This window comes from Artemia sp. Qi Xiang Cuo, chromosome 20 (assembly GCF_049724085.1).
Source record: "Artemia sp. Qi Xiang Cuo chromosome 20, ASM4972408v1, whole genome shotgun sequence".
In the NCBI taxonomy this organism is placed as follows: Eukaryota; Metazoa; Arthropoda; class Branchiopoda; order Anostraca; family Artemiidae; genus Artemia; species Artemia sp. Qi Xiang Cuo.
Genome location: NC_142813.1, coordinates 6,839,084 through 6,983,262, shown reverse-complemented (window position 1 = coordinate 6,983,262; position 144,179 = coordinate 6,839,084). Strand labels below are relative to the sequence as shown.

The 144,179-nt window shown below is 35.3% G+C and overlaps 2 protein-coding genes and 1 pseudogene across 6 annotated transcripts in view; 1 reads left to right on the top strand and 2 right to left on the bottom strand.

Annotated features, from left to right (window-relative positions):
• Nucleotides 1–6,128, bottom strand: part of LOC148939821 (protein adenylyltransferase Fic pseudogene) — a 6,965-nt pseudogene extending 837 nt beyond the window's left edge. The window contains exons 1-2 of one of the 2 annotated variants that reach the window (XR_016143450.1): nt 6,069–6,128; nt 1–763 (exon numbers count right to left, since the gene is read on the bottom strand). The exon at nt 1–763 is cut by the window's left edge and continues 837 nt beyond it. The product of XR_016143450.1 is annotated as a protein adenylyltransferase Fic pseudogene, transcript variant X1 (transcript). Of the gene's footprint in view, nt 764–2,791; nt 2,810–6,068 lie in introns of those variants that run through there. The other variant, XR_016143451.1, reaches the window with a different exon arrangement.
• Nucleotides 6,129–28,473: 22,345 nt separating this feature from the next.
• Nucleotides 28,474–48,882, bottom strand: LOC148939820 (protein adenylyltransferase Fic-like). Of its 2 annotated transcripts, XM_089105821.1 has the most exons (3): nt 48,813–48,882; nt 32,140–33,602; nt 28,474–28,786 (listed from the first exon to the last, which is right to left on the bottom strand). In XM_089105821.1, exons 2-3 carry the CDS (start codon nt 33,563–33,565, stop codon nt 28,764–28,766), a joined length of 1,449 nt encoding a protein of 482 aa, XP_088961947.1. In that variant the 5' UTR covers nt 33,566–33,602; nt 48,813–48,882; the 3' UTR covers nt 28,474–28,763. The 2 variants fall into 2 exon arrangements, with proteins under 2 accessions (XP_088961947.1, XP_088961946.1); XM_089105820.1 differs by having other exon boundaries at nt 28,474–33,602.
• A 10,747-nt stretch (nt 48,883–59,629) lies between these two features.
• On the top strand, nt 59,630–105,606 carry LOC148939819 (superoxide dismutase [Cu-Zn]-like). Of its 2 annotated transcripts, none has more exons than XM_089106222.1 (4): nt 59,630–59,748; nt 65,229–65,403; nt 71,016–71,234; nt 105,210–105,606. In XM_089106222.1, the coding sequence occupies exons 1-4, from the start codon at nt 59,732–59,734 to the stop codon at nt 105,465–105,467; spliced, it is 669 nt and encodes a 222-aa protein (XP_088962348.1). In that variant the 5' UTR covers nt 59,630–59,731; the 3' UTR covers nt 105,468–105,606. The 2 variants fall into 2 exon arrangements, with proteins under 2 accessions (XP_088962348.1, XP_088962347.1); XM_089106221.1 differs by lacking the exon at nt 59,630–59,748 and adding an exon at nt 62,893–62,981.
• Nucleotides 105,607–144,179: the final 38,573 nt, after the last annotated feature.

Below are 144,179 nucleotides of genomic sequence, written 5' to 3'. Positions count from 1 at the left end.
ACATGCTTATGTATTTGTAGTATATCATTCTCAGATATATCTTGATCTTTACGAAGCAGAGCACTTTCAATATATTTCAGAGCTTCATGAATCCCAGGATCCTGATGATGATCAATCTGACTTGGACAAGTTTTACGTTTTTCAGGAATAATTGTGATATTTGTCTCTGGTAACATTATTTTACTGCCCTCCGCTCCCTCTCTTTCTGAAATATATTTATGATAGGTTTCAATATCTAGCCGGGATAAACTAGTAACATTTGGGCTTTCAACTATTTTATCTTTTCTACTTTCAATGTTGGGAAACAGACTTTCTTTCTTCTTTTGAATATCCTGTAGCAAAAATTCATCAAGCTTTTCTACTACAGGCTGGGTTCTTTTGTGGTTTTCCAAGGCCTGAGAATGGTCAGGGGAAAAACATAAGGCTTTCTTGTAATTAAAGTCTGCATCTACATAGTTCTTGTCTATTTCCTCTAAATATTCACCATAAGAAGTCAAAATGTCTGGATGTTCAGGTGCTAATGCCAAAGCTCGTTTGAATAGACTCTCTGCCTTTTCCTTCTTACCTGAATCTTTCCTTTTAACTGCAAGATCCATTGCAACTAGAGCATCCCTAGTTTCATTTTTGAGTCTATCCTGATCTTTCACTTCAGGCTGCACCATCACTTCTATTTATCATGGTCACGACATGTTCTTTGATCAGCCTAAAATTAGAACCATCATGCCTAATGCTGTCGTACACACGTTTCTCTAGTCTGGTTTACCTGTAAGAAATATTACTATTATTTATGAATTTAACAAGTCAGAAGGAAAAGGTGTCTATAATTCCATAGTTCTGTGGGTCGATTTCAGTTATCTATAGGTATCCGGTCGGACAAGAAAAGTTTGTATGCTTAGATCTAAAAGCCAAGTGTGATCTAATGGATAAAAATGCACTAACTTAAGGCCAGCCTGGTGCTGCATAAACAGTGCAATCGATCAGTAATAGCATACGGGAATCGTAGTAAAATTCTAAATATACATATTTACTGGCAAAAGATAAGAAGCTCTTTGGTAGATTCTTGGACAGCAGAAAAGCAGCTTCACCTGTTTTTGTCACCTTCCTTCAATTACTTCGCTCTTTATGTTTAACTGCTTGGGTCTTTGACCCTTACATTATTGTTATGAGGACAAAATTTCTGATTATTTTTTCAGTATATACTTTTTGGGTCTTATTCCTCAGGTTTTCCCTTTTTCCGAAAATACCTGACCCCGGCACGGCTACGAGGCAGGCTTTTATATACGGATATTCATTGTAACTTGTCTTCTAACCGCAGATAATTGTGAACCTATTCTTGATGTCATAGTGTCACCCTAGGTTCAATAAAACCACTCTTGGAAGAATACGAGCTTTTCTTAACGTTGTAACCTATTTAGATCGTTTTCGTGGCCAGAAATCTCAATATGCAAGTTTTAAGAAAAAATAACTCTGCAGCCAATTTCAAGGCCGGGTTCCAGCACTCGGCAGCCTTGCATATATTGATTCTCGTTGTTGCTTGTCCTCTAACAGCAGATAATGTGAACTTCTTCTTGATGTCACGGCTTCAGGTTTGGTTTGACTAAGCCACCCTGGGAAAAATACTAATAAGGCCTATAATTCTAAGAAAAGATAATTTAAATACATTCACGGTTGTTCGTATAAAAGGAGTTTATATATTCGTTTTTAAAGTCATAAAGTGTGAAATAAAGAAAAATAATTAAGTTAAGAAAGTCTGGCGTGAATTCAATTCCTCCTTACTGTTAACTAATGAAATAACCATCCATTTTATAGGATCTGTTTTCTTCTGAAAGTCATAAATGTGACTTCATTTATATGAATTTTTTCCAAAATAAGGGCTCTAAACGAATTTGGTATTGTCATCTCATTATTCATTATTTTTAAGCCGTGAGGTGTCAAATCAGCTATTTCAATTGAATTAAGAAATTTGGCGTGAATTTCATTTCTTCCTCTTCTTAATCCTTTAGAGTCCTACATTTTAAGTGATTTGTAATCTTCTGGGATTTGTTGCGATTTTCACAGTTGCTTCTCTTCTAAGCAGAGACTTCATTTCGATGTGAGCATCACTGTAACCTGTCTTTGAACCGTAGATTTTGTTGTTCATTTTCATTCATCATTACCTGAGATATTTTGTCCATGCCTTTTACTTTAGCCGTTTAGATTCATGCATCATCATATATATTTCTTAAGACACAACGGATACTAAAGAATGTCTTTTCCTGTTTCTAACCAAAGATCGCTATTCAAAATTTGTGTTTCCAATTAAAACTACATGAATTGCTTGATAAATCTGAAACTTAAAGTTAGTAAGTTCTTTTTTAGTTATAATCAGTCATCTATAACACAAACCTTGACTTCTGAACATTTCTTTCAGTTTAACCCTAAAAAGCAGGATAAAGCATATTTTTTGCACAGCTCAATTTTTTCATAATAGTGTCTTATTCATAGGATATGATTTGAACTATGGGATTTTGTAATGAATTAAATGAGCCTTACGTCAGATTATAACAGTACTGCTTCTAGAAACAAAATATTTTTAAGTTTTACCATCATTCAGTGTTCACATTATGATAAATCATACTTTTTGTTTATTTTAAAGAATACATTTGCCAATTAATGCTTTACCATTGGATCTTGCATTATTCGCATTCTCCTTTTATATGAAAGTTTCACCAGGGTTGCCACATTTAAAATCAAAAGGAAAATAAAAATAATTAGTCATGAATGTTTGTCAAAAAATTCGAAGTTACATTACCAAAGTCAATTCAGCAACGCAATGAATAGCAACTTTTCTAAAACAGAAAACTCAGATGATTTCTTTTTTCTTGAAAAAGATAGCAACTTTTCTTTTTGAAGAAGAAGAGGAGGTAATACTTCAGCGGATTTTTGGCTCTATTTCTTCATTTCTCGACTAATTGCTGCTATATTAAGTGTTGATCCCACCAATACTCTGTAAATGGGGAAGCACAGATATGCCATCTGGGAAATGCTCGTTTGTTTTTTTCCCAGGGGTGATCGTGTAGACCAAGTGGTCCTAGAATATCGCGCGAGGGTTCATTCGAACGCGAATTAAAAGTTCTAGTGCCCGTGCTCATTTCTTCCCCAAAGTCACCCGATCAAAATTTTGAGATAACTATTTTGTTCAGCACGGTCAAAAATATAGTAAATATGCCTTTAGGATAACTTAGTCCCCCAAAGTCCCCAGGGGGAGGGCTGAAAGTTATAAACTTTACCCAATGTTTACATATAGTATTGGTTATTTGGAAGTACACAGACGTTTTCAGCGGGGGATCTTTTCTGGTAGTGGGGGGGGGGGCTCGGGTCTTATGTGGGAGGATCATTTCAGGGAGGAAGTTTTCAAGGAGGAAGGGACATTGCTATAAAAGGGGCACCGGATTTCCCAGCATTATTTAAAAAAACGATCGGAAATTAAACAAAAAAAAATAGTTTTTCAACTGAAAGTAAGGAACAACTTCAAAACTCAAAACGAACAAAATTATTACGTATATGATAGGGTTCGCGCCCTAGTCAATACCTCTCTCTTTAAGCCAAACATTTTTTAGTATTTTCATAAGAGCAATTTATTCTAATTAACGGCCTTTGTGATTAAGGGATCATTTTTAAAGAATTGGAACAAATTTGAACTTTAGCGTAAAAAGCGAGGTATTGACTAGGCGGGAACCCTTTAATATACGTATTAAATATATATGTATATAGAAGTTCGTTACGTATGTTAATTCGTAAGTTACGTATATTTATTACTAATAAAAACGTTCGTAAATAAAATTAAACCACTTTTGAGAAACCCATTCAACCAAATAGAAGTAAAATTAATATGCAAATTTTGTTTTAGTTATTCATGTACGGTGAGCCAAAATCAAAACCTGCATTAATTCAAAAACGTTCAAAAATTAAATAAAAAAACAAGTTTTTTAACTGAAAGTAAGGAGCGACATTAAAACTTAAAACAAACAGAACTATTCCGTATATGAAAGGGGCTGTCCCCCCCCCCTCAACGTCTCGCTCGTTACGCTAAAGTTTGACCTTTTCTCACAACTCTATCTTTTTTAAACAAAGAAAAACTCAAGCGTAAAGAGCGAGACGTTGAGGAGGGGTCAGCCCCTTTGACATACGGAATAGTTTCTGTTCGTTTTAAGTTTTAATGTCGCTTCTTACTTTCAGTTAAAAACTTGTCATTCTTTATTTAATTTAAGAACAAGATTGACAATCATTATAGTGAAAAAGCATTTGATTATTTAAATTTTTGTAGATAGAGGCGCAAGCCTGTTTTCGCATTATATTATTAATGTTATTATTATTCTTTATTCTCATTAAACTTCTTAGAAAAGTTTACTAGTAACAAACGTCTAACGAAATGTACTCTTCCGAGGCTAATATCATTTGAAATTACAATTCATTTTTATATTTATCCATTTGACTTTGTTGAATTTGCTTTTGTAGTGTATCCTGATAGAGTTCCTGTAGAGTTCCTGTAGTGTATCCTGTAGAGTTCCTGATAAGAAACTCCTGGCTGTTTGTTTTTTGTTTTCCAGTTGACCGTTCTGGTTTTGCTAATAGGTCACTTTTACATGAATGGATGCTTTACTAAAAGATGAAGCGGTGATTTAGCCTATCTTAATAGCACACTTGCTATAGAAACTTTTTTTTGCCAGGGTGAAAATCTGGTATTCCAACGAGGTATTCGATTCGTACTCGTATCATGGCTGAAATACGTCTCACAAAGTTTTTCTTCTTATTTGCCAAGTTGCTATTGAGCTTCCAATAACTGTCCATAGATCTACTGATCTATGGACAATTTTACTATTTACTATTTTTTTACTATTGTAAACAAGCAAAAATGTCTTTCAGTTACTATTTCAATACATCACCCAGCTCTATTAGGTCCTTTAAATGTTTCTTAGAAATAGGGGGAAAAGATCATTATTTTGTTGAGTGTATGTCACGTTTTCTAACAAACCTTGAGAATGAACTAATAGGGCTTAGCTGTGTTTTGACTTAGCAAATAACAGTCATTTTTTTATTTATCTCTGCATGTACAGTAACATAGAATTTAGAAAAAAAAACTTGTGAAATGATTGTACGTTATGAAACTAATGCCGAATTTTTACCCTAAATAGGACTTCAATCTTTGTTTGTAATGCAACAATAGTCAGGGTTGTCAGTGTCTTCCATCTGTGCAATCCAGGGCTGTCAGTGCCATCCAGGGTTGTAATAGGACTTCCATCTTTGTTTGTAATGCAGTCAGGGTTGTCAGTGTCTAAACCAGCTTTAAATGGCCAGCATACTCTTCTCTCGTAAGGTATGCATTTCAAATGCACAGCAGTATTTCCAAAGGCTAGTAGTTTCAAAGACTACACAATACAAATTTTACTGCAGAAGAAAGACCAATATAACGGTCATAACGTTACTATCGTTAAATGTTAACCGTTATAACGGTTATGAACCGTTATAAAACTACCGTTAACTGTTATAACTTTTGAAAAAGTTTAAAATACTGCAACTTAATTTGTTGGTTATTATGAAGCTGATTCTAATCTAAAAAATAGATTTCTTTATGCATCTAAAACATTCTAAAACACTTACTTAGCTTCTATCGTTCACAAATTTCGTTCATAAGCTCTTTTTTTTTATTTATTGTGAAATAAATTTTATTGTAAAAACCAGCTTTTTATGTATCTAGTATGCAGCAATAGCCACTTTGATATTTCAAATATGTGAACATCCTATTATTTTTGTGAAGAAGAAAAGAGGCTATTAGTTGGAAAAGGCGAAAATTTTTATATTTTAGGAGCCACGTAAGATGGGAAAAAGGAATTCAACCAGTCAATAGTTTTTACTATTTACCAGTCAATAAAGGAAGTCAACCTGTTTTCTTTGAGGAGCTGGAATATAAATATTTGTTTTTACAAATTTAATAACGCCTTTTGAATTAGTACACCAATATTTATTAAGTCCATGTGCTAAAGGAAAAAAAAACTCCTCTTTATGTTAAACTAAATTTTTTTTTTTACCGATTATTCTATTTTGTAGACTTATCCTTACGCTTGAAGAAACAGTAAAGAGATTTCATACACGTCAAAAGAAATACTAAAGAGATTTGATAAGATTTGCAATAAATATATGAACTGATAAGATAGTTACAATGCTGTTTAGAAAGTAAGATTGGCCTTTACCCATGTGTTTCTTTTTCTTTGAGCTTTTTAGAAAAAAGCTCAAAGTTTTCTTTTAAAACTTGAAACAAGCAGTGCCAACTGCAGCACAAGCAGCACAAGCAGCAGCTGTAACTTATGCCATGGGGGGCATACAAAATTTGTATGCAAGAAGCGGTCGTGATAACCTCGAAGGGGGCTCAATTGATCAGAAATTGAAAGTTCTAATTCCTTTTTTATGAGTTAAAAGTGATCAGGTGGCAACTAGCCCTCCCCCGCCAACCCTCTTTTCCCCAAGTACGTCCGATCGATATTTTTTATAGCTATTTTGTTCAAAATAGACCAAAGATTATATAACAAAGACTCCAGGGATAACAAAACCATCAAAACCTGGAGAGCAAGTGTTAAAAATTATACCCCGGGGCATAATATGCTTCGGGGGGGTATATAAGGTTTTTATAGAAGGGATGGTAGTATAAACTTCGGAGGGGCTCATTCCATTATAAATCAGAATTGCTAGTGCCTTTATTTAAGAGTCAAAAGCGATCGTAGGGCAACTAGCCCTCCCCCAAGGCCCCTATTTCCTCCAATCCATCTGTCAAAATTTTGAGACGGCTATTTTGTTTAAAATAGTTTAGAGATCAAATAACAAAACAACCCTAGAGCCCGGGGTGGTATTGTAAGCTATGCTCCGGGGGCAGAAAAGCTTTTATACAAGGGAAGGTCGCATAAAAATCAGAGGTGGATCATTTGATTGGAGATTGAAATTTCTATTTGTCTTTTTAAGAGTCATCAAAAGTGATCGGTGGGCATATAGCCCCCTCCCGCCCTCTTTTCCCCAAATGCATCCGATCAAAATTTTAAGATAGCTATTTTGTTTGAAATAGTCCAACGATCAGATGAAAAAACTTCGGGGTAAACATACATCCCCCCCCCGAAACCCTACAAAAGTAAAGGGCATTTTAAACTTAAGCTCAGCAGATACCAATACCTTTTAAAATTCAAACTCAAAACGACCAGAAATCAAAGGCAGCGCAGTAGCGCTGCCTATGTGTTTTGTGTTTTTTTTCTCCATACCCGGGCACTTCGTATCGAAGGAGTTGTCGTAGAAACTTTGAAAAGGGCTCATTCGATTGGATATTGGAGTGGCTAGTGTCCTTTTAATAGTCGAAAGTGATTGGAGGGCAACTAGCCCCCCCCCCCCACGCCCATCATTCCCCCAAACACATCCAATCAAAATTTGGAGATAACGATTTTGTTCAGCGTAGTTGATTTCCAGATAGAAAATATGTTTTTGAGGAGGACACTCCCCCACAACCCTAAGGGCAAGGGTTTTAATTTATGCCCTGGGGGTATATAAGGTTTTTATAGAAGGCTTTGTGGCAGAAACTTCAAAACAGGCTCATTCGATTGAAAATTCAAAGGGCTAGTGCCCTTTTCAATTGTCGAAAGTGATTGGAGGGCAACTAGCCCCCCCCACGCCCGTCATTCCCCCAAATATATCCAATCAAAATTTTGAGATAGTCATTTTATTCAGCGTTGTTGATTCCCAGATAGAAAACATGTTTTTGAGGGAGACACTCCCCCACAACCCTCAGAGCAAGGGTTTTAAGTTATGCCCTGGGGGCATATAAGGTTTTTATAGGAGGCGTTGTCGTAGAAACTTCAAAAAAAGGCTCATTAGATTGGAAATTTAAAAGGCTAGTGCCCATTTTAATAGTCGAAAGTGATTGGAGGGCAACTAGCCCTCCCCCCAACGCCCATCATTCCCCCTAACACATCCAATCAAAATTTTGAGATAGCCATTTTGTTCAGCGTAGTTGATTTCCACATAGAAAATATCTTTTTGAGGAGGACATTCCCCCACACCCCTCAGTGCAAGGGTTTTAAGTTATGCCTTGGGGGCATATAAGGTTTTTTATTGAAAGTGTAGAAACCTCAAAAGGGCTCATTCAATTGGAAATTGAAAGGGCTAGTCCCTTTTTAAATAGTTGAAAATGATTGGAGAGCGACTAACGCCCCTCTCACGCCTACCATTTTCCCAAACACATCTAATCGAAATTTTGAGATATCCATTTTGTTCAACGTAGTTGAACGTTCTTGAAATTAAGTCTTTTAGGATGTTAATCCCCTCAGAGCCCTCAGTGCAAGGGTTGTCAGTTATGCTCTGGGGGCATATATAGTTTATATAGAAAGTTGTAATAGAAATTTTAAAAAGGGCTCATTTGATTGGAAATTGAAATTGCCCTTTCTAATGGTCGAAAGTGAGTGGAGAGTAATTAACCCCCCTCTTACGCCCGTCATTTCCCCAAAAACATTCAATCTAAGTTTAGAGATAGCCATTTTGTTCAACGTAGTTGAAAGTTTTGGAAATTATGTATTTAAGGATGAAAAACCCCCCTAGAGCCTCCAGGGCGAATGTTTTAAGTTATGTCCAGGGGGTATATAAGGTTTTTATAGATAGAGTTGTGGTAAAACTTCAAAAGTAGTTTATTAAATTTGACATTGAGAGTGCTAGTGCTCTTTGTACTAGTCAAAAGTAATTGGAGGGTTACTAACCCCCCTCTCACGCCCACCACTCCTCCAAGTACGTCCAATCATAATTTTCAGATACCAATTTTGTTCAACGTAGTAGAAAGTTCTGGAAATTAAGTCTTTGAGAATGACACCCTCCCCCAGCACTTAGGGCAAGGGTGTAAGTTATGCCCTGGGGGCATATAAGATTTTTATTGAAATTTTTGTCGTAGAAACTTCGAAAGGGCTCATTTGATTGGAAATTGAAAGGGCTAGGGCCATTTTGAATAGTTGAAAGTGATTGGAGAGCAACTACCGCCCCTCTCACGCCCACCATTTCCCCAAATGAATGTGCATCGTCAGTTTAATTTACATATACTGTTATTTAGTAATCAAAATGTTAATATTATTTGATCTATTAAAGTTATAAAAGTAAAAACATTTATATTTTTTCACAAAGTGCAAATTTTTTTCTGGCCTTGGGAAGGCATAGGGGTTTTGCGCCCAACTTATGTTAATTTCTGCCCGTTTTGAGTTTGACTCGGTTATTTGTTGTAATTTCTGTTCGTTTTGGGTTTCATTTATTTATCGATGCTGATTTATAATAGTTTCACGCTTGGTAGATTATTTGATTCTATTTTTGCTCATTTTTTGTTTAATGGAGCTCTTTAATTTTCTTTGAATAACTTATTTTGTGGAATAAGTTTTTTAATTCATTACTATTAAAGAATGAATGAAACCCAAAACGAACAGAAATTAAATAAACAATCATAGCAAAAACATACAACAGGTAATAATATAAATGAATAAATAGATCTTAAAGCGAGTAATGCTTAGATTGAGTATGAATATCAAGCTTTAAACGAAAACAAATATTTTCCTATTGAAGTATAAATGAAACTTAAAACCAGCAGAAACTAAATGAACATCCAATGCAAACACACATACGAGAGATATTAATTTAAATTAAGAAATAACTATTAATACGAGTAAATCTTAACTGTATATACAAATCAAGCTTGAAACAAAAAAAAATCACTACAAACAAGAGTTTGGATATGACCTCCTCCTCTCACTGTAAAAGTCTGAAACCTACTGCGTCATTGGCGCTTTACTGAAAACCAATTTTAATGTTAATTTCTCGTCGTTTTGAGTTTGAATTTTAACAGGTATTTGTAACTGCTCATCTTAAGTTTAAAATGGCCTTTACTTTTCTTTGAAAAGCTAATTTTTCGGAAAGTTTTTTAATTAATTTTTGTTCGTTTTTTATTGTAAAAGTTTCAAGTTTTTAAATCTCCTTATTTCAAAAGAAATTTTTTTTTCAAAATCAAATGTTCATCAAAGTATCAAAATTAGTATCAAAGTAAAAACATCAAAGTAAAAAAATGGGTTTGAGTCAACCTCAGAGTTCTTATTATCTGATGTTTGACCTATTTTTTACAAAATAATCATCTCAAAACAAAACGAACAGAAATCAAATGAACAATCATAGCAAAAAAACATACAAGTAATAATGTAAATGAATAAATAAATCTTAAAGCGAGTATATGCAAATCAAGCTCAAAAAGAAAAAATGATATTTTGCTATTGAAGTATAAATGAAACCCAAAACGAATAGAAATTTAAAAAAAACAATCAATGCAAACAAAAATAAAACAGATAGTGATGTAAATGAATAAATACATCTTAAAGCCAGTGAAATTTAAATTGAATATGAAAATCAAGCTTAAAATGAACAAGAACAACTACAAACAAGAGTTTGGGTATCGCCTCCTTCTCTCACTGTAAAAGTCTCAAATCTACCGCGTCATTGGCGCTTTACTAAAAACTATATGTGTCTTGAACAGTCTTGGAAAGTATAAACAAAATCAAATCGAATATTCAATCAAATCAAATCAAATCGTTTTCATAGAAGCGCCTATGACGCAGTAGGCTTTAGGTTTTTACAGTTAAGGAAGGGGACTATTCAAACTCTTGTTTGTAGTGAAACTACCTTCTTCTTGAAAAGTTTTAGAAATATCTAATAAATTAAACTGAATATTTGATGTATAATTATATTAATTGCTGAAAGCTCATCAGTCCAAAATTTTACTTTATATTTAGTGTTTATTTTCAATATTAAGTACAAAAGAAAATAATTGTAATACAATTCGTTTATAAATTGCTTTTTTTATTTACCAATGGTTTTTAACTAAATTCAATTTACTTTAAAATGAGGTATTAAACAGTTTCTATGATTTTTCAGTGCACTGCTATCTTGGGAGAAAAAGAAAGAAAAAAAAATGCCGTTGATGCTAAATATCACCTTAATCAGCAATTTCCTTATTTTTCAAGTCAATGGATTTTCCTTTTGTTCAAGCAAAAGGGCTGTAATTTTCTTTTGTAGGGTTTTAAACAAGGCGGTTCCAATGGTGTACTTTGTAGCTAGATCTGACACTGTTATTAGAAGCTATTGGCTCTTTCATTTCTTAGTATGGGACGTGATCGTCTCTAACCATATTGCTAGCTACTGCTGCAACCCGGGTCTTGTTTTTTCAAGCTAATAGATTTTCCTTCTTGTTCAAGCAAAGGGACGGTAAGTTTCCGGTATAAGGGCATCAGAAAAAGTGGTCGTAACAGTGTACTTATTGTTTTGATCTGACTCGATTTTTAGAAGTTAAGGGTTATTAAATTTCTTAGCATGAGATGTCATCGTCTCTTACTAGGTTTCTAGCTACCCTTGCAAACCCAGACTGTATGGATGATGATTTTTATAACATTTGCAACTCAAGTGCTATACAAAAATGTAGTTTTTGTAAAAATTGATTTTATTTTAAAAACTGTTTGTTAATTGAAAAATGCTCTTAAAGACATCAATTTCCTTTAAAATGAGCCCTTAAACAGCTCTCTATTATGTTCCAGTGCTCCGCTAACTTAGGAGAAAGATCGAAAGAAAAAGAAAAAAAGACGTTATCGATGTAAAATGTCGTGGCTGCAGCCACTTTTCTTTTTTTCAAGCCAATAGATTTTTCTCGTTATTCAAGGCAAGGGACGGTAAGTTCCCTAAATAGGGTTTTCGAACAAGATTGTTCTAAGAATCTACTTCTGGTTTTGATCTGACTATATTCTTAGGAGTTATGGTCTATTTATTCCTTAGTATTGGATGTGGTAGTTTCTTACAAGGTTGCTAGCTACCGCGGCAACCCGGATGTGTCGTGGTTTATTCTTTACTAAGTTTCAGTTATCAATCCGACCATGGTACCGATAATATTTACGTAATTCCCATTTATAGTGTCGATCTCCAATGTAAAACTATGGGCTAGAGCTTTTCTTTTCAATAAAAAGATGAAACCAATGAAAAACATATACTCCCCATTTATAATGATCTATATCGATTCTAAATTTAAGATTATAATTAACTGTACTGATGGGATTATATAAGAACTTCAAATACATGTACGACTATACAGATGAAACTTACATAATCCCGCATTGATACTAGGTTACAAGCTACCGTGCTACTCAGATTTTATCATTAATTTGTATCGATCCTTTTTGTAATTATTTACTATAAACTTAACAAGAAACATTTTTTTAAAAATACATACAAACAGAAACATTCTATGGCTTTTTTCTTATTTGGAATAGTAAGAGATGAACCTCAGAAAATCAGGCACCTAGCTAAGACCAATATGTGTCAAGGTTTGTTCTTACTATATTTCAGCTATCTCTACAGCCATGCTACCAATGAAACTGAAATAATCCTCATTTATAATTAACTATACCCATCCTTTATATCCTTTATATAAAATCGAAATAAAACTTATTTTAAAATTTGCAGGTATTTTTCCAGCTTGAATTAAAAATTAAAATTGCTGCTGAGACACCAGAAACCTTTTTGCAGTTTACATAAAAGTTTTAGTGATTCTGATCTAAAAACTAAAATAAAATAAAATTTATTTTGAATTTTTTTTCTATGGAAATATAGCACACCGTTATATAAATGCACTATTTAGGAGTTAAGCCAAAATAGGTTTGGTTCCAGGAGACTATTATAACTTTGGACTGAGAGATGAAATAAAATTATTGTATTTAAAATTTTGTGAAATTATTCTAGTTTCAATTGATAAATAAAATTTTTTGTTTAAACCCTAAAAAATGACTGCAATTTATACAACTATATCTAAACACTTTCTATAATGTTAAAAATCCAATTTTAATCCTCATATGCAAGATGTAGTTTATAACATTTGTTACACAAGTGCTATACGAAAATACAGTTTATTTTGAAATTTGATTTTATTTTTAAACCTTTTTTTATTACAAAAGGCACTAGATGTAGCAATTTTCCTTAAAATGAGCTATTAAACAGATCCTTGTGATGTTCCAGTGCCCCATTGGCTGTGGAAGCAAAAAGGAAAGAAAATAAGATGCCGTCGATGCAGAATATCATGCTTGCAGCCACTTTTCTGGTTTTTCAAGCCAATGTATTGTCCTCGTTATCCATGCAAAGGTGCTTTAATTTTCCTATATAGCGGTTTCGGAAAAGGCAATGCTAATAGTGCACATTGTGTTTCAATCTTACTCTATTTTTAGGAGTATAGGGTTATTTCATTTTTGCTATGGGAAGTGGTCGTCTCTTACTAGGCTACTAGCTACCGCTGCAACTCGGAATATAAAAATGTTTAAGTAAAATCATTTTTATAACTATTTCTAAGTGTCTTTTTTATAAAAATGTTAAAATTGAAATCCTATTTTTATCTTCGTATGGAAGAAGATGTAAATGACATTCTTTACTCGAGTGCTATACAAAAAAGGTCTCACACTATTTTTAAGGAGTTATTGGCTGTTTTGTTTCTTAGTGTGGGATGTGGTCGTCTCTTACTAGGTTTCCAGCTACAGCTGCATCCCCGATTCTATTATGGATCCCCAGGGACAAGGTCTCCCATCGGTCCTTGCAGCTTATGAGGGTGCCCTACATAGCTTGGTTTGCCTCAGGTGGAAAGGTACTTCGGTGAGCTTTTAGTACCAGTAGTAGTAGTACTACACCGTTCTTTATGTAATTATTTAAAATTTTAAAGAATTATTCTAGATTCAATTGAAAAATGAAATTTTTTGTTAAAACCCTAAAAAAATACTACATTTTACAGAACTACATCTACATGCTTCTTAAAATGTTAAAAATCCTATTTTGATCCTCGTATGCAAGAGGATGTTAATTACATTTGCTACTCCAGTGTTATACAAAAATGAAGTTTTTCACATAAAGATTGATTCTATTTTAAAGTTATTTTTTTTAATCATAGATGGTTTTTAAATGCATCAATTTCCTTTATAGCCATTAAACAGCTTCCTATAATCTTCAACTTACCCGCTAGTTGCGGAGAAAAAACGAAAAAAGAAAGATACAGTGGATGCAGAATATCGTGGTTGAAGACACTTTTCTTGTTTTTCCTGCCAATAGATTTTCCTTGTTACTCAAGCCATGGGACGGTAAGTCCCCTATATAGAGGTATGGGACAATGTGGTACTAATAATGTTTTTATTTTGTTGATCTGATTCTATTTTTAGGAGTTATAGGCTATTTTATATCTTAGCATGGGACGCGATAGTCTCTTACTAGGTTGCTAGCCACCTCTGTAACCCAGATAACCGTAGACATATCTGAAAAAATACCTCCAAATCAAATAGTTTTGCATGGTGTCTGAACAAATACTAGAGCCGTCCGATCCAACCCAGTGGGTAAGGGTTGCTTCGGAAAATTTAAATAAAAATAATAAACAGTTTTTCTTTTTCAATAAAATCTGAAAAAAATTACAATGGTAGTCTTAACATATTCGCTGGTTTAGAATTATGGTTTAGTCAGAATTGCAGAAAAAAGTAAAGGCTAAGAAGGTATACTGTTTCAGAAAATTGCATCCGGGTCAACCCCAACCTTTCCTATGTTGTAATATTCACTTACCAGTACTTTAGATTCAGCTACCTCCCATTTAAATTTTCTTCCTAATTGCTCAAAGGTCTTTTTGAGAGTTGCAATCCAAGAGTTATAATGATTTGCACAAAGTCAAATAAAGACTGGTTACTTTTTACTATCGGCTGTCGAAATAACGCTACCATTCCGGAAACAATGGGAAAATATAGCAAAAAGCAAGTAAATTTTTAACAATTTTTTTTTCTTTTTGTTTTGCTTTCAAAGATTTTATGATAAACATCTGAAGCTTGCTGCAATGGTTTTATATTGAAAAATCTACACAGTGATGAACATTCTAGCCTTTTGAGCATATCTATTGCCTTATGGATCGGTGCGCTGGATTTAGGATCCCTTGTCCGAGAGGACGAGGGTTCGAATCCTAGTGTACCTAATTATTTGGTTTGGGACGGGTTCACTGGCGTGACTCTGTAAGCTAAGCCAGAGTCGACCCAGCTTTAAATAGGTACCTGCGGAAACCTGGGGAAGGTAAACAGGAAGGGTGTGCGAAAGAACATGATGATTGGCCCTCAGCCCCCCTTGTACTTCCTGGCTTCAGGGCTGAGACACGGAGATCAGCACTGCCGGTAGGTACTGTAAAGTCCAATGCCGTATTCTTTACCCTTACCTAATGCCTTATAGCAAGAAAAATATTAAAAACTAAAAATAATTTTTTGAACTTTTAAAAACAAAATGTAACAGTTCTGTAACCAATATCTTTTTTAGATACTTAGTGTCACCTACCTACCCCTTTTGGGAAATTCTCTGACGGGGCTAATAAGCTGTTTGCTCTCCTCCTTTTTTATCGGTAATAATATGGCTGAAGTCTGTTATATTACTAAAGAAAACACTTTTCTACAAATAGGAAGGGAGCTATCACGCTATCACCCCGCAACATCCTTGGAGCCCTTGGACAAAAAGTCAAACCTTAGATTAAAGAGTGGGAGACTGAACAGGGGGAAGCTCCTTGTACACGGAATAATTTCCGCTCGTTTTAAGTTTTAATGTCACTATTTACATTCCTTTTTAGAAAACTTTTTTTTTATATTTAATTGCTTTAGGACTAAGTGAGGATTTTTTTGGTAATCATATTTTGGTATTTTGGTATTTCGTATTTTGGTAATCATATGCAAAAAATTTAGTAATCATTTTGTTTAACTTATTCTTTTTTTCTACGTATGAAAACTGAAAAAAAAATTAACACTAAGGAAGGTCGTTTTTAATTCAGGTGGGATTTAAATGGTAGTATCCCATTATGAATAAAGTGAGTTAGAATAATTTTAGAAAAACGTGAAGTTGCTGAAGGTGTCATAGGGAAGAAAGCTAAGAATACAACTAAGAATATTAGTGAAAAGGGTTTATGTTTAATAGAAAGGAGAAAGGACGTGTACAAGAATTATCTGAGTGATAGATCATATGAAAACAAAAGGAATGTAAAGAAAGTGAAGAAACCATTAAAATATGAATTAAGGAGGTGAGTTAAAATCTGAACTAAGGAGGCCATGGATAAAATTTCCGAGGATCTGGAAGATGCAGCTAGACGGCATAATAGTAAAATATTGTGCTGGCATGTTAATAAATTAAGAGGGAAGAGTTAATCCGGGCTTGGCCCAGTTAAAGATAGTAACGGGGCCACAATTAGCAATAAGGAAAGAATTAAAGAAAGATGGGCAGAATATTTTGAGAATTTGCTAAATCAAGATTGAGTTGCAGGAAAAGATATAGAGGAAAATTAAAAAGTTTGTGATACCTTGGATGTGAAGGAAGATTTGTTTTGTGAAGAAGAATTAGTGAAAGTATTAAAAGGATTAAAAAAATATTAACGCTCCAGGTACTGATAGAGTGGTAAATGAGTTTCTTAAATATGGTGGCTCTGAGGTTAGAAATAAGTTACTGAAGATTATGAATATGATTTTTGAAAAAGAGGAAGTACCTAACGATTTTAGGAAACTATTAATTAAGCAACTTTATAAGAAAGGTAATAAAAGTGAGTTTGGTAATTATCGAGGCATTAATCTGGTCTCTGTAGGTAGTAAATTACTTAGTAATATGACATTTTTTTGACTAAGAGATGCCGTAGACAATGTTATAAGAGAAGTACAGTGGGGTTTTAGAAAAAGTAGATGATGTTTTGACCAGATTTTCGCTCTCAGGTTAATAATTGAAAAGTGCCTGAGTTGTCAAACACCTTTGCTCCTCAGTTTTGTAGATCAGGAGCAAGTGTTCGATTCTGTTGATAGAAGAGCTTTAATAAAGGTATTTTCCCTGTATGGTGTACCAGACAAATACATTAAAGTGATTAGTGCTATGTACGACAGTAACACTGCTGCGATTAAGGTAGGAATTGAGGTTAACAGCTGGTTTTGTATTAAATCAGGAGTTAAGCAGGGCTATGCTCTATCCCCCTCTATATGGATTATTTTGATGTACTTGATCTTAAGGAGCACAGGAAAGGCAATTGGAGACCATCGAATCAAATAGGGAGAAAATCAAATAGGGAGGAAAAAGTCTCCTGGACTTAGATTATGCTGATGGTTTAAGCATCTTAGATGAACTTGTCAGCAAAACGAATGCACTTTTACAGGCTTTGAGAGTTCAGGGTGCTAAAATAGGTTTGAAGAATAATGTTAAGAAGACTAAGTCACTAAGGCTAGGAATAAGTGAAGATAAAAAGGTGACGTTGGGTAATGAAAAGATTGATCAGGTGGGCAGCTTCACTTATCTTGGTAGTTTTATTAGCAAAGATGGTAGGAGCAGTGAAGATGTTGAAAGCAGAATATCCAAGGCTCAGGGTGTTTTTTTTTTTCACAGTTAAAAAAAGTTTGGAAGAATAGGAAGATAAGTCTGCAAACCAAGAAGAATATTACAAGCTACGGTGATGACAGTGGCCAAATATCGCTCTGAAGCATGGGCGCTCCGAAAAGTGGATGAAGATTTGCTAGATGTTTTCCAGAGAAATTACTTTAGGATTCTTCTGGGTACCCGGCTGACTGACCGTGTTTCAAACAATAGGCTGTACGAAAAATGTGGTTCAATACCGCTCTCTAGGGCTTTAATGAAAGAAAGGTTAAGGTGGCTAGAGCACGTTTAGCGGCTGAAGGATGACATATTGCGTAAGATTGTTCTTTTTGGCCAACCATCTAGGGCTAAACAGAAAGCAGGTCGTCCTCGTCTGGGTTGGGAGGACGTCATAAAGAAAGATTTAAAGGAAATGGGAACTTCGTGGGAGGGTGTAAAATTGGGAGGGTTTGAATGGATTGGGATGGAGGAGGAGCATGCGTAGCTGTGTTGGTCTGAAAAGCTTGGTGCTGCGGTGAGTTGTTAGTAGTAGTAGTAGTAGTAGTAGTAATTTCTGTTTATTTTCTATTGAAAGCCCAAGGACTTACAGGGTGGCACGAGAAAAATTTTTATATAATGAAAGTCAGAGGAATAATTTAATATATTTTGATTTACTGAAAGTTTCATTGCCCAATTGCTTTAAGGTAAATAAAGAACCAAGAATAGTACTTTTGGTACCATTTACTGAGTGAGAATCCTGTGTAGTATAAAAAGCTTCCCACTCTGATCATCATGGTCTAAAGCCCTTAATTAAATGTTTTAAATTCCCCTTCCCCTTTCTCACCCCCCTTAGTAACTGAAAATATTTTTTTATAGAAGATGCATAGTAAAGATTGTTTTTATTTTGATCCAGGAATAGCAAATGTTATTTATATTTACCTTCAGAAAACGAAAACAATTTCTCGGGAGTCAAACAGTTCGTGGAAACGAGCTGTAATTAAGGAGCTACACGGCCAAATAGTAACCGAAAACCTAAAATACGGTATACAAATATGTATACATCAAAAGAATAGATTTTTTATTCTCATAAAATAAAAAATGAGTTTTTTACTGAAAGTAAGGAGAAACGTTAAAACTTAATACAAGCAAAATTATTGCGTAATTAAAGGGGTTGGTCCCTCTTCAATACATCGCTTTTTACACTAATGTTGACTTTTTTCCCAATTCCTTAAGAATGACTGTTCTTCCTGTACCTTAGTTGGACAGACTACTAGTACTACTAAGACTAATAACTCAATGCAGCAGCAAACTCTCTGATGCTATCATGACTACGCTAAATCCTCCTGTATACGCACATTCCAATTTTTTCAAAACCTCCCTTTTTAAACCCTCCCAAGATGTTCCCATTTTCCTTAAATCTTTCCTTATGACATCCTACCGAAGCATTCGGACGAAACCTGCTTTTCGTTTGGCCCTAGGTGGTTGCCCTGCAAGGCTGATTTTGGGCAATCAGTCATCTTCATCCTCAGAACATGTACAAGCCAAGTTCAAGTTCAAGTTCAATCATTTTATTATTAACATATACATGTATATAATTGACATAGGCCCATGGGGAGACAAGCTCGAAAAACTAGGCCTAGACAAAGATACAATACAAAATTACGCTACAATACAAAGATAATTACGACGGCAAAGATACAATAATACAACAATAATATGAAAGTAGCAGCTAGCCCAGGATCCAAATATAAATATATAAAAAAAAGATCAATATTATTAAATATAAATTCATACTAAAAGATAGCCGAGAGGCCCACATTCACCTAGAACAACAATCCAAAGAAATAACTTAGTCATATTAAAAAGACGCTTAATTAAAAGTAATCCTGAACTAAATGAAATTTAAGATTCCTTTTTATTAAATGGATAGAATAAAATTTATCAATAATATCCTTGTGAGCATCCCAGCACCGGGCTATTGACACAAATGGGGCAAATTTAGATCTCTCAGTACTATACTTGTCAATGTAGATACTCTTTTTTTGTCGCGTGTTATAACAATGTAAATCTTGTGATTGGGAGAACAAACTTTGATTGAGGTAATATGGCGGTAATTTCTTAATGTCATAATTAAATTTGAAAATAATTACTCCAAAAGTAAATTGTTGAGAAACTGGAAGTATATCTAAATAAGTATATAAAGATACTGTAGAAGACTTATTTGGAAGTGAAATAGGCGATGAAATAAAAAGAAGATAATAAATCAACAGAAGCTTTATTTGAAGCTTCTAGAAGGTCAATGTTGAAATCTCCGGAGAGGATAACATCTTTATTTTGAAAATGAGGTTGATGAAAAAATCATGGAGTTTAGAGAGGAAAGACTTGACTGGAGAAGAAGGAGGTCGGTATACTACGCAAAAAACTATATCATTTTTTCCAAGACTAATTTCAATTACCATCACTTCAAAAAGCATTTCCTCATGAGAACATTCTAGATTTACAAGGCGTCGAAAAGAGATACCATCTTTACCTAATACTGCCAATGAAGCCAACTCATTGCTTCTCTCATTATAACCCTAGAAAGTGGGATTAACCCATACTTTTTGCACAGCTTAGTCTTTAAGATACGGTCAGTCAGTTGGTTACACAAAACCATTCAACGAATCCTCCTTATAGCGAATCCTCCTTCTTTTCATGGAGCACCCATGTTTCTGGACGCTACTTGACCACAGTCATCAATGTAAGCTCCAACATTTTAATCTTGGTGCGCAGACTTATCTTCCTATCCTTCTAAACTTTTTTACACAGGGGAAAAACATCCTGGACCTTGGCTATTCTACTTTTAACACCTTCAATGCACCCATTGTCTTTACTGATAATACTACCTAGGTAAGTGAAGCTGTTCATTTGATCGATCTTCTCGCTATCCAAAATCACCTCTTCACCTTCACTTATTCTTGTTATTAGCGACTTGGTCTTCTTAACAGTAATTTTCAAACATATTCTTGCACCCTAAACATGCAAAACCTCAAAAAAATCTTACTTTTGCTAACATTTTCAACTAGGATACTAAGATTATCAAAATAATCAAAGTCTAGGAGAGTTTACCTTCCCCAATTGATTTCACGTTCTCACATTGCCTTTGATGTTCTCCTTAGGACAAAGTCTAAAAAAATGATCTATATGAATAGGGGTAGGACTCTATCCTGCTTAACTCTTGATTTAATACGAAGCCTGCTACTAATCTTCTTTTCAAATTTAACCGCAGCAATATTATACACGTACATAGCACTAATTGCTTTGATGTATTTTCCCGTTATACCATACGTACAAGGATAAAACCTTTTGCTAAAACGCTTGTACCAACTTAATCAGACGATAGCTCATAACTTATAAAACTGAGGACGAAAGAAGTTTGACGACCCAAGCAATTCTCAGTTATTTATTTAAGAGTAGAAATTTGGACAACACATCCTCTCCCCTTTTTAAAACCACACTATTCTTCTCTTTAAACTTTATCTGTAGCCTCTCTAAGTCAAAAAGTATTACCATACTAAGAAATCTGCTTCCTACAAAACCAAGCGAATGGCTCTATATCACACCCCTATTATCACCTTTCTTATAGAGGGGGCTAATTAGTGTTTCTTAAAATTCCTAGGTATTTCCCTGTTTCAAAAATCATGCTCATAATATTCAGCAAATTATCCCTAACTTCACATCCACTATGTTTGAAAGAACACATTTATCACATTGTCAGCAGATGCGGCTTCATTATTTTTTAATCCTTTCAGTATTGCCGCTAATTCCTTTCCACAAAATAAATTTTCCTTCACATTCACAAATCTTTTTCATTCTTTTCTATATCTTTTCTTGTAACTCTATACGGTTTAGCACATTCTCAAGCCTTTTGCCCGTCTCTCTTTAACTTTTTCCTTATCCCTAATTGTAGCCCCGCTCCGATCTTTAACTGGTGCGAGTCCAGGTTAATTATTCCATCTCAATTAATTAACATGTCAGTATAATGTTTTACGATTATGATGTCTAGCCGCATCTTCCAGATATTCAGCAATTTTATCCTTAGCCTCCACTTTACACTTCCTCAATTCATATCTCTCAATTCATATTCACTTTCTTAACATTCCTCTTATTTTCATATGATCTGTCATTCAAGTAATTTTTGTACAAACCCCTTCTTCTCTCTATTAAACACAAAGAACGCTCACTAATATTCTTAGCTGTGTTTATAACCTGTTTTTTTCCTATACTACCATTAAGGACATCTAAAACTATTTTCCCAACATTATTCCATCCATAATTTTGACCATTGTCAAGTATTTACTCTCGAGTTTACCATTTAACTGTTCCTGGAAAATATCTCTCAGATTCTCATCTGAGTCTGCCAGTTCCATAGCTTCCCTCAAAATCACTATACTTCCTTAATTTCTGCTTTAGATTAACCCTAGACACGACTAAATGGTTATCTTTGCTTTTAAAATCAATAATATTACTCTTACATACCCTAGTTTTGAGCCCCAAAGTCCTATGATTTACCTTTACCTCGCAATACGACTGCTAAAATGAAAGGACCGGTGTAATGAAATAAGCCCTTTTTATAGTATTAATTAAGAAAAAAATTTTCCACAAAATAAGTTTTTCAAAGAAAAGTGAAGAACTCTATTAAAACAAAAATGAGCAAAAATAGAATCAAATAATATATCAAGCGTGAAACTACCAGAAATCAGCATCGATAAATAAATGAAACCCAAAACGAACAAAAATTATAATAAATAACCAAGTCAAACTCAAAACGAGCAAAAATTAACATAAGTTTGGCGCAAAACCCCAATGCCTTCCCAAGGCCAGAACAAAATTTGCACTCTACTGAAAAAAATATAAATGTTTTTACTTTTATAACTTTAATAAATCAAAATATATTAACATTTTGATTACTAAACATCAGTATATATATATTAAACTGACGATGCACATTCATTTATATTTTTTCAGTAAAGTGCAAATTTTGTTCTGGCCTTGGGAAGGCATAGGGGTTTTGCGCCCCACTTATATTAATTTCTGCTCGTTTTTAGTTTGACTCGGTTATTTATTGCAATATCTATTGGTTTTGGGTTTCATTTATTTATCGATGCTGATTTGTGGTAGTTTCACGCTTGGTAGATTATTTGATTTTATTTTTGCTCATTTTTTGTTTAATGTAGTTCTTTAATTTTCTTTGAAAAACTTGTTTTTTGGAAAAATTTTTTTTAATTAATTTCTGTTCGTTTCATATTGACATAGTTTTTTCAGGGAAAAAGAAAATAATACTCTAAACCTTTTCGTTTTTTAAGACTTTATAGTTTGGCCTGATATTTGTATGCTGGAGAAAAATTTTCAGCAATTTTTAACAACAGACACACTTTTAAAAATTTGGACACAAATAGTACTGTTTAATTTAGTTTTATACCTCCTGTAGTTGACCTGAAATGGAAAACTTGAAACTACTCGCAAAAAAATCTGTTTACTTTCTTTGAAAGCTTGGATATGCTTACGCTATTTTGATTTGGTTGAATTTTAAGAGCCGAAGCAGCCCCAAAAATTTGAACATAATACCCTCAGTCGTTCTTGGGATACTGCTGAGATGCCTTATTGGGAATTAGCATTAACACAGTGCATTTTGATTTAATCTTAAGGCAACATTTAGTTTTTAGACATAATGGGCGAATGGGAGGGTTGGCGTGGGAGGGTGGGCGTGGGAGGGTGGGCATGGGAGTGGAAGGGGGATTATTTGTCCTCCAATCACTTTCGACTATTAAAAAGGGCATCAGCCCTTTCTATTTTCAATCGAATGAGCCCTTTTCGAAGTTCCCACGACAACTTCTTCGACATGAAGTATCCTGGTCTAAACAACAGCAAAAACAAAAAATATCACTAATCACTTTCGACTATTAAAAAGGGTACTAGCCCTTTGAATTTCAAATCAAATGAGACCTTTTTCAAGTTTCTACGACAAAGATTTCAATAAAAACCTTATATGCCCCCAGGGTATAACTTATAACCCATGCCCTAAGGGTTGTGGGGGAGTGTCCTCCTCAAAAACATGTAAAATGGCTGTCTCATAGTTTTGATTAGATGTGTTTGGGGAAAAGGTGAGCGTGAGAGGCAGGTTAGTTGCCCTCTAATCACTTTCGACTATTTAAAAGGGCACTGGCCTTTTAAATTTCCAATCGAATGAGCCTTTTTTAAAGTTTCTACGACAACGCCTTCTATAAAAAACCTTAAATGCCCCCAGGGCATAACCTACAACCCTTGCCCTAAGGGCTTGCCCTAAGGGGGACTGTCCTCGAAAACATAATTTCTATCTTGAAATCAACTACGCTGAACAAAATGGCTATCTCAAAATTTTGATTGGATGTGTTTCGGGAAATGACGGGTGTGGAAAGGGTGTTAGTCAACTTCCAATTACTTTCGACTATTAAAAAGGGCACAAGCCACTCCAATTTGAAATTGAATGAGCGCTTTTCGAAGATTCTACAACAACTTCTTTGATAGGAAGTGCCCTGCTCTAAAGGAAAAAATTAATAAATAATAAATTGTGCTAACATCGCTCTTATATACCCACAGGGCATAACTTTAAACCCTTGCCCTGAGGACTGTGGGGGAGTGTCCTCCTCTCTACTTAGTCCCCGTTTCTTGTCTTGTTCTCGAGTGTCCCCATTCTTTACTTGGGCAGTGCGATCGTGCTGCCTATTATTTATGCAACAACTTTCTATATAAACCTTATATGCCCCCAGGGCATAACTTACAACCCTTGCACTGAGGGCTCTGGGGGGTTATCATCCTAAAAGACCTAATTTTCTAGAACGTTCAACTACGTTGAACAAAATGGATATCTCAAAATTTTGATTGGATGTGTTTGGGAAAATGGTGGGCTTGAGAGGGGCGTTAGTCACTATCCAGTTACTTTCAACTATTAAAAAAGGCACTAGCCCTTTCAATCTCTAATTGAATGAGCTCTTTTGAAGTTTGTACGACAGTGCTTTCAATAAAAACTTAAATGCCCCAGGGCATAACTTACAACCCCTGCTCTGAAGCTCTGAGGGGGTTACCATCCTTAAAGACCTAATTTCTGGAACGTTCAACTACGTTGAATAAAATGGATATATCAAAATTTTGATTGGCTGTATTTGGGGATATGGTGGGCCTGAGAAGGGTGTAAGTTACTATACAATAACTTTCGACTCTTAAAAATGGCACTGACCCTTTCAATTTCCAATTGAATGAGCCCTTCGACAACGAAAGCCCTGAAATTCCCTTTGAGCCCTGAAATTTCTACGACAACGCTTTCAATAAAAACCTTATATGCCCCCAGGACATAACTTACAACCCTTGCCCTGAGGGCTGTGGGGGGGAGGGATTGTCATCCTTAAAGACCTAATTTTCAAAACTTTCAACTATGTTGAAAAAAAGGCTATCTAAAAATTTTGATTGGATGTGTTTGGGGAAAATGTGGGCGTGAGAGGGGGGGTTAGTTCCCCTCAAATCACTTTCAACTATTAAAATGGGTACTCGCCCTTTGAATTTAAAATCGAATGAGCCCTGTTTCAAGTTTATACGACAAAGATTTCAATAAGAACCTTATATGCCCCCAGGGCATAACCTATAATCTTTGCCCTGAGGGTTGTGGGGGAGTGTCCTCCTCAAAAATATGTTTTCTATCTGGAAATCAACTACACTGAACAAAATGGCTATCTCAAAATTTTTATTGGATGTGTTTGGGGGAATGACGGGTGGGGGGGTAGTTGCCCTCCAATCACTTTCGACTATTAAAAAGGGCACTAGCCCTTTGAATTTCCAATCGAACGAGCTTTTTTTTTTGAAGTTTCTAAGACAACGCCTTCTTTAAAAACCTTAAATGCCCCCAGGGTATAGCTTAAAACCCTTGCCCTGAGGGCTGTAGGGTTGTGTCCTCCTCAAAAACATATTTTCTATCTGGAAATCAACTACGCTGAACAAAATGGCTATCTTAAAATTTTGATTGGATGTATTTGGGGAAATGATGGGCGTTGGGTGGTGGGGGGGGGGCGGGGCTAGTTGCCCTCCAATCACTTTCGACTATTAAAAAGGGCACTAGCTCTTTCAATTTCCAATCGAATGAGCATTTCTTGAAGTTTTTACAACAACGCCTTCTATAAAAACCTTATATGCCCCCAGGGCATAACTTAAAAACTCTTGCCCTTAGGGTTGTGGGGGAGTGTCCTCCTCAAAAACATATTTTCTATGTGGAAATCAACTATGCTGAACAAAATGGCTATCGAAAAATTTTGATTGGATGTGTTTGGGGGAAATGATGGATGTGGGGGGGGGGCGGTAGTTACCCTCCAATCACTTCTGACTATTAAAAAGGGCATTAGCTCTTTGTATTTTCAATCGAATGAGCATTTTTTGAAGTTTCTACAACAACACCTTCTATAAAAACCTTATATGCCCCCAGGGCATAACTTAAAGCCTTATTATGCCCTCAGGGTATAACTGCCCTGAGGGCTGTGGGGGAATGTCCTCCTCAAAAATGTATTTTCTATCTGGAAATCAACTATGTTGAACAAAATGGCTATCTCAACATTTTGATTGGATGTGTTTAGGGGAATGATAGGCATGGGTGGGGGTCTAGTTGCCCTCTAATCACTCTCGACTAGTATTTAAACATAATGGGCAAATGGGAGGGTGGGCGTGGGAGGGTGGGAGTGGAAGGGGGATTATTTGCCCTCCAATCACTTTCGACTATTTAAAAGGGCACTAGCCACTCCAATTTCCAATCGAATGAGCCCTTTTCAAAGTTTCTACGACAACTCCTTCGATTCGAAGTGCCCGGGTATGGAGAAAGAACCAAAATACATTGTGCCCACATCGTTCTTTACTTAGGCAGCGCTGCTGCCTTTACTTAGCGCGATGTCTATGATTAGAAAACTTTAGTGTAACAAGCGAGTGGTAGAGGATTGGAACAACCCTTCTCAAATATGGAATATATCCTGTCCGTTTTATGTTTCAATGTTGCTCTTTAATTTCAATTGAAAAAAAATTATTTTTTAAATTTAATTTTAGATTGTTTGTGTAAATCGTGCCTGAAAATCCTATGTCCCTTCCACAGAAAATTTCTCACAGCGAACGTCTCCCCCTCCCCACTGTGGGAAATCCCCACCCCCCGTGATAAATCCTTCTAAAATCTTCTAAAACAGAGTACCAAAATACATTTGTAACACACATTTATATGCGCCCCCAAACCGGTCGTTCCATAATCAGACTATAACTGTGGAAACGGAATTACGTCAACCTACAGCAATTTTATTTTAGTGACAAACACAGCTGAAAATGCATTCACAAGGAAGGGCTTTAAAAAACTTATTAAAACATCATTTATCAGCCTCGAAAGTCCATAAAACTATCATAAACTAGTCCATAACTAGTCCATAAAGTCCATAAACTAGTCCATAAAGTCCATGATAACATCATTTATCTGCCTCGAAAGTCCATAAAACTATCATAAACTAGTCCATAACTAGTCCATAAAGTCCATGATAACATCATTTATCAGCCTCGAAAGTCCATAAAACTATCATAATAAACAATAGAAGTTTTGAATTATGCTGTATATGGCTTATATCGCACATGAGAAAGAGTCCGGCACCCCCATCAAAAGACAAAATGTGCATTCAGGTTGCCAAAAGAACTTAACTGCAATATCTCAGTAGTGGCTAATAGCATTTAGTTGAAAATTTCGGAGAACTTTAAGGGGGATTTTGAAAAATCAAAAGGCACTAATAGAACTACTACTACTACTACTACTAACAACTCACCGCAGCACAAAGCCACCTGAGGCCAACACAGATACGCACGCTCCTCTTCCATCCCAATCTATTCAAAGGCTCCCTTTTTACACTCTCCCACGCAGTCCCTATTTTCTTTAAAACCTTCTTTATGACGTCCCTTTAACGAATTATTATGACTATTAGGACGAATAAATAAAAGTTGAATGACTTAGGCCTTAAGCCGAAGACGTGGAGACAGGAGAAATTTTCATTGTATTAATCAATAAAGAACTTTGGCAATCAAAAAGTAACATAAATTATAGCTTTGTTGTATTTTCATTCAAAAATACATGTATTTCACTACAACTTTCACTCTATGATGTTTAGTGCTGGGTGCTTCCAGGAATAATAAGACACTGGCAGCACAGAGTGACGCTTGGATGTCATCTTGTGAAGGATACTGTGCTATCAAATTCATCCCTTGAAGATCTTTGGTACAAAGCACGAAAATCCTAATCAGGGGCAGACTCTGGATTTTTTTTTGGGGGGGGGGCGCAAAATAGTTCGATCCGAAAAAAAATTTGGGGGGGGGGGCAAAATAGGTTGATCCAATAAACTCGCGTTAGGAGCAAGTTTAATTAACGCAAACTTGGGTTAATTAAGTAAATTACACTAGTTTAGCCTACGCTAGGGGGGCACGCCCCCCCCCGCGCCCCCCTCCGGATCTGCCACTGAGCCTCAAGTTTAAGTCTTGAAGATGAATTAATTTCTTTTTTAGTTTCCTTTTCAGTTCTTATATCCTTTTTCTTAATTATTCGATGGCAGGACCAGTGACCTATTTTGACATCATAGTGAGATTCATAATGATCATAAGAAAATATACGATTTAATATCTTTTAGAGTTTCTTTTTTGGTTTATTTTACTTCTATTTGTTATTCCAGAAAAGGACCTGTGACCTATTTTGACATCATAGTGATGTTCATAATGACCATAAGAAAAAAATGAAAAATGTTCTTTTTTTTCTTGTGAGATTTATATTTTGTATTGGTCAATTTTGTCCCTTTATTCCAAAAATTTGATGATATAAAGACTAGGATACAGAAAACCGAGTATGTTGATGGAAGGAAAAATGCGACACCAGCAGATACAGCAAATCCTTGACTTTTCTCTGCAAGTTATTTTTTGGTAATGAGTTTTAGTTTTTGCTAACTGACAATTAGATTTGTCTGGCTCAAATAGTTTTTTTACTATTATAATGCATATAACACTAGTCTACAAAATAATTCTCGAATATCTAAAGATCAATATTATATGTAATTCCCAAATGGGTAATACAGAATAAAAATACAATTAAAGCTTATAAGTATACTTTAATTAGTAAATACTTTACTAAAATCCACAATGCCAAAATCTAAAGCTCCTAAAAATAAATTTTGGCTTCATGCATAGGATCAATTTCCATTATTGTGCGGTTTCCACTGCTGTCCCTTATATGTACTTTGGTTACCATGAAAATCTCAATTATCAAAATCCAAAGTTTCTAGAAACAATATTTGGGCTTAGTGCACAGAATATATTTTTATTATATCGTGGCAAACGTGACCAAAACATAACAAATAGGTACATTTATAACACCAACTTATTTCAAGACATATCACACTTTACAGATTAAAACAAGATAAAATTTACTAGGCTCAAACCTTTCTCAATTTTTCAAAATTTGTTATGTTGATTTATTTCAACTATTTGAACTTTGAAAATACCTCAAAGTTTCTTCAAAATCACCATGAGTTTACGGTCATATTGTAGTTCTTTCTGTCAGTTGATACTACACTCGTAGTAATCACATGAAATCACACTGAGAGTACAGAAAACAACATTGGGCTTAGACCATCTTATTTTTAAGGGACAGTACATGTTCCATGAGTTCAAAGTACTTGTTCTATGCTTTTAACTTTTATTCTCCATTTATAAACCTATGCTTTGAATTATAGAGTTACAATAAAATCCCCTAATATGAATTTTAAAGTTTTGGAATTTCTATTGTTGATTCAATAAACCATAGCAAAAGTGTGATGTCCATTCAAGGTTTTGTTGTCATGCATGATAAAATGTTCAGGATTTCTCAAGGCACTCCTTTCCAGCTTTCTTGTAATGACGTAATTTCTTATAAATGACGTAATACTGTCATTTGCACACAGTTAACATAAAAACTAAACTAAAAACTAAACAAGTCAATCTGTACTAATGAGTATAACCAATTTTCCAATATCTGGTCTAATTTCAAGGAGTCTTATGGTATTCATGTGCGTAGGGGAGGAAACTCAAATTCTACTTCCCTCCCCCTAACATACAAACAACCGAGTTTGCCCCTATCCCTGGAAAATACCCCATCGTGAAAAATACCCCTCCACGGAAAACACCCCCCGTGGAAAATACTCCCCCACCAGCAGAAAATATTCCCTCCCCTCACCGGAAAACAACCCCCCGCTGATCGCTGGTCTCCAATCTCTTTCGACTTATAAGAAAAGGACTAAAACTCTCAATTTATGATCGAACACCTTCCAAATTTCCTCTAACCATGTGGTGGAGGTGGATATGAGGAAGGGGTTTCTCCCTCTTATACAAAAAAAAAATCTGCTAACTTTGGGGTTCAATGTTACTATTTAATTTCATAATAACGGTGTAGACTAGAACTATTCCCAGAAATCAAGAGGAATTAAATATAAATTCCACCTTTTTTTGCTTTTTAAAAGTTTTTTGCAACCCCCCTCCCTCCCCCAAGCCCAAAGAAATAACCTTCCAAAAAAAGTCCTGGTTTTGGCCCTGGGGATTACATATCAATTTCTACCTCCAAACTCCCCTCGTCCCTCCCTTAGAACTAATTTTGTATTTACCTCAAGGCTAAATGAGAGTTGGGATGTTTTGGTGTTAAAATGCACCCTTTGAGGCATCTCCCTCCCTACTTAAAAACAAAAGTAAGAGTAACCTAGGTAGAAATTGATATATAAACCACATGGCTGTATCCAGGACTTTTGTTTTGGGGTATTTTTTCGTGGGGGGGGATTTTTGGGGGTATTTTCCGCAGGGATTATTTTCTTGGATATATTTTCCGGGAGGGGGGGGGGGTACAAAAAAACTTTAAAAACGTATCAAAAATGTGAAATTGATATTTAATCCCTCCTGATTTCGGAGAATATTTCGGTTCTAAATTGTTAGTATGAAAGTAATTTACAGACATGCCAACATATTGAAGAGAAACTAGCCATCTGGAATCCTTTGTGGCACATAATTTACAGACATGCCAATATATTGAAGAGAAACTAGCCATCTGGAATCCTTTATGGCTTTATGGCACATAATGTACAGACATACCAACATATTGAAGAGAAACTAGCCATCTGGAATCCTTTATGGCTTCGATGTGAGCTGCTAGTTATCACAAAAACTGCAAACTATTGTCAAAAAGTAGAGTTTTTCTCTTTTACTATTATTAGGAAATTTTTGAATCGATTTCCAAGGGTTTTTAAGTTTTAGTTTTTTAATTCTCTTTAATTTTTTAAGGACGGCAGTTGGTAATACCACCAAAATATTTGTATGTTTCGAACAGTTTACTTTTCTTTGTCTTGAAAATGTTATATTTTTTTATGTGTCTGTGTTTTTATATGTTCAGGGTATGGTTTGTCATCTCTTATGTTATTTATGCATCATATACATACCAGTTAAACCCATCCTAGCGAAATGGCTAGCGTGCTAGACTAGAAATACTTTGTCCAATACTTTTGTTTGTTTTTAGGACGGGCTTCGATTCCTGGTGCTCCTTGTTATTTGGTTTAGAACTAGGGTCAGCGGTAAGAATTTGTAAGCTCAGCCAAGAAACCACCCAGCTCCAATTAGATACTTGGAGAAATCTGGGGGAAGTAATGGATAATTGGGCTCCAACCAGGCATCGCAAGCCTGGCAGAGAATCAGGAAATCAGTACCTATCCCACGCAGACCATTGGCCAGCATGCTAAATATTTTTTTTATGTATAGCCGTATTTTCTATATATGTAACAGTCTGTGTTTTCGGGGGGCGGATAAATGATCCCCCTCCCTCAAAAGAAAAGCTGCAACAGCTGGGCTTGGTCAAAATACATTATAAAATACATTATAATATGTCATTATTATAATGTCATTATACATTATAAAATACATTATAAAATATGTAATTTATAAAATATTTATAAATTATAAAACATTATAAAATATGGTCAAAATACATTATAAAATACATTATAATATGTCATTATTATAATAATGGTCAAAATACATTATAATAAATTAAAAAAATATTTAGGCCTCGGGCAAAGAAATTTGAGGAAAATATTTGATCACATTATTATCTTAATGGCTTGTTTTCCTCTGTATAATATTCGACCTACACAAAGATGACTTGCGAGTTAACTTTTTTGCGAGCTAACTCTTTCTTGGGGGTTAACTCTGTTTTAAGAACTAAAATTTTTGATAACCTAATGAGACAAATGAACCTCTACCCATGTATGGAAAATCTAATATGGCCACGCAGGGATAAAAGGCTTGATTAGTATGGAATGACTGGGCCTATCGTTGTTTTTCCCTGACTTTTTGTTATGGTCCTTAAAGATGTTAGCTCGAGTGAAGGCACAGGTGCAGAACCTTAAGCTGGTATTTTATGAATAGCGATAAGATATACATTCAGCGTTTGCTCTACAGAATAAGCAATAAATCGTATGAAAGGACGTATATCATATCTTTGAGCGGCTTCTAAAGCGTCAAAATATTGACCCTTTAGTTCTTTATCTATAATTACAAGAGGATATTTAGCTCGCATTAATATTAAATTCATTAAAAGTCTAGAAGTTCGTCCGTTACCATCAGTAAATGGGTGAATATTCACAAGTTTGTAGTGAGCTAGTGCGGCGTATTTAATTGGATGTAAGCTTCTGGCTTCAGATGAGTTGAGCCAGATGATAAATTCATTCATGAGAAAATTTACTTCTTGAGGAGGTGGAGGCTTGTGACCGTTAATATACACCTGCGTATGACGGTAAGCTCCACTTTCACCAGGATCTACCATACCCAGAACATAGTTATGTATCTGCAGTATGTCTTTCTCTGATATATCGCCTGGTTTGTTAAGCAGTGTACTCCATAGATATTTTAAAGCGTTGTCTATTCCAAGAATCTCATTGCGTTCAATTAAACTTTTACCGGACGGACACTTTTTACTTTCAAGTACCTCACGTGTCTCTGCTAAACTCATGGTATTCCCTTCAATTCCTGTCGTATGGTAAATATATTGAGATTTAATGTCATCGGACACTTTACTTAAAACAGCTTTATCCGGAAATTTTACAATTCTCTCTTTCAATCTTGCAATATTCTGTAACATACACTCATCAAGTTTTTCTACAAAAGGCAGCGTTCTTTTGTGGTTTTCTAAGGCCTGGGAATGGCAAGGAGATACACTCAGGGCTTTTTTGTAATACAAATCAGATTCAACATAATTACACCTTATTCCCTCCAGATGTTCGCCATAAGAGTTCAAAATATCTGGATGATCAGGTGATAGTGCTAGTGCATGTTTGAAAAGCCTTTCTGCCTTTTGATGTCTGCCCGAGTTTTTCATTAGATTCCCATAATGCATTGCAACTAGAGCATCATTAATTTTGCTTTTATTCTGAGTTTGACCATCCACAGAAGTCAGTCCTAAGGTGCAGCTTAAAGTAACGCCAATCCCTGACGGATGTATATGACCCTTAATTAATACATCTGTTCCTTGATGCATTCCATTTGCTGCTGGTGTAACAAATTCTAGTGGAGGTTTTTGTAACTGCGGTATGACTTCTTCTGAAATATTGGTTTGTTTAATGTAAACGGCTTCGTTTTTATATTTGGCGACTTTAGTGGGGTTAACGATATTATGGCATGCCTTCTTTTGAATTTTGGCAGATGTAACCTTTTCAGACTCAAGTATTATATGTTTCCGCGGTATATTAATCGTTTCATCCTTAATTTCAGCCTGGTGGTAAATTGACTGGGAAGAGGTTCCAATTTTCATTGGAGACATATTATAGGGAGATAAATACGATTTTCTTTTGAAATCAGAATTTTCTTCATGAAAAATCGAATCTGTTTCGTTGGAATATCTCTGCTCTGATAATTTATCATATGGCTTCAAAGTGCCAGTATAATGGAGCTTTAATTCAAAAACAGGCATTAAGTCTTTGTCAAACTGACCCAAGTTTTGCATTTGATCACCATGATTCATTACAACTCCAGTAATTTGGCTTGTCATCTTTAACGCTAAATTTTGACCCTCTTCCTCAGTTTACCTGAAAAGAAAAATAAGTTTTGCACATTTATTTTTACGATTCAATGTGGCAACACTGACGAAATTGTTTCACTGCCTCAATAACGTCACAATTTTAGAGTAACCTAAAGAAAAATGTTAGAAAATCGCAATTTTTTAGATAAGAAGTTTTCAGAAGTTTTCATATCTTGTTGGAGTCATAGTCATGCAAAGGTTGTCAGTCATTAAGTTTTTAGAAGCCAATATGAGGCGCTTGGGCGTATCCCCTTTAAAATCCATACTCTTCAACTTTGCACACACAGTCATGTGGCACCCGTTTTGGCTAATTTTCATTAAGTGATTGTTTTACAACGGAATGTTTTACAATTGATTTTACAATGGGAATATGTTAAATCAAAGTAGACTGAGGGTATATTTTACAAAGGCCCAAATGATGTTTTGTCTCCATCAGAATTGATATTTGAGAGGCTATGAGCTTGTTGATCGTAAATATGAGGAAAATATATGGACACAGAAAGCTAGAATAAAAGTATATCAATTGTAGATTTCAGAAATAGTGGAGATACGGCACCTTGGTGAAATAGCTCATGCATCAATTTTCATTATGCATTATTGAGGGATACTTACCCTCGTGAAGCTTTCACATCCCCATTTCCGGCCCCAGCTTCAAATAGTTGGACATGGTGTACCTCCTTTGACTCTTTATAATTCAGTTGGTGTTTTAGGAGGGGTAAATATGGAAGGGGTACATCTATAGAGGTATAACGAAATATAGGGGGTATATTGAAGTGAAACATCTTACATAACATATTTAAGAATTGTAAACGAGGCTCATGGATTTAATTTGTAATTATGTTTCTTTAAATTCTTCAATTTATTAGTTGATTCTTTTTTTTGGGGGGGGGGAGGGGAAATAAAATGTTTTCATATTCAGAACTCAACATGTCGCAGCATGGTAAGATCAGAACTAAGCAAGAATTTCCAACTTGTATGACACATTAAAAAAAAAACACTAAAACTAAGAATAAAACAGTTCGTGGTAACGAACTGTAAGTAATGAGCGACCCGGCTCAATGATAACCGAAACTCTAAAAAACGGAATTTTGATACCAATAGATACATCAAAAGAATCATATTTTAATGCTGATTTAAAATATATAAGTTTCATCAAGTTTAGTATTACTAATCAAAAGTTACGCACCTGAAAAAATTTGGCTGATTTTCGAAAAAGAGGGAGAAAGACCCCCTAAAAGTTATAGAACCTTAATGAAAATCACGCCATCATATTCAGCGTATAATGTAACCCTACTGTAGAGGTTTCAAGCACCTATCTACAAAAATGTGGAAATTTGTATTTTTTTTGCCAGAAGAAAGATCACGGATATGTGTTTATTTGTTTTTTTTTTCCAGGGGTGATCGTATCGACCCAGCGGTCCTAGAATATTGTGGGAGGGCTCATTGGAACGGAACTGAAAAGTTTAAGTGCCCTTTTTAAGTGACCAAAAAAATGGAGGGCAACTAGGCCCCCTCCCACGCTCTTTTTTTTCCAAAGTCACCCGATCAAAATTTTGCGATAGCCATTTTGTTCAGCATGGTCAAAAAAATGATAACTACGTCTTTTAGGTTGACTTAATCCTTCGAAGTCCCCGGGGGGAGGGCTGTAACTTATCAACTTTACCCAATGTTAACATATAATATTGGTTATTGGGAAGTATACAGACGTTTTCAGGGGGGATTTTTCTGGTAGGTGGAGGGGGGGGTCTGGGGTTATAGGGAAGGATCTTTTCACAAAGCAAGTTTTCGTGAAGTAAGGGACATTGCTATGAAGGGGGCGCCAGATTTCCCAGCCTTATTAAAGAAAAAGATCAGAAATTAAATAAAAAAAAGTTTTTCAACTGAAAGTAAGGAGCAACATCAAAACTTAAAACGAACAGAAAATATTACTGTTGGGGTTCCACCCCTGTTTCTTTTCCTTTCAGATAAATGACCTTTTTTCGTTCTAATTACATTTGCTTATAAAAATACGGAATCACTTAATAGAATTATGAAGATCTATTATGGGCTGTGCCTTGTTAGATCATAAATGAAAATTTACGAATCAATATATAGTGCAACTAATTAGTGTGCAAAAATATAAGGCTAATTGACACGCAGAAATTTTTCGCGAGAGATCGGAAGTTACATGGATAAAAGAATTTTCATTTAGACCGAAGAGGTAATTTGAAGTTAACGGAATTTTGAAATTACGCCGGACAGAGATGAGATTAGCTAAAGACCGAGAAGGGCGAATGAAACCCATAGAAAAAGTAAGAAAATAGAAAGAAAGGCTAATATGGAGTCCATTGAGAGAGAGCACCGAGAATATAAGAAAAAAATGCAGGCTGAGAAAGATAAAATTAGAAAGAATAGAAAACAGGACGAAAGGGCTAGAGTACCCTATAAAGAAAGAGACAATACAGATAGACAACAAACAGATTCAGAAAATGAATTACGAAGTAATAACGACAGAAAGAATCAAATTAGTCCCAATAGAAGGAATACTGTTGAATCAAGATCCAGCAGGAGCTCGTGAAAAATTACTCAAATAGATATGACACGACAACTATTAAATTTCATTGAGAAAGAGAGGATAGCTAGAGAGCAGAGAGAAGAGAATATTAGAATAGATAGAGAACGAAAGGAAGAGGTTGATATGATAGTCAGAGAACGAAAAGAGGAGGAAGATAGAAAAGAAAGAGAGAAAAAGAGGATAGCCGGAGAACGAAAAGAGAGGAAGATAGAAAAGAAAGAGAGAAAGAAAGGAGAGTTAGAGAATATAGAGAAGAAAATATTAAGATAGATAAGGACCGAAAGGAAGAGGCTTATGGAATAGCCAGAGAACGAAAGGAGGAGGAAGATAGAGAACAAAGAGAAAGAGATAGGCCAAAGAAAAAAGGAGGAGGCAGACAGAGAGGAAAGAAAACAAATAATGCAAAAAATTTTCAAACGTATAAGAGAACCGCATGGGTTAGAAGCCGGGAAAAGTATACAACTTCGCTGACTGCGGGGGAAGGTGGACCGGCCCATAGAACAAATTGGGAGGCTGTGCCACCCTGTCGGAAAAAAGAAATGCTTGATACTCAAAATGATGATAATCTGGTAAAAGGTGATTCCTCGAAGCCTTTTTCTGAAAAATGCCACAAAAGAGATGAGAAAATAACCCATAAAAGAACAAATTGGGCTATAGTACATAATGAAGGAAATATTGACGAGCTCGTGAAATCACATAAAATAGAAGGAAAATTAAACGGAAAATTGACCGAAATGGTAATTGACTCAGAGAGTGAACAAACTTTTATGCGAATGGACCTAACTAAAAAGACGGAAATAGACCATACAAATAATATTACAACAGTATGTTATTATGGAGACAAGCACCCATGCCTGTCTGCTTGGGTTAAAATAGAAATTGCAAGGAACGACGGTACAATCCAGAGAAAAACAATAAAAGTATACTTAGTACCTACGCTAGCTGTGGATGTTTTAGTAGGAGGAGACTTTGGAGGTTTCGGAAATCGGAGATCCAAATTTCCAGAAAATGGAAAACTGGAGAACACTTTTAACGAGGGTGAGACGCCGATAAAGGTTTGCCAAAATGAAACGCTGATTGTAGAACAGAAAAGGGAGATGCAATTTATTGTACGTGCTTTTCCTCGGAAGGTTCGAGAAATTTAGTAGAAAATGAAAAACCAAATGTCGGAGTTCAGTTCCCATTTGATAACGAAATATTTGTTTCTGCGGTAAAAGTAAAGATAACTAAAAGAGAGAAAAAAGATGCAAAGGGGAACTACAATAAAGAAATGCAGTCAAAGATGGACACTGGAGTCCAATTCAGATTTCATGACGATTTATTTAATGCTACAATAAAAGAAAAGAAAATTAAGAGGGAGAAAAGAGATATTAAACGGAGCTACAACGAAGTAATGCAGTTACATAAGGTGGACACTGGAGTCCAATTCAGATTTAACGATGATGTATTATTTTGCACGAATGACAAAATTGAGAAAAGTAGAGATGAAAAGAGAAATCCAGAAAAGAGACAAAATTTGGAGATTCAGCCTGAAGTGGCGAAAAAAAAAATTCTGGATGGGCTGTGCCTTGATAACATAAATAATAGAGGGAATAATAATATGTTGGATGGGCTGTGCCTTGATAACATAAATAATAAGGGGGAAAAAGAGGTTCAAGACCCATGAAGAATAAAACAAGATGGTTACAAAGTAAAAATGAATGACTTACAACGGGTTGGGGGAAAGTCGGGGGATATTGAATATCGAGTCGGAAAAGAAAAATTGGGAAAGAACCTGAGATTCGTGTTATCAACTCAAAAGATATATCGATCCTTTATGAGGGGGAGGAATCACTTGGGGAAGATCCCCTGCGGGAAGTCGCGAAAGATAGCCCTTTTTCTCAATGCACAACTGGCGGACAAGTTGTGATCCCTTTACCGAGATCTTGCCTTTCTGATCTGGAGTCCATGGGGGATACTCTCTCCCAGTCACTTCATACTTCACCCAAACGTTTGTCCAGTAACCCTATTCATAGTTGTTATTATTCATGGAAACCGACAATTATTTCCGGCAAATTGTATTCAGTGGAAGATGTATCCAAATTTTATTTTCAATTAGCATCAGCGCATTTTTTTCATCTGATTATTCCAGAAGAGGGAGTCCAGAAAAAAGTTAATTTATCACTTGCTCAAAATGTAACTTCAGTATATGAGCACCAGTCGTGGCCTGAAGGTAGTGTGTGTCTAGCTAGATTAGATCTGGAAGTATCTACAATTGCCCTTTGCTTTGTTATTGAGATGGGAGGTTGTTTCCACAGATGGAAATTAGAAGACTAGTGCAGCCAAATTTCCGTGATGGCTTGCATTATTATATGGATCCGAAACTGATTCTTGTCTCTTCTCTCCTTTCAATTCGTGAAAGCTAGAAAATTTTTTGTTTTGATTGTGCTCTGCACAATCCTTGTCTATGATCCTTGGGGACTTGAACTTTCAAAACCTAATGAGGATGCTCTAAGAGGTAGACCATGGTGGTTCTACAGTAGAGACTTGTTGAGGACGACTGATCCAGAGACAAGCAGCGGAAGTAGTAGCACAGACACTGGTGGAAGAGAGAAGGCAAATGGATTTTGTAAAGTTGAAGTTATGTGTTTATGTTTGTAAGGGTGGACCAAGGTAGGGCGTGGGCGGTCATTTATCTTACGGGGGGAGATGTTGGGGTTCCACCCCTGTTTCTTTCCCTTTCAGATAAATGAACTATTTTCGTTGTAATTACATTTGCTTAGATTTGCCTATAGTATAATTTGCAATGACAATTAGCTAAGTCTCGTTGCTAAGCTATAGTTGTGTTGCAATAAGTAAGCTTTGAAGTAAGTTCTATTTTTGTATTTCCTGGTTGGAGTCATTGAATAATAGGGCTGGGAAGGCAGAATTGGTTTTTAATGGGGATTGAGATGATTGGCTGGGCCAAGCGAAAATCCACCCGTATGAACAGTGCTGCAAAGATTATTATTTTTGAATTAGTCTACTTTGAGACCCCGTATAGGGAGTCTGTAATGGGAATTTGTAGATGTGTTTATTGTGACCGTTTGGAAGAATAGGACGTTTAGAGTTACGAGATACCGTCATTATTATATTGACAGGGGGGTTTGCTACCTCCAAGGAGAGAGTTAGAGATTTTCTATCCGTAACCCACGGAGGGTACATTCAGCTTTAGAAAGTGGCCATTTGACTACTCGATCGCGCTATCATACGCTGGGACAGGATATACTGTAAACAGGATAGTACCAAACCTGATATTTGAAGAACCGGTGTGGTAGAGGCGGGCATTACATTATAATTTGGGGCCGGGACTTTCCCCTCCAATAAGTGGTGAAACCCGTAAATTACCACGCCAGTGGCGTTGTGGCCTACCGGTATAACACTGGTGGCTACATCACGCCGAACAATTACGTATATGATTGGGTTCAACCCCTAGTCCATACCTCGCTTTTTAAGCCAAAGATTTTTTAGTACTTTCATAAGAGCTATTTATTCTAATTACCGGCCTTTGTGATTAAGGGGTCATTTGTAAAGAATTGGAACCAAATTCGATCTTTAGCTTAAAGAGAAAGGTATTGACTAGGTGGCGAACCCCCTAATATACGTATTACAAATCTATGAATATAGAAGTTCGTTACGTAAGTTAATTCATAAGTTACGTATATTTATTACTAATAAAAATGTTCGTAGATAAATTAAACAAGTTTCGAGAAAGCCATTTAACCAAATAAAAGTAAAATTAATATACAAATTTTGTTTTAATTATTCATGTACGGTGAGCCAATATCAAAACCTGCATTAATTCAAAAACGTTCAAAAATTAAATAAAAAAACAAGTTTTTTTTAAACTGAAAGTAAGGAACGACCTTAAAACTTAAAACGAACAGAAATTATTCCATATATGAAAGGGGCTGTCCCCTCCTCAACGCCTCGCTCTTTACGCTAAAGTTTGATTTTCTCACAACTCTTATTTTTTTTTAAACAATAAACAATTTGGCGTAAAGAGCGAGGCGTTGAGGAGGGGACAGCCCCTTTCATATACGGAATAATTTCTGTTCGTTTTAAGTTTTAACGTCGTTCCTTACCTTCAGTTAAAAAAACTTGTTTTTTTAATTTAATTTTAAACAAAAGACAAGAATGACGTTGAAACTCAAACTGATAAAAACTCTCAGAGGCACCGCAATAGCGCTGCCTAAGTAAAATACGATGTTGGCACAATGTTTTACTTTTGGTTTCTTAAGACCAGGGCACTCCGTATCGAAGAAGTTGTCGTAGAAACTTCGAAAACGACTCATTCGATTGGGAAATTGGAAGGGCCTGTGCCCTTTTTAATAGTGAAAGTGATTGGAGGGCAACTAACACCCCTCCAATGCCCACCATTTCCCCAAACACATCAAGTTAAAAATTTTATATAGCCATTTTATTTAAAGTAGTTGAAAGGTCTAAAAATTATGTTGTTGAGGATGGCAAGCCCCCAGAGCCGTCTAGAAACGGGTTTCAAGCTATGCACTGGGGGTAAATAAGGTTTCTTATAGAAAATGATTTCGTAGAAACTTCAAAAAGGGGTCATTTGATTGGAAATTGAAAGGGCTAGCGCCATTTTTAATAGTCAAAAGTGATTGGAGGGCAATTAACCACCCTTTCACGACCACCATTTCCCCAAACGCATCCAATAAAAATTTTGAGATAGCGATTTTGTTCAACGTAGTTGAAAGGTCCGGAAATTATGTCTTTGAGGATGACAACCCCCGAGAGCCGTCCGGGCAAGGGTTATAAGTTATGCCCTGGGGGCAGATAATGTTTTTATAGAAAGAAGTGTCGTAGAAACTTCAAAAAGGGCTCATTCGATTCGGAATTGAAAGGGCTAGTGCCCTTTTTAATAGTTTAAAGTGATTGAAGGGCCATTAACCCCCCTGTCATGACCACCATTTCCCCAAAGACATCCAATCAAAATTTTAGATAGTCGTTTTGTTCAACGTAGTTGAAGGATCTGGAAATTAGGTCTTTGAGGATGACAACCCCCCCCCCCCCCGGTAGCCCTCAGGGAAAGAATGGTAAGTTATGCCCTGGGGTTATATAATGTTTTTATAGAAAGCTTGGTCGTGGAAACTTAAAAAAGGGCTCATTCGATTGGAAATTGAAAGGGCTGGTGCCTTTTTTAACATTCGAAGGTGATTGGAGGGCAACTAACCCTCTTCTAACGCCCACCATTTCCCAAAACACATCCAATCCAAATTTTGAGATACCCATTTTTTTCAACGTAGTTGAAAGGTCCCGGAATTATGTCTTTGAGGATGAAATTCCCCCCAAAGCTCTCAGGACAAGGGTTGTAAGCTATGCCCTGGGGGCGTATAAGTTTTTTCTAGAAAGCATTGTCGTAGAACCTTCAAAAGGGCTCATTCTATTGAAAATTGAAAGGGATAGTGCCCTTTTTAATAGTCGAAAATGATTGGAGGGCATGGTTAATAGTCGAAAGTGATTGGAGGGCAATTGACCTCATCTCACCCCACCAATTCTCCAAACACGTCCAATCAAAATTTGGAGATAGTCATTTTGTTCAACGTAGTTGAAAGTTCTGGAAATTAGGTCTTTGAGGATGACAACTCCCCGACAGCTCTTAGGTCAAGGGTTGTAAGTTATTCTCAGGGGGCATATAAGGTTTTATAGGAAGTGTTATCGTAGAAACTTCAAAAAGGGCTCATTTGATTGGAAATTGAAAGGGCTAGGCCACTTTTTAATAGTCAAAAGTGATTGGAGGGCAACCAACCTCTGACGCCCACCGTTTCCCCGATTACATCCCATCAAAATTTTGAGATAGCCATTTTGTTCAACGTAGTTGAAAGGTCTGGAAATTATATCTTTGGGGATGACAAACGCCCCACAGCCCCCAGGGCAAAGGTTGTAAGCTATGCCTGGGTGATATATAAGGTTTTTATAGAAAGTATTGTCGTAGAAACTTCAAAAGGAGCTCATTTAATTAGGAATTTAATTAGGAGAGAGTTAGTGCCCTTATTAATAGTCAAAAGCAATCGGAGGGTGAATGCCCCCCCACACCCATCATTTCCCCAAACACATCCGATCAACTTTCATATAGCCATTTTGTTGAATGTAGTTGAAGGGTCCGGAAATTACGTCTTTTAGTATGACAACCCCCCCCCCCACAGCCCCCACTGCTAAGATTGTAGATTATGCCCTGGTTGGATATAATGTTTTTATAGAAAGTTTTGTTGTAAAAACTTTAAAAAGGAATCATTCGTTTGGAAATTGAGAGGGCTGTTGTATTTTTTAATATTGAAAGGTAACCGGAGGGAAGATCACCCCCCACCCCTCCTTACGCCCACTTTTTACCCAAACATTTCCGATAATAATTTTGATAAAGCTATTTTTCTACGTAGTTGAAAGGTCTGGAAATTATGACTTTGAGGATGACAACTCCCCTCCCCCCTATAGCCTTCAGAACAAAGGTCATAAGTTATGCCTTCGGGGCATATAAGGCTTTTATAGAAAGCTTTATCGTAGAAGCTTCAAAAAGGGCTCATTCGATTGAAAATTGAGCGGACTAGTGCCTTTTTTTAGTCAAAAGTGATCAGAGGGAAAACGACCCCTCCCCCCACGTCAGTCATTTCCCCAAACACTTCCAATTAAAATTTTGAGATACCTATTTTGTTCAACGTGTTTGAAAGGTCTGGAAATTATGTCTTTGAGGATAACAAATCCCCCAAGCCCTCAGGGCAAGGGTTGTAAGTTGGGCCCTGGGGGCATATAAGGTTTATATAGAAAGCGTTTTCATACAAACTTCGGAAGAGGCTCATTGGATTAGTAATTAGACGCCCTGGTGCTCTTTTTGAGAGTCAAAGTCATCGGAGGGCAGCTATCACCCCCCTCCCAAACACACCCGTCGTATTGTTCCAAAATGAATATAATAGAAATTTTCTGATATCCATTCTATTCAAAATAGTCTAAATATCATATAGCAAGACTTTTAGGCTTGAAATAAACCCCAGAGATTAGGGACAAGGGTTGTAAGTTATTCCCAGGGAGTATTTAAGGTTTTTATGGAAGGGATGGTTGTTTAACTTTAGACGAGGCTCATTTGGTTGAAAATTGGAAGTTCTAGTTCCTTTTTAAGCGTCAAAAGTGATGGAAGGCATTTATCTCCCCCCCCGCTCTTCTACAACCCCTCCTTCCACCAAACGCATCTGACTGAAATTATGAGATAAGGATTTTTTTCAAAATAGTTCAAAGAACACATAATAATGTCTCTAGGGATGACAAAACCCCCAGCGCCCTGGGGAAAGGGTCGTATAAACATCAGATGGGCTTTATTCGATTTGAAATTGGAAGTTATATTACCCTTTTTAAGAGTCAAAGTAATTTGAAAGCAAACAGCCTTCCCTCCCACCCCCTCCAAAATTCTGCATTTGCCTTAACACCTCCAATCAAAATTTGGAGGTAATAATTTTATTTATTGTAGTTGAAGATTTTGGAAATTATGTCTGTGAGGAACCCCCCCCCCCCTCCTCCATAAACCTATCAGGGAAAGGGTTGTAAGTTATGCCCTTGGGGCATTTAAGGTTCTTATAAAAAGGGTGGTCATATATCCTTTGGAGGGGACTCATTGGATTTGTAATCGTAAGTTCTAGTGCAATTTTTAAGAGTCAAAGTAACCAGAGTGCAGCTACCCCCTCCCCCCTCCACACGCACACAAACACGTCGTATTCCCTGAGATGTATCCAATTGGTATTTTGAGACAGTGCTTTTATTCAAAATAGTCCAAATATCATATAACAAGGCTTTTGAGGCTGATACAAACCACCAGGGCATAAGGGTGAGGGTTGCAAGTTATGCCCCTGGGGCATCTCAGGTTCTTATGGGAGGGATGGCTGTATAAGCTTTAGAGGTGGCTGTTTTGGTGGAAATTGGGAGTTCTAGTTACTTTTTAAGAATCAATAGTGATGGAGGTCAAGTAGTACCCCCCTCCCCCCACCCCACCCAACTACCCCTCTGTTTGCCAAATGCATTTGATTGAAATTGTGCCTTGGCAATTTTGTTTGATATAGTCCAAAGAACATATAACAATGCTTCCAGGGTTGGCACAATCCCCCAGAGTCCTGGGGCAAGGGATTTAAGCTGTGCCCTGGGGGTATATAAGGTTTTTATGGATGGGTGGTCGTATTAAATTAAGATGTGTCTCATTTGATTCTAAATTGGAAGTAATAGTGCCTTTTTAAGAGTCAGAATGATTTGAGAGAAACCTTCCCCCTCCACGCCCATCATTTCCCAGAACAAACATCCAAATAAAGTTTTGAGACATCGATTTTTTTCATCATTGTTGAAAGATTAAGTAATTATACGTAGCAATAGATGTAGTAGCATTAGTAGCAGTATGGAAATAGCACCTTTTTTCACCATCCTCTTCAACGCACGAGGAAATTTTTAACTTAATACCATCAACCGGTCCTGACACATTGCTAATACGTCCTCTTGACAATCTATACGGACATAGTATGTTTCGATTTATTTCAATACAGTTGCAATATTGCCCAAAAATGTTGCCTTAATGCCCTTAGGTTTATTAGTTGTAGTAGTAGCACCAGTAAATAGAGTACTAGCAGTAGGAGTACAGTTCATAGTAGTAGTCTTAGCTTTAGTAGCAGTTGTAGTAGTAGCAGTGATAGTAATAGTAGCAGTAGTTGTAGTGTAGGAGTAGAAAAATTAGCATTATGGTGCAAATATTGTCTTTTGGTTAGTTCAACATCCCCCACAACAAGCATTGTAAGTTTTAGTTTCACAAACGAAATTGTTCCTAAGATATTGATGATATGCCCTTTTGACAACCTGCATACAGATGGCAGGTTGTCATCCCAATAATCATCGGTTGGGGATTTTGAGCTAGCCAGAAGACTCTGTGTTTATTCATTTAATGCTGCTCCTACTGTTACTGTTACTAACGATAGTAGTGACATTAAGTTGAAAATTTTAGAGAACGTTTGGGAGGAGTTTCATTCAAACTAAAACCTTATATGCATGCAGGTAATAAAAGGGCGTATAATATCATTAATATTTTAAAGGAGCTATTACAATTTTCCTGATTCTTCCAATCAAAATTTCAAGACAGCAATTTTGTTCAGCATAGTTGAATGGTCTAGTAACTATATCTTTAGGGTTAATGGGTAGGTGAACCCCCCACAATTATGTTCTTTGCTTTAGTAGCAGTTGTAGTAGTAGCAGTGATAGTAATAGTAGCAGTAGTTGTAGTGTAGGAGTAGAAGAATTAGCATTATGATGCAAATATTGTCTTTTGGTTAGTTCAACACCCCCACACTGACAATGCACATTCATTTGAATTTTTTTTCAGTAAAGTACAAAATATATTCTGGCATTTAAAAAAGCAAAGGGGTTTTACTAAGACTTTTACTTTTACTTTATTTGTCTTACTTTTTCTTTGGCTGCTCAGTTTTACTTATCAAGAGAAAGTTTCGAGGGAATATCCTGGGGAAATTTTCAGTTGGGGGGGGGGAGTTATCTGGGAGTTTTTCCCGTGGGTAGGGAGGGGGGGGTCGGCTTGAGCAATTTAACGTAGAGAAACTTTTCGCGGGACGATATTTTCACTGGGGAAAGGTAATTTTCCGGTGAAAATTTTCCACCGAGAATTTTCGGTATGATGTGAAAAATGATCAGAAACTAGATAAATAAAAATAACTCAATGAAAGTATGGAAATTTTATAAGGGAAAATCATCCGGAGCAATTTTCGACAAGCAAAGAATTATCCGGGGTGATTTTCAGGCGGGGGAGGATTTACAATGGAGGAATTTTCAAAGGATGAATGACAATATTTCGTGGGGGAGTTCTCCGAGGGAAATATTCTATGGAGTCCAGAGGCGGATTTCCCTGCATGATTTGAAAAACGATCAGAAATTGAATTTAAAAGATTGAGTTTTTTTTCAACGGAATTCAAGGAGCAATATTAAATCTTAGAACAAGGATAAGTTATTCCGTACAACAGGGGGACTACCACCTCGTCAGTTCCCCGCTCTTTACGCTGAACTTGGAATTTTTGTCCCACTTCTCTGAAAATGACTCTTGAAACAAAAAGGTTGTTTAATTAAAGTAAGAAGTTTGTGTAAAGCATAAAAAGCTTCAGAATAACGAGTAAGGGACTTAGAAGGGAGTCCTCCTTCTCATCTACGGAGTAGTTTCTGTTCCTCTTAAGCTTTGATGTTGCTTCTTACTTTTAGTTGATGAAAAACTTATTGTTTGAATATTCAATTAGGGAGAAGTTTTTTCTTCAAAAATCCGTAAAGAGGGCGCCACTGTTTTTGATAGGACTTTTGCGTGACATCATGACGTCATATATAGATAATAATACATAATAGATACCAAAGACTGCGACTTACTTTGAAAATTTGCATTTTACTCTAGTCACATATGAATAGATTGACTAGACAATCATCACTAGAATGACTAAACATATATCGTCACTAAGACAATCGTCACTAGAATGACTAGACTAGAATCACTAGTTTTGCATGACGTCACATATAGATAATAATACATAATAGATACCAAAGACTGCGACTTTCTTTGAAACATCGCATTTTACTCCCACTTATTATTCTAAAAAAAGCAATAGAACTTTTTCTGTTCAAACGAGCCTTCGCTCGATCTTCTACGACCAACCTATATTGCTTTTATTTCACATATTTTGAAAAGCAATTGGTAAAGAAAATATTTGCAAAAATACTTTCAAGAAATTACTGCCAGTAAATCTAATATAATTAGTGGTGTTATCAGGTCACCTCCCCTGAGCGCACAAAGTACTCCTAGTTTGCTTTAATACACCCCTTATTTCATTTGAAATATAATTAGTGGTGTTATTAGGTCACCTCCCCTGAGCGCACAAAGTACTCTTAGTTTGCTTTAATACATCCCTTATTTCATTTGAAATATATTTAGTGGTGTTATCAGGTCACCTCCCCTGAGCGCACAAAGTACTCCTAGTTTGCTTTAATACACCCCTTATTTTATTTGAAATATAATTAGTGGTGTTATCAGGTCACCTCCCCTGAGCGCACAAAGTACTCCTAGTTTGCTTTAATACACCCGTTATTTAATTTGAAACACGTAATATTGACCACCCTTCTTCGCAAAAGTGTCAATTTACTAGTTTTTGCTGAAAAAGGCTTGAAACCTCTGTTCAATATTCTCAAGAAATGTTGGATTTGACAGTGTATTTTTTATTGTATTACGGGGCTAATCCATTCTATAAGGTCCATCTTAAGATTTATTAGAGAAACGTGACCTGCGCAAGGCATTATGATTTTTTTTGGCTATTAATTCTAACCAACCTTGAGATTGTAAGGGTTTTCAGAATTGGATTTCAATGGTTCAGTTTTATTTGCCTCTGCCACTTTTTTCATGGGTCTCAAGGGTTTTCTCGAAATTACTGATTTTTCGGAATTGATTTTTACTAGAAAAACTAGATAAAACAGACTTTTACTAAGAAAAAGTAAAATTTTAGTTAACAATCGTAAATAAATGCCAAACGGGGGTTGCATTTTGAAATTTATCAAAGAATTCATTTCTTAATTTCCCATTATTATGGGTTGTTGTTCATTTTATACTAGGTTGCAGCAATTGCTGTAGTATAATTACCATGCACAGTTTGATATTATGTTAACCAAAAAAGCTTACCGTCCGGGACAGAAGTATTTTGTCCAGAATTTATTTCATTTCTATACCTCTGAATTCTATCAGTGGCCTCTGAATGTAAATTAACGGCATTTAACTACAGACTATCACGCAGCGGAGAAGCCTTTACGCTCTTTCTCCTCAAATAATCTCAATATATTTGTGATTTTTCACCTTTCCATGTAACTCTCTTATTTTTGGTTCCTTTTCAAAAATCCGCTCTCCTAGAAAGTTTGAGCCCCCCCCCCCCCTAGAAATAAATGAATATGTTTTTGCCTGCTATATATATTTTTTTTTTCCATTTTCTGTTAACCACGGCTTTATTTTCAACCAATCAAGAAGGAAATTCTGGATTTACGGAAATTCCTATGCGTAAAGAAATTTATTCCTCTATTTTTAACCTTTGAATTTTTTTTATTATTTTCGAGTTCTACTTCGGGACAATTTACCTTTGTAATATTTCTTAAAAACTAGAGAAGGGTCATGCTATGTTTAGCACAGTGGTGGTTCTGGCCTCTCTTGCGTGCGGGGCAAAATCTTCATTAACACTTCCCCTCTGTCTCCCACAAAATTCTCAGGTCACATTTTTACAGAAATATTTTCAATTTACTAATTAATTAATGATTCGCTTTTTAATTAAATTAAATTTATTATTTAAATATTATTAGTTATTTTAATTTTATTATTATTAGTTAATTATCATTATGTAATTTTTTAATTTATTTAATCATATTAATTAATTAATAAGTTATTAATTATTTTCATTTATTAACTGTGTCCTCTACTTTATTTTAATAGAAAGAAAATTAAAAAATCATAAAAGGATTATAACCTTTATTGAAATGGTTTACTCCTAAGATTTTTGCACCCAGGGCAAGTGGCCCGCTCTGCCCCCGTCTCCCTAAAACTGTCTCTGGCTCAGGAGCATAGTCGTAATAGGATTACAAGCTCACCTTTTGGTAAATTTCAAGGCTCACTGCATTCTCTTTTAGGAATTACTTTCTTTATCCCCTGATTTTGAAAGAAAATAACTAAAGAATCTAGGCAGATTTTCCAATATAAAATGTAACGACACTGATAAGGTTGCTAGTTTTGTAGATAAACGGAGTTCAACGTGCATATTTAAGATTGTTTGTTTCTTTTTAATTATTAATCAAAAAATCTTTTTCCACAAAACAAGTTTTCAAAGAAAAGTAAAGAGCTCCATTAAACTAAATACGAGTAGAAATAATGTCAAGTAATCTTCCAAATACATTCTTAGACCACACTGGCTATACATGACAAATGAAACTCAGAGAGGAGAGAAAGTAACAAAATAAAAAATTAAATAAAAAATGGTGAAAAAACGAGGATTTTGTCAGCCAGTGGCGAAACCATGAAGATGAAAATATAAGCAAATATTTCGACAAGGACCTCCTTTTTTTCTTATTTGTTTAGCACTGAGGACGACTTGGCGGAGGTCCTTGTCGAAATATTTGCTTATATTTTCATCTTCATGGTTTCGCCACTGGCTGACAAAATCCTCGTTTTTTCACCATTTTTATTTTATTTTTCATTTTGTTACTTTCTCTCCTCTCTGAGTTTCATTTGTCAATAATCTTCCAAGCGTAAAACTACCACAAATCACCATCTATAAAAAAAATGGAACCCAAAACGAACAGAAATTAAAATAAATAATCCAGTCAAACTCAAAACAAGCAAAAACTAACACGAATAGGGCTGACAACCCCCAAACCTTTTCAAGAACAGAACAATTTACATTTTACTGAAAATAAAAGACTAAACCATGATTTCGCTTTTTTATTTTAATAAATAAAAATTATTAAGACTTTAAGGAATAAATATCAGTAATCTAGATTAAACTGACAATCCATGGTCATTTTTTTCAATAAAAAGCAAATTAAGATCTGGTCTTGAGAAGGCATGTGGATTGTCAACCCTACTTATGTTAATTTTTACTCATTTTAAGTCTGGCTGGGTTATTTATTGTAATCTTTGTTTGTTTTGGATTTCATATATTTATTGATGACGATTTGTGGTAGTTTTGCGCGTCGAAGATATTTGATTTTATTTTTGATCATTTTTTGTTTAATCTTCCCTTTTCTTTGAAAAAGTTGTTTCGGACGAAAAGTTTTTTAATTAATCTCTGTTCGTTTTCTATTGACATTAATTAAACAAAAAACTTTCCGAAAAATAAGTCTTTCAAAGAAAAGTAAAGGCCATTTTAAACTTAAGTTCAGCAGATACAAATACCTTATTTGATTGGAAATTGAAAGTTCTAGTTAAATTTTCTAGAGTCAAAAGAGATGAAAGGGCAACAAGCCCCCCCCCCACGCCTTTTTTCCCCAAATGCATCCAATAAAAAGTTGAGATAGCCAGTAAATTAGAAATTTCTCAAGAGTCTGATAACAAAAACTCAGGCGTCGTCACAGCCCCCAAGGGCCCGGGGGCAGGCGTTGTAAGTTATGCCCTGATGCATATATTGTTTTTATGAAAGGGATGCTCGTATAAACTTCAGAGAGACTCATTTGATTGGATATTGAAAGTTCGAGCTCACTTTTCAATAGTCAAAAGAGATCCGAGGGCAGCTATTCCCCCCCCCACGCATTCTTTTTCAAAAACCATGTGATGAAAATTTTGAGATAGTTCAAAGGTCGGATAAGAAAAATCTGGTGTCAATAGAAGCCCCCCCCCCTCCCTGGGCATATAGGAAGGCGTTCTAAGTTATGCCCCAAGGGCATGTATGGTTCTTATGAAAGAAATGCTCGTATAAACTTCACAGAGGGCTGATTTGATTGGAAAATGAATGTTCTAGTTCACTTTTTAAGAGTCAAGGGAGTTAAACCAGCCCCCCCACGCTCTTTTCCCCCAAACACGTTTTGGAAATCTTTCAAAAATTAGATAACAAAAACACCCCCGCCCCCAGGGGATGGGGGACGCCCGGAGGATAGGCGTTGTAAGTGTTGTCCTATAAACTTCAGAGGGGGCTCTTCTGATTGGAAATTGAAAGTTCTAGGAGTCAAAAGATATCCAAGGGCAACTAGACCTCCCCCCCCACATACACACTCTTTTTTTCCCAAGCCCATACGATAAAATTTTTTTAATAGCCATTTCATTAAAAATAGTTCAAAGGTCAGATAAGAAAAATTTCTGTGTCGACGGAGCCCGCCATGTTCCGGAGGCAGGCGTTTTGAGTAATGCTCTAGGGGCATCTACGGTTCTTATGGAAGGGATGCTCGTATAAATTTCGGAGAGGGCTCATTTGATTTGAAATTGAAAGTTCTTGTTCATTTTTTAAGAGTCAAAAGAGATCGAAGAGCAACTAGCCCTCCCCCCCCTCTTTCACGCCCTAAATTCATCAGATGAAAATTTTGAGATAGACATTTTGTTAAAAATAGTTCAAAGTTCCGATAACAAAAAACTCCGGTGTCGACACAGCCCCCCAGGTCCTGAGGGTAGGCGTTGTAAGTTATGCCCTGGGAGCATACATGGTTGTTATGGAAGAGAGGCTCGTATAAAATTCCTAGAGGGCTCATTTGATTGGAAATTGAAAGTTGTAATTCTCTTTTAAGAGTCAAAAGTGATGTGAGGGCAGCTAGCCTCCCCCGCACTCCATTCCCATTTCCCAGAGGCACTTCATATAGAAGGGGTCGTCGTATAAACTTCAAAGGGGACTCATTCGATTGGAAATTGATAGTTCTAGTGCCCTTTTTAAGAGTCAAAATTGATCACAGGGCAACTGACCCCTCCAAGCTCTTTTTTCCCAAATACATCTGATAAGAAATTTGAGGTAGCCAGTTTGATAAAAATAGTTCAAAGATCGTAAAAGAAAAACTCCTGTGTCGACACCCCCTCTCCAAGGGCCGGGGCAGGCGTTGTATGTATTGCTCTTGGGGAATATATGGTTCTTATGCAAGCCATGCTCGTATAAACTTCAGAGAGGGTTCATTTGAATGGAAATTAAAAGTTGTAGTTCATTTTCTCAGAGTGAAAAAGATCAGAGAGAAACTAGCCCCTCCCGCCCTCCACCACTTTGGGTGTAAAAGTCTAAAACCTACTGCGTCATTGGCGCTTTACTGAAAACTATGTGCGTCTTGAACAGTCTTGGAAAGTATAAACAACATCAAATTGAATATTTGATGTATAATGATATTAATTGTTGAAAGATCCATCAGTTCAAGAATTTATTTCACCGTAATTGTATTTTTATTTTCAATACGGTAAGAACTGGAAAACAAAATATTTGCAATATAATCCCTTTTCAGTTAAGCACCAATGGCGCAGTATGCTTTTGGTTTTTATTTACAGTTAGGAAAGGAGGCAGTATCTAAAACACTTGTTTGTAGGGAAACTACATTCGTCTTTAACAACTTTGAAAAGAGCTAATAAATTAAACTGAATATTTGATGTGTAATGATATTGATTGCTGACAGCTCATCAGTTCAAAATTACTATAATTTTAATGTTTATTTTCAATATTAAGTACAAAAGAAAATATTTGTCATAAAATTGGTTTTCAGTAAAGCGCCAATGACGCAGTAGGTTTTAGACTTTTACAGTGAGAGAAGGAGGTCATACCCAAACTCTTGTTTGTAGTGATTTTTGTTCGTTTCAAGCTTGATTTGCGTATTCAATTTAAGTTTCACTCGATTTAAGATTTATTTATTAATTTAAATTAATATCTATTGTATGTTTTTTTGCATTGATTGTTTATTTAATTTCTGTTCGTTTTAAGTTTTATTTACACTTCAATGGGAAAATATATTTTTTCATTTAAGCTTGATATTCACATTCAATCTAACCATTACTCGCTTTAAGATTTATTTATTCATTTATATTATTACTTGTTGTATGTTTTTGCTATTATTGTTTATTTAATTTATGTTCGTTTTGGGTTTCATTTATTCTTTAATAGTAATTTCTGGTCATTTTGAGTTTGAATTTTATAGAGCCATCTCTGAATTTTTTACGAGCATCCCTTCAAGAAGAACCACATATTCCCCCAGGGCATAACTTACAACGCCTGCCCTCAGGCCCTGGGGGGGGCTGTGTTGACCCCTGAGTTTTTGTTATATGATCATTGAAATATTTTAAAAAAGGCTATCTCAAAGTTATTATCGGATGGGTTTGAGGAAAAAAGGGCGTGGGCGGGAGGGGGCTAGGTGCCCTTTAATCTCTTTTGACTCTTAAAAAATGAAGTAAAACTTTCAATGTCCAATCAAATGATCCCTCTTTGAAGTTAATACGAATATCCCTTCCAAAAGACCCATATATACCTCAGGGCATAGCTTACAACACCTGTCCTTAGACCCCGGGGTGTTTTGTCGACACCAGCAGTTTTGTTATATGATCATTGAACTATTGTTAACAAAATAGCGCTCTCAAAATTTTTATCGGATGTATTTGAGAAAAATGGGTTTGGGGGAAGGGAGCTGTTTATCTCTACATATCTTTTGACGCTTAAAAAGTGATATAGGACTTTAGATTTCCAATCAAATAAATCATTTGTGTGGTTTTTGCAAGCAGTCTTTCAAAATGAGTTATATTTGCCCCCATGTAGTAACTTATAATCCTTGCCCCTGAAGACTGTGGGGGGGAGTGTCCTACAAAAACATAAAATTTTCAGAACTTTCAACTACGTTGAACAAAATGCCTATATGAAAATTTTGATTGGATGTGTTTGGGGAAATGGTAGGCGTGGAAGGGGTGTCAGTTGCCTTAGAATCACTTTCGACTATTAAAAAGGGAACTAGCCATTTAAATTTCCAATCGAATGAACCCTTTCTGCAATTTCTGCGTCAACGTTGTCTATTCAAGTGGGGGAGTTGTCATCCTCAAAGACCTAATTTTCAGAACTTAAAACTACGTTTAATAAAATGGCTGTCTCAACATTTTGATTGGATGTGTTTGGGGAATAGGTGGGCGTGAGAGGGGGTGAGTTGCCCTCAAATCACTTTCGACTATTAAAAAGGGCACTAGCCCTTTGAATTTTCAATCGAATGAGCCTTTTGTGAAGTTTTTAGGACAACGCCTTCTATAAAAACCTAATATGCCCCCAGGGTATAACTTAAATTCCTTGCCTTGAGGGTTGTTGGGGAGTGTCTTCCTCAAAACATAGTTTCTATCTGGATATCAACTACGCCGAACAAAATGGCTATCTCAAAATTTTGAATGGATGTGTGTGGGGGAATGATGGTCGTGAGGGAGGTGGGCTAGTTGCCCTCCAATCTCTTTCGACTATCAAAAAATGCACTAGCCCTTTGAAATTCCAATCGAATTAGCCTTTTTTGAAGTTTCTACGACAACGCCTTATATAAAAACCTTATAAGCCCCAGGGCATAATTTAAACCCCTTGCCCTGAGGGTTGTGGGGGAGTGTCCTCCTCAAAAACTAGACCCCGGTGCCGCGCCGATGAAGGAAGACCGGCGGCGGCGGGGCCAAAAACCGCGCACCGTGCCACTCCGCCGGTAAGATTTCGGTGGCGCGCCACCGGCACGATCAATGTTGACTGCAGCCATTAAAGTTTTCATCAGTCTTTGTCAAATCACAGCTAAAATGTAGAACAGATTCGAGCCTATTCATGTGTTCAAAACCTCACAAGTCGCTGGCTGGAAACTGGTCTTCTTTGATATTCATCAAAAGAAGTAGAAATCTTTTAGAAACGAAATGGCTGTGGCGTTTCAGAACCCTTGCATTATAGTTTAAGTATCTATTAGCTATGTATTCTTAACATAAATAATTATCAAAATTGGTAATTTTTTAATCGAGCATTACTGCATACAAAACTTCAAATACCGTATCACAAAATTCGTCAGTTATCTGGGTAAAAACTTTGAATATAAGTTTGAACTTCGAACCTTAATTTTTTCATAATGCCCTTTGCCAAAATCTGCTTTGTCACCTTTAAAACAGTTGAAATGGGCGGCTTTAATATTGATCGCTTTTTGCTCTTTTAGATTCCTAAAGAACCTTTCTTGCATTAAAAATGAGTTTTAATAACAATTTAAAAAAAATACATCAAGTATAACTCATGAAAATCTTGTTAATTTTTAAATTATCATAGGGGTTGGACAAAGGTGTTGTACGGGGTATTTTTGCTTGGCTTCTTCCTTCTTTAATTTACATGTATTGATTCATATTTCAAAACATTATCCAACTGTCGAAATATACCATACATAAAACAATATTTACAATACATAAAAAAAACATACAATTGCAAGCAGAAATATATGTAAAACACAAAAAACGCATCAACCTGTCCTACCGATTTTTTCCACTATCATTTACAATCATTTTGAATAGGAAAACTTAAAATTTCACCTTGAAAAATAATCACACATCAGTTCCCAATGACAAACTGTTGATGACCCACCTTAGCACTGGAAGGAAAATGAAAGTTAATTTCCATTCAATGTGTCAGTCTCAACCAATTAGCTTGGTCGAACTTAAATGAATTTATATAATGGACGATATCAAAAATTGAACAGGTTTTCGAAGAGCATGCGTAGCAATTCAACGTAATCTTGTATGATTCAAATATGTTTCTCAATTATAATTAAACTGAAATAAAAACATAATGACGTTAAATACTTATGACGAAGACAATGAAGGTTTAGAAATTTTCTTCAGAGGTACTCTCATTGAAGTTCCTATCTTTTGAAATTGTGGAAATGCATGAATGGTAAGCTGGTATACTAATGGAAATCCAAATATTCATAAGTGTAAAAAAAGGTATATTTCAAAAAAGTGTGGAGGGACAAAAAATCTAGGCGTCAACTGGTCGAAAAAATTCCTTCATTCAAACTTGGAAGTCTATTTTAACTGCGGGATGTGGCTATAATTGTCATGAATAAGAGTCAACTTATCCACTTTGTGTGGACTGAGGCTGCTTTCAAAAGGAAAATTCAAGATATTATTATTTGAATATAATGAGTCCCTACCCCCCTCCCCTCTGGACACCACCTTGATAGGATACCGTATCTGCTTTAAATTAAAAAAAATAACTTTTTGGCATCCCTGCTTTCAATATAAAAAAAAATCAAAGTACTATCACTTAAATATAATAACTCCCTATGCCCCCCCTCTGGATACCCTCTTGATAGGATACCGTCTCTGCTTTAAATTAAAAAAACTTTTTGGCATCCCTGCTTTCAATAAAAAAAATCAAGATATTATCATTTAAATATAATACCCCCCCCCCCTGGATATCATGCACCTTTATAGGGTACCTTCTGTGCTTTAAATAAAAAAAATAATTAACTTTTTGGCATCCCTGCTTTAAAAAATAAATAAATTTGACATACTATCATTTAAATATAATATCTCCCTACCGCCCCCCCTCTCTGGATACCACCTTGATAGAATACCATCTCCACTTTAATTAAAAAAAAATTACTCTTTGGCATCCTTTCAATAAAAAAATATCAAGGTACTATCACTTAAATATAATGACTCCCTATGCCCTCCCCCCTATGGATACCATCATCTTCATAGGATACCGTATCTGCTTTAAATAAAAAAAATAATAATAAACTTATTGGCATCCCTGCTTTCAAAGAAATAATTCGAAGTATTATCATTTAAATATGATAGCTCCCCCCCCCCCTCTGGATACCACCTTGATAGGATGCCGTCTCTGCTTTAAATTAAAAAAAAAAATAACTTTTTTAGGTCCCTGCTTTCATTTAAAAAAATTCGAGATATTATCATTTAAATGTAATACCTCCCTACCACCCTTCTGGATATCACCTTGCTAGGATACCGTCTAAGCTTTACATTAAAAAAAATAATTTATTTAATAATTAATTAGGTCACTATATGGTTCCAACAAAAACGCGAAATAACGTTAAACAGCTTAGTGTTCCTTGAAAAAAAATTGAGGGTATGAGTAAAGGGGTACAAAGACAACAACAAAAAAGGCGAAATTATTCAGATATACCTCAAACTATTGGAAAACTGAGTCATAGATTCGCCGTGGTATTCAATAAGATCCAAAGAATCCAATTAAAAGGGAGCACACACAAAAGCTAAATTAGGCCAGTAGCCTATGAGAAATCACAAAATACCCAAGAATATGAACAAGTCCCAATGGGGGGGCCCAGGGTCTATCAAAATATTTCAATGGTTTCCCAGGGAATTTGATAGTATTTTTTCCATCTCCGCTTTAAATGAAAAAAAATTGAATATCCTTTTGGCATCCCTGCTTTCGATATAAAAAATGAGGTATTATCATTTAAAAATGATAGCCCCATATCCCCCCCCCCCCTATAGGCAATAATTTACAATTTTTTTATGAATCATATTTTTGAGGTAACTTCCGTTTTAATCTTTAATTCCCCAACCTTGTACATAGCTTAGTCTATAGCTAAATTTTGTCCCAATAGAAGGTTTTTTTGGGGGGGGGGTAAATATTTTCAGATTGCATTTTCTTTAATCTATCAGGCGTTCAAATATTGAGTATTAAACATTAAGAAAATCTTATCTAAAAACAGTAAAAGAAAAAAAATATTCTGCAAACTTACAATTCAGCTGTAGAAACGATCTTTCTGCTATCAATTTCAAAATCAAACTCTAATGAATGTTGCTTTCTATAATTCTATTCAACTTGAAAATAAAATTCTTGACTACGAATGATGTAAGGAATTGCAAGTGGGAAACAGGATTCGAAATGATTTAAACTCATTTCATAAAGACGATACTTTTTTTGTTAACATATGAAGAACTGTGTATATTGCAATATTTGCAATGCAATTGCATATTGCATCTCTCTGGTTTTTATGCAAAGTAACAAGAGACAAAAATTAACGAACCAGAGAGTAGCGAAGAATTATGGCATGCAAAGTAATATTGGGCAGGGAAAGTCATCGGTGTTAAATCGCTAGGGGTGGCACCGAGATTGCGTGATTTTCGGGAATTCGGGGAACCAAATTTTTTTTCAGGGTGACGCATAGATTTTCGGGGAAATACTCAAAATTCGGGGGCGGTGCAATCCCTGCTTGAGTTTTAATCAGGAAAACCGAAATACTAACCACACGAGAAGGAAAAGCTCCGACTTTCCGGTTGACGCAAAAAAGCATTGCCGCAAAACTAATTTAAAGTCGACCGAACGCCACCATCTTTGCTGGCGGCGGCGCACCTGCGGTGCGCCAGCGGCATTGCGATACTCCGGTGGGGTTCGACCGGGCCTCTTGTCGGCGACGTTCGGTCGATCCGCCGGCGCGGCGCCGGGGTCTATCAAAAACATATTTTCTATTTGGAAATCAAGTGCGTTAAACAAAATGGCTATCTCAAAATTTTGATTGGATGTATTTGAGGGAATGATGAGCATTGGGGGGCTAGTTGCCCTCCAATCACTTTCGAATATTGAAAAGGGCACTAGCCCTTTGAATTTCCAATCGAATGAACCTTTTTTGAAGTTTCTACGACAACGCCTTCTATTAAAAACCTTATATGCCCCCAGGGCATAACTTCAAACCCTTGCCCTGAGGGTTGTGGGGTTGTGTCCTCCTCAAAAATGTATTTTCTATCAGATAATCAACTACACTGAACAAAATTGCTATCTCAAAATCTTGATTGGATGTGTTTGGGGAAATGATGGGCGTGGGGGGGGGGGCAGTTACCCTCCAATCACTTGTGACTATTAAAAAGGGCACTAGCCCTTTGAATTTCCAATCGAATGAGCCTGTTTTGAAGTTTCTATGACAATACCTTCTATAGTAACCTTATATGCCCCCAGGGCCTAACTTAAAACCCTTGCCCTGAGGGTTGTGGGCGAGTGTCCTCCTCAAAAATATATTATCTACGGGAAAGCAACTACGCTGAACAAAACGGTAATCCTAAAAGTTTGATTGGATGTGTTTGGGTATGGGCGTTGGGGGGGGGGGGCTAGGGGCCCTCCAATAATTTTTGACTAATAAAAAGAGCGCTATCCCTTTGAATTTCCAATCGAATGAGCCTGTTTTGAAGTTTTTATGATAACGCTTTCAATGAAAACCTTCTATACCCCCAGTGCATAACTTAAAACCCTTGCTCTGAGTGTTGTGGGGACGTGTCCTCCTCAAAAATATGTTTTCTATCTGGAAATCAACTACGCTGAACAAAATGGCTATATAAAAATTTTGATTGGATGTGTTTGGGGGAATGATGGGCCGAGGGGGGAGTTAGTTGCCCTCCAGTCACTTTTGACCCTTAAATACGGCACTAGAACTCTCGATTCCCATTTGAATGAGCCCCCTTTGAAGTTTTTACTATGACCCCTTCCAGATTAAGTGCCTCTGGGAAAAAAAAATAATAATAATAAAACATTGAAGCCGTATGGCCTTTACAATAGGCAACGCTATAGCGTTGCCTCTGATAGCCTTTTTCACACAAAAAAAAACTGAGAAAGACACACACACATACACACACACACACACACACACACACACACACACACACACACACACACACACACACACAAACACACACACAAACACACACACACACACACACACACACACACACACACACACACACACACACACACACACACACACACACACACACACACAAACACATGAGTGTAAACACATGTGTGTATGGATTGAGTATCCTAGCTTTCCCCTGAATCTCAAGCCAATGGCACCTTGGATTATATAACTATTTTTAAATGACTCGTCTCGTTGTATACTGACATAATTATTCTATTTGTCTCCGCCCATAATTGGTGTATATATATATATATATACATGTTTATGACTTCCTCTAAAAGTCAAGGCTTCTCTACTGTTTTAAATTATAGCCTGTACGTAAAGCTTTTTGTGCTCCTTGTTCATAGCAGGAGCACGATTTTTATGTTTTGTTTTAGTGCTTAATCTGGCATAGTTAAGAGATCATGAACTTGATAATTTCGTAAGTCAGCCTTCAACTATTTTCGCTAATCTTTGTATTGTTCTATGTGCTTATAATGTATGCAACATAATTAACTTATTTAAAGAGAATGATGTCTCCCTCGTCATTCCTCCAAGTTTCATCATATAGAGCTAATGATCGTAAAAAGTCGGATGGGGGCTCATTTGATCGCAAATAGTGAAATTTAGTAAAATTTTCAAAGTGGCTCACTCGTAGTTGTTTTTTTTTGTTTCTTGTGATCGGCCAGAAATAAAAGACCGTTTTCCGTCAGTTTTCTTCAATCCCAGTGTCTGTGGCCAATCCCTTTGGCCATAGACTTTTCTTAAAGGTAGCCTCACCTTGCAATTGCAATTCTAATACTCTTTGATTCTATGTACCGTCTGTGACAATTAAGCCTCAGTTAAAATAAAATTCTCTTCAGATTTATGTCCAAGCATTAAACACCAAGTCGGCTACTTGTAAAATGAAGTACTTGAGATTGAAGTTCATAATTTTTTCTTAATTATTACTTGAAGATTTGTTTTTTTCTAATACTTTCAAAATCAACAAATAAATAAGAGGCTAGACTTCTAATCTTAATATTATTATATCATAATATCATAATTAATAATTATAATTAACCTGATTAATAATAATCATAGCTATGACTATTATTATTATAATAATAATTATATAATAATATAATAATGATAGTAATCATAATTATCATAATTATAATTATACTAATAATCATAATATCATAATTAATAATCATAATTTCATAATTAGGGCAAGCCCTAAGAGAAAAACCGTCAATGAATTTAAACTTAGATATACTGACTCGGACTATTGACCTGTGAGTATGCTATAGACATTTTGAAGCTTTGACTTGCATGTTGCATGTAATTTGGGGCTCCGTATTACAGACAACTGTAATACGTTACAGACAACTTTGCGCTGCTACGTTGCTGCGCTGCTAGGTTTGACAACTAACAGCTAGGTTGCCACGGACTTAGTGCCTGTGAAACTTTCGCCAAGTTTTAACTATGAGTTTATTATTTATTTTAAACTCCTAAAAATGTTACATTTTTCAGTTAGTCAATAATTTTACCATTGTAATGCGCGGTTTTTTCCCGCAGCTAAATATCAACAGTTTTCAGTAAAAAGTAAATGATCAGTTTATAGCAACAGTTGTTTAGTCAACACTGATAATTACGACACGCTATATCATGTAATTATATTCATGTCATCGCATCACCTCGATACATGCACATAAACTCACGACGAGAAGTTGTAAATATAAATAATATAAATATAAATAAAAGAATAAATGATACCGAAGGAAAGTAGCACTTTTAGTAGTATCTAGAGGCGTGGCTAGGAGTTTCATCGCCCGGGGACAATGTCAGTTTTTGCACACCCCCCCCCCCCTTCATCAAACTACAACATAGCCAAAAACCACACTTTGGCACTCTCTTAGAAGCTGCGCCTAGGAACAGCTGTCCCCCTTTGCCTCCCCCCACTCTAGCTACGACACTGTTAGTATCTATATGCGGGATTGAACTCAACTAGTTGGCCATCCCATTTCAAAATGACAAGGAATGGGCATAATGCGTTAGAATTTTGATAATTAAACATCCCCAATCATGATAGAAGCAACCAGGATCGTCACGTATGGGGAGAGAATGATAAGCCCCCTCCCCCAATGTTTTTCGTCACACAGTAAAAATTTTAGAAACCACTAAAATTCTTTGTCCGGTTCAATATAGACCACAAAAGTTCAGACATGTCATCTATAGAAATTTTGGACTTGATCGGTGAACGCATTAGTCTTAGAGACTCCCGCCGGGATTTTACGGATGGGCCACAGCTTTCCATTCAGTTAAAGAATCAGCATTAAAATACTGACATGATATGTATCGAAATCTAAATCTCGGTTGGTAAATGCAGCTGTTTTACCAACTCTTGTAGTGATTTTAAGTATTGCATTCGAAACGGACATTATGCTAATTATTGGCAAAAACAGTCGGTAAAATAAACAGCCAGTCGGTAAAATCTCTGGCTCCCCCCACCAAACATTTTGGCTAGTAACGACACTGGAAGTGACGCCATATAATCTTTGTCTCAACCATTTGGATACAAAACTTTTTTCAATTACCATGGACAGTGAAAATAAAACCGGATTATTTGATCCGGTTAAGTAGAAAGCTACACAACTATATACATGAAAAGATTAAAACCAACAGAGGTTTAGTTTGAATGGAGAAGACTTTCAAATACAGTTATTCAATTTTTGGTACTTGTCTAAAATCCAGAAAACACGTGACAATTGTATTGAAGATCAGCTAGTCATTTTATCGAAAATGCCTAAACACTGTATAAACAGAGGGTTTCTCACTCCAGGAACTATATTTAAACTTTAGTTTTTTGTGGTTTAGGGGGAATAAAGGGTACCAAGGTTGGGTTAGGTTTGGTTACATAGTTAATATATGCTATGTTTTACCCCCCCCCTAATATGCAAATACATTGCCCAGATTTGTTTCTAAACTATTATATTTTCATCCTATTTTGTATTATTTCATTAGCATTAACGATCTTCACTTATCTCGTGTTTTCTGGATTCTAGACAAGTACCCAGTTTTTCGGTAGCAGCGGTTGCCAAACTTAAAAAAAGAAACTTGAGTGAAAATAAGCTAAATGATTATGCCACTAAAGAACTCAAAAAGAGGTTGCTTTTTGAAAATTTAGTTGTCCTTGGGAATCAACTGGTGTTTGGACTTTGGCAGAAAGAGCTGTAAAATATGACTGATAAAATTTGCTTATTACTTCCATGGTCCAACATGACAACACTGCGTGGTTTAATAGATGAATACAAGGGGTGAAAAAATGTTTCTTATTTGAAATCCTTGGAGTATTTTAATGGTTTGATTAATTTTTCAAATTTTAGTAACTAGAAACAATTAAAAAAAACATGATTTCCCAGGTTATTGACATGAAATGAAAAGAAAATAATTAAATTACTTTTTTGAGCTTCGATCTAATCTAATAATAATGAAACTGCTTGACACAAAGGTCGCTACAGCATATTATACAAACGGTTAGAGAGAAACTACGTCACGTGTGTCGGTTTATTACTCCTTCAGTTTTGCTCTTTTAATTTGTGATTACAGCACACTCAGTTGTAATCTTCTATCATTTTAGTTTCCCACCTCGAACAGTCAGAATTACTTCAAGAGTATGAGATTAATTATTTGGTGAGTTGTCATTTAAATATGTTCTAAAATAAATAATATCATTCAAGTAAATAAAAATCAAATAAATATAATCAAATATATTTTACTATGATAATTATTAATTGTGGGAATATATATATATATATATATATATATATATATATATATATATATATATATATATATATATATATATATATATATATATATATATATATATATATATATATATATATATATATATATATATATATATACATATATATATATATATATATATATATATATATATATATATATATATATATATATATATATATATATATATATATATATATATATATATATATATATATATATAGAAAAGTAATTATAAGAAATAAGCACTTATCCATTAGCACGCTACACTTGAAATCCTTTGTCCGTGAGACAAAGGATTAAGACAAAGGACAGGAGTACAGGACAAAGGACAAGAGACAAAGGACAGGAGAAAGAGTCCTGGTATCACTGGTTATTTGGTTTGTAATGGGGGTTAGTGGTTTGACATTGTAAGCTCAGCCAGAGTTGAACCATCTCTAACTGGATACCTGAAGAGATCCGGAGAAGGTAAACAGTAAGGGTGTGTTAAAGCACAAGATGGCTGGCCCCTAGCCTTTCGTTGCATCTTCCTGACTGAAGGGCCACAAAACGAAGATCAGCACCGTCAGAAGGGACTGTAAGTCCAATGGCGTATTCTTTACTTGTTTTTATTATAGGAAATAGTGTATTTCTGGATAGGATAAACACAAAAAGAAGATATCTAGCTATTTTGCAGACGCCAGAAGTTCATAGAGTAAAACTTTTCAAAAATTCTTGGATCTCTTTGGAATTTACGTTAGTCTTGAAATGAATCATAATTTGTTGTGCTCTAAAACTTGAAGATAATATTAGACTACTACCTTGTTCTGTAATTCATTAAGGTGACTGCTATTCATGGGCGTGATTTTTTTATGGCAGGGGGACTACTCCCCCCAGGCCCCAGCTTACCCCCCCCCCTCTCTAAGTTGAAATTGAGTTTCTTCAAAAATCTTGTCCAAACTAAGATAGGCCTACATAATTTGAGCATCCACAGAAACAGATCACTTCTCTTTAATATACCTTTGCCTTTATGGTGCTATATGGATCATTTTTCACTTGGTCATTTTTACTTGACTTGGGAGAATTGACTCCAAATTGGCGCTAATTTACAAATCTATCTGGGGAGAGTGGTGTGTTTTTCAATATCTAGGGGGTGGTATTTTTTTATGATCTGTTCAATGAAAATACAAAAAATGGTATTTTTCAGTGAAAATTAAAAAAAAAGTTTTTTCGAAACTTAGGGTGCGGTTACCCACTGGAATCTCACCCTGTCCCAATTGTCGCCACTGAGTAGTACTCTTTGGTTCAATAATGTTGAACGATGAATTGAACGGAATTAACTTTTTGTTATTAATTTTTTTCCTTCCAAATTGTTTCAAAAGAACTGACTCGTGAATTTTCCTTCGGAAAAGGAATCTTGACCGTTTTGGGGATCTTAACCGCACTAATCTTGACCGCATTAAAAAAAGAAGAATTCTAATGTGTCCTATTCACAATGTGTCACTTTTACAAATTTCTAATTAACCTTGTATAGAAATTGATCTGTGTATAAATACAACATAACTAAAATCAAATATCAATCTTCCATCAAGCTCAAGCCTATATCTTCAATTTTTCAAATAAAGACGGCATTAATACATAACTGCATTAAGTTTGTGTCTATTTCATTCCGATTCATTACCCATGGAGTATCTCAATCTACAACTGACCATGACTAGACAAGCATCCGTAAGAAGAACACTTCGCCCTATGTCCCATCCTCCCAAATATCGAAGTTCTCCCTGTGATTTCTTATATGACTCATTTACTTGGGCTATTTTCTAGATTGGTCACGAAATTCCTTCCCCTTGCTGTAAGATTTTGCATTTCGTTTCGATTCATTACCCATGGAGTTCAGAAATGGTCACAACCCTAGTTTTCAACAATATCGTCTATTCCACTTTACAACTAACCTTGACCCCACAAGTATACATGGGAAAAGGAATTTGACCTATGTCCCTTCCTCCCAAATATCGCAGTTCTCCGTGTGATTTCTCATATTTTTCATTTGCTTAGGCTATTTTCTAGATTCGCCATGAAATTCATTCCCCTCGCTGTAAGTTTTTGCGTGTACGACTGGCTTTGAGTAAAAGTTTTTCTATGCTTTTTCAGTTCCCTTCTTTTCATTGCTGCCGCGGCAAATGCAAGGAATCTACGAGTAATAGCAGATTCTCCTAAAGTTCTAATCCGTAGTGCCCCTCCCATCCCGCATTATAGAAGTGCTGTCCATGATGTTTTCGTTAAACCGTACAACAGAGACGGGGGCCGCTACCGATTTGATCCATTTGTAAGTATTCAACTCTCTCTCTCTCTCTCTCTCTCTCTCTCTCTCTCTCTCTCTCTCTCTCTCTCTCTCTCTCTCTCTCTCTCTCTCTCTCTCTCTCTCTCTCTCTCTCTCTCTCTCTCTCTGTAGAGAGATGTTTTGCTCTGGATCCACCCCTGTAGTGTTAAAAGACTATCTGCCTCAAAGTGAGTAATAATGGTAGAGTTTGGAGTGGTAGAACTCTCTTTACAGTCTAAAGCGCTTGAAAAGATGTCGAAAGCAACTTAAGGTAGTAAAGCTCTTTAAAAGACTTATGCCCGTGCCACATCATAGTCATCATAGTCATCATAGTCGATGACATCATAGTCATCGTGCCACATCATAGGCAATTTTCTTGATTTTAGCGTCACATTTGTATTTAAAAAGCAAAAAATTAAAACTGCAAGAAATTAGTTTAAAGAGTTTGCATCAACAGTAATTTGTGTCAATCCATTCTCTACTAATACTAAGTCTTATTAACTTTTGTCACAATACTCTCCCACATAGAAAAACCGCTATTCTAAGTTTCCATCTTTTCTAGTTTTAAAAATTATGCCTTAAACCTTGACTCTGATTGGTCAGTCAAAAAATTTATGTTTGAAAGTTGAACAACGCTCAACTCGAGAAATTACGAACGGCGAACGTAATTGGCGCTGTAGTCGTGCGTAATTTTGATTTTATCGACAAGTGTGACTATAATGTGGACCGGGCATTAATATACCCAGAAAATTTGTATTGGGATATGCTCCAAAACCCACTTAGAATCAACCCTTGGAAGGGCTCAGAAACCTCCAAAAATGTGAAGTTTTTTTGAATCAGCATCCTTCAGTATGTTCAGTATGTCAGTCGAATTAAGGCATCCTCCTTATTATGCCTCTCCCCTTAAATGGTTTTATGGATTCTGGTGCGTTTCTATTTCTAGTGATATCTTTTAATTACTTTTAATTGTGGCACATTATGTATGTGTGTTGTGTTTCAGTGACATCGTCAAAAACTGTATTTTACTCATAAGGGAGATACATCCAAAAAGGTTTGGCCAGTTCAGAGGTAGTTTTAGCGGCGGGCCAGAGGGGGCAATTCACCGGGCACAGAAATGTTAAGGGTTCAAAATTTCAAATAAATAGTCTAATGGTTAGAATCATCTTGTAATTTTTAAAGTTTCATTTTTATCAAAATAAAGTTGAGGACGCAGTTGGCAGTAAATATAAGCAAACTTAACCCAAAATTTAGATTTTCCCAAATGTTCATCACCATTCCTTGAAAATAAAAGTTAGTAGACCGAATTTAATTAATTTTGAATTAAAATTTAAGAAAAAAGTAAGTAGAACAAATTAAAGAATTAGAAGTAATCAATTGGGATGAGATAATTAATAATTTTGCAGAGGCTAAGTTAGAAAAGTCAGATTTGAATAAGCAGAAAATTTTGTTACTAAAAGGAATTTTTTTTTAAATTTGGCCTGGAAAGCTTTCGGGGACAGGGGAGACTAATCAAGATTTTACCCTATGTGCAAAAGAGGCCAGAGCTACTACTGGGCCAGTTTTCTATCGGGATTATGCTATATTTTAGAATATAAGAGTGGAATCAAAGATGAAGACCAGCGAGAATCTGACTCCTATTATTGTTTTATCTCAATTTCAGGGGCTAGATTCTTTTTTAGCCTAAATTAGGCCTGCTTTAGGGGGTCATTCCTGTTGAACCCACTAAGCTCTAAATCTTTCTTTAAGATTCAGAAAATTTAACCTCCATTTAAAAAATCAGAACTTTATTCGGTAAGCATTTTATCTTTTTTAGTGGTACCATAGAATTTTCCTAAGTGGCAACACTGGCAGGATACCAATAAAACAAAATCCTGGCTTGCATAAACGAATCTTAATATGATTCTACAGCTTCGTGTTTCGTATGAACTTTACCAGAAGTTCATGACAACGCACTGGTTAATCGAATTTGAAAATTAAATATCATAATTAATTCTTCGCAGTATCGTTCGATGTTTTGCTTGGCTATGCATGTGGAAAAGTGCTTTGGCTAAAAAGTTTGGCTTATGTTTACCGCGATTTGATCTTATGTAATACGTTAACCAGAAGACCGGAAAAATACGCCTAAGTATAACCTTTGAACAATTGCATGTTACATAAAGATATACATGAAAAATCGAAAAAAGCCTTGCCAATGTTGACATTAATCAATGGGAGTGTTTTCTCTCTCATTTTTCCTTATTTTAAAAACAAATCTGAATACTAATTTTTTCTTTTGCATATTTAGGCATATATACAGGAACTTTTCGCGGGTGGGGGGGGGTGGGTGTTTGGAAGTAGAGTTATTCATGAAAGCTCAAAACTGGCGAATGATACGGAAATTTTGAGAATTATGGACTGGTAATTGTGGAAAAAATAATTTTCTGATGTAGATCTTGCCACTCACCCCTGTTCCTGGGGTGACAAAAATAAAAAATTATTATATATATTATTATATATAATAAATAAATATATATAATAATATAAAATATTTATATTTAATAAATATATAAATATACAATAATAATAATAAATATATACGTCATGACATCGAGGAAAAGCTCAAATTGTCTGCGTTTAGAAAACAAGCGCAGTGAGACTCTATATATAGAAGCTTGCCGCGTGCCCCATACCTTTGTTAAAAAAAATGGTTCAGTGAGACGTATTTCATAATGACGAAAGATAAACTGAGGTGTGACGAACCATACAATTGAAAACAATAGTGATGATGATTGGGTTTTGGATTTTGACATGGATATGGTCATCAGTAGGCCTACCTACCATACTTTTAAAATCAAAAATATGAACTGGATAAATCGTTGGAAGTAAAAGAAGTTTTGTCCCACCAACTGAACAATTGTAAGAAACAAAAGGTTCGGCGATACGTCTCTCATAATGACAAAAGACAAGCCAAGGCAAAAGAAGAAATTTTTGTCCCACCACCTGATCATTTAAAAGAAACAAAGGTAGTCGTCAATGCCTTCCATACCTTTGAAGATCAAAAACCTGGACTAGATTAATCGTTCGAAAAAAAGAAGTATTTGCCCCACCACCTGAACAATTGAAAGAAACAAAGGTCAAGGCTATAGATAGATATAGATAGATAGATAGATCGTGTATTTCAAAAAGCTCAAGAGTCATATACACACAAAAAATATGAAAATAGAAAAATTACAACAGAGCAAATTACAAACACACATTAACATGAATACATAGCGAAAAATACCTTCTGGTAAAATACAAAAAAAAAAAAAAAAAAAACTTTAATTCCATATAATTAATAATAATTAATTGTACAAACATTTCCTTCTTTTTAATCCCTTCTCTATGTACGCACCAATACGAAATATTGTGGTTGGATTACTACTTTGTAAGATTTTTGGAAGCATCAAAACAATCCCATGTAAGTAATTTTCCCTTAAATCAGAGAGCACCGAGCACTTTCGGAGAAAATGGTCCAAATCTTCGTCCTCATCCCTACAAAGAGGACACACATACCGACCATCAGGATGTACTATCCCTCTGTCGAACACCATTTGTCTACTCTGGATTGGAAGGCGATTCGCCCTAAGCTGAATCCATCGACATAAAATCATAGCCGGTAAATTGAATTTAAAATAAATTTCCTCTCCAAAACTAGGTTTAACCTGATTATAATGATTCAATGTAGCATATATGTCTTTCATATGTCTTTATGTGGCTATATGTCTTTCATAATGACAAAAGACAAGCCGAGGCAAAAGTTAAAAAATGTAAGATCTTTTTTAAGGTCCTATATAAAATGTAATTTTACAAAGGCACCACTGCCAATTTAAGGTCAATTTGGACGTCATGGAGTAACGAAACGGCTAAATAGGTTTGTGGTTTGAAGTTAAGTGACAATGAGAATCCAAATTTAGAAGCCTGCCGCGTTCCGAGTGCCGGGGCCCGGCGGCGAAGCCGGAATATATATATATATATATATATATATATATATATATATATATATATATATATATATATATATATATATATATATATATATATATATATATATATATATATATATATATATATATATATATATATATATATATATATATATATATATATATATATATATATATATAATATATATATATATATATATATATATATATATATATATATATATATATATATATATATATATATATATATATATATATATATATAAAATATATATATATATATATATATACATATATACACATATATGATATATATATATATATATATATATATATATATATATAATATATATATATATATATATATATATATATATATATATATATATATATATATATATATATATATACATATATATATATATATATATATATATATATATATATATATATATATATATATATATATATATATATATATATATATATATATATATATATATATATATATACATATATATATATACACATATATATTGTAAATCGAGTCTTATAGTTATTATTATGTATAGTACTAGTGATAAGCATAGTAATAGTAATAAGTGTAGTACTAAGTATACTAGTTATTACATATTCATTATTTTGATGCTTGTTATATTGAGTCCTATAGTTCACAAGCCCTTAAATACCAGCCACTGGGGTAATCTACCACAAGTGTGGACTTTATCATTATTGCATTTTCATGAATCAAACTTGTTTGATCACTTGATACATTTCTCTGATATTTCCCTCAACCATCACTAGTTGAAAGAGGTGTAGCTTGTATATATTTATGAAGCTGTGTGGGGGGGAAGAGTCTTGCCATAGGTCCCTGCCTTAGGTCCTCCAATAATACTCCTTAAGTAATCCGTGAAAGATCAAGAGTATAAAGAGGTTCAATTGTAAATTTGGTGGCGAGAAAACAGAGTTAGGGTGCTCAATCCAAAGCAATTAAACAATTTGGATTTGATTTCTTCAGAAAAAATTGAAGATGATTGGGACCACCCAGACTAGCCAGAAGAGGATATTAGGCTAGCCTTCAACAGTGCTTTTTCCAGCAAAATGAATGCCTTGTAGCGCTTTTGGCAACTCCTTTCACTGTCTTTGCTTCAACTTGGGCCTTCGGCCATCACTTTGGCGAAATGTTGCTCTAAAATTGTGTCCTAATTTTTCACATTTTTAACCTCTCTTAATTTGGGTATTTGGCCCTCGCAAATGACTGTTGGCTTTACCTGATTGTTTGGCCTCCACAAATGGGACCTCGTTTCATTCGAGTCTTAAGCCATTGCATCCCACAATTCCAAGACAGACAGTGGATTTTATGTCTGGCACATTGAAGATCATATAGTGGATTGATAATGACCAATTATTGATAACTAATTAACTATTTCTAAGTGACTAGTGGTTATCAGATATAATGAAATTTGCTTATGCTGAAATGCTTATATTTTTGAACGTTGATATACTTTCATCTATTTCCGTTTTCTTGATTTTGCGTAAAAATGTTAAATTTGTTTCATACAGCAAGGTATGTTCTAAGTTGGGGTACTGTTTCATTTGAATTGAAAGCTTTTATAATATTTTATTTCTATTAACCAGTCTATTTCCCAACAGTATCATCAGGAGCCTAAAGCTGCAATTGCAAAACTAACTGGCAACGCTGGTGTAGAGGGAGTTATTAGGATAGAACAATCCTTACCTCCATCAGGTCCGATACGAATCTTTGGGAACATTACTGGGCTAAGACCAGGACCACATGGATTCCATATACACCAGAAAGGAGATATTACCGGCGGGTGTGGGTCGACGGGTTCTCATTACAACCCAGCAAAGGTGAGTACTTTTAGGTATCACGGCTGCTAAAGGAAATTGAGTAGGGGGGGGGGGGTGTAGGAGGGGCATTTGGTAGTGTGCCAATATCAAGAAAAATCGATAGTGCATCAAATTTGAAAGCACTATCAAGAAAGATTCCTAAAAAAACTTGCATCTAAATTGGTTGAAATAGGAGATCCATACTGAAAATTCTGACCCTGCTCCAGCGTCTTTGTCACTTTTTGGCTCTTATAATCTGAAATTCAGCCCTCTGCCTATATACCCTGAAATTGATCTTTTCTGCACCTTCATGAATTCCAAATTAAATAAGCTTGAATTAAGCCCTTAAAGATGTCTCTGTGATCTTGCAGTAGCAAGCTAGTTCTGCTAGTGAGCAGTAATTTACGAAACTTGCTAAGGGGGCCAGGAGGAGCTATACAAGAGGGGATATTGCAAACCTTGGGTTCATGATCTTTGACCATGGAGATTATAATGGTACCCTTTTATGCTTCCCAGCATTTCCATTCAGAAAACGGCACACGAAGTCCCATTTTGGGTGCCATATGCCACTTCATGATGGCGTTATCAAGTCAAGTTTATTAAAAGCCTTTTGATATAAAAATATGCATTGAAAATGATCCTTAAACAGCTTTCTATGGTGTTCCAGTGCCCCAATAGTGGCGAAGAAAAAAAAGAAAAAAAGAGATACATCAGTGCATCCCCAGGAAGAAAGTTATTTTTCGTGTTGTTCAAGAAGGAGGGCTGTACTTTTCCTGATTAGGGTTTTCTACCATGCTTATTCTAATGGTGCTCTTTTTATTTGATAACATTCCAATTTGGGGGAGCAGTTAAGGTCTTTGTGCGAAATTCCTATAATTCTTTTCGCTCTTAAATTTCACTGTTAAAAATAAACGAAATAATAGCTACCGCCCCCGAATCAGCTATTAATGGCAATTTTTATCACTGGGTATTAATTTTCAACTCTTGTTTTTAAACTTTCGGGTACTGTCGGCTGTAGTGCATTGATCCAAACGATCAATATTGCAATGATCTCTGTCTGGATTTTGATGGGTAATCAAACAGTTTGTGGTAATGAACTGTAAGTACAGAGTGACCGGGCTCTTTACTAGGGTACACCTATCACTGCAGCCATGAAATTTGAAAAATTAGCTTCAGTGCAATTTGTTTCTTTGTAAGGTTCCCGCATCACAAATTATTCGTCATGCACTATAGACATCCGAAAATGGTGCCCTTGATATTTATTTTCCACTTCATACACATGATGTCGTGAGCCGGATCTGTGACTTTTTTTGACACTAGACAAATTTAGCTACATCACAGTTTGATTCATTTTAAGGCAGAACTGTTGCAAATTACTAGTCGTACAATGTTTATGCCCCAAATAACATCTTTGGTATTCATTTTCCGTTTGACACTCCTAACATTAGAGAAATTTCTGAAATAAAGTTTTACCAAAGAGAAAAAGAGAGGTCACGAGAGGTTAGATAATTTTACTTTTATTCCATGGTAAAAAGCGAGGTTTAATTTCATTGGTTGACCTTTTAAGACCCAACTGTTACAAGTTACGAGTCGTGCAATATATATGTCCCAAATAACGTTTTTGGTATTCATTTTCTGTTTGGTACTCCTAACATTTGGAGAGGTTTTAGAAACAAAGTTTTACCAAAGAGAAAAAGAGAGGTTGAAAGCTTTTGAGTCACAAGATTCAACATGCCACTTTTTTTAAAGCACTCTTAATAATCCGATTAAGCAATTCCAAAACTTATAACTATATTCATGTACCACCTACACTTAAAAACAACAAATTCATAAGCTTTACCAACTAATCCTTAAGTTTGAGAAGCTAAAAGCTAAACAGATTTACTTTTTGGGCATTTTACAACCAATTACCATTAACAAACATCAACCCAAGCCATTTTTGTCAGGGTGCCCCTCTGTCACGGGGCACCTCTTCCACGGTGGGGGCAAAATAACAAAAAGTAGGCGAGAAATGCCAACGTTAAGGCATCTAGGCCCCGTTTAGTTTTTCAACAAGCAAATATCGGTGGTTACTCTTGATGCAAAGAATTTTCCGTTGGAAAGAGCATTTTCCAAGTTTTGAAATGCACTGTTTTTTGGGGGGTGACGATTTATATCAAGTATTTTTCGGTGACCTTTTTAGTTGATCTGTTGTTTAGTTAAGCTTTTGCTTTCTTTTGGTGATGACTATCTTAGAAATGTGACTGTAGTAGGTGGGTGCGCAAAAAACATTAATATTGCAAAAAAGAGCAAAGAAAAAGTCTAGAATCAAAAAGATTACAGCTGCACATAGGAAGAAAATTTCAATTCTGCAATTAAAATAACACTTCTACCCTCTTGAAAAAACATAAAACATAAAAAACATGTGCGTCATGATGCGTCATTGCTTTGTCGTAAAATTTGGTTTGGCCTTTTTTTGAACCGTGAAAGCAACTGCGTAAGTAATTTCAATGGGAGTGTGGATTCATAATTCAATAATTCATAAACATATGTAAAATATATGGTATAGAATCAAATAGTTCTCTGGAACTGCAAGGAATTTCTGAATTTTTCTTATGATGATAACTATTTTAGAAATAACAAAAATTCAAAATATATAATTTCAATAAAATCAAAAAAAGGCAGATTCACAATAGATATAAAATATAATAATATATAATATAATAATAATATAATATACATATAAATTTAAATAATATAATATATATAATATATAATATATAATATATATATATATATATATATATATATATATATATATATATATATATATATATATATATATATATATATATATATATATATATATATATATATATATATATATATATATATATATATATATATATATATATAAAATATAATAATATGTAATAAGATAAAATAGGAAATGAACGTTGCAGGGAAAACTGCTAATGTTTCGAAATTTCAAATCAACTGGGTTTACCATTGCAAAAGTTCTTATTAAAAACAAACAAGTCCGCCCGCACCAGTCCTTGCTAGTCTGCAACTAGTCCGCACGTACCAAATTATTGTATTTACATTGCTAAATTAGTAATAGATTCGACACTTTCTTGTGTATTAATTTGCAACTTACAAAAGAATGCATTAATGTGATGCGGTACTTTTAAGATTCGCCCTATCTCGTCCATTGTAAACTTTTGGTTTGTATGGCCAAACTATTTAGAATTGATTGGCTAGTTTTACCATAACTTGAAAAGCTTGGATAAGATATACGAATAAATTACAGAAAACTAATAGCCGATACTTTATTTCCCAGGAATTTTAGAAAACCATTTAATTTCGCCTATTTTGCGCCAGAGATAGAAGTTTTTCATTTTTATTTTCATTTTTAATACTATAAAAAAACAATCACAATAATAAGGAACGAAAACTGAAAGAGTAAAAAAAAAAGAAAAACAAATACATCAGATATTGTAACCCCAAAATCTGAGTTTATAGGGGGTCCAATCAATTCAGCAACAATTTCAAATGCGGAAAAAAAAACTAATATAAAATAAAGCTATACATCAATGCATAACAAAAAGTGGCAAAACTTACGGACAAATATATATATATATATATATATATATATATATATATATATATATATATATATATATATATATATATATATATATATATATATATATATATATATATATATATATATATATATATATATATATATATATATATATATAAAATAAAATGAATAAATAAAAGTGCGGGAAAAGACTAAAATACAGAAATCTCACTACAGTCTAAGAAACCCACAAGCAGAATTAAACATTATCGGAAAAGACGTCTCACACGGAATATCGGAGGGAAGAAAAATACATAGCTTAGAAGCTAAATAAACTGGGGAACGCTGGGAAAAAGAAATTCGAAACATCAGAAGTTCAATCAATAGATGGGACTTACTAAGGGAAAGGGAAATATTTGAAAATGGAGCTTTTTTGAAAAAGAAAACTACACAGGCTTGTAGGAAGGGACAATTTAAATATTTATAAGCTAGGAGGAGACATTTTTTTTTTACCAGGGAATCAAAATTTTTAATACCAGTATCATTATACATATCAACAGAGGGGTACCTTGGGGGAAGTCCAAACACAGCTTTCACAGCTTTATTCTGGAGGCGTTTTATAGGAGTTAGTAGAGAAGAGCATGCCAAAGCCCAGATAGAACAACAATAAGAAAGTCGTGAATTGAAAAACGCATAATACAGTGAAACCATTACCTTAGTGGAAAGAAAGGATTGAACTCCGCGGAGGACACCAACCTGGCGAAAAAGAATACGCTGGAGATAGGAAAGATAAGGCTTTTAAAAAAAGTTAGAATCCAAAAACACACCCAAAAGTTTAATTACCTAAGTTTGGGGAAATGTCAATGCATGCAGATTTGCATTCTTCTACAAAAGGCCTAGTAAAAGATCGCATTGAATCCGCAATATTATTTTGGTTTTCCACAAAACGGAGTATGTGGGAACTAGAGGTAAGGCATCTGCTAAGACTAGTCAGATTACTCCCATACACAAAGAATACATACGAGGATAGGTAATCAATAGAGCTAGATATAAGGCAAATATCAATGTCTCATAGTAAGAATTTTTGCCCCAAATTAGGCATTCAAATTCATATATTTTTTTTTGTTTTTTTTTTACTGCTTTGGTAAAGGCTCAGTAGAGTTAGTCAACACACCTGGTCTCTCGATTAGAGCTTATAAAGCTAAAGATTGATAATTCTTTTGAAGATTTTACTTTATAATGAAGTCGCCCGACGCTGCCGTAAAGCGACGCTGCTGTTTTGTCCCATCTTTTCATGTTCAATAGCAAAAATCCGACTCTTTCCCATGCTCTATGGTCTCAATTTTCTGAATCCGCAACCGATTAACAGAAAACAGGCCATGGCATTAAAATAGGATCTGACAAGAGTCGAATTATGATCGAATTGGCTTTTTTATGTTCATTTTGATGAACATTTGTTTTCTTCTATGTTGGATCAAAGCCGATTTTTTTTTCTTTTTCAGAAATGATATGTTTAATTTGAATTAGTTTCCTACATAGGCACTGGTAAATTATATACAATTTTTTTTTTTTAAGATTCAGAGGAATCTTTTATTGCAGAAAATTTGGCGAGAAATTTGCTTTGGTAAATCCTCAAAAAATATGTTTGGTGCTGGACTGGGATTAAATGTAAAAAGCTAAGCTTAAAATTAAAAATAGTCAGTGATTCAAACAAGCTTAAATTAACTTTTAGGGTGATCTCTTTGGGGAAACTTAACTTTTAGGGGAAAAACAGACAAATTTACTATCAATCAGACACCATCCTGAATCGCGAAATCGACCGAAAATACCAGCAAATTTTGCAGGGACAGAAAAATTGTTTTGCTGAAAGGGCAGAGGGATGTCAAATAATTTTTTTAGGGAGGGTATATGAAACTCAACTCATATGAAACAAGAGTGGTTTTAAGCCCAAGTTTCATGGAACGCTTAGGGGCTAGGACTTAGGACATGAAAGCCCGTCCCTTAATATTCCGCTGTTAATTAGACACACCAGCCAGACTTCTTTTAAGGTCCATTCCTAATGATATTTTACTAATTCCAAGATCAGTCTAACGGTAATTACGGCCAATCAGATTTCTCATAGGATTTTCTGATTGGCTGAGAAAATTAAAAGAAAAATTCTGATTGGCTCAAACTAGCACTAGCTAATTCTCATCGTTAATAAAGCCTTATTATGAATGGGGCTTTAGCAGCCTCGCTCGCCATTTTTGCTTCACATAATGTCCCAGCTGCTATAAACTACCTTGCAGTGTAGTCACCCCAAAATGGTGTTTCTGCTATTCCTAATCCACTTAGCATATAGAGCAATTTTGAATAATTCAATATGTCACATTTGTTTAAATCAAAACTCATCTTTTATCCCCTGTTTATTTGACAAACTTATCTACGGTATAATTTGAGTCTTTTTTTACGCGTTCAATGTTACAAAATACTAGTCATGCAGTACAGATATATCATTAAAAGATGAGCAATCGAGAGATGTGGGAGTTAATGAGCTCTAAAGATTATTGTCACGCATTCCATTTCGATCACATCATCAGGCCATCAACCTTGGAAAGGTAACAGATTTGGCTGCGTCAAAGATAAATCTAATATCTTCTAATTTTTTCTCCTTTTCTTCTTTACTGATTGTGTTGATGAATGTGGTAGTGGTTCCAATAGTAAGCGACCATCATTTATTGAAACTTTCAGTGAGGAGATATGACGCACATGATTTTCATATACCGCTCAGTTCTTATATGTGGGGGGGGGGGGCATAGTGAATTAACACTAATCTTATAATACAAATCATTACATAATCTGTTTCGATTCATCAAGGGTACTTGTCTAGAATCTGGGTACACACGCGAAAAGTGAAGTTTCGTTAATGCTAATAAAACAAAACAAAATAGGATGAAAATATAATAGTTTAGAAACAAATTTGGGCTATATATTTGAACAATAGGGGGTGGGTTGAGGGTAAATCATAGCATTTATTAAATACGTAACCTAATCTAACCCAACCTAACCTAGCTACCTTTTAGTCCCCCTAAACCCCCAAAAACTAAAGTTTACATTTTTGTCACGGAGTGAGTAACACCTCACAAAACTGTTTATCAATAGCGGCTTTGGTATTTCCTTGCGGTCTTTCTTTCGTGTGTACTCAGACTGTAGACAATTAGAAATCTTGTTCAGCGTAGTTGATTTCCAGATAGAAAATATATTTTTGAGGAGGACACTTCCCCACAACCCTCAGGGAAAGAGTTTTAAGCTGTGCCCTGGGGGCATATAAGGTTTTTATATAAGGTGTTGTCGTAGAAACTTAAAAATAGGCTCATTCGATTGGAAATTAAAGGGCTAGTGCCCTTTTTAATAGTCGAAAGTGAAGGAGTGTAACTAGCCCCCGCCCCCCCCCCTACGCCCATTATTTCCCCAAACACATCCAATCAAATTTTGAGATAGCGATTTTGTTCAGCGTATTTGATTTCCAGAAAGAAAATATATTTTTGAGGAGGACACTTCCCCACAACCCTCAGGGCAAGGGTTTTAAGCTGTGCCCTGGGGGCATATAAGGTTTTTATAGAAGGCGATATCGTAGAAACTTCAAAACAGGCTCATTCGATTGGAAATTAAAAGGCTAGTGCCCTTTTTAATAGTCGAAAGTGAAGGAGTGTAACTAGCCCCCTCCCCCCTACGCCCATCATTTCCCCGAACACATCCAATCAAAATTTTGATATAGCCATTTTGTTCGGCGTAGTTGATTTCCAGATAGAAAATATATTTTTGAGGAGGACACTCCCCAACAACCCTCGGGGCAAGGGTTTAAAGCTATGCCCTGGGGGCATATAAGGTTTTTCTAGAAGGCGTTGTCGTAGGAACTTCAAAAAAGCCCATTCGATTGGAAATTCAAAAAACAAGTGCCCTTTTTAATAGTCGAAAGTGATTGGAGGGCAAATAGCCCCCCCCACGCCCATTATTCCCCCACACACATCCAAGCGAAATGTTGAGATAGCCATTTTGTTCAGCGTAGTTGATTTCCAGATAGAAAATATATTTTTGAGGGGGACACTCCCCAACAACCCTCGGGGCAAGGGTTTTAAGCTATGCCCTGGGAGCATATAAGGTTTTTCTAGAAGGCGTTGTCGTAGAAACTTCAAAACAGGCTCATTCAATTGGAAATTAAAGGGCTAGTGCTCTTTTTAACTTCCGACAGTGGGTGGAGTGCACCTCGGCCCCCGCCCCCCCCCCGACGCCCATCATTCCCCCAAACACATCCAATCAAAATTTCTAGATAGCCATTTTGTTCAGCGTAGTTGATTTTCAGATAGAAAATATGTTTTTGAGGAGGATACTCCCCCACAACCTTCAGGGCAAGGGTTTTAAGATATGACCTGGGGGCATATAAGGTTTTTATAGAACGCGTTGCCGTAGAAACTCCAAAAAAGGCTCATTCAATTGAAAATTCAAAGGGATAGTGCCCATTTTAATAGTCGAAAGTGATTGGAGGGCAACTAGCCCCCCGCCAGGCCCATCCTTCTCCCAAACACAACCAATCAAAATTTTGAGATAGCCATTTCGTTCAGCATAGTTGATTTCCATATATAAAATATATTTTTGAGGAGGACAATCCCCCACAACCCTCAGGGCAAGGATTTTAAATTATGCCCTGGGTGTATATAAGATTTTTATAGAAGGCGGTGTCGTAGAAACTTCAAAAAAGGCTCATTTGATTGGAAATTCAAAGGGCTAGTGCCCTTTTTTAATAGTCAAAAGTGGTTTGAGGGCAACTAACCCCCCTCTCACGCCCACCTTTTCCCTAAACACATCCAACCAAAATTTTGAGACAGCCATTTTATTAAACGTAGTTTTAAGTTCTGTAAATTAGGTATTTGAGGATGAAAACTGCCCCACAGCCCTCAGGGCAAGGGTTGTAACTTAAGGATTCTTTGAATCCTTCCCATTATTTCTTATGGAAGGGATGCTCGTATAAACTTTAGAGAGGGCTCATTTGAGTGAAAATTGAAAGTTCTTGTTCACTTTTAAGAGTCAAAAGAGATTGGAGGGTAACTAGCCCTCTCCCCCTCCTGCACGCCCTAAATGCATCAGATAAAAATTTTGAGATAGACATTTTGTTAAAATAGTTCAAAGTTCTGATAAAAAATAACTCCGGAGTCGTTACAGCCCACCAGGGCCGAGGGTAGGCGTTGTAAGTTATGCCCTGGGGCATAACTTATTAAGGGGGGTTTATAACTTATGGGAAAGGGTTGTGTATGGGAAGAACGCATAGGAAATCTATTATAATTATCCATTTATAAGGTTAAAATACATACTCTTATATAGATGTAAAATTGCTTTGTTACACAAAATCTTATTAAGGTCAATTCCAAACAGTCGTGATCCCTTTGTGTCAGCAAATGAAATGATCTAGACCCCCTTATTGGAGCTATTTTTTCAATCCATTCATTGTTGTCAATCGCTGTCCATAGGTTATGCAAGCTGTCTATTGTTCATATATTAGGTTTTTATCAAAGAGGTTATCGTATAGACTTGATAAAAGCCTCATTCTATATTAATTGAAAGTTCTTGATCCGTTTTTTAAATTAAAGCATAATCAGAAAGTAAGCAACCCCCCCATTCCATAAAAACTTGAAACTTTTTGCAATCAAAAAAAGAACAAAAATTAGTTAAAAAAAAACTTTCCAAAAAATAAGTTTTTCAAAGAAAAGTAAAAGCAATTTTAAACGTAAGATCAGGATATACAAATACCTTTTAAAATTCAAAATAAAAACGTCCAGAAAATTAATACTAAAGAATAAATGAAATCCAAAACGAACATAAATTAAACAAACAATCATTTCCAAAAAAATACAACAAGTAATAATATAGATGAATAAATAGATCTCAAAGCGAGTAATGCTTCGATTGAATATGAAAATCAAGCTTAAAACGAAAGCAAATATTTTGCTATTAAAGTATAAATGAAATTTAAAACGAACCGAAATTAAATAAACAATCAATGCGAACAAACATACAATATATATTAATGTAAATGAATAAATAAATCTTAAAACGAGTGAAGCTTAAATTGAATATACAAATCAAGTTTGAATCGAATAAAAATAGCTACAAACATGAGTTTGGGTATCGCCTCACTGCAGAAGCCTAAAACCTACTGCGTCATTGGCGCTTTACTGAAAACGAATTATATTACAAATGTTTTCTTTTGTACTTAATATTGAAAATAAATATCAAAATTACAGTACAATTTTGAACTGATGAGCTTTTAGCAATTAATATCATTATGCATCAAATATTTTCAGTTTTATTTATTAGTTCTTTCCAAGAAAATTAGTTCTTGAACTGTAAAAACCTAAAGCCTTCTGCGTCATTAGTGCTTCACTGAAAACAAATTACTCGTATATTACAAATTTATTATTTTACACTTCTTACAGCATTGAAAATGAAAATAAAAATTACAGTGAAAAAACAATCTTGAACTGATGGATCTTTCAACAATTAATATCATTATATATCTAATGTTTAATTTGATTTTGTTTATACTTTCCAAGACTGTTCAAGACTCATATAGTTTTGCCATTTTTTTAACTCTGCCATTTTTTCTAACTAATCGTGTTGGTTTGTTATGAAAACATTCTATGATTCCTAGGCATTTGTATTTGAGCGGAAAACTGCAGCTCAAACTTTGTGGAACATGCATTTTCTTGCATGAAACACCAAAATATAATAAAATTTCAAGTTTCGGAGTGTTCCACCACTCGCAAGCAAGTGCCATTGGTATTTTTGAATCCGCATGGTCAATTTAGGGGGTGGAGGGTAGGCTAATTCTCGTAGCAGCCCCATTCCTTCGTGGTATGTTTCACACTTTCAACACCTGGCGTCCGGACTATCATATAATCTACCAAGCATACAACTAACCCAAATCAGTATCAATAAATAAATGAAACCCAAAATGAACAAAAATTAAAATAAATATTACAGTCAAACTCAAAACGAGCACAAATTAATATGAGTAGGGTTCAAAACCCCTATGCTTTCTAAAAGCAAGAATATAATTTGTACTTTACTGAAAAAAAAATCAATTGTTTTCAGTAAAGCGCCAATGACGCAGTAGGTTTTAGGCTTCTGCAGTGAGGCGATACCCAAACTCTTGTTTGTAGTTATTTTTATTCAATTCAAACTTGATTTGCATATTCAATTTAAGTTTCACTCGTTTTAAGATTTATTTATTAATTTACATTAATATATATAGTATGTTTGTTCGCATTGATTGTTTATCTAACTTCTGTTCTTTTTAAGTTTCATTTATACTTTAGTAGCAAAATATTTGTTTTCGTTTTAAGCTTGATTTTCATATTCAATCTAAGCATTACTCGCTTTAAGATTTATTTATTCATTTATATTATTACTGGTTGTATGTTTTTTGCAATTGTGGTTAATTCAGTTTATGTTCATTCTGTTTTTAATTTATTCTTTGATAGTAAGTTCTGGTCGTGTTTAGTTTTTATTATTAAATTTAATAGTAAAAACTTTGCTTAATTATAAAATTTACGTTAATTTTATTTGAAAACTTATTTTTCGGAAAGTTTTTTTTTAATTAATATTTGAAAAAGCAGGGTTAAAGCTAAACCAGAAAAGCTAAGAGTTGTAGTACCGATTCAAGTTACATATTTTGGCTAAGTGTTAACATTCTAAAGATTTAATCGTGTTCTCTCCAAGTTTTATCTGAACTATCTAAATGCGGTTTGCTTTTTTTTCTTTCCTTCCTTGTTGGATTCAAGTAGTGTAGATGAATACCGAATTTATAGAAATTAAATATTTTTTTTCTTAAAAAAACAATGATGAATATGAACGCAGTTAAACCATTGACATATTAACTAAATAAAGGAAATAAAAATCTCCATATTGAATTCTTTTGGTAAAATGCCAAGGAAACCAAAATAAGAACATTTTTGCTTCTTGGATCCATCTTAGATCTGATCAGTAGAGATGGGGGTGCTACTCGTGTCACGCACCCCTGCTGCCACCTAAAACTTTTTTTGCACCCCAAATAAGGGCATAGCCTCCCTAGGGAGAACACGTGGTTAATGGGGTCAATGACCTCTTTTTCCAAGGTCGATTTATTTGATGTTTCTATGTGTAATAACTCCGAAACGAAGGTTGCACATGCGCATTGAATTCTAACGGGAACAATGTTATTGATCTAGGACTCGAGGGGGAAGTGAATTTCCGAGAACTTGATTGCGTAATCGATCGCGAATGTCATGGTGTCTAGAAATAGTATTTGTTGTTGTTGCTCTAGGCAATGTTATGACTTTCCCGGAAACAGTTAGATCTCGTGTTTCCTTCTCAGCCAATCAGCGAGTCGGTTACATCCCCCTTCTCAGCCAATCAGAGACCTGCTTACATATGATTTTCCCCGTTACATAACAATTCACCCTTGAGATTTCGTATATAACGGGCACGCAATGCGATTCAATTATCAGAAAGTATTTTGACACCGTGTAAGCAACTAAAATGGATATTATTGATGAACTTGAAGCCTTGGCAGCCGCAATTATCAATGTAAGTTCTGTTTTCATTTTTTATTTTCAAAATAAAATTGTTTTCCGTGGTTACCCTCTACTATATTCGGGTAAACCCCCCCCCCCCCCAAACCATACAAACATCATTATAATCAATGGAAAACATAAAATATATTCTTTTACCCTCGAAACCTAACCCCTCCACCATTGTTTTACAATCCCAAATTCTCGCAAAAAGAAATACCATTTCAATAAATTCCTTCCCTCTATATTTCCAGATAAATCCCCCTCCCTCGACCATTGTTTTACAACCCCCAATTCTCGCAAAAAGAAATACCATTTCAATAAATTCCTTCCCTTTATATTTCCAGCTAAATTCCCCCTCCCTCCACCATTGTTTTACAATCCCAAATTCTCGCAAAAAGAAATACCATTTCAATAAATTCCTTCCCTCTATATTTCCAGCTAAATCCCCCCTCCCTCCACCATTGTTTTACAACCCCAAATTCTCGCAAAAAGAAATACCATTTCTATAAATTCCTTCGCTCTCTATTTCCAGCTAAATCCCCCTCCCTCCACCATTGTTTTACAATCCCAAATTCTCGCAAAAAGAAATACCATTTCAATAAATTCCTTCCCTCTATATTTCCAGCTAAATCCCCCCCTCCCTCCACCATTGTTTTACAATCACAAAGTCTCGCATAAAGAAATACCATTTCGATAAATTCCTTCCCTCTATATTTCCAGCTAAATCCCCCCCCACCATTGTTTTACAACCAAATTCTCGCAAAAAGAAATACCATTTCGATAAATTCCGTCCCTCTATATGTCCAGCTAAATCCCCCCCCCCCACCATTGTTTTACAACCAAATTCTCGCAAAAAGAAATACCATTTCGATAAATTCCTTCCCTCTATATTTCCAGCTAAATCCCCCCCCCGCCTCCCACTCTAATACAAACTCCACTATGCTATCTTTATAGTCGTTAGAAGACTATAAAATATGCTCTGTTTAACCATCTAAACCCCCCACTCCTTACGACTTTAATTCTTGCAATAGAAATAATACTCTTTTTATCGATAGGTCCAGCTAAAGTGACCACTGACTTCTGGCGATTGTTAGTGAAAAGGTCGTTCTGATTTGACACAAGACTCCAGTGTGTGGCTAAAATTAGATTTCAGCCCCTTCCGGCTTACAAACGCGGTCATGTCAAAGGAACTCTTCTTCTGTCAAATTAAAACACTAATTAAGCGCAGGCATATATAATCTCTTTTTGGAGAACCAGCGAAATCTCGTTATTTTCAAATTAAGATCTAACAATATATTTATGACATTGGCGTTTGGGGCAGGGGGCCATGCCTCAATTCTATCGCCATCATTGTAAGGTGAAAACAAACTGTTTCTTCGCGTGAAAAGTAAGGGGGGTGAGTTTAAGAAAAAGATACATTGCTTTATTATGCGTAAAGTGAATAGCATTTTTACCATATCTTTCGGTGGAAGGAGGGGGTATTTTTCCATGTCTTTTCTCAGGGATATTTTCCATGGGGGTTATTTTCCGTGGGCTGTTTTTTCTGGGTGTGTGATAAATACCAGCTATCGTAAAAGGATATGGAAAGATAAAAAATACCGTTAATACTTTAAATGCGTCAAACAAGGCATGCTCAATACAGATTAAAACCAGAAAAGAACAGAGATGCCTAAAAATAAGAAACTAGGCTGACTTATATAGGCCGGCTTTTGAATGGTTCAGTGAGCTGTAATTCTCAGATTCAAAAAAGGATGCAATTAGTATATTTCACGAAATTTTTTTACGTTGTGCTTTCTTTGCGATAAATACTTTTCTAAACAAAATTATGTTTAATAACTTTCCTTCTGTGAAAAGGGGCATATTATTTTGAAACTAATTTTTTCTTCTCTTCTTTTTAAGGCCAATTATGAAGAATGTATGGCGCCGCCCGCTAAGAAAGCCAGAGATGACAAGACAGCCCCATCAGTGCCAGCCCCAATGCAGCCTGGGTTTAAGTTAAAGAGAGAGTGAACGGCTTCTTATAATATGGTGAACCCTGCCGAAGCTATGCAAGATCGTGAAATAGCCAGCCCAGTCACACAAGAACATAGCGACGTCGCCCCATCCACCCTCCAACACACGTTACCTGGACCTGGTCAAGTCGCGCAAGAAAATAGCGACGCCACCCCAGCCACTCTCCAACACACGTTACCTGGACCATCCGGCACCCAAGCTCATAGGGATTATGCAAATGTGAGCATTTTTTCCTACCTTTCTATTTCTTCATTTTTCAGTCTTTTTCAATCCCCAATATAAACATATCTCTGTGAGATATTAACCCCTATTCCATATCTAAATGTATTTTCTTATGCAGAGAAACCACTCTTTTTCTAATCTTTGCTATCGCTTCGATGTTTCATAAGAGAATATTTTTAGGTAATTTCTATTAATAATCACTGCCTTTGAAACTCAAAATGCTATTTTTTCTAATCTTTGCTATTTTCTCTATTGCTATCACATATATTTTTAGGTACCTTTGAAACTCCGTGAATGCTCTTTTTCACATAATTTTGAAAGAGAGATTATCCCATCTGTCACACATTGTCGTTCTAATTTACACTGAATATGTCTATTGTGCCATGTTTCGCTCTTACATAGAATAAAAGAACTCCAATGTCCTAAAATATTAATTTTACAGACAATTTGTTCTCCGCTATTTCAGAAAACACAGAATTACGCAAAGGCCATTGAAACCATGATTGACTAAAAACCGCTAATGTAAAACAGGGACAGGAGATGGCAAAATTATTTATAACCTCGTACAGGGTGCTTTATGTCAAAACATAGCGGTTTAATGCATAAGAAGTGTATGAGGAAAGTGACTTAACAATTTTCAACATTTTGAAGTTCAAACTCGTTCATCTAACCTCCATAATTTACAACTCATGTGTTCACGGAACCTGTAGAACGGAGTTAGAAATATTTCAACTTTTTTTTAGACATTAAGTAAATGCCCGGGACCCGTAGAGCCAGTGGGTCGGGGACGCATTGTGGGAAGCACTGCGGGTCAAAAAAGCACCAGAGGGGTACTATGTGGCTCAGACCAGAACCACGGATCTGGTGCGTATCACAGGGGTGCGCCACGAGTGCAGGAAGCGGTGGGGGTCTTGCTACGGGGCAGGGACGCGCCTCGGGCGCGTGAAGCCTGGCGGGTAGAGAGGTGGGGACCGAGAAGTGCCACAGGGTTGCGCTGTGGCTCCGAAAAGTGCCACGGGTCAGGGAAGCGTCACAGGGGTGCGCCACGAGTCAGGGAAGCGTCACAGGGGTGCACTGTGGGAAAGTGCCGCGAAAAAAGAAAAAAAAAACAAATTTAACACTTTGAAAATAAGCTATTTTTTTTTTGAAAAAAAACAAATTTCATCCGTCCATTTAAAGCAACATTTTATGTTTTATTTATCTTATATTAATTTTGATTTTATTTAAGTTGAATTAACCAAATGTTATTAAGCAATAATAATCCAAATTTTAAAAACAGTAGGGCTGATTTGAACACTCTGAAAATAAGCTATTTTTTTTCATTTATAGATTGCATTGGTCCCATATTCGCCGTCCAGTGAAGAAGAGGAAGAACCAATTCTAACACCGCCAGTGGAGTTTCAAGACAATTCATTATGAGACGATGGCATTGAAGTACCTTTTAATATTGATGAGTTTTTTGCTGATTTTTTAAAAGTAGATAGTAGCACAGTTGAGCTGGTAGACTTGAGCCCGAATACTTTAAAAATTTTAAATTATTTTACCGTTAACCCTCCAACTTCCAATCCCCTATCGACTCCACTTCAAACAACTGAAGTTGAGCATTCTCCAGTTATTGTTGAACAGCTTGGGGGAGGGGATAATATACAAGAGGGGGAGGTGGATACAACTCTTCCAGACTTTCAGCTGTCCAACAGAATTTTAAATAATATAGTTGTTTTCACTGCAATGTTCGGTGACCCTTTTAATTCGCTTTTGTGTGGTAATTTTTTTTTTGACCCTGTAGAAACTTTGCGCGCCTATGTAGATAAAATTCGTGCACTTCTGGAGAATCAAATTCAATTGAGGGGGAGGGAGTCAATTAAGGTTTCCATCGTTTTAAAAATGTTTTATTTGAATGAGGGAAAACGTGAGGTTTACTATCATTTTATACATTCCGAGATGCGTTTGGTTTATTCAAATTTAGAAAATTTTGAGGGAGTTTTTTTGTGAGTGGGTAGGACAAATTATAACGCATCTTGAGAACTATAATGAAAATGGAAGTGGGTCAGTAGTTTTATTTATTGAAAATTTAAGCGTTAATATTTGTAAAATTAAGAAAGATTTTATTTTAAGAGGGGGGACTGGTGGGGCTGAAAGGGATACAGTTTTAAAACATAATCCTGATCTAGAGGGTTGTAAAGGTGTCCAGAAGATCTGTTTTGAAACAGATCAAAAGTGTTTCAGGTATGCTTTCCTAATCTCAGCATACGAGCCTCTAGCTCGGGACGCTAGCAAGACGAATTTAGACATTTGGGCTGTACATGGGAAGGACGGGTCCAGTTTTCCCATTGTAGATTTTTCTTGTTTAGAGGGGAAATACCCAGTAACGCTAAGAGCCATTGACATGTTTGAAAGGGCTAATGCACATTTAAAGATTGGCGTTACTGTGGTACAATACGAAACAGAATTTAAAGATGGAACTCGTTCTAAAAAGAAGGGGGGGGTCTTCCCTGTCCGGAGCCCGTCAGTTGATTTGGTCAAACACTGGGTTTGGTTACTTTACACACCGCATAGTCAACCGAATGCAATCGGGCATTTTAACCCTATCACTGACATGAGTAGTGGTCTGGGGGGTAATAAGCCTGGGGGGACCTGTTTCTACTGTCCAACATGCGTGTCACAATTCCGTAGTGATATAAAACTGCGGGATCATATGAGGCATTGTAAACAGCATGGATATCAGACAGTGGAAACGGTTTTAGTGGATAGGGCCATTCTACGTTTCAAAATTTCCAGAATACCCTTCTCAAGTGCAACAAAATATCTTTGGACTGTGAGGCTAAGCTGGTGGAGGTGAATGACCCCCAATATCCAAGCCGAGTCAAAGAATATCAGGCTATTGCAGTGTCCTACGCCCACGCGTAAAGAGACAGTTCTAACACCGTGCGGTTGTTAGAAATAGTTGAAACATTGGATGAGCGGGAGTACATGGTCAAGGCGTTGACTAAACTGATTGGCACGGCTAATGGTGCTATTTCTCGCTTGAGAAATACTCATTATCCAATGGTGTTGTCTGCAGAGGATCGTCGTGCGATTAAAAATCAACAAATAGGTTGGGTAGGTAAGGGCGAGGTTGCAGAGGGGGATAAGGGGGCGACTGGGAAACGAGGCGGGAGGGGGAAAGTCAGAGATCCTGACCATTTGTGGCAGGAAATATCCTCGGGGGGTAGTAAGTTTAGAGGGGTTGCGCATCAATCGTGTAATTTAAATGTTAGCCAGCAGTTTTTTATCCCTGTTTTTATTCATAACTCCAATTATAATTTAAAATTTATTTTACCGGCACTGGCACGTATGCACAGGGAGGGAAGGGGAGTAGATTGTCCATGGGTAAATAGTTCATTTATCTACAAAATAATTCCCAAATCAGCCGAGAAGTTATTGCTTCTCGAACTGAATTGGCAGGTAGTGGATAATGAGCATACGTGCTGGAATAAAATCAGGTTTTTAGACTCCTTTAGTTTTTTCCCCAAGGCATTGAGTCAATTGATTCAAGTGCAAAAAAGCGACAATTTTGATAGATTTCCCTTGCTTAAACAGCACTTTCCAGACAGTGAAATGTATGACCTGTTGACATGCAAAGGTATATACACATACGACTATTACTGTTCTGGCGCACGCTTAAGTGAGGAGAAACTACCTCCAATTGAAGCTTTTTACAATTCACTGACCAACAGTGAATGCACAGCCGAGGAGTATGAGTTTACCAAGAAGGTGTGGTCCAAGGGGGATTGTAAAAATGGGTTGGATTATTGTAGACTGTACTTGGCCAGTGACGTTCTAACTCTGTTGGATATAGTCTGTAAGAACACAGACCAGATCTATTCAGAGTTCGGGTTAGATATAGGCTACTATTTTTCCACACCCCATTTAGTGATGTATTTAATTTTAAAAATTAGCAGGGAGGACATAGGCCGAATCAGCGATGTAGATCAGCACCTGTTTGTAGAGCGTTCAATGAGGGGGGGTATGTTTTTCATGGGGACCGCGTCTTATAAACCGATCCGAGTGGACAAAGCACCGGTGCAAAGTCAAATGCAGTGTTCTTGGACATGAACTCATTGTACCCCTCGGCAATGTCTCACTACTCTTTGCCGTGTGGGAACTATCAATGGCTTGAGAATCCTTGTGAGTTCCCCGACATTACCACCGTTGAGGACAATGGGCCACACGGATGGTTCTTTGAAGTTGACGGGCACATTCCTCTGGCGCTTCACGACTCAGTCAAAGATTTTGTCTTTCCCTGTATCAATCGGCCCATGAGCAGGGACTCTTTGAGCCCCTACAATCCTTCATTGGTTGAGGATATTGGGATGCACTGGACTCCCTCTAAACAGAAACTGATTGCTGATTTGGACCCTAAGGAGAATATCGTTGTTCACCCTGTGCTTTGGCACTGGATGGTGAGCAACGGTTTCAAGATCACCAAAATACACACGGTCCTACAGTTAAATCAGCGACCCTACTTGAAAACGTTTATCGACACCTTTGTCGATAAACGCTCTAAGGCAAATTCAAAGGTGGAGAAGGAAATGTATAAGCTCATTCTAAATTCAGCGTTTGGCAAAATGTGTGAAAGCGTTCGTAATAGATCTCGCTGCGACGTCGTGACTGACCCTCTAGAGTCTGCACGAATGATGACCGACCCGAATTTTACATTGTTCACGAGCATAGAGGTCGGAATGGTTCTTCTACACAGGCGAAAGCGAAATATAGTACTGAACAAGAATATCGCAGGAGGTAGTTCAGTACTAGAAATTTCAAAAAAGCTCATGTTGTCGTTTTTTTACAATGTGTGCAAGGTGCAATGGCCACGGGAGGGGAGGTTCAAGTTTACTATGGTGATACAGATTCTCTGCTGTTAAAGGTAAATGGGACTGAAGATTTATTGGGTGATTTAGAAAAGGGGGAATACATCAGCTCGCGGATGGAGTTCACCAACTGGAATCCATCCCTCTACCCAGAGCTGATGAAACGTCAAGCCCCCAACCAACTACTAAAATTTAAATCAGAGACAGTGAGCGATTTTATATCCCGGGGGGTGTTCCCAGGTCCCATAGTCTATTGCGTTGAAACTCATAGTGGGGATGAACAGAAGGCGTGTCAAGGGGTGCCTACACACATTTTAAAGAGCAATTTTAACATGAGTATTTACAGAGACTGTGTAGAAAGTAGCCTAGTGTCAAGAGCACAAGTGCTTGCAATTCGCTCTCTACAGTATAGAAATTATACTGTGAGAGTGGAAAAGAATGCAATGTCATGTATATCTGACAAGGTCTATGTGCTCGAGAATGGTGTGACTGTCCTACGCCACGGTCACTACCGTATTTTGGATCGAGTTGAATGCATAGACTATCGCAATCAACTTGGTCTGGATAAATTAACCTAATCTGACTAACCACCACTCAACCTTTACAGAAATTAACTAACCTGACCCAATCTAACCACCTTAACTCAACCTCATCTAACCACCACCACTAACCTACAGTAGCAGTGATGGCAACTATTGTTTTTCGCCTCGTGGTTCCCGGGGGGAGGGGGGGGGTCCCTTCCCGCGGCCGCCCCGGGGGGGGGGGGGTCCCCGCCCGCGGCCGGCCGGCTGTCGGCCCCGCGGTCCCCGGGGTGGGGGGGGAACCCACCTTTAAATTCATAATGTTCAACTGTGCTGCTAGTTCCCGTTTGTGTATTTTCTGTTTTACAAAAAGTGTTAGGTATAGAAAAGTGTTTAAGTTGAAAAAAAGTGTTGTAGAGAAAAGTTTTGTACAAAGATGTTGTACAGAAAAGTGTTGTTGTCGTACAGAAAAGTGTTTATAAAGACAAAAAGTGCTTTATTATATAGTGTTATCATTGCAGTTCATGTTGAACAAATAGAGTTTTCATGTTGACCATGAAATTTTGTCACGTTGAACAAGTGTTATTATTTTTATCATTGTTCATGTTGACTGCAAATATTTGTTTTCATGCAGTGCCAAAATAAATGCTGCCATGAAATATTGTTTTTGTTGTTCTTGAATAGATAGATCCATAGGGAAAATTACTACTTATTCATTGAGCACATATGATTTACAGTTAGTTGTCCAGATGAACTGTTGAGGAACATGTATCAATTTAAAACACCCTTCAGATCGTTTCTGTGTGGTCCCTCAATGTCGGGGAAAACAACGCTTTTAGCTAGAATAATTCAAAATTGTGATAAAATGTTTTTGGAAAAGCCGAAGAAAATCGACTATTGCTATAGTATTTGGAAGGAATCCTATGATAAAATAAAAGCTATTGCCACAACCATACCAATACAAATCATACGGGGACTTGATGTTTTAAATAGTATTGAACCGAACTCGTGGTTGATTATTTACGATTTGGCTGAATAAATTGAACAATTCTCGCAGGAAATGCTACAATTGTTCACCGTTCGCTCCCATCATGAACACATTACCGTTACTCTGGTTCTACACAATCTGTTTCATCAGAGCAAATGTATGCGAACCCTTGCATTGAATTGCACCGTTTATATTATCTATCGAGTCGTTCGTGATTCTATCTCGCTCATAACTCTCAATAAGCAGATATACCCCGGCGCTCCAAAATTTATGTTGTCAGCGTACACTCAGGCGACTAGCAAGCCCTACGGTTACATTTTTCTGTATCTTAATCAGAGCATGCCCGAGGATCTACGTGTAGTCACCGACATTTTCAACAATGAAATTACAGTATATCTTCCGGTGAACAGTAGAAAAGACTATTAGTCGCCATTATGACACTGAAGAAACTACACGAACAACGGCATCTGTTTTCCGTTATAAGCACTTCAAAACCATTGCTTAGGAAGGCTATACTCAAACATGGGGTTGACAATGATTTCATTAATCTAATATCTGAAATTTTTTTAAATTTAACTGCGGGCAATGTTCAACTGCAAGAAGGTGTTAGACAACATACAAACCAACATCGTCCCACTGTACGCGCTTTGGATTTTAAAAACAAGTTAAAAAAATTAAAAACACAACGACTCCTTCAAGCAGGCGGTAGCTTTTTCACACTTTTACTACCGATAATTGCAGGACTTGTAAACAGTTTTCTCTAGATGGCAAAACCCTATAAATTGACACCATTTGAACTTGTCCTCTCGCCCATAGAACATTTTGCAGACAATCTAGGCAAATCCATTAATGATGAGAATATTGCCGATGACAAAAAACTGCTTTTACTTCAAAATGCATTGCGACGTGTGGACAAACACAAACCTTACCGTGAGAGACTTGCCACCGTCACTGATCCCTCTAAACAGGAAACATCTCCTCACGATTTTGTACAATCAATTGTGGAGGAATTGAAATTAATTGTATTGAAAATTGGAAACCTATTGACATTGTCCTATCGTGAACAGAGTAAAAGAGTATTATCTTATCTCGTGTTGGAAACTGGCGATCAAGTTCAAGTCGAGAGCACAGGGAAACGAATTATAATTCAGGTAAAAAGTTATAATCTAGTTGATTTAATTTGCGATATGGTAACGAATCTTAAGTAAATTATATTATTTAGCAATAAAATATACTAATTTTTCCATGTCTCTAACTGCAACAAAAGTAGTATTGGCAATAGGCAAATACTCTTGAAACTATGAGACTATAGCCATCCAACAACAGGACCATTTAAAACAAGAGATGATTAAGCATTTGAAGATACTATCATCAGTCACTGATTTTACAAATCCTATGGCTGCTAGTCAAAAGCGAAGACGAATTGATTCACCCACCAGTGTGCAAAAGGGGAGTGGACATTACACTACGTGTCTACGTTCGAAATGGATGAAGTTTTGAAAAGTGTCTATGAAAATATTGGCGAAGCGGGAAGTTTAAGTTCTCCCAAAACGCTTTCCAAAGCTGTCTCCGGCACCACATTGAAAAAAGCAAAAGAGTATCTAGAAAATGAACCGAGTTACACACTGCATCGGAATCACAGGCTTCGCAGTAAACAATATCGACAAACTAAAGCCTTTTTCCCTCTGCATATAATGCAAACGGATCTTTTAACTTTAGACGCAGTTCAACAACGTCACAATGCGCCCTGCAAATATATTCTAGTGGCAATCGGTATCTTTCGTCGCTATGCCTATTCCATTCCACTACGATCAAAGAGAGGTGTTGAAGTTGCTCTGGCCATTGAAAGGATTCTTGAACAGCATTCGTGTAGAAAAATTCAATCGGATCGTGGTAGTGAATTTGTTAATCCTCATGTGCAAAGGGTTCTTTTGAAATATAATACAACACTTTATCATAGTCACAGTCCGATAAAGGCTGCATTGGCTGAACTATTAATAAGAACGATTCTTCTATTAATTTCAAGATATTGCACTTTGAAAAAAACACCGGCTTTTATTCATGATTTAGATAAAATCATGCAGATATACAACCATCGACCTCATCAATCTCTGTCCAACTCAAGCCCTCGGGATGTTCACTACAATGAAAATACATTTGATGCTTTTCTAAAGCAATACTCCAAGGGTGAAAAAGAGAAAAAGAAGAAGAAATTCAATGTTGGTGATACTGTTCTAATTAATAGAACCACCGATATTTTTGAAAAGGGGAATTATTTATGGAGCACCTAACTTTTTAAAGTTTCAAAAATCATGGAAACAATAAACATAAATTATCTACTGAGATACAACAAATATTATGAGATTCTTTGCGGTTTTTATTAATATGAACTGAAAAAATTTAGAAACACTAGTGAAAGTTATCTAATTGAAAGGATGTTAAAGAGTCGTACACGCCATGGTAAGAAACAGTTGCTTGTTCGCTGGCTAGGATACAACTCAGATTTTGATTCTTGGGTCAGTGCTGAAGATATTAACAATGCCGAATGATTTCTATGTGACTTTCATGTCCAATATTTCTGATCCTCTCTACAACGACTTGAACAGAACAAGTGATTTTTGGACGAAACTCTCCCCCACCATGAAATTCAACGGAAAGTATGAAGTGGCTCTTGTCGATTGTATTCTCAAAAATACCTATGACATCCTGAGAAGGGATCGTAAATATGAAATAGAAATTAGACCCTATGATTGGCCACCACACCAGGTGATCAAAAACAAATTAAAAAAATCAATTGGATGGAGTATCCCTATATTGAATTACCCTACGAGGAACTCACCTGTGTGAATGATTTATGTTGTATCAATAAAAGAAATTCCGCATGTAAAAAAGGATCTCTTCATTTCAATTTTTAAAAGAAGGAAGGCGAGTTCTACATTAGTTCTCCCGTTACTAATGAAAAAGTTGTTCTCAACGATAATTTATAGGATGTTCTTTGCTTTAATCTCAATATAATCAATGGTAAAAGTCCCGGAAATACTTATTTTATTTTCGCTGACTACCCACCTGCCTTCACCACGGACACTTGTATATTTCTCTATGCTTCATTTTTGGAAACATCTCGGGTTGGTAATTCAAACGTTCCCCTCATACGAGTTCTTGAAAGAAAAACCAATCAAGAAAATATTCATCACTACAAGATAAAGCATCTTCAGTATATCCCCTTAAACACTTCCTATTTGTAACTCTGTCAGTTAACACTAAGAACCAAATTGGGTGATCTAATAGCAATTTCAAAAGGGTTGGCTGTGATTACATGCCATTTTCGACCCATCATTCAAAAGAAAGATGTATCATAAAAAAGTGGTATTCACTTGTCCTGATATTGACTGCTATGTTAATACTCTTGGTCCCAGACAACAGGGCAATGGAATGGACTACTATAAAGGTCACTCGTCAATGTCTGGCTACGGTCTTGGCAGTTGGTTTGCTAAGCTGTTTCGCTCTTCGCTACCCCTGGCTAGAAAATATCTTGTACCGGCTGCGACAGATTTTGCATCCTCTACACTATACGATTGGGGCTCTGGCAAGGATTTTAAAAAAAGTGCTTCGGAGAATCTTAGGTCCAGTGCGCGAACCCTTGGCGAGAGATTAAAACAAAATGGTAAAGGTTTAAAAAGGTCAAGAAACAATGCATCCCTCATCAGTCTCCACTCAGGACGGAAACGTAAGACACCCCTTTTGTCAAAGAAAAGAAGGAAAAAGCCGACACGTGCTGTAAACAGAAGCCCCTGGAAGAAAATTGTCAGATCGAAACTAGATTTCTTCTCCTAAAATGTCCTACCTACCGCATAAGGATTCTTAACCTTCAATCACCGTCTCATTGAATCTATTCAATGCCAAAAATGTTGATGTGAGTGTCAAGCATGGATACTATGATCAATTTTATCAACAACAACCCCTCTCCGATAATATCCACTTTCAAATTTATTCCAATGAAGACTACTTTATGGACTTGTCTTCAACTTTAATAGATTTGCAAATTAAAGTCCGGAAAACTAATAATTCAATGCTGATTCGGGGCGATGGGATATCCTATGAAAAATGTATATTACATAATTTATTTCGTCAAATTAGTGTCTACATCAATGGCACGCTGGTGAGCACTAGCAAAAATCTCTCAAATTATACAAGCTATATACAATTCATGCTGATGACACCCAAGTCATACAAGGAATTGAGAGGCGCCTCCAATGGATATGAATACATTACTAATACTGATAGTACAGATGCGATTAAAAATGCTACAACTAGTGATTTACATCTAGTTGGAAAAATATATCATGAAATATTTAATATAACCCAATGGCTGCCACCCAATGTTAAAGTGGATATAAAACTGACGCTTGCACCCTCCAATTTCATATTGAGAAAAGAACTTGCTGCCAATCCCGATGTAAGTCTCTCCCTCACCTCGGCAATACTACATGTACGCAAACAGCAGGTTATGAGTTCTGTTGCTTTGGCCGTGGAAAAACTGAGAGCCAATGGTAACAATATTAAGCTACTTGTTCCACATACAATCACCAATCAGCGTCATATTGCAATGGGCTCACGCACCTTCACCGATTCATCCTTTATCAATGGCGAAATCCCCTCGAAATTGGCTTTGGCATTTGTAAAAAGTGCCAGTGCAATTGGATCATGGACTGAATGCCCACATACATTCGAGATGTTTGGACTTTCATCTCTTGTTTGCAAAGTAAACGGCATCCCACTCTACAATCTATCTTTTGATAAACCCTATAGAACATTGTACGAGTTGACCATGCAAACCCTAGATCATGATTCGCAACTATTTGAAAATGGTATAACCGAAGATATGTTTGCTAAAACACGTGGTATCATTGTACTAGATTAGTCGGGTACACAGGATATGAGTATAGTAGGTACGGGGAGTGTGCGTTTAGAGTGTACATTTGCCGACCTATTGGCAGAGAGTATTGCACTAATCTCACTAAACCAATATGAAACCTATTGTGAAATCACTCCCGAAGGCAGTGTTCTACTAGACTTGGCGCCATTAACACCAGTCAAATAATCAATGTATTTAATATGGACCCATACATGTCCCAGTACAAAACCTATTGTCTGCCCTCGGACTTTCTTGGAAAAATTCAAAGTGTCAACAAAACCTTGATTATTGTTAATAGCAGTCAGTCGACTGTGCTGACAGGTCATTGGCTGTGCATCTTTCAAACAATGAAGACGATTGAATTTTTTGATCCTCTTGGGCTACCCTATACATTCTACACACCCCACATCAGAAACTATATTGAGAGCAGTGGGAAAACTATTATTAAAAATCGAAAGAGGGTGCAAGATCTAACAACTAAAAGCTGTGGCTTCCATGCACTACTCTATTTTGTATTCCGATGACGTGGCTATACTTACAAGCAGTTTCTCCACATTTACGTTGAAAATCCACGTCTGAATGACTTTCTAGTAGAAAATATCCTCTCAGACCTATATAGTATTGATTTCAGTGCCCTAAGAGTAAAGTGCTTTAAAAATTTTTGTGAATTTGTTTATTAATAAAATGCATATATATACAACAATGTCTTTAAATCTTCACTTTAGATTTCTTCATCTTCGATGTATATGCAACTATCGTGAACCACTAATGCTGGTAAATCATTTGGATTCACTGTATATTGATCTTGATTGACTGCAAAGTCAGGGTCACATTTTCTACAGTACAATGTAACTTCACTCTTGTCATATCTCTTTGTATAGTCAATGATACTATTTGCATTCATATTATAAAATTCAAGAGTTTCAATCTGTCTATTTGAAGCAATATCACATACAGTGTTTTCAAGTGGTGAATCAAATTCCGTCACTGCCAAATAAATATCACTTGGTTTATAGTCATAGTAGGTGTTGTCATCACAATGATAACGTAGAAACCAAATTGTCTTGTTACCCCAACAGTTGAATCGTAGGCCAGATTCCTCTTCCCAGAATAATTTAAATCCACGACGATACCAATCTCGTAGAAATAAACTGAAAACACGTTTGGGATTCATTCCAATCATAGCGGGGTAAGTATTCTGCCACTGATCACAATTATCATAGTGACAATTGGAGCACAGGTGCCCTCTAGGATGAGAGTCACACACCTCCTCAAGACATGAATTACATCCTTTAATTTGTAGTGCATAGCCTCTATGTAATTTACAAGGATTACATAATTTACACTTTTCACTATAGTCATCAATAATTGTACAATTCTCACATTGATTCCAACTGCCAAGAGTGTACATGCACAATGGACATATATAGAACATTTTTCGGTTTCCAATGTCAACTCACTCACAGCTAAAACGAAACTGATCCTCTTCGTTCGATAAATTCAACGAGAGGGAATTGGGGGAGAGAGGAGTAGCTCTGTGACGTTACCTCTTTCGAATGATGAGGGAGCCATCTACATTGAATCCATTTGCAATGTTTTCAAAAGTATATCCACAATATGATTCTGCCCTGTTCCAATTAATAGATCAATGAATTGGCTATAAGCATTTGAATCACATTTTGTAAGTTTTATGCAATAGTCCAATTGGTGAGAATCACTCCTCATTATATTGTCAAGTGTTCCCTGACAAGAGAATATCCTGAGTTGAAGAGATAACTTGAGAAAATCATCATCCAAACTCAAATGTTTTTCCATAAACACTAGATTTGATCTAATTCTCTCTTTCTCAAATTTATTCATTTTTCAATCCTTTCACTCTGACTGCTGACTCTAGACTGACCCTGATTCGTCAGCTCTAACCAGAAAAGCATGTACAATTAGCGATAGAGTATATTGTCTTCGATATGTTTCACTAATGCACTTAAAGCACATTGAAGTGTATTCACATGTGCTATATCAACTTTAGCGGCGAAACATAATTGATCCTTCATTTTAAATTTGCTCAAGGATATTACATATCTTGCATATACTGCATCCCATTCCAGACAAAGCCGCAATCCTTTCGTGATTTCCACCGCAATGTTTGGTGCTCTTGTACTATTATCATCAACTCCACTATCAACTTCTAATAGTGTAAACATTCCACTCATTGCCATCAACACAAATATATATCCAAATGAGTAAAGTCAAAACTGTTCTCACTCCTTTGAATTCTATTCACAGACTAATAAAACTATAGCAAAAAAAACCGTTCCTTATATTCCCACCGCCGCTCATATGTAAGAAGCCCTCTGATCGGCTGAGAAGGGGGATGTAACCGACTCGCTGATTGGCTGAGAAGGAAACACATGATCTAACTGTTTCCGGGAAACTCATTACGTTGCCTATAGCAACAACAACAAATACTATTTCTGGACACCATGACATTCGCAAACGATTACGCAATTACTTTCTCGGAAATTCACTTCCCCCTCGAGTCCTAGATCAATAACATTGTTCCCGTTAGAATTCAATGCGCATGTGCAACCTTCCTTCCGGAGTTATTACACATAGAAACATCAAATAAATCGACCTTGGAAAAAGAGGTCATTGACCCCATTAACCACGTGTTCTCCCTAGGGAGGCTATGCCCTTATTTGGGGTGCAAAAAAAGCTGTAGGTGGCAGCAGGGGTGCGTGACACGAGTAGCACCCCCATCTCTACTCTGATCATACCTGAAAACTACGATTTTCAAAGATTTTGTTTATGGCTGTTTAAAAATTATGAAGTTTTTAGGGTAGTACCATATTTTCGTCAATGTTGTCACGTTGGGCCAGGAAAAAAAATTAATTGGCTAAATTGGACAATGGTTTTCGTCGGTAAAAATTCAAACATTAATAATCTGTGGATTCTTAATGACAACTACACCTTCAAAGAAAAGCTAACATTTTTAAGCTGTTTAGCGTCTTTTTTGCTGATATTTTACCCCAAAAATTTATTATTATTTGGTTCAAATTAAAATAGTTTATAGCTTAACTGGAGGGCTTTTTTCATTAAAAATTGAATTCCCAATTTTTTTGAATTCTTCGCAATTTTTCCTAATTAATTTGTTGAAAATCATTTAAAAATTGTAAGTTTTACAATTTTTAAGGAATTTATATAGAAAAAAAAAACAAAAAAAAAAACAATTAAAAAAAACAACTAGAAACTGTACTAGCTGTCTCAGATTTCAACCTACAGTAGAGTGAAATGGTCTTTGAGGGGATGAGAGTGACTGGATTAACCAATTTAAACAATCAAAATTCATTTTCACTGTCCTTAAAACTTATGTTGAGTTTTTGTAGTAGTGTATTTTGTATTATATAGAGTTATAACTCGCATAATTGATGAAGCTACATGCTGCAGAATGATAAAATATATGAAACGGGGATTCTACTATAAATATTCCTGGTAAATTTGCAAAGTCTTATATTGCATCCATTACCGTTGACCGTAAAGGCCGAAGCTGAGAGTTTCTCTTTTCAAACAGTTCAAGGTAACGAACTGTAAATAAGTATCGACTTGGCCGAATAGTAACCAAAACTCTAAAAAACAGATTTTTTATAACAGAAAATACATCAAAAGAACTTGCTTTTTATGACCGTTCCAAATATATAACATTCAATAAGTTTAATATTACCCTTTGATAAACGACAATTAATATAATTCTTCAATAAAATTAATTATAAAAGAAATAAAATACGAAAAGTAAAACGAATGTACATCAGTCAGTAAAAGTAAATAACATTTTATCTCTGAAGACGACCTTAATCTAATAACCAGTTCTTAATCAAAACTCCATCACTTGTATTTCAATTCTGTTTTCCTAATTTTTTGATCAGATAAATGGTAAACTAATTTGCAGAAGTTTACAACCCCTTAACCAGAAAGATGACCGTGCTCTAACCAACTACTCATAATTTCATGCCTCCTTCCTTAGCAGACCTGAAACCGAACTTTCCGTACCTTCCAAAGTACCAGAAGCAAATAACGGGTACACCCACTAGCAAGAAATGCCTACCCTTTATCGTAAAGATGACCAGAATATAACAATCAGTTTTTACTTTAGAGTCCCTTTCCTCTCTTAAAATTTGAAAGCCTGGACTCTTAAGCCACTACCGAACCTGAAAACTCCATAATTCTCACAATGTGAAACACCATATTCTCAATGGCATCCCTAAAATGAATTAGAAAGGGTCGACTTAAAACTATTACAATTTGAGTTATTAGCATAGTTAATACTCAGAATTCAGAGTCTTAGATCGATACCGGTTCCCAATAAAATCCCTAAAACGAATTAGAAAGGGCCGACTTAAGACTATTACAATTTGAGTTATTAGCATAGTTAATACTCAGAATTCAGAGTCTTAGACCAATACCAGTTCCCAATAAAATCCCTAAAACGAATTAGAAAGGGCCGACTTAAGACAATTACAATTTGAGTTATTAGCATAGTTAATACTCAGAATTCTGAGTCTTAGACCGATACCAGTTCCCAATAAAATCCATAAAAAGAATTAGAAAGTGACGACTTAATACAATTACAATTTGAGTTATTAACATAGTTAATACTCAGAATTCTGAGTCTTAGACCGATACCAGTTCCCAATAAAATCCCTAAAACGAATTAGAAAGGGCCGACTTAAGACTATTACAATTTGAGTTATTAGCATAGTTAATACTCATAATTCTGAGTCTTAGATCAATACCGGTTCCCAATAAAATCCATAAAACTAATTAGAAAGGTACTAATTAAGACAATTACAATTTGAGTTATTAACATATTTAATACTCATAATTATGAGTATTATACCGAAACCAGTTCCCAATAAAATCCCTAAAACGAATTAAAAAGGGCCGACTTAAGACTATTACAATTTGACATATTAATATTGTTAATACTTAAAATTCAGACTCTTAAACCGGGCCAAACCTGAAATCTCCAGTTCTTAATGAATCCCTTAAAACAAATTAGAAAGGATCGACTTGAGATTCTTACAATTTGAGATATTAACATATCATGAAATCCCCATAGATATTAATATCCAAGATACTAACATAATATTAATGCCCAAGATATTAATCCATAAAATATTAACATAATATGCAATCCCCAAGATAAATTAGAAAGGGTTGGCTTGAAACTATTATCAATTTAGATATTAACATAGTTAATAGTCAGAAATCAGACTCTTAAACAGGGACCAAACCATAGTTCTCCATAGTTCTCAACGAAATCTCAAAAATGAATTAGGAAAGCCTCACTTGAAACTTTTATAATTTGAAATATTAATATACTTACCACTCAGAATTCAGACTAACAAGCACTCTCAATTTGCAGATCAAAGTGCAAATCAAGAATAAGACAGAAATAAGTAGGATGTTTAAAATGACATACAAATGACCAGGAAAATAACTTAGTCAAGAATTATAACACTTGCTGAGCAAATGCAAGTTCAATCATCACATTCATAAATACTAAAAATGTTACGTCTTTCGTTTAAAAATAAATTTTAAAAAATTTTAAAAAATTTTAAAAAATTAAAAAAATTTCGTTTTAAAAAATTTAAAAATAAAAAAAGAGGAGTCGACGATAAAAAAAAAGGGTAACGCCTTCAAGAACGCCTTCCAAACCTAAAAAGGTTCACAATTAAGGAAAGGCTGAGAACCACTTCTGTGCGCAATCAAACCTAAAAATCTGAATTAGATGCATTTAAGATTCAACTCTTTGCCTTAGGTTCTGCACTAAAAAAACAAAACTGAATCCTGGAAATATTTAGCTGCATTATTATTTAATCAAAACAAATCCAGTTTGTACTTTCAAATAGTTCAAACCAAATCAGAATTCAAAATAACAAATTTCGCAAATAGCAAATTAGAAAATTTTGGATGTGTTTTTAAAAGTTTTTGTTTCGGATTAACAAACAATCAGATTGCATTTTCACTGTCCTTGTAATTTTAAAAATCAGGCTTAAAATCGAAGAATCAAAGTTAAGCGTAAACTTGGACAATATATATTTTAAAAACTCGAATTTGATTTTTACTAAAAAAGAAGAGCATATGTAGCTATGTAGTATTGTGTAGCGGTGGATGGTGAATAAAGAAAAAAGAAACGTAGATGAAAACTCAATAAAAATAACCTAAAATATATAATTATTATATAAAATATATGACACACTCTCCTTTGAAGGTGTAATTGTGTTTGGAAAACAAAATTCAATGAGAACACCCCCAAAATAACAAAGTTTGGATTTTTGTGAAATTAGAAATAATTCATGCGGAATATTACAAAAGCTTTAATTGACGAAGGACTCGAGTTTTACATTTGCCTTTGCAAATCACCTTTATCAAAAAACTTTACATGGCTAACATCCGTTGTGTAATTAAATGGTAAAACAAATATTGACACTTCCACGCAAGAACTGTAATTTTGCAAAATCAGGTTTAAAAGTTTTTCTCAACTAAAAGTAAGGTGCAACATTAAAATTAAAAACAAACAGAAATTATTCCGTATAGAGGGACACTGAACCTTCTCGACCCTACGTACGACCCTTTCTCGCTCTCTACGTTAAAGTTTCAAGTTCTTTAGAAATAATTCTTATTCAAATTCAATGGCAAATTGCACCCCAGGAGTCATTCTTGGGGTGCATTTTGCACCCCTAGTTATCAACTCTAAAGTGACCAAAACTCTAAATACAGGACTTTTTTTTAGAAAATATTAATACATTAAAAGAATTTACTTTTTATACAGACTTCAAATATATAAAATTCATTGTTATGTTTCCCATCAAAAGCTGCGAACTTGAGAAAATTTGCCTGATTTAAAAAAGAAAAAGCATACCAAAAAGTAAAGCGAGCTTGATCAACATTGACACATCAGATTCAGTGTATCAGAGAACCCTACTGTATAGGTTTCAAGTTCCTAACTACAAAAATGTGGAATTTTGTATATTTTTTGCCAGAAAAAGAACACAAATGATGTTATTTTTTTCTTTGTTTTTTCCCAAGGGTGATTACATCAAACCGATGGTCCTAGAAGGTCCAAGAGGGAGGATTTGAATAGAAATTAAAAGCTCTGTTGCCTTTTTTATGGGACCAAAAAGATTGGAGGGGTACTAGCCCCCATCCCGAGCCCTTTTTATCCCTAAAGACATCCGATCAAAATTTTGAGATGGCCACTTAGTTCAGCATAGTTGAAAAGTTCTATAACTATACCTCTAGTGATGACATGACCCCTCCCCCACATATTCTGGGTAAAAGTTTGCAAGGTATGCAATTTGTCATGTAAATTGTTGATTTTTCTGCGGGGGGGGGGGGGGTCCACGGTGAGAATATTCGGTGGAGAGAAAAGCAACCGGGGAGTTTTTCAGGAAAAAGGGTATGCGGGGGGAGGGGGATTTTGTGGTATCATTTGAAAACAGTCAGAAATTAAATAAAGAAAATGTGTTTTTCTATTAAAAGTAAGGAGCAATATTAAAACCTAAGACAAATAGAATTATTCCGTAAATGAGAGGGACTTCTCCTTCCTCATCCCTCGCTCTTCACGCCAAATTTTGACTTTGTCCCAATTCCTCAAGAACAACTCCTGAACTGCAATTTGCCATTGAATTTGAATGAGAATTGTTTTTAAGAACTTAGAGCCTTAGCGTAGAGCGAGGATCAAGAAACGTGCAGCCCCCCTCATAACCGGAATAATTTCTCTTCGTTTTAAGTTTTAATCTTGCTCCTTATTTTAACTGGAAAAAACTTTACTTTTTACTTAATGACAGATAAGGGACCATTGTTTTGAAGTGTTGATGAACTGTAGCTTTATATTAATATTGATATAAGCGTAAAATTAATTTTTAACAAAACTTCTGATCAATTTGCTCAGAGGATTCAAATATCTTTCTCAAAATGTGGGTGGTGATCCTTCAAATTTTAGATTTTTGCGGCTCATGAGCCGCAATATTTCCGGCTCATGATCAATATTTCCGGATCACTGGCTCATGAGCCGGTGATCCTTAAAAATCTGGTGACGGATGTCATGAACTTATTAAAACAAATGATCATGTGAAAGACTCAATTAATTCATAGAAAAACTTACTAAACATGTCGATTCCAGATTTAGATTCTTCTTCAATACCTTGTTGCAATATTCGAAGAAGCTTCTTTTCTTCTATTGGTTGAAAGGCGACAGTCTCCACTGCTTTACTCACATAACAGTAACTATTGAAAATGGGAAATAAAAATTTCTTTTATTTATCTTATTTTCAGCTTGATCATGGAGCTAAGGAATCCTATGCACGTCACGTTGGTGACCTGGGTAACATAATAGCTGATCAAAATGGAGTTGCCCACATTGATACTATCGATGATATTGCAAGTCTTACTGGACATTATAATGTCCTTGGAAGGGCTTTTGTTGTTCATGAGAAGGAAGATGATTTGGGTAGAGGTGGAGATGACGGAAGTCGAAAAACTGGCAATGCTGGTGGAAGACTGGCGTGCGGAGTTATTGGTCTCGTTGAGTGAAAATAAATATTTTAAAAAGGACATTTCGCTTTTATTTTTTTACATTATAATTAAGTGCTGTGATTTGTGACGCTTTCAAATGTGTTTTAAACATGTTTATTAACATTCAATACCTTGAAATATAAATTGTGTATCTGTTCTTTGCGGTAATATCTACCACCATGTTAGCTTTTCGTCGTCACACAAAAGAAAAAGAAGAAACAAAATTTTTGATAAGACACTGCTTCCAAAAAGCCTTAGAATGTCAGTGAAAGAGAAGTACTTGAATTTGTGCAATTCTTAAAACGGCGCAATCTTTGAAATTACACCATGTTGCAAGGATGAGCGGCAAGAAAAGTTCCTCCACAAAACGCAATCCGCAGCGGTTTTCCGCAGATCCGTGAACTGCGTGAATGGTAGGTAAAAGAGAAATTCGAATGTCACTATTCGCTTTCAGCCTTGTACGTAGGAATAGTGTACTACTATGCCCCCAAAACCTGGTTCACACTGGTGTTTTTTAAGGTAAAACGGGTCATAGGTAATGGATGCTGTAAAATCACGAAAATGTTCACGCAGAAACGGTTCATTGCAGCCGTTGAAGGGCAAAACTAGAACGATGTGATTAAATAGCATAAGTATGGAGATAGGCTAACTCAAGTTCTAAAATCCGAAAAAAAAATATTCAAACAGCTACCCTCTATCAGCCTGGGCTTGTTATTTCTGATTAATAAGGTAATTCTTATATTTTATGGTGATTGCCCTGGAACTGCCCTCCCAGGGCTTGGGGATTAAATGTTTCTTTGAATGGCCCTCACGTCCTTTGTCCTAATTTAATAGATGACTTCTGATAAATATGATTAGTTTCTTAGTTATTTCAATTGTATGGTTTAACAAAGGTTTCGGTTGAAAATAACCGATGCATTTTTTAAAAACTCCGTATGAATATTTTGACGCAGCCGTTGAACCGTTACGAAGAATGTTGCATGAAAAAGCGGATGAAATCTGATGGATCACCCAACAACGGCTATTTTTTACATGATAAAGCGTGAGCAACATATATTTCTTCCCCTTCCTCTTGAAAATTCGGATCAAGAGCACGAAAGTGCAAGTTAATAGCATGCGTAGCCCCAAAAACACTCAATTATAAGGGAATTAACCCTGAGTAGTAAGGGCATAGGGAATATCACCAGTGATTGCGTAATATGACTTACCAGGGTCAGTCACCTATTACTACGAACGGTACATGCCTTACCAGACGGGTTTCTAAGGTAACACCCATTTTTAACAGTTTCAATTGCACAAGGAGACAGGTTTCTGGTGGGTATAGAATTTGAGAGTTGATAAAGTGAAATTATGTCACTATTCTAGTTTTTTCTAAACCGGTATTTCCTATAACTTAATAAAGGGTTAAGGTGATTAGCGATTACGAGCGAGGATAGTACGAATTGCTTGTGAAAAACCCGTATGAATTAGTTTAAAATAAAGTTTTAAGAAGAAATGTCTGAAAAGTAACGATAGAATGACATTGTGACTTGACCTCGCTTTAGCTTTCCGATGTGGTCTGGATGATTCATAAGTAACGTTTTAAAAGTATTGCCAATTTAAAAAGAAATGGCTGAAAAGTGTTTTGAGGGGGATGGGTTGCATGGAGGGTTGAGTTGCACGAGGGTTCAGTTAAAGGGGATACAGTTACACGGGGGTTTAGTTAAATTGGGTTCAGTTGCACGAGGGTTCAGTTAAAGGAGGTATAGTTACACAGGGGTTTAGTTAAATTGGGTCGAGTTGCACGAGGGTTCAGTAGCACAAGGGTTCAGTAACATGGGGATTCAGTTGTACAGGGTTTCGGTTATACAGGGGTTCAGTTACATGGAGGGTTCAGTTGCACGAGGGGGGATTTGCGAATTAGAGGAGATGGGATGAGAGTGTACTGTATAATACACAAGTGATGTTTTGGAGAGTATTGTCAATTTAAAATAGTTTAGAAGTAAAAAAAATTTAACAAGAAATGGCTGAAAAGTGTTTGGAGGGAGATGGGATTGCATGGAGGGGTGAGTTGCACGAGGGGTCAGTTAAAGGGGGTACAGTTACACGGGGGTTTAGTTAAATTGTGTTGAGTTGCACGAGGGTTCAGTAGCACGAGAGTTCAGTAGCATGGGGGTTCAGTTGTACAGTGTTTCGGTTATACAGGGGTTCAGTTACATGGAGGGTTCAGTTGCACGAGGGTTCAGTTAAAGGGGGTATAGTTACACAGGGGTTTAGTTAAATTGGGTCGAGTTGCACGAGGGTTCAGTAGCACGAGGGTTCAGTAGCACGGGGGTTCAGTTGTACAGGGTTTCGGTTATACAGGGGTTCAGTTACATGGGGGGGGTCAGTTGCACGGGGGTTGAGTTAAATGGGGCTTGAGTTCCACGAGAGTAGTGCTTTGTCGTGGTTTAGCTTGTCACAGTATTTAGTGAAAATAAGGCTAAAAAGGGGAAATTAAGTTTTGAGGGGGTGTAGAAATGGTACTTATTTAATATCCCGGTAAACATACGACTAGAAATGCTTCAGGAGAAATAGACTATTGCTTCTTTCTGAACTAATCAATATTCCTTGACAAATATTTTTTTTTATTTTTAATGTATTGCTATTATTCAAGACATTGCATTGTCTATGCCACATCAAACTAGCGAATAATTATCGTGGCTTTTTAGGTGTTCAATTTTTTTTCAGTGTAATTAATAAAATAAAAAATTATTAATTTTTGTTTTGTATTTGCTATTTTGTTAATACTTTATATGAGGTGTGGGGGGTGGGGGAAAGTATTCAGTTAAAATAAAGCTAGGAAGGGGGAAATTAAGTTTTGAGGGAGGTGTAAAAATGCTACTTATTTAATACCCCGGTAAACTTGAAATGCTTGAAATGCTTCAGGAGAAATAGACTAGTGCTTCTTTTTGAACTGTCTGGGGAGTGGGTGGGGCAAGTATTTGATGAAAATATTGCCAAAAATGAGGAAAAGATGTTTTGAGGGGAGGTGTAAAAATGGTGCTTATTTAATATCCTGGTAAACATACTACTAGAAATGCTTGAGGGGAAATAGACTATTGCTTCGTTCTGAACTAATCGCAATTCCTTGACAACTATTCTTTTATTTTTACTTTATTGCTATTAGTCTTCACGATTACATGAATATACAGTGTATTTTCACGACTACAAGCCTGAGGCATGAATATACAGTCTGGTTTGACGATTACATTGCAAAAAGCGAGCAATCCTTTTATAATATATACCTATAGAGTGAACAAACACGTTTTGAGAGTATAATTGAGATTGTATGACACAGCCTGATGGGTTTTTGAAGAACTTTCATCATAACATGTTTTTTTTGTTTTTTTTGGCAATTGACATTTTTTTCTGATAACAAGTACCATTCATTGCGATCGTAGCTCTATGTTGGCTCGTTTTATATACTTCAGCTTGTCTATTCATTTGTGTTAAATAAAAATCTTGAATCTGGAAAATGAAAAAATAAGTATTTAAACAAAATTTACGATGCTGCTAATTAAAGAATAGTAGGCTACACTCAGAATTGTTTGATTGAAATATGCTGTTAAATCACTTTACGTAAAAAGCTAACTAAATTTGCAAAAAGGGATAAGGGATTCGTGAATTGGACTGTACGAACGATCTTATTTGAATAATAGTGAAAAAACAGAGCTAGCTTAGGTTGGAGTTGCACGGGGGTTGAGTTGCATGAGGATTCAGTTAAAGAGGGCTCACTTGCACAATGGTTCAGATGCTTGGGGGTTCAGTTGCTTGGGGTTTTGTTACACGGGGATTCAGTTACAATGGAACCAAAACAAAAACAATGGGGCACACACTAAAACCAAATTAGGCCAGTGGCCAATTAGAAATCGTAAAATACCCGAGACAAAGAACAACTCCCAATCTTGCAAGTATTTAGTTAATATAATGCTTGGAAGAGAAATTAAGTTTTGAGGGGGGGTGTTAAAATGGTACTTATTTAATATCCTGGTAAACATACGACTAGAAGTGCTTCAGGAGAGATAGACTATTGCTTCTTTCTGAACTAATCAATATTCATTGACAAATATTTTTTCATTTTTCCTCTATTGCTATTATTCAAAACATTGCAGTGTCTATCCCATATCAAACTAGCTAATAATTATCGTGGCTTTTTAGGTGTTCAATTTTTTTTTTCAGTGTAATTAATAACATAAAAAATGATGAAATTTATATTTGGCTAAGCTCTATTTTGACTACTTTATAATAAATAAAAGTTCAAATAGGGATAAAATCATTTTAATAGACAGTGATTGATAGAAATTCACAAAAATACTAGATATTTTGGTCACATATACAGTGACCGTCATCAGTTTTACTACTGATGACGGTCACTGTATATGTGACCGAAATATCTAGTATTTTTGTGAATTTCTATCAATCACTGTCTATTAAAAGGATTTTATCCCTATTTGAACTTTTATTTATCGTCATGGAAAGGCAGTGTGGTCTCCGAAATTATCGACTACTTTATATGAATTGAGGGGGGGTGGGAGCAAATATTCAGTTAAAATAAAGCTAGGAAGGGGGAAATTAAGTTTTGAGGGAGGTGTAAAAATGCTACTTATTTAATAACCCGGTAAACATAAGACTAGAAATGCTTAAGGAGAAATAGACTCTTCCTTCATTCTGAACAGTCTGCGGAGTGGGTGGGGGCAAGTATTTATTGAAAATAATTCTAAAAAGGGGAAAAATAGAAGCTGTTTCCAAAAGATTTAGGATTCATTAACATTTTTCAACTTTATTTATTTTTTTCTTTTTGTACATATCTTAAAATGTCAAAATATGCTTATGGTTCTAACAACTGTGCTCTATGATTGGTCAGAGACACGATGTGGCTTTCCCACTGTAGGTTTTATGACTCCTCCCCACAATGAATTCAGATGGTTTTAGGACTCATCTCACTACCCATAACTCCATTCAACCTTGAGCGAAGGTATAAAAGTTTGATGAAGTATTTCTCTACTTAACAACTACATTAATAGGCTCCAAAATGATAGGACTGTATGACACAGAATTTATCGGATTAAAAAAATCATCTTGTGGTGTTATATTTGAATGTGCTTTTTTATTATTGTCTATGGATCTCGAAGAAATTGACTGTTATCATTGGATAGTTAACTATAATCTGTTTGAGTATGATAAAAGCTTGTGGAGTACTACATTACGTTATATAAACAGACTGGGATTCTATGATAGAGCGATTACACCACTTAATAACACTGGTCAGGAACTGAGAAATGTTCAGGAGAAAGTCAGTGAAATTTGCAGCTTTTTCGGGGTTGAAGCACTCTACTTAAAGGGTAATGTACCTACAGATAAAGTTTTAATTCAAAAGTGTGACCCTAAGATTCCACTTTTAAATCTAGAAGAATTTAAGTGTCCTAAATTTGAAGGGGGTTATCACCGTCCTGAAGACAAGGTTAGGTTCTTTGCGCAGTGGATACCTAAGGACATATCTGATCGTGATAAATCAATAAGACGTGGTAAAAAAAACTATTCTATATCATGGGATCATCGTTTCTGGATGTTTAAGTGTGAACTCTAAGTACTATTTTTATGTAAATATGTTTTTTTTTTGTTTTTTTTTTGTTTTTTTTTTTATCAAAAAAAAAATCTGTTAATACGTTTAAGCAATAAATATCTTTAAGCTTAACCCGTCATTATTCTTTAGAAGAGTTTTATTCATTTCTTTAAATTATGAAGAAATTGTAAGTAAGTAACAATGGCTTTCTTGAATTGGCTTCCTGGACAAAATACAGATATTTAATTCAAGTAATCATAATAAAATCGCAAGTAAGCAATAAAGTCTTTATTGTTTTCACCTATTGGATACACAATACTGAAATTTCATTCAAGAAATTATGAAGGAATTGTAAATAGGTAACACACCCATTCTTGAAGTCACCTCTTGTATGCACAATGCAGAAATTTCATTTAAGAAATTATCAAAAATTGTAAGTAAGTAGCAAATTCTTTCTTGAATTCGCCTCCTGGATAAGTAAAAAAGACATTTCATTCAATAACTTATAACAAAATTCTAAGTAAGTAACAAACTCTTTCTTGAAGTTACCTCATGGATACACAATGCAGAAATTTCGTTTAAGAAATTATCAAAAATTGTAAGTAAGTAGCAAATTCTTTCTTGAATTCACCTCCTGGATCAATAAAAAAGACATTTCATTCAAGAAATTATGACAAAATTCTAAGTAAGTAAGAAACTCTTTCTTGAAGTTACCTCATGGATACATAATGCAGAAATTTCATTTAAGAAATTATGAAAAATTGTAAGCAAGTAACAAACTCTTTCCTGAAGTCACCTCGTGGATACACAATGCAGAAATTTCATTAAAGAAATTATGAAAAAATTGTAAGTAAGTAGCAAATTCTTTCTTTAATTCACCTGCTGGATAAACAAAAAGACATTTCGTTCAAGAAATTATGACAAAATTCTAAGTAAGTAACAAACTCATTATTGTTTTCACGACTTAGATACACGATGTAGAAATTTAATTCAAGAAATTATGAAAAAATTCTCAGTAAGTAACAATTTCTTTCTTAAAGTCAACTCTTGGATACACAATACGGAAATTTCATTCAATAAATTGTGGAAAAATTGTAAGCGAGTAACAAACTCTGTCCTGAAGTCACCTCTTGGATACACAATGCAGAAACGTCATTGAAGAAATTATCAAAAATTGTGAGTAAGTAGCAAATTCTTTTTTGAATTCGCCTCTTGGATAAACAAAAAAAGACATTTCATTCAAGAAATTATATAAAATTTCTAAAAAAGTAACAAATCCTTTCTTGAAGTTACCTCATGGATACACAACGCATAAAATTTCATTTAAGAAATTATAAAAAATTGTAAGTAAGTAGCAAATTCTTTCTTGAATTCGCCTCCTGGATAAATAAAAAGACATTTCATTCAAGAAATTATGTCAAAATTCTAAGTAAGTAACAAACTGTTTCTTGAATCCTCCTCCTGAATGCACAATACAGATATTTCATTTAAGAAATTACGAAAAAATTGTAAGCAAGTAACAAACTCTTTCTTGAACACACCTCGTAGATAAAAAATGCAGAAATTTCATTTAAGAAATTATGAGAAAATTGTAAGTAAGTAGCAAATTCTTGAATTCACCTGCTGGATAAACAAAAAGACATTTCGTTCAAGAAATTATGAGAAAATTCCAAGTAAGTAACAAACTCTTTATTGTTTTCACGACTTAGATACACGATGTAGAAATTTAATTCAAGAAATTATAAAAAAAAGGAAAGTAAGTAACAAAGTCTTTATTGATTTCACCTCTTGGATACAAAAAAAAGACTTTTCATTCAAGAAATTATGACGAAATTCTAAGTAAGTAAAAAACTCATTCTTGAATTCGCCGTTTACATGCACAATACAGAAATTTCATTCTACGCAGAAATTTCATTTAAGAAATTATCAAAAATTGTAAGTAAGTAGCAAATTCTTTCTTGAATTCGCCTCCTGGATAAATAAAAAAGACATTTCATTCAAGAAACTATGACAAAATTCTAAGTAAGTAACAAACTGTTTCTTGAATCCTCCTCCTGAATGCACAATACAGATATTTCATTTAAGAAATTACGAAAAAATTGTAAGCAAGTAACAAACTCTTTCTTGAATACACCTCGTGAATACACAATGCAGAAATTTCATTAAAGAAATTATGAGAAAATTGTAAGTAAGTAGCAAATTCTTTCTTGAATTCACCTGCTGGATAAACAAAAAGACATTTCGTTCAAGAAATTATGAGAAAATTCCAAGTAAGTAACAAACTCTTTATTGTTTTCACGACTTAGATACACGATGTAGTAATTTAATTCAAGAAATTATAAAAAAAATGGAAAGTAAGTAACAAACTCTTTATTCATTTCACCTCTTGGATACAAAAAAAAGACATTTAATTCAAGAAATTATGACAAAATTCTAAGTAAGAAAAAAACTCATTCTTGAATTCGCCGTTTACATGCACAATACAGAAATTTCATTCTATGGGACCTCTACACGTTATTAAAAACGTTTTGAAACTACATGCTATTTGCTTGCCTTTCCTTGGCACCTTTCCAAACGAGCGGGGATTCCCCACTGGTTCCTAAACATTGCAAAAAAGTGACCAGTACGAAAATCCACGTTTTCAACCAGACTGGTTTTTTAGACAACACCCATTGTCAGGTTGGCCGAGTGGTTAAGGCGCTAGACTTAGGATCTGGTCCCCATATGGGGACCAGATCCCCATATGTCTAGCGCCTTAACCACTCGGCCAACCTGACAATGGGTGTTGTCTAAAAAACCAGTCTGGTTGAAAACGTGGAGTTTTCGTACTGGTCACTTTTTTGCAATGTGTAGGAACCAGTGGGGAATCCCCGCTCGTTTGGAAAGGTGCCAAGGAATGGCAAGCAAATAGCATGTAGTTTCAAAACGTGTTTAATCACGTGTAGAGGTCCCATAGAATGAAATTTCTGTATTGTGCATGTAAACGGCGAATTCAAGAATGAGTTTTTTACTTACTTAGAATTTTGTCATAATTTCTTGAATGAAATGTCTTTTTTTTTGTATCCAAGAAGTGAAATCAATTAAGAGTTTGTTACTTACTTTCCTTTTTTTTATAATTTCTTGAATTAAATTTCTACATCGTGTATCTAAGTCGTGAAAGCAATAAAGAGTATGTTACTTACTTGGAATTTTGTCATAATTTCTTGGACGAAATGTCTTTTTTGTTTATCCAGCAGGTGAATTCAAGAAAGAATATGCTACTTACTTACAATTTTAATTTCTTTAATGAAATTTCTGCATTGTGTATCCACGAGGTGTATTCAAGAAAGAGTTTGTTACTTGCTTACAATTTTTTCGAAATTTCTTAAATGAAATATCTGTATTGTGCATTCAGGAGGAGGATTCAAGAAACAGTTTGTTACTTACTTAGAATTTTGTCATAATTTCTTGAATGAAATGTCTTTTTTATTTATCCAGGAGGCGAATTCAAGAAAGAATTAGCTACTTACTTACAATTTTTGATAATTTCTTAAATGAAATTTCTGCGTAGAATGAAATTTCTGTATTGTGCATGTAAACAGCGAATTCAAAAATTAGTTTTTTACTTACTTAGAATTTTGTCATAATTTCTTGAATGAAATGTCTTTTTTTTGTATCCAAGAGGTGAAATCAAAAAAGAGTTTGTTACTTACTTTCATTTTTTTTTATAATTTCTTTAATTAAATTTCTACATCGTGTATCTAAGTCGTGAAAACAATAAAGAGTTTGTTACTTACTTGGAATTTTCTCATAATTTCTTGAACGAAATGTCTTTTTGCTTTTCCAGCAGGTGAATTCAAGAAAGAATTTGCTACTTACTTACAATTTTCTCATAATTTCTTTAATGAAATTTCTGCAATGTGTATCCACGAGGTGTATTCAAGAAAGAGTTTGTTACTTGCTTACATTTTTTCGTAATTTCTTAAATGAAATATCTGCATTGTGCATTCAGGAGTAGGATTCAAGAAACGGTTTGTTACATACTTAGAATTTTGTCATAATTTCTTGAATAAAATGTCTTTTTTATTTATCCAGGAGGCGAATTCAAGAAAGAATTTGCTACTTACTTACAATTTTTGATAATTTCTTAAATGAAATATCTGCGTTGTGTATCCATGAGGTAACTTCAAGAAAGAATTTGTTACTTATTTAGAATTTTGTCATAATTTCTTGAATGAAATGACTTTTTTTGTTTATCCAAGAGGCGAATTCAAGAAAGAATTTGCTACTTACTTACAATTTTTGATAATTTCTTAAATGAAGTTTCTGCATTGTGTATCCAAGAGTTGACTTCAGGAAAAAGTTTGTTAATCGCTTACAATTTTTTCATAATTTATTGAATGAAATTTCCGTATTGTGTATCCAAGAGTTGACTTCAAGAAAGAAATTGTTACTTACTGAGAATTTTGTCATAATTTTTGAATTAAATTTCTACATCGTGTAACTAAGTCGTGAAAACAATAAAGAGTTTGTTACTTACTTGGAATTTTGTCATAATTTCTTGAACGAAATGTCTTTTGTTTATCCAGCAGGTGAATTCAAGAAAGAATTTACTACTTACTTACAATTTTTTCATAATTTCCTTAATGAAATTTCTGCATTGTGTATCCATGAGGTAACTTCAAGAAAGAGTTTGTTACTTGCTTACAATTTTTCATAATTTCTTAAATGAAATTTCAGTATTATGTATCCATGAGGTAACTTCAAGAATCAGTTTGTTACTTGCTTAGAATTTCGTCATGATTTCTTGAATAAAATGTCTTTTTTATTTATCCAAGAGGCAAATTCAAGAAAGAATTTGCTACTTACTTACAATTTTTGATAATTTCTTAAATGAAGTTTCTGCATTGTGTATCCAAGAGGTGACTTCAGGAAAGAGTTTGTTACTTACTTAGAATTTTGTCATAATTTCTTGAATGAAATGTCTTTTTTATTTATCCAGGAGGCAAATTCAAGAAAGAATTTGCTACTTACTTACAATTTTTGATAATTTCTTAAATGAAATTTCTGCATTGTGCATACAAGAGGTGACTTCAAGTATGAGTGTGTTACCTATTTACAATTCCTTCATAATTTCTTGAATGAAATTTCAGTATTGTGAATCCAATAGGTGAAAACAATAAAGAATGTACAGCTTACTTACGATTTTATTATAATTTCTGTAATTAAGTATATTCATTGGGTTGAGGAAGTGAATTCAAGAATGCCGTCGGTACTTTCATGAAATGTATTAAAAATTTAAAAAAATTACTGAAACACTTGAGTGGAATAATTAATGTCTAATCTTATACATATTTATTGCTTAAACGTATTAACATATTTTCTTTTAGAAAAAAAAACAAATCTACATAAAAATAGTACTTAGAGTTCACACTTAAACATCCAGAAACGATGATCCCATGATATAGAATAGTTGTTTTTTTTACCATGTCTTATGGATTTATCACGATCAGCTATGTCCTTAGGTATCCACTGCGCGAAGAACCTAACCTCGTCTTTAGGACGGTGGTAAACCCCTTCAAATTTAGGACACTTAAACTCTTCTAGATTGAAAAGTGGAATCCTAGGGTCACACTTTTGAATTAAAACTTTATCTGTAGGTACATTACCCTTTATGTAGAGTGCTTCAACCCCGAAAAAGCTGCAAATTTCACTGACTTCCTCCTGAACATTTCTCAGTTCCTGACCAGTATTATTAAGTGGTGTAATCGCTCTATCATAGAATCCCAGTCTGTTTATATAACGTAATGTAGTACTCCACAAGCTTTTATCATACTCAAACAGATTATAGTTAACTATCCAATGATAACAGTCAATTTCTTCGAGATCCATAGACAATAATAAAAAATCACATTCAAATATAACACCACAAGATGATTTTTTAATCTGATAAATTCGGTGTCATACAGTCCTATCATCTTGGAGGCTATTAATGCAGTTGTTCAGTAGAAAAATACTTCATCAAACTTTTCTACCTTCGCTCAAGGTTGATTCGAGTTATGGGTCGTGAGATGAGTCCTAAAACCATCTGAATCCATTGTGGGGAGGAGTCATAAAACCTCCAGTGGGAAAGCAACATCCTGTCTCTGACCAATCATAGAGCACAATTGTTAGAACCATAAGCATATTTTGACATTTTAAGATATGTACAAAAAGAAAAAAATAAATAAAGTTGAAAAATGTTAATGAATCCTAAATCTTTTGGAAACAGCTTCTATTTTCAACCTTTTTAGCATTATTTTCACTAAATACTTGCCCCCACCCACTCCCCAGACAGTTCAGAAAGAAGCAATAGTCTATTTCTCCGGAAGCATTTCAAGTAAAATGTTTACCGGGGTATTAAATAAGTAGCATTTTTAAACCTCCCTGAAAACTTAATGTCCCCCTTCCTATCTTCATTTTAACTGAATACTTGCCCCCACCCCCATCACGTCATATAAAGTAGTCAAAATAGAGCTTAGCCAAATCTAAATTTCATCATTTTTTATGTTATTAATTACACCGAAAAAAATTGAACACCTAAAAAGCCACGATAATTATTCGCTAGTTTGATGTGGCATAGACAATGCAATGTTTTGAATAATAGCAATACAGTAAAAATAAAAAAATATTTGTCAAGGAATATTGATTAGTTCAGAAAGAAGCAATAGTCTATTTCTCCTGAAGCATTTCTAGTCGTATTTTTACCGGGATATTAAATAAGTACCATTTTTACACCCCCCCTCAAAACTTAATTTCTCTTCCATGCATTATATTAACTAAATGCTTGCCATATCGGGACTTGTTCATTGTCTCGGGTATTTTCCGATTTCTCATAGGCCACTGGCCTAATTTGGCTTTAGTGTGTGCCCCATTGTTTTTGTGTGGGTTCCATTGTAACTGAATCCCCGTGTAACAGAACCCCAAGCAACTGAACCCCCATGCATCTGAACCCTTGTGCAAGTGAGCCCTCTTTAACTGAAATTAGACGAGGTTACGTGCGCGCACGTAACCTCGTCTAAATTAACCTTAAACAAATGAAATAAAGCTATGTCGACTTTGCATATTTTATTCAACATATCCGAGAAAGCGCTAGAGGGGGACATTCCTGTCAACTTTTGGAGGAAATTGTCAGGTGTGGGACTCGAACCCACGACCCCATATGGGGACCAGATCCTAAGTCTAGTGCCTTAACCACTCGGTCAACCTGACAATGGGTGTTGTCTAACAAACCAGTCTGGTTGAAAACGTGGAGTTTTCGTACTGCTCACTTTTTTGCAATGTGTAGGAACCAGTGGAGAATCCCCGCTCGTTTGGAAAGGTGCCAAGGAAAGGCAAGCAAATAGCATGTAGTTTCAAAACATGTTTAATCACGTTTAGAGGTCCCATAGAATGAAATTTCTGTATTGTGCATGTAAACGGCGAATTAGTTTTTTACTTACTTATAATTTTGTCATAATTTCTTGAATGAAATGTCTTTTTTTTGTATCCAAGAGGTGAAATCAATAAAGAGTTTGTTACTTACTTTCCTTTTTTTTATAATTTCTTGAATCAAATTTCTACATCGTGTATCTAAGTCGTGAAAACAATAAAGATTTTGTTACTTACTTGGAATTTTCTCGTAATTTCTTGAACGAAATGTCTTTTTGTTTATCCAGCAGGTGAATTCAAGAAAGAATTTGCTACTTACTTACAATTTTCTCAAAATTTCTTTAAGGAAATTTCTGCATTGTGTATTCACGAGGTGTATTCAAGAAAGAGTTTGTTACTTGCTTATATTTTTTTCGTAATTTCTTAAATGAAATATCTGTATTGTGCATTCAGGAGGAGGATTCAAGAAACAGTTTGTCACTTACTTAGAATTTTGTCATAATTTCTTGAATGAAATTTCTTTTTTTATTTATCCAGGAGGCGAATTCAAGAAAGAATTTGCTACTTACTTACAATTTTTGATAATTTCTTAAATGAAATTTCTGCGTTGTGTATCCATGAGGTAACTTCAAGAAAGGATTTGTTACTTATTTAGAATTTTGTCATAATTTCTTGAATGAAATGATTTTTTTTGTTTATCCAAGAGGCGAATTCAAGAAAGAATTTGCTACTTACTTAAAATTTTTGATAATTTCTTTAATGAAATTTCTGCATTGTGTATCCAAGAGTTGACTTCAGGAAAGAGTTTGTTACTTGCTTACAATTTTTTCATAATTTATTGAATGAAATTTCCGTATTGTGTATCCAAGAGTTGACTTCAAGAAAGAAATTGTTACTTATAGAGAATTTTTTCATAATTTCTTGAATTAAATTTCAACATCGTGTATCCAAGTCATGAAAACAATAATGAGTTTGTTACTTACTTGGAATTTTGTCATAATTTCTTGAACGAAATATCTTTTTGTTTATCCAGCAGGTGAATTCAAGAAAGAATTTGCTGCTTACTTACAATTTTTTCATAATTTCTTTAATGAAATTTCTGCATTGTGTATCCACGAGGTGAATTCAAGAAAGAATTTGCTACTTACTTACAATTTTTTCATAATTTCTTAAATGAAATTTCTGCGTTATGTATCCATGAGGTAACTTCAAGAAAGAGTTTGGTACTTACTTAGAATTTCGTCATAATTTCTTTAATTAAATTTCTTTTTTATTGATCCAAGAGGTGAACTCCACAAAGTATTTGCTACTTACTTATAATTTTTGATAATTTATCAAATGAAATTTCTGCATTGTGTATTCATGAGGTAACTTCAAGAAAGAGTTTGTTACTTACTAAGAATTTTGTCATTATCTCTTGAATGAAATGTCTTTTTTATTTATCCAGGAGGCGAATTCAAGAAAGAATTTGCTACTTACTTACAATTTTTGATAATTTCTTAAATGAAATTTCTGCATTGTGCATACAAGAGGTATTTATAATTCCTTCATAATTTCTTGAATGAGATTTCAGTATTGTGTATCCAATAGGTGAAAACAATAAAGACTTTATTATTTACTTGCAATTTTATTATGATTTCTTGAATTAAATATCTGTATTGTGTCCAGGAAGTGAATTCAAGAAAGCCATTGTTACTTACTAACAATTTCTTCATAATTTAAAGAAATGAATAAAACTATTCTAAAGAATAAAGACGGGTTAGGCTTAAAGATACTTATTGCTTAAACGTATTAACAGATTTTTTTTTAGAAAAAAAACAACATATTTACATAAAAATGGTACTTAAAGTTCACACTTAAACATCCAGATACGATGATCCCATGATATAGAATAGTTTTTTTTTACCATGTCTTATGGATTTATCACGATCAGGTATGTCCTTAGGTATCCACTGCGCGAAGAACCTAACCTCGTCTTTAGGACGGTGATAACCCCCTTCAAATTTAGGACACTTAAACTCTTCTAGATTGAAAAGTGGAATCCTAGGGTCACTTTTTTGAATTAAAACTTTATCTGTAGGTACATTACCCTTTACGTAGAGTGCTTCAACCCCGAAAAAGCTGCAAATTCCACTGACTTCCTCCTGAACATTTCTCAGTTCCTGACCAGTATTATTAAGTGGTGTAATCGCTCTATCATAGAATCCTAGTCTGTTTACATAGCGTAATGTAGTACTCCACAAGCTTTTATCATACTCAATCAGATTATAGTTCACTATCCAATGACAACAGTCAATTTCTTCGAGATCCATAGATAATAATAAAAAAGCACATTCAAATAAAACACCACAAGATGAATTTTTTAATCCGATGAATTCTGTGTCATACAGTCCTATCATCTTGGAGGCTATTAATGTAGTTGTTAAGTAGAGAAATACTTCATCAAACTTTTATACCTTCGCTCAAGGTTGAATGGAGTTATGGGTAGTGAGATGAGTCCTAAAACCATCTGAGTTCATTGTGGGGAGGAGTAATAAAACCTCCAGTGGGAAAGCCACATCGTGTCTCTGACCAATCATAGAGCACAATTGTTAGAACCATAAGCATATTTTGACATTTTAAGATATGTACGAAAAGAAAAAAATAAATAAAGTTGAAAAATGTTAATGAATCCTAAATCTTTTGGAAACAGCTTCTATTTTCCCCCTTTTTAGCATTATTTTCACTTAGTACTTGCCCCCACCCACTCTCCAGACAGTTCAGAAAGAAGCAATAGTCTATTTCTCCTGAAGCATTTCAAGTCAAATGTTTACCGGGGTATTAAATAAGTAGCATTTTTACACCTCCCTCAAAACTTAATTTCCCCCTTCCTAGCTTTATTTTAACTGAATACTTGCCCCCACCCCCTCACTTCATATAAAGTACTCAAAATAGAGCTTAGCCAAATCTAAATTTCATCATTTTTTATGTTATTAATTACACTGAAAAAAAAATTGAACACCTAAAGAGCCACGATAATTATTCGCTAGTTTGATATGGCATAGACAATGCAATGTTTTGAATAATAGCAATAAAGTAAAAATAAAAAAATATTTGTCAAGGAATATTGATTAGTTCAGAAAGAAGCAATAGTCTATTTCTCCTGAAGCATTTCTAGTCGTATGTTTACCGGGATATTAAATAAGTACCATTTTTACACCCCCCTCAAAACTTAATTTCTCTTCCATGCATTATATTAACTAAATACTTGCCATATCGGGACTTGTTCATTGTCTCGGGTATTTTACGATTTCTCATAGGCCACTGGCCTAATTTGGCTTTAGTGTGTGCCCCATTGTTTTTGTGTGGGTTCCATTGTAACTGAATCCCCGTGTAACAGAACCCGAAGCAACTGAACCCCCATGCATCTGAACCCTTGTGCAAGTGAGCCCTATTTAACTGAATCCTCATGCAACTCAACCCCCGTGCAACTCCAACCTAAGCTAGCTCTGTTTTTTCACTATTATTCAAATAAGATCGTTCGTACAGTCCAATTCACGAATCCCTTATCCCTTTTTGCAAATATAGTTAGCTTTTTACGTAAAGTGATTTAAAAGCATACGTCAATCAATCAATTATGAGTGTAGACTACTGTTCTCTAATTAGCAGCATCGTACATTTTGTTTAGAAACTTATTTTTCATGTTTCAAACTCCAGATTTCTATTTGACACAAATGAATAGACATGCTGAAGTATATAAAATAAGCCAACATAGAACTACGATCGAAATGAATGGTACTTGTTATGAGAAAAAAATGTCAATTGCCAAAAAAAACAAAAAAAAACATGTTATGATGAAAGTGCTTCAAAAACCCATCTGGCTGCGTCATATAATCTCAATTATGCTCTCAAAACGTGTTTGTTCACTCTATAGGTATATAATATAAAAGGATTGCTCGCTTTTTGCAATGTAATCGTCAAACCAGACTGTATATTCATGCCTCAGGCTTGTAGTCGTGAAAATACACTGTATATTCATGTAATCGTGAAAACTAATAGCAATAAAGTAAAAATAAAAGAATATTTGTCAAGGAATTGCGATTAGTTCAGAACGAAGCAATAGTCTATTTCTCCTCAATCATTTCTAGTCGTATGTTTACCGGGATATTAAATAAGTACCATTTTTACACCCCCCTCAAAACTTACTTTCTCCCTTTTTAGCATTATTTTCACTAAATACTTGCCCCCACCCACTCCCCGGACAGTTCGGAAAGAAGCAATAGTCTATTTCTCCTGAAGCATTTCAAGTCAGATGTTTCCCGGGGTATTAAATAAGTAGCATTTCTACACCTCCCTCAATACTTAATTTCCCCCTTCCTAGCATTATTTTAACTGAATACTTGACCCCATCCCCATCACTTCATCTAAAGTAGTCAAAATAGAGCTTAGCCGAATCTAAATTTCATCTTTTTTTTATGTTATTAATTACACTGAAAAAAAATTGAACACCTAAAAAGCCACGATAATTATTCGCTAGTTTGATGTGGCATAGACAATGCAATGTTTTGAATAATAGCAATATAGTAAAAATAAAAAAATATTTGTCAAGGAATATTGATTAGTTCAGAAAGAAGCAATAGTCTATTTCTCCTGAAGCATTTCTAGTCTTATGTTTACCGGGATATTAAATAAGTACCATTTTTACACCCCCCTCAAAACTTAATTTCCCCGTTTTAGCATTATTTTCACTAAATACTGTGACAAGCTAAACCACGACAAAGCACTACTCTCGTGGAACTCAAGCCCCATTTTACTCAACCCCCGTGCAACTGAACCCCCCCATGTAACTGTACCCCTGTATAACCGAAACCCTGTACAACTGAACCCACGTGCTACTGAACCCTCGTGCTACTGAACCCTCGTGCAACTCGACCCAATTTAACTCAACCCCCATGTAACTATACCCCCTTGAACTGAACCCTCGTGCAATTCAACCCTCCATGGAAATGAAACACTGTATAACCGAAACACTGTACAACTGAACCCCAATTCTACTTAACTCTCATGCTACTGAACGCTCGTGCCAATCTACCCACTTTAACTAAACCCCCATGTAACTGTACCCCCTAGAACTGACCCCTCGTGCAACTCAAACCTCCAGTCAACCCATCCCCCTCAAAACGCTTTTTAACCATTTCTGGTTAATTTTTTTTTATTTCTAATCTATTTTAAATTGACAATTCTCTCCAAAACATCACTTGTGTATTATACAGTACTCTATCTATCCATCTCCTCCACTTCGCAAATCCTCCCTCGTGCAACTGAACCCTCCATGTAACTGACCCCCTGTATAACCTAAATCCTGTACAACTGAATCCCCATGTTACTGAACCCTTGTGCTACTGAACCCTCGTGCAACTCGACCCAATTTAACTAAACCCCTGTGTAACTATACCCCCTTTAACTGAACCCTCGTGCAGCTCAACCCAATTTAACTAAACCCCCGTGTAAGTGTACCCCCTTTAACTGAACCCTCGTGCAACTCAACCCTCCATGCAACCCATCCCCCTCAAAACACGTTTTAGCCATTTCTTTTTAAATTGACAATACTTTTCAAACGTTACTTGTGTATTATACAGACCACATCGGAGAGGTAAAGTGAGGTCAAGTCACAATGTCATTCTATCGTTACTTTTCAGACATTTCTTCTTAAAACTTTATTTTCAACTAATTCATCCGGGTTTTTCACAAGCAATTCGTACTATCTTCGCTCGTAATCGCTAATCACCTTAACCCTTTATTAAGTTATAGGAAATACCGGTTTAGAAAAAACTAGAATAGTGATATAATTTCACTTTATCAACTCTCAAATTCTATACCCACCAGAAACCTGTCTCCTTGTGCAATTGAAACTGTTAAAAATGGGTGTTACCTCAGAAACCCGTCTGGTAAGGCATGTACCGTTCGTAGTAATAGGTGACTGACCCTGGTAAGTCATATTACGCAATCACTTGTGATATTCCCTATGCCCTTACTACTACCCTGCACATTTCACGGTCATACAATAGGCTACACATAAACATCAAATTGATTTAGATTACACTTAATTTGAAACGAATACAGATGACTTGCCTACACAAAACAACGAACGTAACCAAGTTGGAGTTCGCAGTTGTATTTTTTTTTTTTTTTTTGCAAGTGAAAATAATACCTGGAACCAATTTGACCAAATGTATGGAATGAACTTGAAAAATCAAAAGCTACTTAACAGCTTAAAAACATAAAACAGTTAAATACAACAATTATCTGATAAAGAGTTTTTTTAAATTAAAATAACAAATAATTGAAATAAAATTTGATAAATAGGAAATAAATTAAAAACTGAGGAACAGAGCCTGGGCCACCTTTGGAGAAAGAATAAGAATAACAAAGATCAGTCTTTGACTGGAATTGAACAATAGAATCTAGGCCATCTTTGGAGCCAAATTAAGGTTGTCTACTGAACAAAGATCAGTCTTTGATCAGAACTGAAAAATAGAATCTAGAGCATCTTTGGAGCTTGATTGAGATTCTTTACTGAACAGAAATCAGTCTTTGATCAAAATTGAAGAATAGAATCTAGGCCATCTTTGGAGCTAGATTAAGACTGTTTACTCAACAAAGATAAGTCTTTGATTGGAACTGAGGAATAGAATCTAAAATGTCTTTTGAGCCAGATTAAGGTTTTTTTTTACCTTAAAAAAGTTGGTCTTCCTTCACGGTTTAAAGGTAAAGAGAAAAACATTTAGGCATTATAAATGATATCAAAGCCAATTTATTCGTAATAACTGCATATTTAATTGATACCTAAACAAAGGTATTATGGCCTATATATAGAGATAAATATATAAAAAGTTTAAGTAAATATCTAAAGACCTAAATAATCTACCGGTCTGTAATACATAGGTCATACATATATGTCAGAAATTATCATTAATTCACTAAAAATTATGATTAACCCAATGAAAAGAATTTATTGGCCCGAAATTATGATTAGCCCGAAGAAGAATTATGATCAGCCTAATGAAGAATAATGATTAGCCCGACGAAGAATTATGATTAGCCTGAAGTTAGAATATAAACTTCTGTCGAGGGCTTTGTATTGAAAAAAAACCCATGATTTTTATAACCAGTATACAAAAATACACGTTTTTTTAAATAGGGACCCAGTGACTTAGCCAGAGTATAGGTTTAGGGCCTCAAACCTCCTTCAAAAAGTGGAAACCTCCTTCAAAATCTCCATCTTATAATAGGTTTAGGGTCTCAAATCTATTTCAAAAAGTGGAAACCTCCTTTTTATAATAGGTTTAGAGCCTCAAACCTCCTTCATAAAGCGGAGTGTAAAAAAAAAAAATGTAGCATTTAACTATTTTTTTAAGGGTTAAAATTGCCTTTTCACCCCTTCCATGCCCCCAGCGAGATCCTGGCTAGGCCACTTTCCCTTACAATAGGCTATTTCCAAGCCCAAAAATTTAACCCTAGCCTTGATTCCAACATAAGCGTTTCGTTAAGTAATTCAGAAAATTACGATCAAATCATTAGTTTCACTTTTATTTTTTGAAGTTTTGGTGCGCGTGGTGTTTTGCGGTTCGAGGGCAAAGCTCTTAAAGAACAAAAAACTTAAAGAACGCCTCATTAAGCCACAAGTTTAATAGACCACTAAAAAGCAACAGGTGGGACGATACCACACATTTGAAGATATGATTGTTAAGATAAATTCATGAGCGATCAAAATGACCTGCGATGAGGTCAACATTATACACGTCCTTAAGGAAAAAGGGAAAAATATAAGTTAAGACAAATATCCATCAAACTCGAAGCACCCCACCGAAGGATACAAAGTATAATATCTATGATATCATATAAACTGAACAAAAAAATAAACTGATAGAAAGTCATTCTTTCGAGAAATATACAGCCAACATTGCTTGGAAGGCCAATTTAGCAGTGTCAGCCTGTTCATTATGCCACCGAACAGGTTCAGATAGCTCAACATCTGAAATTTTCAGATGAAAGTAATCTTTGTATGCAAATTTCTATAATTCGTTGACATATGTTGTACAACTCTTTGCATGTTATCATCCACTAAAAGCTGTTAACTTAGAAAAAAGTATTACCAGAAAACATCTCTAATTTTCTTCTTCTTCTTGTACAGCTGACGAGTTTGTAAATGTTGCATTATATTCATTACAGATTGCCTAGTTTTTATGGTTTAAAATTTATATATAATTTATATATAAATTTATATATAATTATATATATATTATATATAATATATAATTACATAATATATTATATATTATAATATATAATTAATATATTATAATATATTATATATAATATATAATATATGAATTATATATAATATATAATTATATATATTATATATAATTATATATATAAAAATTTATATATAATTATAATTCTGGATATGTTCTTGCATTCTTCATAAAAATGAACAACCGAAAAAATGCTTTAAGTTTTTGTTATTTATCCTGAAATATTTAGATATTTTGACACGAAAAATTTTTCTAGATAAATAATCCCCCAGAAGCAAGAGGCATGATCCCCCGCCTCTTCTAAAATAATTTTCTGCATTTCTGCCTGATATGAGATGTTTCTTCTTCTTTAACTGCATACGAAAGATACTTTAATGTAATATGTAATATAATAATAAATATTGAATAGTGTATTTATGTATTATTTTATATATATTTTTATATGACATACCTATGTATCATATATTATATTTATTTTATGTATATTTATCCATGAATGTCCAATTTTATCTAGAAGTTGTTTGATGATCATTCTGATTTTTTTTTTTTTTTTTTTTTTTGCAAAATACAAAATATGGTGATCATTGTAGCTCCCTTGAAAAATCATCGGTTAATGCATCTTTGCTATCTAAATTGAATATTACATTATTATATTTTTATTTAATTTTTTAAAGGTAGTGTCATATAAGAAATTATTTCTGCAAAGTTAATATTTTGTAAAATAACAGCTCTGAATTTAGCAGGGCCGAAATGAGTAGTATGTTACCTTATACTTTGCGTACGCCCCCGTACAAACAGGTTTTTCTGGTAGATAAACATTTCTACTGTTCATTACACCTTTGCCAAGAGGAACGAGTATAACTTGATTGGTGATTAGGATTTGAATAAAAGGAATAGTTTTCTTTACAATTCATATTAGTAAGAGAATTGAATTCAAAGAGAATAGTTTTTTTTATTTGAGAGGATATTAGTGGAGAAAAAAAAAAATAAGTGGTGCATTTACACTATTGGAGATTAATGATGGAACCGACAGCAGCAGCAGCAACGATATACGAGTACCCAATGTGGCTGTGGAAATAACTGCTGGTTGTAGACTATGTCTTGAATGGGACATTATGTATGCGAGATACGTGATATCATCAAGCAAATTTAAGCAGGAGGAGCAACTATGTTTTGCTGGAAAAGTGAATATTCTCCATATAAATAAACTTCGGTCAGCATTAGATGTCCTATCGAAATATATTGATGAGAACAAAATGCATCAGTGAATATTATTATTGTTGTAATTATGTTCAATAAAATGGTTTCTAAATCAATGGTATTTTTTTTCTTTCTATAGTAGACTAGCGTATATTTTTTAGAGTACAAAAAAAGAGATTCTGATTAGTCTGAAGTTGGTCGTGAGAGAGTTAGGACTCTAAAAAAGGGATAGATTCGAGAAAGATCGAATCATGAGGATTGTAGTTCTTATGTAAAAGCGTTTAATTCTAGATGATGATTTTATAGAGTTGTCTATTCAAAGGAAGATATTTTCTCGGGGAATGCTTGTCGATATAATGAAAACTGATTCTCCATCATTAGACTATTGTATGAAGCTTCTAAATCGTGGTACAAATGCATTTACACAATTTATTGATATATTGATCACGACACGACAAAATGATAATTTTGATATGCTTTTAAACACTAGTTTTTAGAAATTTAGGACTTTTTTTCATAAGAAAGATTGTGCTCAAATATGATGTACTCCTCTCTCTCTCTCTCTATCTCACGCAATTTTTTTGATGTTGATAGACCAGTTTCATGGTGGCAGTGAGAACGTCAACAAATGACAAAATCTTCTATACATGTCCGTTATGCATGTACTCACTGGGCAGCTGGTCATCATGTGAGAATTGCACAATGATTGAGGAGTATGATGAAAAGTGTAGATTATGCAACGCGTGTAAATTGCATAGAGGATATGCTGTACAAATTAAAGGTTGTAATTCCTGTCTTGAAGAGGTGTGTGACTCTCATCCTAGAGGCCATCTATGCTCCAATTGTCATTATGATAAATGTAAACAGTGGGACAGTACATATCCCGGTATGATTGGAAAGAATCCTAACCGTGATTTTAGTTTACTGGTACGAGATTGGTATCGTCGTGGTTTTAGATTGTTCTGGGAGGAGGAACCGGGTCAACGATTCAACTGTTGGAACAACAAAAGAATATGGTTTCTACGTCATCGTTGTGAAGATAATGGGTGTTTTGATTATAAGCCCACTGATTTTTATTTGGCTGTGACGGAATGAGATTCAACACTTGAGGACACTGTTTGTGAAATTGCTTCAAATAGGCAAATTGAAACATGTGAATTCTATAGAATGAATGAGAATAGTATCATTGACTATACAAAGAGATATGACAAGAGTGAAGTCACACTCCACTGTAGAAAATGTGACCCTGACATTGCACTACATCAGGATCAGTACACTTTGAATTCAGATAATCTACTTCCACTAGTTGTTGTCGACAAATACCTAGTAGTAGTGGACGAAATCTAAAGAATAGAAAAGTCGTTTTATGATGTATATAATTTTTTTTAATAATAAACAATTTCACATACATCTTTAGAACATTTTATTCTTAGGGCACTAAAATCAATATTAAATACACTTGTAAGTATATTCTCCACTAGAAAGTCGTTCAATTGAGGTAAGTCAACGTAGATGCTGAGAAACTGCTTGTAGGTGTAGCCACGACATCTGATCATGAAAAAGAGTAGTGCATGGAAGCCAAATGCCTTAGTCGTTAAATCCTGTACTCTTCGTTGATTTTGAATAATAGTTTTCCCACTGCTTTCATTAAAGTTGCTGATGTATGGAGTGTAGAATTTATGCGATAGGCCAAGAGGATAAAAAAAATTCAATATTCTTCGCTGTTTGAAAGATGCATAGCCAATGACCGGTCTTCAAAGTCGATGGACTGCTATTAACAATGATTAGGGTATTGTTAACACTTGGAATTTTTTCAATGAAGTCCGAGGGTATGCAATAGGACTTGTACTGGGACATGTATGGATCCATACTAAATACACTAATTATTTGGTTTGTGTTCATGGTGCAAGGTCTAGTAGAACACTGCCGTCGGGTGTGATTTCCCAATAGGTTTCAAATTGACTCAGTGATATTAGCGTGATACTCTCAGTCAGAGCATTGGCAAAGGTACACTCTAAACGTACATTCCCAGTTCGTACTATGCTCATATCCTGTGTGCCTGACAAGTCCAAAACAATAACCCTATGATTTTTAGAAAACATTGAATCGATTATTCCATTTTCAAATACTTGGCATTCATGATCTAGGGATTGCATGGTCGACTCGTACAGAGTTATATAGGATTTTTTGTCAAAATATAAAGTGTACAGTGGAATACCATTCACTTTGCACACAAGGCTAGATAGACCGAAAAAATTGAATTCATGGGGGGATTCAGTCCGGGATTCAACAGCACTGCCACTCTTCACAGAGGCCAATGCCAATTTTGATGGGATTTCTCCATTGATAAATGATGAATCGCTATAGATACGAGAACCGGCGGCAATGTGGCGTTGATTGGTGATCGTATGAGGGACAAATCTTTTAATTGTGCGACAAGTGTTAATTATTTTTTCTTTTACATGAGAAACAGATACCATAGAGTTGTTTTGTCGGACATTGAGAATGGCTAAGTTGGGACCGACAGTAACCGTGTGGGCTGCCAAAAGTGTTTTCTCTCCTTAGACTATGATGGGGCCATCTGCAAATGAATTTCGATCTTGACATAGTGAGGTCACCATTGGGATATATTGACTGTTTCGTGATTTATTTTTCAAACTATATGATATTCATGGGTCACTGCAGTAGTCAACTCACCGTTAGTATCAACACCTGTTCGATATTCATAGCCCAATGATTGTCCTCTCATCTCCTTGTACGCCTTTGGTGTCATCATCATAAATTGTATGTAGCTTGCATAGTTTGATAAATTATTGCTAGTGCTCACCAATGTCCCATTAATAAATACAGTAATTTGTTTGAATAGGTTTTGTAGAATACAGTTTTCATAGGAGAGACCATCACTGGCATTTTAAGTTGTATTATCTGACTTTTTCTTCGCCATAACATTATGATCAATAAATTTTGACGACAAGTCAATTAAATAGCCTTCATTGGAAAATATTTGAAAGTGTATATTTTTCGAGAGGGGTTGTTGAGGGTGAAATTGTTCATAGTAGCCATACTTGAAGCTGACATCAACATTTTCAGCATTGAATAGATTCAATGAGGAACTGATTGATGGATATGATTCCTTGTGGGGGAGATAAGTCATCTTAAGAGAAGAAATCCTTCTTTGATCTAACAATCTTTTTCTTGTTCTTCTTCTGCTGCTTATTGTCCTTCCTTGTTTTATTTATCAAAGTCCTTGTTGATGTCCTTTGCTTCCTGCCTGGGTAGAGACTTAAGAGTGAATGACGCGAACGCATCCTTTTCAATCCCTCCCCATTTTGTCGAGATGTTAATTGTTCACCAACGGCTCTTGCTGAAGATCTAATATTTTCCTTAACACTCTCCTTGAAATTATTGCCCGACACCCAGTCCTGTAGTGTTGAGGCAGTAAAACTTGATGCAGCGGGTACAAGATATTTTCTGGCAAGGGGTAGCGCAGAACGAAATAGCCTAGTAATCCAGCTACCAAGACCATAGCCAGACATTGTAGTACGCCCCTTGTAGTAGTCCAATCCATTGCCTATTTGACGTGGACTCAAAGCACCAACATAACAGTCAATATCGGGACAGACAAAAGGAATTCTTCTATTGTTCATTTTTTAGGTTATTGTAACGTCGTTGTCGTTGACAAAGGGTCGAAAATTACATTTAATCACAGCTAAGCCGTTTGAAATTGCTATTGGATCACCTAATTCAGTTATTATTGTTAAATGACAGAGTTACAAATAGGAAGTGTTTACGGGAATATACTGAAGATGCTTTATATTGTAGTGGTGAACATGTTCTTGATTGGTTTTTCGTTCAAGAACTCGTAGGAGGGGAACATTTGAATTACAAACCCGAGATGTTTCCACAAATGAAGCGTAGAGAAATGTACAAGTGTCCGTGGAGAAGCTGGGTGCATAGTCTGCATAGTTAACATGGTCACTACCACTGAAATTTTCTGTCTTAATAATACGTTTTTTAAAACCAAGAACCTCACGTAAATTCTCATTGAGGAATATTTTTTTCATTCTCAAATGGATTGGTAATATAAATTCTCCTTTGTTCCGTCGAGTAATTGAAAGTGAAACCACCTTTTTTTCGACTTGCAATTTTTTTGCTGATAACTCGACACAGTTCATGCATGTTATTGTATTCCCTGTAGGGCATGCTAGCAATAGGGTACTGATTAGAGTCAAAACTTGCCATTGCACCTTCATCACCGAATTCAAACGGTATAATTTCTATTTCATATTTACGATCATTTCTCAAGATGTCATAGGTATTTTTGAGGATACAGTTGACAAGAGCCACTTTATATGCACCGTCAAATTTGATGGCGGGAGAGAGTTTTGTCCAAAAATTACTTGTCGTATTCAAGTCATTGTAGAGAGGATCGGAAATGTTGGACATGAAAGTTACATAGAAATCATTGGGCATTGTCAATATCTTCAGCACTGACCCAAGAATCAAAATCCGAGTTGTATCCTAGCCAGCGAACAAGTAACTGTTTCTTACCCCTGCGAGTACGTGTCTTTAATATCTTTTCAATTTGATAGATTTCACTAGAATTTTTAACTTTTTGCAATTCATAGTCATAAAAGCCACCGAGAATCTCTTCATGTTTGGTATCACGCAGGCGATAAGTTATGGGTTTAGTGTCTAGGATTTTTGCCACTTTAAAAAGTTCTGTGGACCACAAGTAAGTCCCCTTTTCAAAAACATTAGTTGTTATATTAATTCGAACAAACTCACCAACATTGAATTTATTTTTATTCTTCTTTTTGACTGTTGATTCATTGGAATATTGTTTAAGAAAGGTGTCAATTGTATCATGATCCGAATGATGAACTTCCGTTTGTGTAGAGTTGGACAATGATCGATGAGGTTGTCGATTATAAATCAACATGATTTTATCCAGATCATGAATAAAAGCCGGCGTATTTTTCAATGTACAATATCTTGAAATTAAAAGTCGAATATTTCTTATCAATCGTTCGGTCAATGCGGCCTTTATAGGACTGTGACTATGATAGAGCAGTGTACTATATTTCTCTAGTACTTTTGCAACATGAGGATTAACAAATTCACAACTGCGATCCGTTTCAATTTGTTTATATGAATCCTTTTCGAGAATACTTTCAATGGCCTGAGCAACTTCAACACCTCTCTTTGATCGCAATGAAATTGCATATGCATAGCGACTATAAACACTGATTGCAAGTAGAATGTACTTGTAGGGTGTATTGTGACGTCTTTGAAGCTCATCTAGAGTCAGGAGATCTGCTTGCATTATATCCAATGGGTAAAAGGCTTTAGTTTTCGATATTGATTGGCACGAAGTCTATGTTTTCTATGCAGAGTGTACCTTGGTTAATTTTGTAGATAGTGTTGTACAATTTTAGTGTGAACACCAGTGACTTTCGAAAGAGTGGTGGGGGAACTTAAACTCCCCACCTCGCCAATATTTTCATAAGCACCTTTCAGAACTTCAGCCATTTTGAACGTAAACACGTTGTGTAACGCCCGCTACCCTGTTGTATACTGGCTGCTGCTGCTGGTGGTGGGGACGTTGACTTGATACGTCTTCGCTTTTGTCTAGCCATCAGTGGTGTGCTAGTAGTTTACAAAACTGATTTAATATCTTCTTCTTCAAGTTAATATTTTGAAGGTGATGATGATGATGATGCGCGTTCATTTAATTTTTTTATAATTTGGCTGTTTCAGATAATAATATATTGGACGTTTATTGTATTTAGAAAGTTTTATATATGAGTTTCAAATTATAATATTCCTTTAAGATTTGTAAACATGTCATACATTAAATCAAGTAGATTATAGCTCTTGACTTCAATTATAATCCTTACACCAGTGCTATAAACTTGAATTTGATCACTTTCCAATAGATAGATTAGGAGTCGTGTTATTTTTTCACGATATTATTGGGGCATTAGATTTACAATTTTAAATACAATCGAATCCAATTCCTCCTTATTTAATTGTGTTCCAGCAGCGGCAGACTCTTGAGGAGATGATTATTTTTGGGATCAGCAACAGCAGCAGTAGCCTTTGATCGATAGTGTTTGTCCACTCGGCGAACTGCATCTTGAAGTAAAATCAGTTTTTTATCATCATCAATAGGTTCATTGTCGAGGAATTTACTCAGATTGTCTTCAAAGTGTTCGACGGGTGAGAGAGCAAGTTCTATTGGAGTCAATTTACAGGGTTTTGCCATCTAGAGAAAACTGTTTACAAGTCCTGCAATTATTGACAGTAAAAGTGTGAAAAAGCTACCGCCTGCCTGAAGAAGTTGTTGCCTTTTAAATTCTTTCCTTTCATTTTAGAGGCCAATGTACGTACAATGGAACGATGTTGCTTTGCCTGTTGCTTAACTAGTTCTGGTAGTTGAACATTACCCTCGGTCAAATTTAAACAAAGTTCAGATATTAGATTAATGAAATCATTGTCAATACCATGTTTGAGTATTGCTTTTCTAAGCTGAGGTTTTGAAGTGCTTAGAACTGAAAACAAATGTCTATTTTCATGTAGTCGCTTCAGTGTCATGATGGCAACTAATAGGTCTTTTTAGTGTTCACCGGGAGATATACAGTAATTTCATTGCCAAAAATATCAGTAACTTCACGCAGATCCTTAGGTGTATTTTGGTTAACATCCAGCAGGATGTAACCGTGGGGTTTACTAGTTGCCTTATTGTATGCTGAAAGTATAAATTTAGAGTCACAAGGATAGATTTGTTTATTAAGGGTTATTATCGAGCTATAATCACGAACAAATCTGTAAATGATATAATAGGTGCAGTTTAATGAAAGTGTTTGAATACATATGATCTAATGAAAAAGATAGTGTAGAACCAGAGTAACGGAAATCTGTTCATGATGAGAGCGAACAGTGAACAGTTTCAACATTTCCTGGGACCATTGTTCAATATATTCAGCCAGATATTCAATGATCAGCCAAGAGTTTGGTTCAATAATGTTGAAAAAATCCAGTCCCTGTATTAACTGTATCTGCATCGATCCCATGGTGGTGGCAGCAATTGCTTTTATTTTATTGTACGACTCCTGCCAAATACTATAGCAATAGTAGATTTTTTTTCGGCTTTTCCGCAAACATTTTATCACAATTTTTAATTATTTCAGTTAAGAGTGTTGTTTTCCCCGACATTGAGGGCCCACACAGAAACGATCTGAACGGTGTTTTAAATTGATACATGTTCCTTTCAACAGTTCGCCTGGACAACTAACTGTAGACCCTAATTATCTAATGACTAAATAATTTTTCCCTAATACTACTACTCTGTTCTTCAAGAAGAAGAAGAAGACAAAGACAAAGACGAATAAAGAATCTTATTTTTTTCTTTTATTATATGCACATAAAAAAAGTTACTATAAATTGAAAAAAATACACTTTTTTAAATTTATTCATAATAAAAAATACAACAACATTTACATAGGTACACACACAGAGAGAAAAAAGACTTTTTTTTGTTTATTTATAGAGAAAAAAAACATTAAATTTGAGAGAGCACTTGAAAAAAATACACTTTTTTAAATTTATTTATAATAAAAAAATAAAACAGCATTTACATAGGTACATAGAGAGAAAACACTTTTTTTTTGTTTATTTATAGAGAAAAAAAAAACATTAAATTAGAGAGAGAGATGGCACTTGAAAAAAAAAAAATCTGCTCTAAGTCCAAAAAAAAAGATAACTTTGGTGACGGTTCGCCCCCCGCGCTGGCGGCGGCCGCCCCCCCCCCCCGGGCCGCGAGGCCCCCCCCCCCAAAGGCCACGAGGCCCCCCCCCCAAAAAGGTTTTTTTAGGAAATTATTTACAGGACTTTATTTAAACCGAGACTTTCCCTGTGGGCCATACATTCGATCCGGTCTGAAGTTAAATAGTGTCCAAGGGGGAGGGTAGTCACACCATCTTGACAAACATAGACCTTGTCGGAAATGGTACTCATAGCTATTTTTTCCACATTTAAAGTATAGTTCATGTAGTTCAATGAACGAATTGCCAACAATTTGGCTCGTGGAATTGCATTTTCAACAATACAATTCCTATAAATGTCCATGTCGAAATTCTTGTCAACATAGTGCGTGGGTACTCCTTTGCAACGTTTCTTGATTTCCTCGTCGTATGTCTGCATAAAGTACACCTGCGGACCTACAAACATACCACGGGATATCAAGTCGCTACCCGTTTCAGATTTAAAAAATAAAAGCTGATTGGGTACCCGACGTTTAACTAGCTCAGGGTAAAGACCACAACTTCAATTGGTGTAGTCCATCCGTGAGCTGATAATTTCACCATACGCCAAATCATCAGTTAGATTTGGTGTTTTTACTTTGAGCAGTAGAGAATCCGTGTCACCGTAGCAGACCTCTACTTGCCCTTTTTCCGGCCACTCTACCCTAGCCACATTGTAGTAGAATTCCAACATGAGCTTTTTTCATATCTCTAGTATCGTAGTGCCTGCTGAAATTTATCTAGGACGGGCAAGGCGTCTTTTTTTCCTTGTCAAACGTACCATGCCTGAGCCGCGAATTGGGGTGGTAGCAAAAGTGGGATCAGTAATACCTTGAGCAAATTGATCTTAGTCGTCCACAACGTTCAACCAATCCCTATTACAAACACTCTCACACATTTTGCTGAAAGCCGAATTCAAAATGAGTTTATAAATTTCTTTTTCGGCTTTCGTCTGTGCTGCAGAATGTTTGCCAACAAAAGTGTCAACAAACGTTTTCAAATAAGGTTTTTGACTAAACTCGAGTGCTCGGTGAACCTTTGTGAATTTTAAAAATTTGTTTAAAATAAATTTTATATATAAATGTTTTAAAACTATGTTTTTTTCTGCAGAAGGTCAGCAATAAGTTTTTGTTTTGAAGGTGTCCAATGTAATCCGTCCACCTCGACTAAACGCCTATTGCGAGGACTCAAAGAGTCCTTAGTCACAGGTCTATTGATGCACGGGAAAACAAAATCCTTTACAGAATCGTGAAGTTTGACTGGAATCTCTCCATCAATTTCAAAAAACCATCCAACCGGATCAATCTCATCAACAGTGTCAATGTTGGAGAAATGGAGATTTTGAGTATCATTGAGCCATTTATAGTTGCTGCAAGGTAGTGCATAATGGGACCTGGCCGAGGGGTAGAGAGAATTCATATCGAGATACACTGCATTCGATTTTGTCCCCGTCTTCTCTCCTGTTGGATCGGTTTCCAAGTTACGGTCTCCGTGAAAAACAAACCCCCCCCTCATTGACCTCTCGATGAACAAATGCTGATCAACTTCAGTGATTAGCCCAATTTTTTCCCCACTAATTTTCAGGATGAGGTCCATCACTAGATGAGGTGAAGAAAAATAATACCCCAAATCAAGATTAAACTCCTCATAGATTTTATCTGTATTTTTACACATAATGTCTAACAAAGTTAACACGTCACTCGACAAATACAGCTTGCAATAGTCATATCCATTTTTACACCCTCCCTCTAACCGAACTTTCATAGCAAAACTGTATTCCTCGGGGGTGCAACTACGATCGTGAAGACTGTCGAAAAACGATTCAATACAAGGAATAGTCTCCTCGGTGAATTTCGACATGGAACAATAATGGTCATAAGGATAGATGCCCTTGACCGTTAACAAATCATATAAATCATTTGGAAATTGTTGCTTGAGAAGGGGAAAGCATTGCTACCGTCATCGTTTTTCTACACCTGAATTAATTCGCTCAGTTATTTAGGGGCAAAACTGTAGGAATCTAAAAAGTAAATTTTATTCGTGTAATCAACATCAGGGTGAATAAATGTCCCAATAAATTCCGAAACCCGAAACTTTTCTAAGGAGTTAGGCACAATTTTCTACGTAAAGCCGTCTGTCACCCATGCATCATAATCTATTGTTCCATTTATTTGAAGATGTGCCAGTGCTTGTAGCACAAAATTTAGATCATAGTTAGAGTTACGTATAAAAACAAGTAGAAAAAGTTGTTGTTTAATTTTTAAATTACACAAATTGTGAGCCCACCCCCGAAAGTTACTTTTTCCCGTTGAATTGGGGTCAATAAGGTGATTATGGTCCTGCACCGCGTCTTTTGGGGCAAGGGCAACCCTACACACCCAGCAAAATGTTCCCTTTTCCAGCGCTCGTTGCTCCTTATCTGACAATGGCATTGGATAGTTGGTATGACGGAATCCTGAAATTGCCCTGTTCTTTGTTTTTATTAAACGAACCAATAGCTTTTCCATCCGGCATGCCACGTTCATAGTAAAAAAAAAAACTCGTACCAGTGTATTCTATTTTTGACAATATTGCATGTGGGCGCGTAGTAACACGTAAATATATTTTGGTCATGGCCTAGAGTTTTCCGTGATTGGTATGATACCTCAACCAGACTTGATTCAAAGTCTGAAGAAACTTATTCAGATTGCAGAAGATAATTTTGAAAAATTTTAAATTGTAAAGTGTCTTTGCCTTCTGCCAGCAATTCTTTTCTCTGATTTCCATGAATTTTGCAATGCCCCATGTGATGTGAAAACGTTCGCTCAGATGTGAATGGGGAAAGGCACATGGGGTAATAGAAACGTCCTCCTTTTTTCATACCTTGAGATAAGAGTCGACTTATTGCAGTAACGGGAAAAAAATGACCATAGGAATTTACATCTTTGGGAGGTTGGTAAATAACCCATACCCAATTTTTTACATTTTCCACCATCGGTTTCCTCATTGAATACAAAACTCCTTTTTTATTCGTTTTTTTTCTCCATCTACAAATTCAGTGTCGTACTGGAGAACAACCACCCCCCCTCCCATATTTTCATTTTCGTGATAGAAAATTCTTATTTATTTAAAGGACACCCCTTACATTACCACTAAGAAATCAAAATTTAATTTATGGAAATTTTTTACAACGCTTCGTGCAACTTTGTCGAGATTTTTCATTCTTGACTCTTTTTTTAATGTTTTATGGGCTGCTGCTAAAAATGCGAACTTAAAGCATTGCAGCCCTGTGTCAAATCTGAAACCTTCAATCCCTCCTGTAGCCGACAAATCTGGGTGGAATGTTATTTCTTTACTCAATCCACCCCTTAGAATAAAGTTTTTTTTAAATCTACTGAGATTCAGATCCATGCGTTCAATGTATAAAATGGTGGACCCACTCCCCCTCTTGCTAAATGTATCCAAAGTTGAAATTAGTTTATTTACCCAGTTGAAAAAATTGTCTTCAAATTCGTTTAGACCTGGGTAGAAAGTCTGGTTGCCTGTCTAAAAATGAAAATAAAACACGTCCCCGGATGTCCCCTTTTGTAAATAAACTTTTTTCTTCACTGATGCATTAATTCCCCCTCCACCTCCCCAATTCTGGATCTGAATCTCAATTTGCACTCAAATTTTGCCGATATAGCTATGGAGGCCTTTCACAGGGTCATTTAAAATAATGCCAGCGTTTTCCTCATGGGAGCTAAAATCTACCCTGTATGTTTGCAAATGGCTTAGAGCAGATTCTAACAGATAAAAATCAGGCAATTCCGGGGACGTAACACTATTTTCATGTCCTGTCCCTGTTTGTTCAGGACTCAATTCACTAATAGTAAAGTTCTCATTAAAAATGTATCCGGAAGAATTAGGGCCAACAATTTGAATAAGACTGTCCATTTCTTCAGCTGTAAATTGAAAATCCAGGGGGATATCAAATAACGTACCTTCACTAACATCTGGCGAGAGGGGGCAATTACCCATAATACTTTGAAGTCCTGGACCAGGGAAGGCAGAAGTTTTCACAGCTTCCCCCTTAAAATATAAAATGAATGGATTAAGTTTGTTTTTTTGACGAAAGTTTTATAACAATTATAACACACTTTTTTTTTTTTTTTCTTTTTTTTTTTTAACTAAAAAGTTACCCCCCCCCCTCCCCCCCAACCCCTCGCGGGGAGGACCCTTGGGAACCGGGAGTTTCCTTCGAGGTAGGAGGATCGATACCCTTTCGAGTTGGGGGTATCGGACTTCACAACACTGTTCAAATAGAACAGTCTCAAATTCTTTTCTCAAATGCATCTTTTTAAAACAAAAATAATTGCTTGAAAATGAGTTCATGCAAAATAATATTTTCTTCACATGTGAAAGACATAATCAGAGATTATTAAAAAGACCCCTTCTTATTGCAAATGCATATCCTGTTTCAAGAACCTCACTAAGCGGATTAAAATTCAGACTAGGGCGATGGGAATAATTTGATAAGAGCCCGGATGTACCTGACGGTTTAGTGCAAAATATACGACAGTTTGAGAAACAGGGAATAGATAGTTTTTGTTTTTAAAAGCAATATTGGAATTATTGCATTAGAATGTGTCTTGGTTAGAAGTTACGAGGTAAGGTTTTTTTTTGTTATAGAAATGCATGATAAGCATTACTTTATATACCGCTAATTTGGTTAATGAAAGAAAATGAAATAGTTTTTAGAAACAAATTTTAAGTTTTTACTCATCGAATGCTATGCCCCTGAGAAAGTTCACCTCATTTTTGAAAATAGGGATAGAAAACATTATGCATATACTTACAAATTCCGACTGTGCTTCTATATCTGAACTCCTTGGAAATACATGAAGGGGGTCAAGCTCAGAATCTTCAGTAGGCTGAGCTGAGGCATTATATGAAGCAGCCCATTCCCTTTTCAACTTCCTTCCATCTTGCGTGCAGCTAACACTGGGGTCAGAGGACCCTGCCATTAAAAGATTCGCGGCCATTGGCTGGTCCAGGTCATGTGTAGTTCTTCCAGCGAATTTGATAATAGATGGTCTTGCAGCTTGCATTAATATACCTTCGCTATATCTTGCTTTCTTTTCAGAAGGGGGGTTATTGCACGTATCTTCTTCCTTTAAAAAAAGACAAAAATTTAGCATGAAAAAAAAAATGCATTTTGGGTTTGGAAAATAATTCAGTTTATGTTAGGCATTTAAAGTAGTGTAAAACATTTTTTTTTCAATTAAATAAGTATTTATATTTTCCTTTATTATCAAAATAAAATACTCATTGTTACAAATTTAGATTTTTTAGAATGATTTTCAGCTCTTAAACTAAGGTAAGCAGCATAGATTCTAAATTGTTTTGGTTCTTCTTCTAAAGACTAAAAGCATCATTAGGCGAGCCCTACTCCCTATCTATGTACCCCATCCTTCCTGTCTGAGTATCTTGTAAAAGAAAACTTAAACCAACCATTTTGTGAATTAAAAACAAAAAATGCCAATTAGAATTTTTATCCACGCACTTATCGAAGACGAAAGAAGTCGTAATAGATTCTAAATTGTTTTGGTTCTTCTTCTTCTAAAGACTAAAAGCATCATTAGGCTACTATGATCTAAAAATATCACTGAAATACATTTTCCAGCAGTACATGGTAGCGAACTATAAGTAAGGAACAAAACCGAAACTCTAAAAGGGAAGCTTTTGTAACAATTAATACATTAAAAGAATTAACATTTTATTCTAACCCCAAATTACCGATCGAGAGCTAAGCACTTTTTCAAAAACATCCCTAAAAAAGGTTAACTGATCTTGATAAAAATCACACCGTAAATGCAGACTGGCCTGGAAGTATTTTCAAAAACATCCCTAAAAAAAAAAGGCCACTGATCTTGATAAAAAGGAAGCTTTTTTAAAAATTAATACATTAAAAGAATAAACATTTTATTCTAATCCCAAATTACCGATCGAAAGCTAAGCACTTTTTTCAAAAAAAACATCTCTAAAAAGGCCCACTAATCTTGATAAAAATCGCACCGTAAATTTCAGCCTATAAGAGAACTATTTAGAGGTTTCAGCTCCTGAACAATAGGCTTCTAAGTGTATAAGTACCCTTAGTTCTAGTGTCTGTCTTAAGTAGTCAAAACTTTTTAAAAGAGGTAACCACACAGTGTAAGGAAAGAATTTCTTCCTTAACTTAATGACAAGACAATTTCTTTTTTATTATAATAATGAGAAAATTTTTACTCACCAGAAATTGCTTAGAATTATCCATTTTCTATGTAAATGTTTACAAAAAATGTCTGTACTGTTAAGTTCAATAACCTATTCAGAACTGTTGAACAATCTATTTTGAAACCTGAATATATACAAAAAATAATTGCATAACAACGAAACAAGAGATGCTGGTTTTGATTTATCACTAAAAAAAAAGACATTGAACTTTGAAATTGCGTAAATCTCCTGACAAAGAAAGAGTGTAATGACCAGTAGAAATGTTTACCTACCAGAAAAACCTGTTTATACGGGGGCGTACGCAAAGTATAAGGTAACATACTACTGAAATGACTTTATATAATCATATATTTAATTTATATTTATAGATAATTACTCCCTTCCGGATTTGTTTAAACATCAAGGTAAAGTCAAGTACAACTAAAAATTCGTCGCAAGAAGTAGTAAATAAAATCCACTACTAAAATCTAGCCGCAGGAAGTTATAGAAGAAATCTAGAACTAAAGACTCACCGCAGGAAGTTGTAGAAGAAATCTAAAATTAAAGTCTCGTGACAAGAAGCTGTAGAAAAAAAATATACAACTTAAAACTCGTCGCAAGAAGATGTAGGAGCAATCTAAAACTAAAAAACCGTCGCAAAAAGTTGTAGAAGAAATCTACAACTAAAAACTCATCGCAAGAAGTTGTAGAAGAAATTTAAAACTAAAAACTCGTCGCAAGAAGTTGTAGAAGAAACATAGAACGAAAAACTCGTTACAAGAAGTTGTAGAAGGAATCTAAAACTAAAACACCGTCGCAAGAAGTTGTAGAAGAAATCTACAACTAAAAATTCACCGCAAGAAGTTGTAGAAGAAATCTAAAACTAAAAGCTCGTCGTAAGAAGTTGTAAAAAAAAAATCTAGGACTAGACTCACCGCAGGAAGTTGTAGAAAAAATCTAAAATTAAAGTCTCGTGACAAGAAGCTGTAGATAAAATATACAACTTAAAACTCGTCGCAAGAAGATGTAGGAGAAATTTAAAACTAAAAAATCGTCAAAAAAAAAGAAATCTACACCTAGAAACTCATCGCAAGAAGTTGTAGAAGAAATCTAAAACTAAAAACTCGTCGCAAGAAGTTGTGTAAGAAACCTAGAACGAAAAACTCGTTACAAGAAGTTGTAGAAGGAATCTAAAACTAAAAAATCGTCGCAAGATGTTGTAGAAGAAATCTAAAACTAAAAATCGTCGCAAGAAACTGTAGAAGAAATCTACATCTATAAATTAGTCGCAAGAAGTTTTAAATGAAATATATAACTAAAAATCCGTCGCAAAAAGTTGTAGAACAAATCTGGACCAAATGAACCATCTGGGACCAAATGAAAGGCAGATAGCAACCGGATAGTGTGGAAAGAGATCATACGGAAGAAATTAAAGGAAATTAGAACCTCCTGGCATGGGAAAAAGTAAAGCTTTGAATTTACTGGGATGGAGGAGCATATGAAGCGTGTTGACCTCAGGCGGCTTGGTGCTGCAACGTTGGTATTAGCAGCAGTACTTTTTGGCTATGTTAACTAGAAGAGTCGCCAGTCCTAGAGATAGGGTAGTAAGAGCAGGGGCGTTACTAGCCAAAATGTTTGGGGGGGCAAAGATTTTACCGACTGGCTGGTTATTTTTACCGACTGTTTAGCATAATGTCTGTTTCGAATGCAATACGCCAAATCACTGCACGAGTCGGTGAAACCGCTGCATTTACTAACAGAGATTTAGACTTCGGTACATATCATGCCACTATTTTAATGCTCTTTATTTAACCAATTGAAAATTGTGACACCATCTGTAAAATCAGGAAAGGAGTAGGTAAAACTGCTGCGTTTACCGACCCAGTTAGAAATTTCTGTAGATGCCATGTCAGTATTTTCGTGGCCTTTATTGAAGCAAACAAGGAATTTTTGCGGAGTCAGAAAAATCGTGGCGCTTCTCACCACGATTTTATCGACTTAATTTTTATCTAGTGACCAAAAAATGGAGGGAGAGGTGTCCCTCTCCCCCCTAAGTGAAGGCTTTGAGTACGACAAACAGGCTTGTTCCTCATTACTCAGGTGAGTTTCCAGGTTTCTATTTCATTCTGTTTCATACCTCTATAGATATAGTGGGTTTAGTGGCTCTAGTGTTTAAATTGTATGAATTCATACTAAATGAGATCCCTAAAAAGATCTAGTTATAAAATCCCTAAACTTCTTA

Coding starts and splice junctions, on each gene's coding strand:
- LOC148939820 (XM_089105820.1), bottom strand. CDS start 33,565: ATGACAAGCCAAATTACTGGAGTTGTAATGAATCATGGTGATCAAATG.
- LOC148939819 (XM_089106222.1), top strand. Junction 65,404..71,015: donor GCTACCGATTTGATCCATTT/GTAAGTATTCAA, acceptor ATTTCCCAACAG/TATCATCAGGAGCCTAAAGC. Junction 71,235..105,209: donor CTCATTACAACCCAGCAAAG/GTGAGTACTTTT, acceptor TCTTATTTTCAG/CTTGATCATGGAGCTAAGGA.